Source organism: Protopterus annectens, chromosome 6.part0, assembly GCF_019279795.1.
Source record: "Protopterus annectens isolate FY-2018-M chromosome 6.part0, PAN1.0, whole genome shotgun sequence".
Taxonomy (NCBI): Eukaryota; Metazoa; Chordata; order Ceratodontiformes; family Protopteridae; genus Protopterus; species Protopterus annectens.
Genome location: NC_056737.1, coordinates 708,778,488 through 708,922,666, shown reverse-complemented (window position 1 = coordinate 708,922,666; position 144,179 = coordinate 708,778,488). Strand labels below are relative to the sequence as shown.

Genomic DNA, 144,179 nt, shown 5'->3' with positions numbered 1-144,179 from the left:
TCTGGCATGGGAGGCAGTCGAAGTTGCCACCAACCTTGTTGAATGAGCTTTCATGGTCGTAGGCAATGAGATATTACGTTGTGTATAAATAAAGGTCACACAGTCCTTCAACCATCTAGCTAATGTGATCTTAGCAACAGCAGGTCCTAATCTAGGTCCAGAGAAGGCCAAAAATAACTGGTCAGATTTACGAAAGGGTTTAGTCCTGTTTAAGTAAAAACGGATTTGCCTGTGTATATCTAGGGTATGTTGGCAATACTCTCCTCTGTTTGAATGATTGGGAAAGAAAACTGGCAATTCAATGGCTTGATTAATGGACATTTCAGAGATTACTTTAGGCAGAAATGACAGATTAGTTCTTAGAGACACTATCTCTATGAAAATTCAAGTATGGACTCTTGATACATAATGCTTGAAGTTCAGAAATACGTCTGGCAGATGTAATAGGGACCAAAAACAAGGTTTTCCATGACAAATACTTGAGGTCGCAAGAAGAGGCTGGTTCGAAAAGTGACACTGTCAGAGCTTGTAGAACTAAATTAAAAATCCCATGGTTGAATAGGCTCTCTAAAAAGGTGGCTTCAGATGATTCACACCTTTTATGAAGGTCTTGCACAATTTATGAGATATAAGAGAGGAATCTTGGACACTCTCATGAAAATTAGAAATTGCAGCCAAATGAACTCTAATGGTAGAGGCTGATAGACCCGATTGAAACAGGTCGGCCAGATAGTCTAGTATTAGACACTGGTGCTGAAAAGGGGTCTACTTGTTTATCTTTCATCCAACAGGTAAATCTTTTCCACTTCCTCAGATAAGTAATTCTAGTGGAAGACTTACGAGAAGCAATGAGAATATCACGTACTGGTAAAGAAAGATCATTCTGCCTGGCAATCAAGGGAATTGGAGTAGCCAAGCCATAAGCTTCATGCTGTTCAAGTTGGGATGAAGCAGGTTCTGTGGGTGGGAGATCAACTCCGGGGTCGGATGGAGAATCCATGGTCGATCTAGTAGGCGAGGCCAAAGGAAGGGGAACCAAATCTGTCGAGGCCAATATGGTGCTATGAGGATCACCTTGCTCTTCAACCGACAGGCTTTCTTCAGAAACTGGGGAATGAGGGGAAAGGGTGGAAATGCATAAAGAAGACCAGAGGGCCAATTGTGGACTAGAGCGTCCCTAGGTGACTGTCCCGGAGGGGGAATCAGGGCAAAGTAGCTGCTGCATTTGTAGCTGGTCGGGGATGCAAAGAGGTCGCAGCAAGGATGGTCCCAGCGGTGGAAGATCTCTGCCGCTATCAAGGGATTCAGGGACCACTCGTGAGGTTGAAGAATGCACCTGCAGAGTCTGTCTGCTATCACGTTGGAACTCCCGGAAATGTGCGTTGCTAGAAGAAAACGGTTGGTAGCTATCGCCCACTGCCATATCCTCATGGCCTCTCGATAAAGGGGGTAAAGATTTGGTTTCACCTTGCTTGCTGATGTACCAGACCACCACCATGCTGTCTGATTGAATCGCAATTGTCCCAGACGGCAGCAGGAGATGGAATGTTTGCAAAGCCAGAAGCACCACCCTCAGCTCTAGAACATTTATATGCAGATGGGCTTCCAGTTTGGACCAAGTGCCTTGGACTGTCTGTCCCTGACACAGCCCCCCACCCCATCAGGGAGGAGTCTGTGGTCACTGTGGCCTTGGGTTGCTGGGGGGAGACCATTGTGAGAGATTGTGTGTCATCCACCAATTTAAATCCTGTTTGCACCTGTGGGTTACTTGAATCATGGCTGAAAGAGGATGCTGAAAAGGATACAATTGGGTGAGCAGTAGCCATTGTAGAAGCCTTATGTGAAACCTGGCCAGGGGAACAATGGCGATGGAGGCTGCCATGGAACCCAACAGCTGTAGAACAGAGTGAGCCATGGATTTTTCCTTTGAAAGTATTGGAATTAGTTGTTGCTTTATCCTTAGAAAGCTCTGGAGTTTTTTGTCTCCAAGATAACCCCTATGAATTCTGTCGACTGAGATGGGGCGAGATTGGATTTCTGCCAGTTTATGGTTATGCCTAGCCTTTGAGCAGTGAGGAGAGAGTATGCCAGCGCTTTCTCCAGTAGATGTCTGGTGGGGGCGGAAATGAGCCAGTCGTCTAGGTATGGAAACATCTGGAATCCTTGAAGTCGCAAGTGAGCTGTGAAAACCTGCCATGCACTTTGTGAACATTCTGTGGGCTGTACAGAGTCCGAAGGGCAGTACTCTGAACTGGTAAGTGACTGGCTCCTGCATGGAAGCGCAGCAATCTTCTTGATGGCCTGTCCACCTTTATGAAGATCTATAGAGCACATCCAATCGTCTTTTTCCAAAAGTGGGAGGATAGACTGTATTGTGACCATCCGGAATTTTTGTACTCTCTCAAACTTGTTCAATACACTGACATCCAAAATTGGTCTCCAGTCCCTGGTTTACTTTGGCACCAAAAATAGTCTTGAGTAGAATCCGAATCCTATCTGGTCTGGAGGGACTATTTGGATGACTCTCTTTAGCAGCTTTTCTGTCTCTAGTGCTGCTTCTTCCCTTTGACTGGGTGGAACATCGGGAAGATTTTTTGAAGGGACAGGACAAAGATCGAAGGGGATATGATAACCTCTGGTTATAATCCTTTGTACCCAGGAAATCGGTGGTGATGGTTAGCCAGGCAGAAGGGTACAAGGAGAAACGTCCCCAAACCACCTCCAGAGGAAAAGAGTTGGGCTACTCTTCAGGAGCGCTGGTAGGATTGACCAGGGAAAGAATCCCTGGAACCCTGGTTACGCGGACCCCCTCTGCCCCGAAAGGAGCATCTCTCCTGAGAGTTTCCCCCTCTGCCTCTGGGGGAGGCCTGTGTGTCATGAAAATGACCCTGAGATTTCTTAAACCATATCTTCCCACTCTTTTGGTTTCGGGAGAAAGCACGTTGAGGGGAAGAATAACGGACACCTCCGGCAGAAAGGGTCTTACCGTCCTGTTCACATCTGGCCAGTGTGCTTTTAACTTTGGGCCCAAACAACGAGGAGGCCTCAATGGGGGCATTAAGAAAAGAAGACTTAAAGGGTTCCACGAAGTTGCACAAGCGCATCCAGGCATGTCGTCTCAAGACCGCAGCTGAACCCGCTGCTCTAGCTGCTCCTTCTGATGTGTGAGATATCAGTCGCATAGAGGAGTTCAATATAGAATCAATTGTGGCCAGCTGAGAGGCCACTTTGTCACGGACCTCATCACACATGACACCAGCCAAGGTTTCAGAGAGCTCAGAAACCAGATCCCTTTGAAGCCTGGTAAAATGTGCCATATAATTCAGGGACCTGATAGCAAAGGTTGCTGAAGCAAAGGTGTGCTTCCCTATCCTGTCCAGGGCCCGGGACTCTGTTAGGCGGATGGACAGTCTGGCTTTCTTCTTTTGCCAGATCCTTTTTTGTTGCGGCCGCCACCACCAAAGCATCCACAGGAAGACCTTTGGACCAATGGTGATCTGAAGCAGGAGGGGACAAGATCTTATCTGGCCTCCAGGGAATAGCTTCAATGGTATCAGGAGCCTTCCAAGCATGCTACACGATGAGCCAGACAAGTTCATCGGCAGGTGGAGTAACCCAGGAGGTAGGGGGCTGGATGTGAAAAGCCTGCAGGAACACAGATTCCTCAGAGGTCAGATTAGAAGACTACCAGTCACCTCTCTGTTTTAGGATTTCGAGGATATCACCAAAGGATAACTCAGAGGGTGACCGAGGGGATCCTTCCCCCTCATCGAAATCTATGTCTTCGGTGAGGGACTCCTCTGTGGAGTCCATGTGCTTCCTCTTACACAAACTTTCCTGGTGGACCTCATCAGCAGGAAAAGCTGAAGACAGCGAAAAAGGGGATTCTTGAGGGAATATGTTCTGTGGCCGTTGCACTCGGTGTCCGCTAGATGTGACTTGTGAAACCAGTGTACCAGAGGAGGGTGGAGGTATAGACAGTCCAGTATCGCCAGCAGCAGCGAAAGCCTTCTCCATCAGTTGGAAGGCTGGTCCACCCGAAGAGGAGTGTATGCCTAGGACAGGGGTCACCCCTCCCCTAAGTAGCTCAGCCTGCCGACCCGGAGTCCCTGGATGGCTATGGAGCAGCAAGCTATGAGTGTCACAGCTGACATCCTGTCTCATAGCAAAACATTTCTGCCACGAAGGCAACTGCGGTTCCTTAGTGAGATTCATAAAGGGAACCGCAGAGGGGGAAGACTGTGCTATATCCATGGACTTCAAAGGCAATGAAGGAGGAGAATAAGAAGGTGTCTTTGGAGATGGGTGATCACCTCCCAAGGAAGGATAGTTCCTGAGGGGTGGATACCTCTGGCCAAGAGTACTTGGTCCACAAGATGCAACATATCATATTCGGAAAGGCTTCCAGTGGACCACACGGAGACTGAGGGAGAAACAGACCTGTCCACAGAAGAGGCAGACTAGGTGCTCATCTCACCTGACCGCACAGAGGACAACGGTGCCAAGAGTGACTGGACTACTGTTGTCTGCACCGAAGAAGTCATCGGTGCCAAGGTCATTGTCTGCACCGACACAGGGATCAGTGCTGAAGTGGTTGTCGGTGCCAAAGCTGGAACCGACAAAAATGGAGTCAATAATAAAGGCATCTGTTCCGAGGAAGATCTCGGAGCAGACGCAGTCAAGGTCTGCGCCGACTGAACGGTCGGTGACGATACAGTAGTAATGGTCTGAACCGAGGAGCCCATCGGTGCCGATATATAGAAGGCTGCAGGAGAAGACCGAGCCAAAATCACTAATAGAGCTGAAGGCCTTGGTGCTGAAGGTCTAGCCGCCAAAAGCACTGGGGCTGACAGAGAGCTCCAGAGGCGAAACTTTAGCCTTTTTGTTGGCAGGAGTCCCCAGCCGGGGACGAAGGCAAAGCTTTAGCCTTAGTAGGAACTTCCAAGGTTTTCTTATGGGCTCTAGGAGGGGTTGAGGCCCCTGACCCAGAAACAGCCTCTGAAAAGGGAGATTTTAGAAGTTCCTTCAGTATCAGCTTGTTTTTCCTTTCCAACAAGGTTCTATTAGAAAAGTTCTCACAAATAGTACAGGGTGATCAGACAAATGGGAAGCTGCCAAACAATAAACACACAAAGAGTGTGCATCAGAAGTAGGCAGTTTGTGTCCACAATCAGAACATCGCTTAAACCTTGGACTACCTTTCTTATCTGCCATGACAGCAAATTAACAGAAAAGGTACCACCAATGGTACAAGAGAGTAGCCGAAGGTACGAGAGAAAAGGGTGAAAGGATTACCAACGATGGTAAAGAGAGAATACCTCATGGTAAAAGTGGTAAAGAAAAAGCAGAAAAACCCGAAGAAATTATGAACGCTAGATGCGATACGGTAAGAGACAATAAAATATGAACTTTTCTGACAGAAAAGTAATCTGTAAAGCTCTTCAACAACTGACTATACTTAGCTCAAGAGAAGTAGCTTGACACGACCGAATGGCAATGCAGCAAATTAAATCTGAGGTAACAGGGAGAGGGGGATTGTAGATAAGAGTTTAGCTCGAGAGTTTGAAGCTGACGCGAGCTTGGAAAATGGCCAGCTCGGTTCCAAGCTCGGAACTGATACCCATGCGTAAGGAACGAACGAGGATTAACAATATCAGATCTATATTTAACAGAGTGGTAGGCAACTTGAGAGGCAGAACCCAACAAGGAAAGGGCAGAAGCCTTCCCCTCAGAAATCAGAAATAACCTGAGAAACTTGAGAAAGGAGGGCTAAAACATACCTTGTCATAGGAGTCTGGTAGTTAATAGCCCTAAAAGACAGGGTGGCAGCAGTATAAACCTTGGTCAGACTCTCCATGGCACTACTATCCTTATCTGAAGGAAGCAGCTTGGTAGAGGGCAAGAGCTTGGACGGATTTTTAGAGGAGATAGCACAGAAGGGTCATCAGAAAGGGCATTTATACATAAATTTACAATCGGGCACCTTGTAAAATCTATCAGGTTTCTTAGGAGTTGGGAGCTGAGAATCAGGGGCTACAGAAGCTGAAGAAAAGGTATCCCGGAGGACAGCCAGAACCAGAAAGTACAGTTTTGCACCTACCATAAATGTAGATGTTAGAGTGCTCATACAGCTGCAGTCATTACAGATGGGTTATCCTGCCGTCAGGTGGGTCCTTGGTCGGCCGAATTCCAAAGTCTACGTCCGGCGTTGGTTGTCGTCGCTTCTTCCCTGACATCAGTGCGCCAGGGGTATAAAAGAGGCAGCCGATGCCATCTTTTTCAGTTTTTCTTGCCCCAGATGTCGGGTGCCCCCAGAAGGAAGGCAAAACATAAATTTATGTAACCATGCAATATAGAATAATCAGAAAACATTAGTTGCAAGCAAATACACCATAAAAGAATACCCCAAATAGGTTGTATGAGAAGGTGTTTGTCATAAGGCCTGTCCTAAGAGGGGACGGAGGGGGGGGGTAACCTGGACTGCAGATGTATGAGCACTCTAACATCTACATTTATGGTAGGTACAAAACTGTACTATGTTCGTGCATACAGCTGCAGTCATTACAGATGGGAAGAATCCCAAAGCTAAGTAGGGGTGGCAGGCACTAAGTGGAACTAGGAGGAGCAAGGATGCCCTGCAAGACTGCTGTGGCAAATCCCGCTCTAGATTTAGAGTATAGTGGAAGGTGATAGTGCTTGGAGAAAGTGTGCACTGAACTCCAAGTGGCTGCTTCCAAAATGTCCTTGGTAGGAACCCCCCTGAGAAAAGCTGCAGAGGTAGCTGTGGCCCTGCTGGAGTGGGATCTGATGCTTGTAGGCACAGTTTTTCCATGAAATGAGTAACAAAAGCGTATGCAGTGGGCTATCCATTTTGATATTGTCTGTTTGGAAATAGCCTTTCCTTGAGCACCTGTAGCATAGGACACAAAGAGTTGCTCGGATTTCCTGAATGGCTTTGTCCTGTCCAAATAATAACGAAGTTGTCTGTGAATGTCCAAGGAATGTAGTAGTCTTTCCCCTTTGTTTTGTGGATTAGGATAAAAGGTAGGCAAGTGGATAGTCTGATTCAAAGCTACACTGGATACTACCTTTGGCATAAAGGTAGGGTTGGTTCATAAGGAGACTCTGTCCTGATGGAAAATGATGAAAGGTTGCACAGCCATGAGGGCCTGTAGCAACGAAACCCTGCGTGCTGAGGTGATAGCCAGAAGGAAGGCGGTTTTCCATGACAAGTATTGTAGTTCTGTTGAAGAAGCTGGCTCGAAGGGAGGAAGGGTCAGCTTTTCCAATATGAAGCTGAGGTCCCAAGCAGGGACTGGTGGTTTCCTTGAGGGTTTTATATTCTTTGCCCCTCTGAGGAACTGCCTTAAGAGAGGATGAGAGAATAAAGGAGGATCTGTGTTGTATTGTGCAGAAATGGCTGAAGCGTGGATTTTGATGGAGGAGAAGGAAAGTCCACTGTTTAACATCTCAGCTAGGTACTGTAAAATTTGAGGTAAATTTATTACCCAAGGATTCTGGCCCTTTTTTTGATTCCAGGCACAAAATCATTTCCGTTTGGCACAGTAGGTTTTTCTAGTAGAAGGTCTTCTGGCCTCCAATATGACATCCTGCACCTCCTTGGAGGAAGGTCTGTTGGGAAATCAAGGAATTCTCCATGCAGCTAGGTTTAGGGTTTTGAGCTGGCTGTGAAGGGTCCTGTAGTTGTGCTGGGACAACAGAAGAGGAACTAGAAGTAGGATCCATGGTGGGGAATGTGTCAGGCTCTTCAGGAGCGGATACCAGTGTTGTCTTGGCCAGTCTGGAGCAATGAGAATCATTTTCGGCCTCTCTGCTCTGGCTTTTAATAGAACTTTGGGCAGCAGAGGAAGAGGCAGAAAGGCATACACTGTTAACATTGTCCAATTGAAATAAAGTGCGTCCACTTTCCAGGCCTGTGGATGATAAGTCCTTGAACAAAATTTTTTCAACTGGTAATTTCTGTGGGTAGCAAAGAGATCTATGTCTGGCTGTCCCCATGCCCGAGTTATCTTTGTGAAAACTTGAGGATGCAACTTCCATTCGTGTGGATCTGTCATATTTCTGCTTAGGCTGTCTGCCAGTGTGTTTTCCTTCCCTGGCAGGAATCGTGCCTGTAGTTGAATTTGCAATTCCAGTGCTGTGTTCCATAGGGTCATGGCTTGCCTGCACAGGGGGTATGAATGAGTTCCCCCCTGTTTGTTTATGTACCACATCACTGTGGTGTTGTCTGTCCTTATCAATAGCTGGCCTGGATGCAGTAGGCCTTTGAAGGTCATAATAGCATTTTGCACGGCTAGCATTTCCTTTTGGTTGATGTGCAGGTGCTTCTCTTTTTGGGACCATTTTCCCTGAATGCACTGGTGTGTCATGTGTGTTCCCCAGGCATAGTCTGAAGCATCTGCTGTGATGATTTGAGTTGCTTGAGGTACACAGAAGGGGAGACCTGTGTTTCTTTGGCATGCTTGAGCCCACCACAGAAATTCCTTTTGAAGGCATGGAATGAGTGGTATAAATGTTTCCAAGCTGTGTTGAGACCATAAGTTTTTTAGGTACCATTGAAGTTTCCTCATATGCAGCTTTGCACATGGGATTAGTAGGATGCAAGATGCCATGAATCCCAGAGCCTGCAGGAATTTCCTTGCAGTCAGCCTGGTGAAGGTTGCCATTTTGCTGAAGTATTGTGACAGTTGCCCTTGTTTGTCTGGCGTGAGGTAGGCCATCTGGGTGGTTGTATTCAAGCTGGCACCCAGGAAAATTATTTGTTGAGAGGGTATTAGTTTTGATTTCTTTTTGTTGACTGTGTATCCCAGAAAGTTCAACAGTTTTATTACAAACGCCAGGTGTTTCAGTAGTATGTCCTTGCTGTCCGCTTGGATCAGGCAGTCGTCCAGATATGGGTAGATTTGTATTCCTTGTAGTCTGCAGAAGGCGATTACTGATGCCAGGCATTTCGTAAACACACTGGGCGCAGTAGATAAGCCAAAGGGCAATGCAGAGAATTGATAGAGTTGAACCTGCAAGAAATCTGAGGTATCTTCTGCAATCTTGTCTGATAGGGACATGCAGGTATGCCTCCTTGAGGTCCAATGTTACCAGCCAAGACTCCTTGCTCAGCATGGAAAGAAGCTGCTGCAATGTGAGCATCTTGAATTTTGGTATCTGTAGATATGTGTTTAGAATGGATAGGTCTAAGACAGGTCTCCAATCTTTGTCTTTCCTTAGGTTCATAGGTTTATACTAGGCTATCTGCCCTAAGGCATTTATAAGCCTAGCCCAAATTATTGTGGCTTACGCCACCCCTTATATGAAAAAATACTGTGCCCATTAGTTTGTTGTGCCTCTGTCCAGCAGTGACCCAGAGATGATTCCCGGGGTAAACCTACGATCTCCCATCCACAGGTCTAGATTTCTCTTGAACAGAGTCAGCGAGGTGCTCTGCCTCACATGGACCGGGATTTTATTCCACAGCATAGGGAGTCTCTGAGTGATAAATCTATCCCTCAAGCACGTCCTATTTATATCCGTGCTAAGGTTTAAGTCGCTTGCTCTAGTGGTTTTGGTGGATTTGGATTTTTTGAGGTGGAGCATGTCCATTAATTCGGGTTGGACATGGCCTTGTATGTCAGGCACATGTCACCTCTGAGCAGACGGTATGCGACTGAATAGAGCTGGAGTTTCTTCAATCTGGCAGCATATGACAGATTTTGGAGTCCTTTATCCTTTTGGTGAGGAACTTTTGGAGTCTCTCCAATTGCTGCAGATGTCGGGTGAGATACATCCCGAATGGGGCATTGTACTCGATCATTGGTCTGATAAGTGAAGAGTACAGGGAACAATGACCTCACTAGATCTGGATGTGAATCCCTTCATGATCAGGTGGGCAATGTAGAAGGTCTTTCTAACCACTTTAGCAATGTGAGTGTCAAAAGAAAGGCCACTGTCAACCTGGGTCCCCAGGTCCCTGATAACCTCTTCTGTGCTTAGTGGATTGCCACCTATATGGTAGCTTGGGGTTACCTTGTTTTTCCTGAAGGGTATGACTATACATTTTTTGGCGTTTAACTTCAGGCCATGGCTCTGGCACCAGCTATCTGTTTCCGTGAGTCCCTTCTGAAGGATATCCGTGTCCGATGCACTTTCCACTATGGCGCCCAGTTTGCAGTCATCTGCAAACTTTGTCAGCCAAAGTCCTCCCATGTTGGCCTGTAGTTCTGAGAAGTAGATGCCAAACAATAGGGGGCCAAGGACCGAGCCCTGTGGGACACCACTTGTGACCGGCTTGGAGTCTGACACAGCGCCAGCAACTCTAACCCTGTGGGTTCTGTCCTTAAGCCAGTTTGCAACCCATCTTGTGACATATGGGTTTACATTTAAGCTGGTAAGTTTTTCTACAATACCCGAGTGGTGTATTGTGTCGAAAGCCTTTGCAAGGTCAAGGTAGGCTGTATGGACTGCCTTTCCCTCATCAATGGCCTTGGTGACTATTTCGAAGAAGTCGACCAAGTTCAAAAGGCATGATCTTCCCTTGACAAAGCCAAACTGGGTCGGGTCCAATGTCTGCAAGTCCCCTATATCTTTGTTTATGAGCTCCATTATGATCCTCTCCATAGCTTTGCAGACTAGACTTGTTAAGCTTATGGGGCGGTAATTACCAGGGTCCGTGAGGCCACCTTTGTGGAGTGGGACCACAGTTGCCGTCACGCCACTCCTTGGGCACGTATCCTGTGGTAAGGCTGAGATTAAACAGCTGCCTTATGTGCGGTTTAATTCCTCATTTAGCTCGTGTAGCACACAGCCGGGGACACCATCCGGTCCCATTGATGCTGTGTTTTTAGCTTTAGAGAGAGCAGCTTTCACCTGCGCATTTGAGATGTCCGGGAGGCTACACTCGGCTGGGATAGTTATCTCTCCTTTGGGGAGAGGGGTGAAGTTTGCACTGAACCTGTCTGCCAGTATGTTGGCAATGTCTGTGGGTTCAGTGATTTTTGTATCATTTTGGACTAATTCTGAGCATATCTGTGAGTTTCCACCCAGGTTCCTAACATAGCTGAAAAAGGCCTTATGATTGTCCTTTGAATCCATGGCAATTTTTCTCTCAAAATTGGCCTTAGTTGATTTTATGAGTGCTCGTATTTTTTTACTAATAATGATCAGGGGGGACTTCCCTTTTATGGATTTTGTTCTATCATGTAATAGCTTTCTCCTCTTATTGTGAAGTTTGTTAATGGCTGGGGTCCACCAGACTGGACGTTTGCCCTTTGTGGAAAGAGTCTTGGTTTTATTTGGGATTGCCTGATCCATGCAGTCCTGGAGGTGTTCATAGAAGGCATTTGTAAGGGCTTCCGCAGCTTGGGTTGTGGTTTCCTCTGACTCAGGGGCCTTGAAGGATACCACACCAGTCTTGAGTAGTGTGAAGTTTGCTTTAGAGAAGTTCTTCACTATGGTCTTTTTTGTTTGGGGTGGGGGGATGTGGATTTCCAGTGAGATTAGTTTATGATCAGATCTCACCAATGAGGGATATACTTCGGTGTGGAGCATTTTGTCCCCATGTTTGTGACAATGAGATCTAGTATATTTTCTCCTCTCGTGGGAACAGTGACTAGCTGTTCCATGGCATTTGAATTTATGAACTCCAGGAACCGTTGGGCTAGAAAGTTAGGGCTTGAGTAATGTTCCCAGTCTATATTCGGGTAGTTGAAGTCACCCAATATGATGGTGTTTGGAGATACATTTATACCCTCCAGTGTCTTCAGGAAGGCTGTGTGGGGTTCCTGAGTTTGAGAGGGTGGCCTGTAGCATGCTACAATTTGTAGAGCAGTTTTGCCTATGGTTAGTTGGACCTGGATAGATTGGCAGCTTCATGCATTGCCACCAACCTGGAGGCGTGAGTATCCTTTATGAATATGTATACACCCCCTCCTTTTCTGGAGTGGTCCGGGTTTTGGGGCGGAACGCATGATATGAGGTAAAACCTAATAGTGCCGGGCTGCTCTCAGGAGCCTTGAACCAGGTTTCAGTTACAGCACAGACATCGATGTTCTCCATACTCAGAAGGGCCTCGAGTGCGTGCATTTTGAGATTTAGACTTCTGGCATTGAGCAGCATTACCCTCAATTTCTTCCCATTTTTGTTTTCTAGGGTGGTAGGTTTAGAATTTGAGCCTTGCCTAAAAAGGCACTATGGGGTGGCAAGAGCCTTAGCCAATATCCGAATCCCAGGGTGACAGGTGCAAGCCGTCCCTGCGAAGCAGCGTGGCTTGTCAAGCATGTCATCCCAGGCAGACAGACACTGGATCCCCTTTGAATGACACCAGACATTAAGCCAATTGTTAAAGCTGATCATCTTGTCTCTATATTGTGGCATCATTCTTGGTGAAGGAAGGATACTGCTCAGGGTTAGGGTCATACCTGCCTGGGCTACATAATCAGAGAGCTCCTCTATGTCTCTTTTCATGTAGTCCAGGGAGGTCCGTCTCAGGTCGTTCACACCAGCATGGACAATGACTGTGTCATATTTGTACTTGCCGTGGAGTGACCCGAGTGCTTGTGTTATGTGGTGGATTCTAGCGCCCGATAGGCAGCTTACTGTGACCCTCTCCTTGTTCAGCCTGGTGAGTGGGACGTCAGTGTGTCTGACTATGGAGTCACCTATGACAAGTATGTTTGGTGTTGTATTTGGCCTTAAGGGCTGTGACTGCTTTGCACACTGCTTTTGTGGTTTATGTGTTGCTTGTGGGGTGTCTTGAGGTAGCAGTTGTTTGGGTGTCTGCTTTGGAGGCCTCTGCTGTTTAGGTAAATTTTACTCAGAGCCTCGAGTATGTCTTTGTGTGTTTATGTGTTTGATTCAGTGGAGTGGTAGCATTATGTGAGGCTGGTTTTGTGGTGTGTGTAGTTGCCTTCTCCTCCTGTCTGGTCTTGCCAGTCCTGAGTTGAGAGAGCTCAGCCTCCAGTTTGGCTAAATAGCTGCATCTCTCGCAAGTATTTGTGTTATGTGGGAGGAGGGAGGGTTGTCTGTGTACATGAGGCAGTTATAACATTGCCTCAAGATTCCCAGATTCACCAGCTGGACCGGAGAGGAGATTGACAACTGACCTTTGGACATGCTAGAATAATATTGGGAAATCCTTAATTGAAAACAAGGGCCAGTGGGGAGTGAGGGTGTAGTGCTTTTAATTTTTAGTGCTGACTTATATAATTGCTTTAGTGAGTAAGTGCCAGGTAACTTGAGTGCAATGTGTTACAAGTAACTAAATGCAAAAACGACAAACAGTAACTTTCTTTCAAGTGAAACAAGGAAATAAGTACAGTAAGCAATGCAGATATCACTAGTGATCCACAGAAGCGCTGAGAAGTTGCGTATTAGGTGGAATTAGCTTCCAGGGAAATAACAAGCAAACAAACAACAAGCATATAAACAAAGCTAGATTCAGTAGGCCTGGATCTAGACTATGCTAGAGCAAACAAGGTGAACCAATTTCAGTAAGATACAGTTCAAATATTCAGGCACTATAAACCTTTAACCAGAAAATTCCCAGCTCAGAAGGGCAGAGTCCAGCCTCTTCTCCCACAAGAGTGCAGACCACGAACCTTCTTAATGTAAAATAACTGGCCTGAAGCCCAAGTGCCTAAACCAGAACTAATACACTTGGACACTGGGCTCTCAATCAGCAGTTCCCAACTTAGAAGGATGAAAGCTACCTGTCCTGCCACCACAGTGCTTGCCACAAACCTTCCTAATGTAAAACAACTTGTCTGAAGCCCAAGTGCTTAATCCAAAAGACTTGAATGATAGCTACACTTTAATCAAGTTACAACCAAGCAGTAATATATACCATTGAATACTTTAGAGAATGTCTGGATTAGTGCTCAAGTTACACAAACAAAGCTAGATCCAGCAGGCCCGAATCCAGTCTATGCCACAGCAAACAAGGCGCACCAACTTCAGTAAGAAACAGTTCAGATATGCATGCACTATAAGCCTTTAACCAGAAATTCCCAGCTCAGAAGGGCAGAGTCCAGCCTCTCCTCCCACAAGAGTGCAGACCACGAACCCTCCCAATGCAAAACAACTGGCCTGAAAGCCCAAGTGCCCAAACCAGAATCAATACACTTTTAGAACAACAGACACTGAGCCCTCAATCAGCAGTTCTCAACCTAGAAGGATGTAAGCTACCTGTTCTGCCACAACAGTGCAGACCACAAACCCTCTCAGTGCAAAACAACTAACTGGTCCGAAGCCCAAGTGTTTAAACCAAAAGGCTTAGAATGAGTTACACCAAGCAGTAATAAATACAATTGAGTATTTTAAGATGATGCAAAAGTAAAAAGAAGTAGGTAAAAACACAAGTACAGTAAAAGCAGATGAAATTTTTTTTTTTTTTTTTTTTCTGAACAAGTGCTGAGATCAAAGAAACAGATTTGAGTGCTGAAACTAGAAAACTGGCTAGTTACAAGAAAAAAAAACAAGCTAGAAGGCTTCCCTCAAACACAGAAGGGCTTGGGGGCTCAGAAGTCTACAAATAGTCTGTACCACTTAACAAGAAAGGCAGGAAATAAGCTTAATTTTTTTTTTTTCTATTTCCCAGATGCTCTCTTTGTACACAGTAGGAGTGCCTGTAATCAGAATATGATCTCACTGCACTCAGTTGAGTGAGCAAATAAGATGGGCCCAGAGGCAGGCTGAGGGGCGGGCAGTTTCAATGCCACTAAGATTAACACCAAAACAAAAACAGTGCGGGTGGGTGGGAATAACTGAAGAGCAGAATAACCAGTTAAAAATTCCTTCAACACTCCTTCATACACAGTTTAAATCAATTTAAATACTGTATTTTTTAAAAAAAAAAAGTGCAGAAAAAGGTACTTAAATTCTCTTATATGTCCAGTTGAATATAACCAAGTTGTTAGCTGGCCAAGCTGAAGTTTTAAAGCAGGAATTATTTCACATGCACCAGTTTAAATATGCAAGGACAGGAAATCAAAGAATGTGGCTACCCCCACACCTGTAATTACTAGCAAATAACAAAATTCAGCCAACACTAGCTTTTAGTTCAAGTTACTGAAGAGCAGAATAACCAGTTAAAAATTCCTTCAACACTCCTACATACACAGTTTAAATCAATTTAAATACTGTATTTTTAAAAAAAAAAAGTGCAGAAAAAGGTACTTAAATTCTCTTATACGTCCAGTTGAATATAACCAAGTTGTTAGCTGGCCAAGCTGAAGTTTTAAAGCCTTGGTATCAGGAATAGTCTGGAATAAAACCCTTGACCTTGTTCTTTTGCAGGTACCTCTTGAATCACTTTCATGTCCATGAGAGCTGAAATTTGTTTTTGTGCCTCTGCCCTTTGATTTTGTGGCAGGTTTGGCATGCCTCTCATTTTTGGAAGGGTGTGAAAGTGGAACCTGTAGCCTCTGTCTATAATGTCTAGAATCCATTTGTCTTTTGTAACAATATGCCAATTTTTTGAGAATAATGCCAGTTTTCCGCCCAGAGGTGCTGCCATTAAAGCTTTGCTTGGCAGGTAAAGGGGGAAGTCATTGTGTCTGTTTTCTAAATGACTGTGGTCTATCTTCTCCACCTCTTGGGGTTGGTGCTTGCCACGGTCTGGCTCTGAAAGATCCTTGAGGTTGCCCTCTACCCCTTGGATGTCTGCATCTGCCCCTTTGAGGTCTGTCCGTGGCTGGAAAGGACCAATTTTTTGAAGGCCAGTTTCTGCTGAAACGTGGAGGTTGTACCTGCAGGAAATATTTCACTGTTTGCATTGATTTCACTTTTTTCTCCATTTTCTTTAGTACCTCCTTAGCTTTAACACCAAACAATACATCTTTTTGAAGAGGTGCATCTAATAATTTAGCTTTGACATGATCTGGTAAGGTTTGCTCTTTGAGCCAAGCATGCCTACGTATAACAGACCCCATAACAGCAGCTCTACATGAGGCCTCTAAAGCATCAAAACCACACTGCAAGGTATGTTTACCCACTTGCTCTGCACCATGCAACAAATCCTGCAACTCTTTTAAATCTGGTTGTTCTGGTTGTGTCATTTTGCTTTTCAACTGAAATAACAAAAACTGTTGATACTTTAACATATGGAACTGACAGTTTAATGCCCTCATGGTTAAAGTGGCCGAGGTGTACACCTTTTTCCCCCACCTTTCTAAAGCTCTGGAATCTCTCTCTGAAGGTAATGGGTTTTTAGCAGTAGAGGCCTTAATTCCCTTGGGACCCTGTGAAATAGTTTCTGGGCCAGCAGTATGGCTTTTGTATAGGAACTGGTGTGAATCAGGAACCCGGTAATACCGGTCTGGTTTATCAGGAGCTGGGGGCAAAGAATCTGGATTAAGGCTGGCTTCTGTGTACACATCATCCAATATATCTAAAACAGGAGGGATAGCCAGGGGCCTATGCTGGGGGAGCAAAAGAAAATCCCTGAGCCTTTTCTTGGAATCTGAGTAATCTTGGCCTTCCCAGTGAAAGTGTTCCCTCAATGTATGTAGGGTTTCCCCAAAAGAGTAGTCCTCGGGGGGGGGGGGGGGAAACCGAGGGAATAGACTCCTCTGCATCAAAGTCTTCGAAAGGAGAATAGGCATAATCATGGTCCTCAGAATGTTCAAAAGTAATAGAGGCTTGATCTGAGGAAGGGTAGTCTTCCTCTAATCTGGGCCTTTTGTCAGAGGGGGGGGGGGTTGAGAACCCCTGATAAGAGTAATCAAATCCTCGGCCATTTTGAGCATCAGTTTTTTCGGCATGGGGCCTTGAGAGGGGGTCTGAGGTCCCTGTTTTTTGTTTTTCATGGCTGCTTTAGATTTAGTGAAAGCTTTAATAGAGAAGGAGGAAGGCCTGAAGACACCTTAAGAAATGGCAGGCCTGTTCAAACTCTGAGTTTCCCCGCCAAGAGTGGCGTCGGTATCTGCAGTAGGAATGGGGACCGAGGAGCCTGCGACCTCGGGTACTGAGGACACCGGTAATGTAGTGTCATCGGTAGTCAGGGGCTGCGTAGGCGCCTCGCTGAGAACCAGAGTACCGGTTGTCGGCCTTAGCATGGTGTCAGTAGACTGTGCGGACCTCATATGTCGGTCCTTATCTTTGCGTCTTTTACTCAAAACTGGAGTCGGAGTATCCGACGACATAATACAATTAAATTTTTTACCAAAATAGTGAAGGGCGAACTTCGCCCAGCGCTTAATAGTGCGCTTGTTGAATCTAGCACAAAAACAGCAAGCCGAGACGTCGTGATCTGGGCCTAATCAAGGTATACAGAAAGAGTGGAAATCCTTATGCGGTATTTGCTTCCCACATGAAATGCAATTATTAACTTTGACTGACATCGGTCTGAGGCAAGAAAAGTTTCCCAACGGGATACTTACCTTTCAAGAAGACTTTGGCTGAAATGTTTTCGTAAATCTCAGGAGCTGGCCGACCGGCACTTGCGAACTGCTTCTGCTTCGGGCACCGCGCGGCAAGAAAGACTGAAGAAAATGGCGTTGGCTGCCTCTTTTATACCCCTGGCGCACTGACATCAGGGAAGAAGCGACGACAACTGACGCCCGACCTAGACTTTGGAATTCGGCCGACTGAGGACCCGCCTGACGGCAGGATAACCCATCTGTAATGACTGCAGCTGTATGCACGATGAACATCTGGAGGAACAGCAGAAGGCTTGAGAAACTCCATCTGCAGGAGCTCATAATATCTCTTCTAGGTATCAGAAGCCTGATAATCCCACTTAAAGAATTCTATCATATAGGAAATAGTGTCCGCAAAACAGTTCCTCTAAAGGGGAATCTGGACTAATAGAATTCTCTTCCTCTGAACCACAGTCCAAGGGGAAGGGATTGGAGAAGAATAGGCTAATGACACTTTCCCAGATTCCTGACACTCATGAGAGGAATCCTGCTTCATAGGCTGTTTAAGAGGAGTGGAAGACAGGGAGGGGCAGGAACAGAGACCCCTTGAGGAGGCTTTAAAGCCATTAAAGTGTTAAACAACCTGAATAAAACACTGCCATTCTCATTGGGGATCCTTAACTGAAAGGGAAATGTGCTTGGTTTTCTGTTTTTCTGCAGGATGCCTGCATGAAAAACTCTGGGAGGGTCAGACTCTTGTTTACATTCAGTAAGCATAGTAGGGATCTCCTCTCTCACTAAGATCAACGGAATCCCCTCAGATATAATCAGCCAAGGTTCCCCAAAACGTCTGGAAAGCCTCCGAGGACATGCAAGAAATTGGATTCATGCCAACCTCCTATGGGGTCATGACAGGAATCTGAAACAATGAGCAGATGATCCTCTCAGTTTCACTAGCCTTGAGACAGACATCCAGGGGAGGCTGGACAGCAGCTGTATCAGACCTGAGGTTTTTGGGAATTTTATTGGCAGATAGCTGACCCTCGGAATGGGAAGAATGTAACAGCACTCTGAGCCAACAGCTTAAGAAGTTGATTTTTAAGATAAACAGACAAGGAGGAGAGGTGCCTATATAGGGTCTTGGGGGACAAATGGCTGGCAGACAGAACACTGTATATAGTCATGGGAAGCATCCAGACAAAAGAGATACTGGTTGTAACAATCTTTATGAGGAATCTGCCTCCCATATTGACATTTCCCCTTTCTGGATGACATGAAATCAACAACACTAAAATTAAAGAAGAAAATAAAGAAAAATCCCAACTGGACACTTATCTGAAAAATGACTTGGTAACCAGCACAGAAGAAAGACATTCAGACTGACACTCAATGACATTCAGAATGGCGGCAAAACCTGGATGTTGGGTTATCCTTGGCAGGAAATCCCTTATGTTAGGAATAGTGCAACAGTGATATGCAAGGACATCTACTGTGTGAGAAGCAGTCTTAATGTTAGTAGCATCAGTCCTGTTTTGTAGCAAAATGTTTTGATATCAGACCTTTTACACTTGCATATTGTGCGCATACAGAAACGCACCCCCACACATATATCTGTGGAAATCTATTATTTACATGCATCTCACACACACACACGTGGGGTGTGCAACAGAATAAATATCACAACATGCCTAGTAGAGTTGTGAGGCCCGAGCCAAAGTATTGTAGTACCTGTAACATGCACACTCCTGTTTATGCCTCAAAGGGTTTTACTGCTCTTAAGACTGACATCTGTATTTTTCTTTGCAGTTTGAATTTTACATTTGGAATTGTGTGCGTAATTATATGTTTTCTAGTGTTCCTCAACCCATTTTAACTAATGGATAGCTGTGCAGGGTTATAACTTTCTAACTATGTAGAATTCTGGTATGAAATTTTCAAGGTAGTCATTTAGGGAACTCTTCTGTCAAACTTGTGTGATACTGCACATTTCAGTTTATAAAAAGTGCTAGTACAACACCTCTAATGAGTTACAGTAGGTGAAACAGTCCATACAAAAAAAAAAAAAAAAAAACACAGTGCTTCATAAACACATGCTGTTTTCCAGGTAACACAGCATGAAAAATGTTTTCAAACAAAACCATTCTGGTGGCACCTCCAAGAACTGAAAGACATGTATGCAAACAATGCTCATCCACCATTTTATAAGTTGGATTAACTAAAGTATCCTGAAATATTCACAAAGGTGATTACTTTGGTGGACACTCCCAAGAACTGAAAACCACAAATATGAATAGTAATGCATCCCTCACCTGTATTGTTTTTCTTAAATTAGTTTAGCTGATCATATGCTTGGTTGTCTTTATGTTATTTGGCTTTTATGGTATGTTTTGCATGTGTTTCGTTTCCATTTTAATATGCATTTGTATTGATGCAGTTCTTTACTTGTGTCTGCTGTACATCTGCTTGACCCAAGAGTTAACTGTAAGGACTGGCAGAACCATATGGTCAGTGTGCGCATGCACGCATGCACACATGTACAATTTGACACCAATGTTGCAGTTGTTGGTTTCTGTTGCTACACTGATTTTTGTTTTTGCTACGTGTTTTTTCCCCCCACTTTTTTGTCCCTTCTTATACTACTGGGGATTTATGATTTCACATTCTTCAGGTGGTTATTTTTTTTTAACTTTTGGGTGTCTTATTATTCCTGATCAAGTAACATACTTGCATTTGAGTGCTTATATTACTGTAGTGTGTTTAAGTTGTGCTACTATCCTGATTCCTGTTTTGTATTATTTTATCTACTTAGGAATTTATTTGATTTGGGATGTGTGTGCATTTCTGGTGTACTGTATTTTTTAAATGCTTTACTGTTTTTTTTTTTGTCAAATTTTGGATTATTTCTGCTGTGGATAGGTTTTATCTACTAAATTAGTTTTTAAGGCAGTAAAGTGTTTGCTGGATTTTGAAGTGTGTCAGGAAGTGGGAATCTATAACTAAATGTGAGGTCTACATAGCCTGCACTAGCATTTGTCCATGTATGGAACAGATCTAATGCACATTTGGGAATTAATCTGATGGTCAGCTTTCGTTGTCCATATTATAACGACACATACACACACACACACGCATATATATATATATATATATATATATATATATATATATATATATATATATATATATACACATATACACATACATACACACACCACACAAAGTACGCGCTTGGAGTTCATTTTGTGAAATCTTTTAGTTATGTACTCACCATAACTTCAGATGTTTGGGATCCATCTCGCCTACATTCTGACTGATGGGTTCGGAGCCGATCCCTCGGCTCCGACTCGGCACGCTTATGCCAAAGAGCGAAGTCTCTTACTGGCTGAGCTTACCATATCCCAGGATGCACCACTACCAGTCCCCCAGATCTAGTTTGTCCGCATACATGCACACCCTGCTTATATAACATAGTCAGATGAAACAAGATAAACAGTAGAACTCAAAACCGTTCAATCTCTTCTGATCTCCAAGGCAGGGGGAAGGAGGGTGGGTATTAGGAATGTAGGCGAGATGGATCCCAAACATCTGAAGTTATGGTGAGTACATAACTAAAAGATGTTATGTGATCCTATCTCGCCTACATTCTGACTGATGGGACAGCGTCCCTAGCACCTGAATCCTGGGTGGCTCACTGGAAAACACTCCTGAGTACCGTGGAACCAAATGAAGCTCGTCCTTTAGATGCCACATCCAATTTGTAGTGGGAAATGAAAGTGTGCGGATTGGACCAAGTAGCCGCAGCACAGATTTCCGATATAGCGAGCTTGGAATGAAAAGCTATAGAAGTAGCCATAGCTCTGGTAGAATGAGCCTTGATAGATGTTTTAAGTTGCTTATTCGAAGAAGAATAAGCCTGAGTTATGCAATCTCTGATCCATTTTGAGATAGTAGCTTTTGTGATGGTTTGGCCCAGTTTATTATCTGAGAAGGACACAAACAACTGGTCTGACTTACGAAGTTGCTGAGTCCTGTCTAAATAGAAGCGTAGTTGCCTGTGAACATCCAATTTATGAAGAGTGTATTCTGCTTCATTGGAGAATTTTGGGAAGAAAACTGGTAGCTCTAGAGATTGTTGGAGGCAGAAACTAGAACAGACCTTTGGGACAAAGGATGGATTAGGCCTAAGTGATACTCTGTCCTTGTGGAAAATCAAGTACGGTGGCTTAATAGACAGGGCTTGAAGCTCCGAAACTCTTCTTGCCGAAGTAATTGCAACTAAGAAGGCAGTTTTCCAAGACAGATATTTTAACTCGCATGTAGCAGCCGGTTCGAAAGGGGGAGATGTTAGTGCGCGAAGCACCAAATCAAGGTCCCACGGAGGTGCAGGATGAAAAATTGGTGGTCTTAATAGGCTCGCACCTTTAATGAAAGTTTTGCATAGTCTGCTGCTCATCAAAGGAGGATCCATGGATTCGTGGAATTTAGAGATAGCCGCTAGTTGGACTTTAATAGTTGAGACAGAAGATCCCTGATTAAACAGGGATGTTAAGAATTTCAAGACCTCTGGGACAGGAGCAGTGATAGGGTCTAAGCCCTTGAGTTGAGCCCAGATAGCAAACCTCTTCCACTTACTAAGGTACAATTTGTTAGTGGTGGGTTTGTGGGCAGAAGATAAAATGTGAACAACTTCCGGGTCTAGTGGGTGCCTTCTGACTAAAGTCGGAAGTGGAGGAGCCAAGCTGTCAATTTCAAAGATTGAAGGGACTGATGCCGATGTCCCGACTGATGGATTAGCAAGTCCGGAATCAGGTCTAAAGTCCACAGATCGTCCACTGCATGCTTCTTCAGGTAGGGAAACCATACCTGACGAGGCCAGTACGGGGCAATCAGTATCATTGAAGAGCCCAGTTGAGAAGCTTTTTGAATAACTCTGGGAAGAAGCGGAATTGGAGGAAAGGCATAAAGTAGTCCTGTTGGCCAAGGTTGTGCTAGAGCATCCATGGCTGGTACTCCCTGATGTGGGATCAAGGAGAAGAACCTTTGGCACTTGGTGTTTAGTGGAGTTGCAAATAGGTCGCAGCACGGCGTCCCCCATCTCCTGAAAACCTGAGCTGCTACTGTGTGGTTTAGAGACCACTCGTGAGGAGAGAGAATTGTCCTGCTCAATTTGTCTGCCAATATATTTGACTTTCCCGGGATGTGGGTCGCTACCAAGAAGCGGTTGGTAGCTACAGCCCATTCCCACACTCTCATGGCCTCTCTGCAAAGGGGGTACGATCTGGTCCCTCCTTGTTTGTTCAGATACCAGACCACCGACATGTTGTCTGTGTGGATGGCGATGACGCCCTGAGGAAGAAACTTGTGTAAGGCTTGTAGGGATAGAAGTACAGCCCTCATCTCCAACACACTGATGTGGAGAAGAGCTTCGTCTGGAAGCCAGGAGCCCTGAACTAGCCTGCCCAGACAATGCCCCCCCCACCCTATCTGGGAGGCATCTGTCGTCAGGGTAACCACTGGAGAGGGAAGAACAAAGGGGTTTCCTTGATCCAAATTGGATGTCTGAAGCCACCAGCGAAGGTCCCTTTTGCATATTTCCGTAATCATGATGAGATGATTGAGGGGAAGATCCTGAAAGGACCATTGCGTTGACAATAGCCACTGAAGAATCCTCATGTGCAATCTTGCCAGAGGAACTAAAAGAACCGTGGCAGACATAGAGCCTAGAACTTGTAGAACCATCCTGGCTGGGGCTTTGGATCTCGAGATTAGAGCTTGAACTTGGCCCTGTAAAGTTTGGATCCTTTCGGCAGGAAGAAAGACGCAAGATCAATCTTGAGTCTATCTCTGCTCCTATGAACCTTATGCTGAGAGGGCAGCAAGACAGACTTTGACCAATTGAATGTAATCCCCAGGGTAACACCCAGGAGATGGTGGCTTTGAGGTTGTCCATTAGTAGATGCCTGGTGGTTGCAGTCAGGAGCCAGTCGTCCAGATAGGGAAACACTTGGAATCCAAGACTTCTCAGGTGAGCCGTCACTACTGCCAAACACTTGGTGAACACCCTGGGGCTGTGGTGAGGCCAAAGGGCAGAGCAAAATTGGTAATGACTGACTCCCAGGCTGAAGCGCAGATACCTCCTGGACGCCTGATGTATCGGTATGTGATAATAGGCGTCCTTGAGGTCTATGGAGCACATCCAAACATCCTTCTCCAACAGTGGGAGAATGGATTGCAACGTGACCATTCGGAATTTGGATTTCGTGACGGATTGGTTCAGTCTGCTGAGATCCAATATTGGTCTCAGGTCCCCTGTCTTTTTTGGCACTAAAAAGAACCTGGAGTAATTTCCTGATCCGATCTGGTCTGTGGGGACCGGTTGGATGACTCCTTTTTCTAGCAGCTTTAAAGCTTCTGCGGCTGCCATTTCCCTTTGACTGGGTGGTGGGTCCGGGATTCTTTTGGACGGTGGGGGCGAGTATGTGAATGGGATGGTGTAACCTCACGCAATGAGGCGAAGCTCCCCTCTCTCCTGAGTGATTGACTCCCAGGCTTTTAGGTGCTTGGCAAACGACACCCGACTGGCTCGAGCAGCACAGCCGGGCAATCCCTCATGACGTGTGGGAGGCTGAAGAGCCACGAAAGGACTCGCGGTCTCCAGAATTGCGGGCCCTCTGCCGCCTCTGGGACGGCGTCTCCCTGAAAAATTTCCCGCCCTCTGCCTCTGGAAGGGAATCTTCCTGCTGTTGAGAGAAAAACTTTCGAGATTTGGAACCACATTTTCCCTCCTTTAGCCTTGGGGTAAGGCCGAAGGGAGTGGAATAACGGGCACCTACGGCAGATAAAGTTTTTCCCTCTTGCTCACAGCGGTAAGGGTGTCTTTAACCTTGGGTCCAAACAAGGAGGACCCATCAAAGGGAGCGTCGGAAGGAAGACTTGAAGGCCTCCAGAACTGACACAAGCGGAGCCAGGCTTGTCTCCGTGAGAGCCACGCCTGTGCCTGCCGCTCTACCCGCCCCTTCGGCCGCATAGGAAATGAGCCTCATGGACGAGTTAGAAATTGACGTAAGGATAGCCAACTGAGAGCTAACCGACTGGGCTAGCTGCTCAGGTAGGTTACCCGAGAGGGAATCTGACAACTCCTTGACCAGATCCCTCTGAAGCCTGGTAAAATGTGCCAAATAATTCAGAGACCTTAACGTAAAGGCCGCTGAAGTCAGGGTGCGCTTCCGTGCCTGTCCATGCTCCTAGACTCCTTATTAGGAGGATGGACAGACGCTGAAGCCTCTGCCACGCCCTGTTGTGTAGCAGATGCCACCACCATGGCATCTACAGCCACGCCTTTAGTAAGGAACTCCTTCTCGGGGAGCAGACAAAAATTTATTTGGACGAGAAGGGACTGGTTCCACGGTATCTGGATGTTCCCACGCCTTCGACAAACTAAATCCAGAAGCTCGTCGAAGGGCGGAGACACCCAGGAGGCGGAGGGCTGAGCCCCAAAGGCCTTGAGGAGCACTGACTCGTCAGCAGAGGGGGGTTTGGATATCCAGCCGCCTCGTTGTTTGAGGATCTCTAAGATGTCTGCAAATGAGACATCATCCGAGGACGACTCGGGGACCCCTCTGCATCATCCAGATCAGTGTCTGAAGTAATAGACTCGGGGGAGTCCACGTGCTTCCTCTTGCACGATCTCTTCCTTGGGGGTTCTTCCGAGGACAGCTCAGAAGAACCCTCAGGAGGAGGGGAACCCCACTGGGGTAACCTCAGGCCCCGGGGCTCCGCTGACTACGGACAGGAACTGCCAAAGACCCAGTCTCCACGCCTAGGGAAGGTGCCGGTAAAGCCGGGAGATGGTCAAGAGGACTTGGCCAAGGCACTCCTCATGGCTCTGAAAGCCGGACCCCCAGAATCCTGGGAGTGTCCGGTCCCCGGAGCCGTGATAGCCGACGGAAGTCCCGCAGCCAAGCACCGAGGGGAGGCTCGGAACCAAAGCATAGGTCCCAAACATCACCCCGGGTCCAGCCGAAGACGTCCGCGTCAAACTCGGACCCGAAGGCCCGGGTTGGAGTAAGGGTCGGAGCCGACCCTGAGATCTCCACCGGCTCCAACAGCACCTGCTCCGACGGGGCCGAAGCAGTCGGAGGAGGAATGGCAATGGGGTGGGCCAAGGTCATCGGCTCTGAAGCCAACTGGGTCGGAACCGAAACAAATTTTTGGAAGACTGGGGACTGGAACAGTCTTTGGAGCACCCTGTCTATATCAGAATCTGACATCCTCGAAGACCGAGAGGAAACAGAACGGGTCCGAGACGGCCTCTCCAACGGCCCCAAAGGGCTAGGGGACTGGCTCCGAGGCGACTCGATGAGTATCGGCGCCGAGGGAATACACACACCAGATTCCATCGGTGCCGAGGTGGACTTCGGCGCCGAGGAGGAAGTGTCTGAGCGGGCGACCCTTGTCAGCTCCGAGAGCAGTGGAGCCGACGAAGGTGACCCGCCTCTCGATGCCCCAGCCATCGGCTCCGAAGCCAGAGGAGTCGACACTGGTGGCATTGAGGCAGACCGTTCCGACCTCGGCTCAAGTCCTTGGAGCCAAGGAGAGGCCTGCCTTTGTTTCTTGGCGGTCGGATCCGACGGACTGGTCGGAGCCGACGCCCTTTTCTTTTTGGCTGGAGAAGGAGAGGATGCCAAAGCCTCTTCGAAAGAAGTTTTAATTAATCCCTTGAGAATTAATTTATTTTTCCTCTCCTGGAGGACCCTTGAGGAAAAAGCGTGACATACACTACATGATTCCTGTAAATGTTTTGCCCCTAAGCAATACACGCAGAGCGAGTGATCGTCCGTGATGGACATTTTGAAGCTACATTTTACACATTTCTTAAAGCCCGAAGGCCTAGGATTCTGAGACATTATAAAAAATTTCAGAAAACTAACTGGAAGAAACACCACACCTAGAATAGGCTTACAGTTATCACTCGCAATGCTCTGAGTTAGTCAAAAACACAGCACAAACTCTGTAATTGTAATAATTTCTCTCTGCTGGTTCTTCTTTAAAGAAGAGAAATATAAAATGATTTGAAACAGAACCGAAGTTACCTACAAATAAAAAGACCGGGAAAGGCCTTTCCTGACAAGAGGTACTCCTAGTCCACACTCACAACACAAGAATTCACCAAGTGAATTTTGTCAAACACACTCTAAACACAAGAATAGCTGTTAAAACAGCTTTTTGTTGAGAATGAAGAAAAACCTGACAGAAAAACTAGTGAAATAATCACTACTTAACTCAGCCAGCTCGAGACCACGTCTTCACTTGTTAGCGGCAAACGAGATCTGGGGGACTGGTAGTGGTGCATCCTGGGATATGGTAAGCTCAGCCAGTAAGAGACTTCGCTCTTTGGCATAAGCGTGCCGAGTCGGAGCCGAGGGATCGGCTCCGAACCCATCAGTCAGAATGTAGGCGAGATAGGATCACATAACATCTGTTTAGTTATGTGCAGATTTTGCTATACAATATGTTGATTGCTGTATGTATCATTTTATGTTACACTCAACTAAATTACTATATGTAAACAGCATAAATAAGTCTTTCACTTTGGTTGTGCAACAGTGGAGTTGGTATATACATGTATATATGTATGTATGGATCTTCTAATAATTGAAAGACCACTTACCTGAAACTGAATTTACTGAGATGACAACACTGAACTTTTAATTTACCAAATGATCACACTACCGAATATTTTAAAAGGATTTCCTGACCACTGTGGCAACATGACGGACAGTGGAGAGGGAGTTATCTACTCATGTTCTAAGGTCTCTCACATCTTCATTCTAGAGTGTGGTGTTTTGTATACTACAGACTGGGTTGGAGGATTTGTATGCCAAATGCAATAACATTGAGTTTTTTAGCTTTTAGTTTTAGCCCATTTTCAGCACAACAGCTGTACACTAAAGTTAACACCCAAAACTGCGAAACCAATCCAAAGCAATATATTTAACAGAATATCAGCAAGATTTTAGGCAGCCTTAAAAGGGTGAAAATAAAAAGAAAGCCAATACAAGCTTGATTAGTAAGGATTGCTGGTTTTCCTTAATTAAATACACAGACTAAATAAATCTATGGTTTATATAGTTTTATTTAGTATTTTCTACCTGCCTTAATATTTCATTATTGTACTGTCCCTCTTTTGCCCTTTATTTATTCCTAGGTTGATAACTGAGACCACTTGCCTTTCTGTTCCATACACCTTAGAAGAAGGTGGAAAACAGTTGACTGCTGCCCAGGGGTAGGCTCAATATGCTCAGCAGTGCTTTGCTTCCCTTCCCTCCACCCAAACATCATTTACTTCAAACACAACCATTTCTCCATCCCCCAATCAGGCAACCACAGTTACTCCCATTTAAAAGTACTCTTCCATTCCACATTCTCCCACTTAGTATACCTTTTGACCAACCACGTCACCACAACTATTGCATTTCAACTTTCATATCTAACTCTAATCATCCTCAGCACAACTCTTTGCTACACGAACCCTTTACAAACACATCCTCAACTTACCAGAATAACCAAACTCCTATAATTTTCCCATGCTAAAACATTAACTCTATGTACTACAGATATAATATGCTACCTTCACTCTTGGCCATACATCTTCAATTTAACCCTGCTATCAACCCTAACAGCTTATCAGTCACAACACCTTCTACTATCTGTCACGGGTACTATTACTGAGCTCACAACTTTATCTACCTGATATGCTCCTCCTCTAGAACTGCTCTGATTTACATAAAATAAAATATCTGCTAAAACAACCAGATCATTGTAATAAACCTCAGACTAGGGTAAAAATGTCTAAACTTCACCAAACACAAGATCGGGTGACATATACCCAAAACCTGGGCCTTCCACCAGTAACAGCAGTCAAACCCCATCCGTCCAAGCTCATCTCACAACAAACATCCAAATAATCGGGCAACTACTGGAACCCATCCATGCCTCTCTTAAAACACAACAAACAAAATCTTACTAAAGCAGCTCACAGAGGCCTTGAGATATACAATATAAATGCACACAGCATTTTCAATAAAGTTAGTGAGATTCATGCCTGGATTCAAACCTACAACCCCCACATACTTGTAATCACTGAAACATGGTTAAAATCCTCCATCAAAAAAGAAGAAATACTTCCACCAGAATAAAACCTAGTAAGAAATGACCAAACCACTAAAAGTGCTGGACGGGTAGCTATCCTGGTCCTTAACACCTTAGAAATTAAAATACTTCCCAACCAACCTCCAAAATTTGATTCTGAATAACTTATAACAACAACCCATCTTAAATTAAACTCACATAAAGCAATACGTATAACATGGGTATACATACTTCAAAACAGAGAGGATATTAACACCACTGAAACTATACTTAACTGAATAACAAGAAATGTAAAGCAAGAAGCCCTTCTCAGTGACTTCAAAACAGATGGGTCTGATCAAGGCACCAACACATCTGACAAACATCAGTAGAACAAGATATGATAACACCTTCGGCAAAGCTAGCACCTTGGACTGCATAATATCCACTAGATTACTCCCCGATACAGTTAGCAACCACTGCCCAACTTACATCAGAGACTTCACAAAAATCACCAGGGGCAGCACCTAAACTGTATAGGAAATCTTCCCAACTTCAACAAACATTCACTGAGACCCTGAAACATGGACTCACCTAATAACACTCCCAATAGATGGATGTCTCATACCTCTTTTCTGCACATTTTAAACCAACCGAGTCAAAGTGATAACTGCACCATTGATAACATAAAAAATAGTGAAATCAAGGGATAATTACTGTCAGCTAAGAACTCTTATAAAAATGTTTTTAGACAACAGAAATTAATAAAGAACTGCACAGAGAACATATAATCCCAAACTGCTCTGGTCTACTATAAACAATGTTCTAAAGCCAAGTTCCAAGCCTTCTCTAGCCCTCTGCTCACTGAAACTAATGTCACTATAAATTGCAGGTTCAAGGAACACTTTATAGCTACTACTTCTCACATCTGCCAACAGAATATAGACATATAACCTCTCATCTCAAGCTATAGCACTAATTGGACAAATAATTTCTCATCTGAACCAGTTCCAGTTACCCCAATAATGAAATACTTAAAACTAAATCTTGTTATACTAGCATGAGACAATGATCCTGCAGAACATCTTAAAATTAGGAGCAGATGGAATAAATTACCTAGATGTCTACATTAATTAAGAGATCCTTACAAGAATCATATTTTCCAAAAATATGGAAAACCTCTTACATTATACTAATACATAAAGGAAGTAGCTCCACAGGTTCATAAGTGTGTACTAGGCTAACAACCACTAGGGCCTTTTTAAGTCTAGTCATGCATCCCAAATCCCTGACAAGTTCTGGTACCTTTTAAGTGTGAGCAGGGGGTTGGAGATGAAACATTTACAAGCAGGCGCCTGGGAGATGAAACAACCAGTTGCCTGTGTCCATTAGAAATGTAGGTGCCAAACCAGGGATGCATTTCCTGTTCCCCATCCAACTGTCCAAGTTACACTTGATGAGAAGCCTGTTTCAGAGAACTCCAGCTAACTTTCAAATGGCTCCATTAAACTTTCAAACTACTGACCTATACTCTCTCCAGACGCTAAAGTACAAGAAAGATGTAGCCAATCAAACTCTAAACTTTGTGATATTAGAACCCTTACTTTCCCCCTCACAACATGGCTTCTGGCTTCATCACAGCAATGAAACTGCCCTACTACACTTTTCAGACACAGCCATCCAAAACAGAAATATAGGCAACCCCATCTCCACCCTACTTTTGGACCTCTCAAAGGCATTTGACACCATACATATTACTCTCTTCTCCTCAGCAAGATCTCACGATTAAGCAGCACTGCCACTGAATGTGTACAGTTTTTGAGGTAACTAGAAAACCAATCTGTCCAGCGCCAAGATTCCTACTGCATTCCACAGCCAGTATGAACAGCAGTACCACACAAGTCAATAGTCATAACTGACATGCACAAAGCATCCAAACATGCAACAATCATACAAAATGTTGGCAACACAAATCTTGTCTGCTTAGCCACAATACTATCTCAACTCCAGTCATCCAAGATTCATTCTCCTCTACTGAGACCTGGATGAAGTAATCCCAATTACCCTTGACCCCCCCCTAAAAAAAAACTAAATGAATTACATTAAGTTCCAATTACCAGCACTGAACTAAATACAGTTTCATCTAACAATACCAAAATAGAACAAGTCACACATACCAATTTACAGGGCACTAACAAATATGACCAGCCCATCAGTGCTGTTGTCTAAAAAAAACACACCACAAATTAGGGCTAATTTACAAAGCCAGGCCAATTCGCATTGACCACAGCAGGAAGGCAAATGCAACGTCCATCTTTCCTCCTAGCCTGCTGTATATGCATCTAAAATTTTCACAAACCTTTACACAAGCTTGAACAATGTTATAATGAAATAAGACAATTTGTATCCAACCTCCCAAACTAAAACGATCATTGCATTTCCTTGCGGAAACTGAACTGGCTAGCTGCTAGAACTACCACATCACATATCATATACACAGCTCATAATGGCACATAAAATGATTAACCATCCTTCAAACACCCTAGCTATCAGCAATACAATAAAAAACTACCTTTGATCAAAGGACCAAAATCTAAGAAAATTATAAAAATCCAGCAATTCATATTGGGGCTCCTCATACTCAGCAAGCATGAATAACAATGGAACAGCATTCCTTTCACCATCAGCCAAATAAACAATCTCCTCTATTTTAAGACTAACCTCAAACTATATCTAAATCATACTAAAATTTGTAAATGCCCAGAATCTCCAGATGAAAAACACCCAAATACTCATGATCTCATCTTTCCCACTAAAACATTTCTTGCCAACTGACTCGGTCTTACTGAAGTGAGTTTACTACACTTCTCTCAGAAACACAAGCAGTTCTGTTCCTTTATTAGCTTTCAGATAAGCATAATTACAGACACATACCTCATTATTCTTGCTACCAAATTTTGATAATCTATACTTTCCAATGATGTTACTAAATTTATACAGATAATTTCCTGTTTCAAGTGATGTTCTCTAATATGGAAAAATGTCACTGCTTAGAACTTACTACACTTTGTATCTTCGTGTGATTTTTTTTTCCCTGTTTATTCAGTTTTAATGAATTTTGGTATTTTGTACACATTTGTTTAGATGTTGTTACATTGCATATATAATACTTATTGGAGTTTTTCTCCCCAGGCTTCCTCTGAAAATGGATATTGTGTAGAGTTCGACTTTCCCAGTAAACAGAAGCAAATAAATAAGTAACAACTATTAACATGGATAATTTCACTTTGTAGCTTCTATATATCAAAAGAAGATTCAAGTATAACAGCAATAAGAGATCAAGAACTCTGGTTATCCAAGTATAAGCACCACTCTTCAAAATTTAATATAATTTAAAGTTTTCTCCTATGTGCACTCACTGAAATGGTTTTGAAATAAGCAAACATTTACTCATTGCAATCTGTTATTAGTGACCACAACATGTGGCTGTACACAACACTGTGAAGGTAGTCATCATTGCTAAAATAACTTTGGTACACTTCAGATGGTATTACGCAAAAGTGAAACTAAAATAAGGAAAATATGGCTATAACATAGCTCAAAAGTGTTCACATTTTCATAATTTAATTTACTTACTTTTGTTTTAGAATGTTCCTTTTATCAAGTACCACTAGGGTTGCCACCTTTTCAAATGCCCAAAGTGGGACATTTTTTGTAGAAATGTGAGATTTTGCATAGCAAACCAAACTTACGGCCAGTGTAAAGGACAAAAGTTCACTTTTTTGCCAAAACAAAAGCTTATTTCTGTAGCGTGTGAGTTATTTATGCTATTTCTTATAATATTTGTGTGTTCCAGATACAAAATAACTGTTTTATGCAGCAACTAAAGAAAATGTAAGAAATATATTTTGTCTTAAAATCTCAGGATATTAGCCATTTTTTTAGTTTTTTTTCGCAGGACACAACTGCCCAAAGTGGGACTGCCCCTCGCAAAGAGGGACAGGTGGTAACCCTAAGTACCACAGTCCAATCTTAAATTGTTTGTGTCTTTCGGCTTTTCCCAGTTAGGGGTTGCCACAGCGGAACTCCGGTCCGCTAATGATTGGTAGTGGATTTTTACGTACCGGGTTACCAGCCCTGACGCACAACCTTCAACGAAGGCACACCCCATTCACGTATGCAGCCACACAGAAGACGCTCTGAGAATCGAACGGGACGTCTTGCTATGAGGCGACAACGCTACCGCAGCACCACCACCGCAGTCACAGTCCACATAGTTTAAAAAAAAGTTAAAAGTACAACAACCCATTCCAAAAAATTAGAAGTTATGTACCTACCATAACGTTCCATGTTAGTTGTCTTCTCTCGCCTTCTTTCTTGCTGGATGGGTTCGGAGCCAATCCTCGGCTCTGACTCGGCACTTGCTAAGCTCGAGAGTCACTTTTACCAGCTCGAGGCGGCCCCATATCCCATGATGCAAGGCGGTGATTACCCAGATCTCGTTTGGTATCTAGAGGAAAAACTGCCCATAATCTTTCCAGAAAGGAAAGAACAACAACTAATCTGAGAAGGCTGTAAGGAGAACCCAGGTAAATAAGGTCCAGAGCTAACTGGTGTCCAAGGAAGAACAATCTCCCAGAGAAAAAGAAATTCAAGGTCTGTCCAGGCTAGGGGGACAGGAGGGAGGGATGCAAGAAAGAAGGCGAGAGAAGACAACTAACATGGAATGTTATGGTAGGTACATAACTTCTAAATGTTAAGCTGTCAATCTTGCCTTCATTCTTGCTGGATGGGACCGCGTCCCTAGCACCTCTATCCTGGGTGGCTCAATGGAACAGACTCTTGAGAACTGTGGAACCAAAACTTGCCCTGTCCCTGGAGGCCAAATCCAATTTGTAATGAGAAACAAAGGTATGAGGAGTGGCCCAAGTGGCTGCTGCACAAATAGTGTCTAAGGGTAGTCTAGCCTGAAAAGCTGTAGATGTGGCTAGACCTCTTGTGGAATGTGCTTTAGGTTTTGAGATCAGTTGTTTGCCCCTAAGCTGATAAATTTCAGTAATGGCGGAAGACAGCCATCTGGATAAGGTCACTTTAGAAACAGGGAGACCTTTTTTTATTTTCAGCATAAGAAAGGAAAAGCTGATCAGACTTCCTAAATTGCTTTGCTCTGTCCAAGTAATATCTGAGTTGGCGATGAACATCTAGGTAATGCAATCTTTGTTCTGCTCTGTTAGAATGATTGGGAAAAAATACAGGAAGATCAATGGATTGGTTTAAATTTGTTTTAGAAGCAACCTTGGGCAAAAAGGATGGATTGGTTCTTAAGGATACTCTATCCTTGTGGAAGACCAAGTAAGGGGGACGAACACAGAGAGCATGAAGTTCAGACACTCTCCTAGCCGAGGTAATAGCAACTAGAAAGAGTGTCTTCCAAGAAAGAAATTTTAATGAGCATGTAGAAGCCGGCTCGAAAGGGGGAAGTATCAAGGATGCCAGCACTAAATTTAGGTCCCACTGTGGTGGAGGATCCCTAACAGGGGGTTTAAGTAGGAACACCCCTCTGAGAAAGGCTTTACAAAGTTTGTGAGACATAATGTTTTGGTCTGCAAATCCGACATGGAAATTAGAGATTGCTGCCAACTGGACTTTAACTGTGGAAGAAGAAGAACCGGAGTGAAAAATTTCAGCTAGAAAGTCCAGGACTGACTGAATAGGGGCAGTAAAAGGATCTATGTTCTTAGACTTTGCCCAAAAGGAAAAACGTTTCCATTTGCTAGAGTAAATCCTCCTGGTAGAGGACTTTAGAGAAGCTACTATGATATCTCTAACAGGGTCAGAGATCATAGGAAGCCTGGCTAAGGAAGGAAGTGGAGCAACCAAGCGGTGAGGGTGAGGGAACGAATGGACCGGTGCAGTTGACCCGACTGGTGGGTCAGAAGATCTGGAGCTGGGTCCAGATGCCAAGGCTGCACCAAGAGATGGCGATGAAGGAACGAGATCCAAATTTGTCGAGGCCAGTAAGGGGCAAAGAGAATCAGTTTGGCTCTCAAGACAGAAGCTTTCTGGAGTACTTGAGGTATTAATGGAAAAGGAGGAAAGGCATAAAGAAGTCCCCAGGGCCAATCCTGGGTAAGAGCGTCTCTGGGGGGATGGCCCGGAAGTGGAAAGAGAGAGAAGAAGGCTGGGCATTTGCTGTTTTGGGGTGTAGCAAAAAGGTCGCAGCATGGGCGGCCCCACTTCTGAAAAATCTCTTCCACTATAGATTGTTTGAGAGACCACTCGTGAGGCATGAGTATAGCTCTGCTCAATCTGTCTGCTATTATGTTGGTTTTCCCGGGAATATGCGTTGCTACCAGAAACCGATGAGAGGAGATCGCCCATTGCCAAAGTCTGAGAGCTTCTCGACACAAAGGATAGGACTTGGTCCCGCCCTGCTTGTTGATGTACCACACCACGGACATGTTGTCTGTGTGAATTGCAATAGTTCCTAAGGGAAGAAAGTCATTGAGGGCTTGCAACGTTAAAAGCACTGCTCTCATCTCTAGGACATGTATGTGCAGGTGGTACTCGAATGGTTGCCACGTGCCATGAACCATCCTGCCCTGATAATGTCCCCCCCCACCCGATCAGGGAGGCATCCGAAGTGACCGTGGCTACCGGGGCTGGAGGGACAAATGGTCTGCCCTGATGGACTAGGGGGGGGAAGAAGTCCACCAGGATAGATGGCTCTTGCAGGTCTGTGTCACCAAGATCTTGTGACGCATGGGTAACTGCTGGTAGGACCATTGGGTAAACAACATCCACTGTAGGAGACGCATGTAAAAACGGGCCAGAGGAAGAAGTGTGATGGCGGCTGCCATAAGGCCCAACACTTTCAGGACCAACCTGGCTTGTACCTTTTTGCTGGATAGGATGATCCGAACATGGTTTTGGATATCCAGGATTCTTTGGTTTGTTAGGTTTGCTGACATCCGAGTAGTGTCTAGATCTGCGCCTATAAAGGTAATAGATTGGCAAGGTGATAAGGAAGACTTTTCGAAGTTGACTGAAATTCCTAACTGACCGCAGAGACGTAGAGTATAATCTCTGGCTTGGAGAAGTTGATGCCTGGTGGTGGCTGTGAGGAGCCAGTCGTCTAGGTACGGAAACACCTGGAATCCCTGACGTCTCAGGTGAGCCGTGACCGCTGCCATGCATTTGGTGAACACTCTGGGGGCTGTGGTGAGACCAAAGGGCAGGGCTCTGAATTGAAAATGACTGGTCCCCAGCCGAAAGCGGAGAAACATTCTGGAGCGTCTGTGGATTTTTATGTGATAGTACGCATCCTGAAGGTCTATAGAGCACATCCAGTTGTCTTTGTCCAGAAAGGGCAAAATCGATTGAAGTGTGACCATCCGAAATCTGGTCTTTTTGACAGACTTATTCAGTATGCTGAGGTCTAATACTGGTCTCCAGTCTCCCGTCTTTTTGGGGACCAAAAAGAACCTTGAGTAGATTCCGGATTCTAAATGGACTGCTGGAACTGGCTGGATGGCCCTTTTCTCTAGAAGTTTTGAAACCTCTAGCTTTGCAATTTCCCTTAGACCGGGTGGAACGTCTGGAAGGGATCCTTTTTGAGGGAAGGGGCTTTTCTCGAAAGGTATTTTGTAACCCTTGGATATGATCGACTGTACCCATTTGTCTTGAGAAAGGGAAAGCCAGGCTTCTGGGTACAGTGACAATCTCCCCCCCGACTGCCTCAAAGGGTGGGCAGTCGGGCAACACCTCAGGGATGCTGGAAGGGCTTGTCAGAGAGAGGCTCTCTGCTGCCCTGGTTCTGCGGACCCCCTCTGCCCCTAGGGCGGCGTCTGTTATTACCCCCTCTGCCTCTGGGGGTAAACTGACCACGTGCGTCAGGCGTGACTCCTTGAGATTTTCGGAACCACATTTTCCCCCCCTTCTGACCTTTGGGATAAGGTCTTGAAGGGGTGGAGAAACGGACTCCTACGGCAGAAAGAGTCTTGCTGTCTTGCTCGCACCTGGTCAAAGTGTCCTTCACCTGAGGTCCAAACAAAGTTGTCCCATCAAAGGGAGAATTTGTGAAGGACGCCTTAAAGGGGTCTGCGAAATTGCAAAGCCGCATCCAGGATTGACGTCTGAGAGCCACTCCTGTGCCCGCGGCTCTACTCACCCCATCGGCTGCATAAGAAATGAGCCGCATGGAGGAGTTAGTTATGGAATTTAGGATTCCCAGCTGAGAGGCAATCTTGTGCTATCTTCTCTCACAACAAACGAGGAAACACAGTATTGTGCGACTGCCAGAACTTTAATTAAACACAGAAGTGCAGGAAGTAAACATAGAATATAAGTTATACATAGAACGTTGAGTTAAGCGCTTTCACCTAATACATCATAGGCTTCTTCAGAACTCAATCAAACTTTTTAATACACCATTATAAATAAGCTTTTTGGCGCCAATTTCACTGAGTGAGCTCAGATTTAAAGTGCCATTGTCATTAACATTTGTTTTCAATAAAATACATAACAAATTCATACAGCTGTACCTCCATAAAAAATTAATTCATTCTACAATTGTGAACATAAATAAATATTTTATATTGCCTAAAATTAAAGCTTGTAATTGCCCTTCCATTTAAAACATGTTGTAGTGCATTCTACTAATAATAACAGTTGAAAATCTGTATACACTTTCTGCCTAATAATAATAATAACTGATTATAATATACTAATGTGACGACATGAATTAGTATAAAGATAAATGTTAAAATTGATATCGTATATTAAAATTGAGAATAAGAAATAGAAAGGAAAAAAAACAAAAGATAATGAAAATATAAATATATAAGTATGTAAATATAACATTATAAATATAACAATTCAGTGCTCAGCAATTTAAAAACTGTTTGGACTCTATTTTAACTCTGTTTATATACCTCTATGCAGGACCCATGATGTTTAAAATTCATAATTAACCATTGTTGACTGTGCAAAGGATGTGTGCTACCATATAAATATGCTGTATATGATAAAATATTTTGCATATAATATTTTGCATATAATTATATCTACTGATTAAAATTTTATTACAACATGTTGTAAATGTAATTAGATCATGTTTTTTTTTTTTTTTTTTTTATTTATTTTTTTTTTTTTAAAAATTTGTTTAAAAAATATTGATATAAAAAATATTAATATAAAAACTGTTGTATATAAAGACTATTGATGGGTTATGATATCATAAGAATATAATACCGATATTAGTACGTTTTGACATTAAGCTAAAACCTTAACCCAATAAGGGTTTAATAGCAATGGTATCGTTTAATCCTGGAATTGTAGCAGCGTCTGTGTATAATTGCCACCAAACTTCTCTATAACTTAGTCGTCCTTTTATATTGCCCCCCTTCCAATCACAAGTGATATGTTCTATAATAGCGAATTTAAAATTGTGTAGGTCTCCTTCACTCTCAATGTGTCTATACAATGCGTTGTTACAATCTTTTTTCCGAATACAATATAAGTGGTCGTATATTCTTTTTTTGAAGGCCCTCTCTGTCTTCCCAATATAATATGCAGGGCACATTTCACATCTAGCAATATAGACCACATACGTAGTGTTGCAGTTCCCCTTCACACACCTAATTGTTGTCTTGTTGATGTTGTCCAGAGTGATTTTGGTGTGACTCATAATGTATCTACACTGGTTGCAATTGCCACACTTACCAGTGTATTTTTCTATTGCATTGCAAGTGTATATTCCTTTTTTGCCATCAACATTCCAACCCTTGGTGTTTGAAGTGTTCCCACTTTCAAGAATTCTTTTCAAATTGTATGACATTCTGTGAACAAACAATGGTTTTTCTCCTACTATTCGTGAAATTTCAGGATTAGTTGTAAAAATACTCCAATGTTTGTACAAAATTTCTTTCACCATACTGGCGTAAGGTGTGTATGGTAAAATGTATGCCATTTTGTATCCTTCTGTTTGTTTATCTACTGTCTCATTAGTTGCTTGCAATATTGTTCCTAATATTGGAAAATATTTAGTCTCCCTTTGAGATGTCACGTATTGTCTAACATCCTGTAACATGATTTTGCTGTACTTCCTATCCATGAACAATCTAGTAATGTACTCAAACTCCAATATCATGTCCTCTTGTCTGGATGTCATTCTGGCTGCTCTAATTAGTTGCCCCTTAAAAATATTTCTCAACATCTTTTTAGGGTGATTGCTGTCATATTGTAAATAATCGTTTGAGAAGGTACTCTTCCTATGTATTTTTGATTTAAATCCCTTTGCATCTTTTGAAACAATTGTGTCTAGATATGGTAAACCTTCTTTGTTAAATTCATGGGTAAATTTCAAAAAATCACTACTATTATTGATAAAAGTGAAGAAGTCATTTAGTTCATCTCTATTTCCTTTCCACAAGATATAGATGTCGTCCAAAAACCTTGTGTAATGGGAAATTAGGGAAAAATGTTTGCTCTTAAATAAGATTTCCTCTTCCCAATATAACATAACAAGGTTTGCATAAATCGGAGCACTAGCCGACCCCATAGCCACTCCCTTGCTTTGTTTGTAATACTCTCCCTCAAACGATATAAAATTGTTTTCCAAAACTAAGGACATGCAATCCATGATGAGACAGATTTTATCCCAGTCAAAATCAGTGTATTTTCTAATGCTTGCACAAAACATTTGCAAACCTTCTTCGCTAGGTATACATGAAAACAAATCAATGACGTCTATAGTCACATAAATTAGATCACTTGTGATGTTGTCTATAGGGTATTTTCTTAAGAAATCCCAGGAATCTTTCAGTAAATGGGGGATATTTTTGTAAATATCTTTTAACCATACATCTACTAGTTTGCCTAGTGGAAATGTTTTTGATTTTGTGCCTGACACGATAGGTCTAAATGGGGGGTTGTCTTGATCTTTATGTATTTTGGGTATACCTACCAAGGTCGCAGTAATTGGATATGACACCTTTAGAAAGTTATATATATCATTGTTAATTCTATTGTCTATCCAGAACTCCTCCAAGTATGAACTGATCCTCTGATAGGCAATATTTATTTCATTCAGAGAAATTGTGGTATAATTGCCTGTTTCTGTCAAAATGGCATGAATTTTAAACAGGTATTCCAATTGATCATATATAACTATCCCACCCCCCTTATCAGGCTTCATAATGCGTATACTTTTATTTTCCTTCAAATTCTGTAACTCCTTTCTCTCTTCTATAGACAAATTGTCTCTCACTTTAATATTCTTAGATATGTCCTTTAACTTATAAATGTCTCTTTGTACTTGTTTTTCAAAAAGTTCTACTACAGTGTTCGTGTATGGAACAAAAGTACTTTTGGGTTTTAACAAATAACTATCCCCCTCTGCACTGGGTTTATTTTTCTTTTTGTTCTGAAACATGATAGATAAATTTAATTTGCGGGTAAACATTTTAGTTTCTATCAGATGATCAACTAACCCAAATTTCGGGGTGGGAATGAATTTCATACCCTTAGATAGTAGTTTGTAATGAACATCTTCCACCTCAAAATTGGTATAATTGTAAATTTTGAAGTCACTGTGTTCATTTGTTTTGTAATTGCGGTCAAAATTGTTCTTTTCTATAACCACTTCGCTATCATTTATGTAATTAAATGTTAATTCCATTTGTTCCCCTTGTGAAATTCTGGTCTCACATCCTGGGGGTAATAATTTCTCCTCCCCTTGAATTCTACTTTCTTCCAATACTGCGGATTCCAATTCCTTCGAAAATTCTGTTTGTATCCTTCATCTTCATCATACCATTCATGTTCTCTCTCCTCTCCATATACCCCCCCTACTGTTTTGTTCCCACTCTGTTGTCTGTAGAACCAGTCCTCGTGTTCGTTAGGCCTTTTGGTTCTATTGCCCCTATCATTGTTCCATCTATATGCCCTTTTGTCCCTATACTGTGTAATATCTCTGTTAATTTTTTTACACTTCCTTTCATGTATAATATTAGATTTCTTTTCCACAATAGAAAACTGTTTGCTATACAAGTTGTTCCATTCATCAAATAGTAAATCACTTTTAATTTCTGCATTCAATGTTTCAACCTCATTGATTAGTTGTACTAAAAGTTCATCATTGTACTTAATTATCATGTTCATAAACTTAAATCCACATTGGTCAAAAAAATCATTGAAATCATCCATTACTGTTTCTTTAATATCTACTCCTAATGGTGTTTTGAAAAAACGAAGTCCCATTGGGACTATTTTCAAACTTATACATTTATTTAAATAAGCGTTTTCTATTTTTATATTGTCAAGCTTGCACATAATATCTCCCATCTTATGAATCTTGTCTTTCAAAGCTAAATTGTTATATTTTCTATTGTTTGGGGGTCTTTCTTTCCCCTTATTAACCTCATCAAACTTGCGTTCACTAATTATAAAATCATTCAAATAACATTTGTTACTGTAGTCGTCATTAGGCTTGTTCGATAATCTAGAATGCAAAACAGTACCTTTATTGGCCTTACAAGTACCCACTGATTTGGCGTAGGTCTTTACAGGCTTAATATGTTTAGATTTAGTCCCAGTTCTTGCCACAAAATCGTCGTCTTCTTCAAAATCGTAAATAGAGAAATCGAAGGTAAATCCTGTAGAGTCCATTCGATTGCTGCCCGTGATATTCCTTGTCTGCTGTCCTGCTGGTAAGTCGATATCGGCGCTGTCCCCAGAAGGGTTGATGTGTTTGGAAAAAATTAACCCTTCAGAAAACCCATCCGGCGTTGAATTAAGCTGGTTGTTGGAGCTGTTGGATAAGTTGTGCTTTTGTAATGCTCCACATTCACCAACCTGTGCTTCAGAATCATGTCGAACGTTAGCATTAGCGTTCCCTTTGGGCACGCCTTCTTTATGTTTGCTAGATTTTCCAGAGCTCATTTTGGCATTGTCTTTATTATTAGAAGCAGTATACTCCTTACTGCTGCTGCAAGTAAACTTGTTACTATTATGAACCGAATTGGTGTCACAATTCCTGTTGGAAGCCAGTTTTTTAAAATCATTCTCTACTTTGTGCATAAAAGAGGTAAGCGTGTGCACTAAGTGTTTTAATTCACCTCTGATTTCAGCCAACTCTACCCCGTGGGTGCACTCGTTGGATCTGCTGGGTGTCTCGTCCTGAGGAGCGGTCGCCAAAACTGTGTTGCCCTCCATGACAACTGCTGAACTGATACGTTGCGAGGGAAACCACCAAAAAACCAGCAATACTGTGCTATCTTCTCTCACAACAAACGAGGAAACACAGTATTGTGCGACTGCCAGAACTTTAATTAAACACAGAAGTGCAGGAAGTAAACATAGAATATAAGTTATACATAGAACGTTGAGTTAAGCGCTTTCACCTAATACATCATAGGCTTCTTCAGAACTCAATCAAACTTTTTAATACACCATTATAAATAAGCTTTTTGGCGCCAATTTCACTGAGTGAGCTCAGATTTAAAGTGCCATTGTCATTAACATTTGTTTTCAATAAAATACATAACAAATTCATACAGCTGTACCTCCATAAAAAATTAATTCATTCTACAATTGTGAACATAAATAAATATTTTATATTGCCTAAAATTAAAGCTTGTAATTGCCCTTCCATTTAAAACATGTTGTAGTGCATTCTACTAATAATAATAATAATGAGAGGCAATCTTCTCTTGAGCCCCAGCAGCTGACGGATCCTGAACTACCTCACCCAATTCTTTGAGGATATCTCTTTGAAGTTGGGTGAAGTGACATAAATAATTCAGCGAACGCATAGCAAAGGTCGCTGAGGAAAACATCCGCTTACCATACCTGTCCATGGTCCTAGACTCCTTGTTAGGAGGATGGACTGGTATGGAAGGATCTGCAAGTTCCTTCTTGGTGGCGGCCGCCACCACCATGGCATCAACCGGGACACCTTTAGTGAGAAACTGTTTCTCCATGGGGGCCGTGATAAATTTAGAAGGCCTCCTGGGGACTGGTTCCACAGAATCAGGAGATGCCCACGCCTTTCGAGCTATCACTTCCATGAGGGGCCAAAAGGCGGAGACACCCAGGAGGTGGAGGGTCGAGATCCAAAAGCCTCCAGGTATACCGACTCATCCTCAGAGGGATTAATGGAGGGCCAGTTCCCCCTCTGTTTGAGGAGTTCAAGGATGTCTGAAAAGGAGACATCCTCAGAGGGGGATCTTGGGGACCCCTCCGACTCATCTAAGTCGGTATCTGATGTCGTAGACTCAGGGGAGTCTAAGTGCTTCCTCTTGCAGGTCCTCTTGCGCGGGGGTTCCCCTGAAGGATCAGGAGAAACCTCGGAAGAGGAAGTTCTTCCCAATGGGGAAACCTGGGGTGATGGATCTCTGGGTCTGGGAGCAAGAGAGTGGGAAGAGACATCTACAGGCACCGTAGAGGGAGGAGCTAAAGGCACCGACTGCTGACTGAGCTCGGGGGCTAGCACACTCCTCATCATCTCGAAGGCTCCCCTCCCTGGGAGGACCGAGAGCTCCCGCTCCAAAGAAACAGGAATCCCCGGCCCCACCGAAAAGGAAGGCTCCGAAGCAGATGTCGGCGCCGAGCTCACCAAGGTCGAAGCTCCGAGAGGGAGAATGGGGTCGGACAAGGGTCCGATGCCACTTGCCCCCTCGGAGCCGACCAGGGAAGCCCGACGACCGGATCCCTCCAAGGACGGTCTCAAGGAGGAGATAGGAGTCGAAGACGACGGAGCCGAAAAGGGGTGGTATCGGCTCCGAAGCACCAACAGTCACGGTACCAATAATCTCCGGCTCCGAGCTCTGAAGGAGAGTCGAAGGAGGAATTTCTGGAGGGTGTAGAATAGCAATCGTCTGCTGAGACAGGCTATGGAGCAGCTGGGCCAGTGCCTGTGATTTCAGCAGTCTATTCACCACTCTCTCCAAGTCATGGTCTGAGAGTCTGGAAGACCTTGAGGATCGGCTCCGATGGCTCCGCTCCGAAAGTAAGGGGGAGGCCGGAGCCGAGTGGATAGACTCCAGCGAAGGAGATCTAGATCTCTTCCTTGATGGAGCCATCGGAGCCGAAGAACCCTCGGTTCCAGTTGGAGCCGACAACTTGTCGGCTCCGAGCTGGGTTAGAGATGTGTCGGCTCCAGCTGGAGCCGACACAGGCTTCGAAGCTAGGGTATCGGCTACAGCTGGAGCCGACACAGGTGCCGAAGCCAGGGTATCGGTGCCGATTGGCGCCGATACTAAACCTTCCGAGATGGAAGGATCGGCTCCAAATGGAGCCGATCTAGACTCCGGTGGAATCGGAACCAAGGCCACAGACTTGGACACTGAAGGCTGGGCCTTGGATGGCTTTGAGGGCTTCCCGGAGCCAGACTTAGCTGGGGAGCTCTCAGGCTTAAGAAGACCCCTTAGGATCAGCTTATTCCTACGTTCCTGCAGGACTCTCTGGCTGAAAGAGTGACAAATAGCACAGGAGTCCTGCAGGTGTAGGGGTCCCAGGCAATAAATACAAGAAGTGTGACCATCTGTCAGAGACATCTTCTGACAGCACGAGTCACACTTCTTAAAACCTGAGACCCTAGTGTCTTTAGACATGACAGAGTTTGAACACAAACACACACACACTCAGTCACCAAAAACACTAACAATAACAAAAAACACAGACACACCTAAAGCAAATCCTGACAGGAAACTGTTTAGGAGGGAAAGGCCTAAGGCCTGACTAAAGGAAATATGGATAAGGGGATAAAAAGCTAAAGGGATAGGGACTAAGTGAATCAAAGGTACTACTAACTATAAAAATAAAATATTTAGGTACTGGGGTAGCTAAATCTCTTGGAAAAGAGTACTTAAATTCACTTACCAGGAGCTGGCAAAAAAAGGTGATCTCATGAGCGAAGCGGCAAACGAGATCTGGGTAATCACCGCCTTGCATCATGGGATACGGGGCTGCCTCGAGCTGGTAAAAGTGACTCTCGAGCTTAGCAAGTGCCGAGTTGGAGCCAAGGATCGGCTCCGAACCCATCCAGCAAGAATGAAGGTGAGATTGACAACTTAACATCACATCTTTTAAAACATACCTCACTTTTCTATCATAGGTGTACTGTAGTGGATTTCTCTCTCACTTCAATGTATTCTGTGATTTGTTCAAGTGCAAACTGCAAAACATGATTTGACAGCCTTATAATAACTGACCAATGTGGTCATACATTATGACTGGCTAGGCAGGCAGTTCCAAGCATACAATTATTTGCACAAAATGAAACAATTTCTTATTCCAATAAGAATCCATTAAGCTAAATACAATCAAATTAAAGATAAAATTCTGGCCTCATCTACTGGGGTAGACTTCACATTATACTTTTGCTTTCTCATATCACTTCTTCTTGGATTTGTAAGTTTTGCTGCTGTGAACTCTGACTTTATGATGAACAGAGGAAGGCAACTTCAATGTATCCCTTTTGGTAGAACTCATTTCCAATGCACCTGGTTTCCACAACAACAACTGGGCATCCTCTCCAGCAGTTAAAAGAGTATTGTTCTCCTGATTCCAGTGGAAGGACCGTATCATAGCAGAGTGCCCATCTTTAAGTGAGCACACATATGTCAGTCCCTCAGTAGAAGAGTTTATAAGATGAAGCTTTCCTGTAAAAGTTCCAGCAAGAACAAACAATCTTTCAGCTTTTTCATGGTAGACACTGCCAATAAGATAATCTATGTTACCATTATCAATGTGTACTGCTTCTCTGGCATCACGCACCTGTAATAATGTAATAGGGTCTTCTGTATCAATATGAGCTAGATTCCACCATACAAGCCCTTCGCTGTGTGTTAAACAACAGATTTGCCTATAATCTTCCCCACACCAGTTCACAAAACTTACAGAAGAATCTGAATTACAAGTGGCAAGTAAAGCATCATCTTCGTTATCTATACTAATATCAAATATATTTACTAATCCATCAGTAGATCCAGATACTACAACATCGGGCTTTGTAGGATGGAAACATATCTGAGTTATATCATCACTGTGAGATTCTGAGTAAACTCCCAGGGGGTCTTTAGACAGGTCAGTATTTGAGCAAAACCTTGAATCCCAGAAGACCATGAAACTGTCCTCCTCAACTTTTTCTGTGCCAGCACAAATGACAATGTCATTACAACTAATATCAAAGCTAGTAAACACATTTGAAGGATAACCATTAAATATCTGCACTGCTTCCAAACTTGATGAGCGTATATCCCAGCACTTTACAGTACCATCACCGGAGGCTGAAAATAATATATTGCCATTCTTCTGTGCAAATCTGATACCACAAACTGGTCCAGAATGTCCTTTATACTGAGAGAGTAATTTCAGAGACTCTTTATCATACACTCTTATAAAATGGTTGGAACATGAAACTGCAACCAGTTCACAACTATTTTCCGATACTGATTTTAAACAATCTAGATTAAGTAAATAGGTAGGGTCTTCCAAATCCACAGACCGTTTTGCAATCAGAAGGCTGGCAAACTGCTTTTCAACTTCATCCATTATGGACACCTTTTGGAAATGTAAAAAAACAAAAAAGCACAATGTTAATGTGCTAAAGTATGACCACATTATACTGTAAAGCATGACTCAAATCACCATAATAGCTATTTGTTACTTATATGTAAATCTGTGTTCTGAACAAATTCAGTTATGTACCTGTTGTATTAGGCCAGATTCACTAATTTCTACACCAAGTATACATAATCTGTATTCAAGAACATCCGTAGCACATTTTTTGTGCTTTTTAGATGTTACAGGAGGTTTGGGAGATCGCTCATTGGAAGTTCTAGCTTGGCTGGAGTTTTCATTTAGTTTTTTCTGATTGGTTTTTCAGTGTGACCCTCTTAACTCTTGTTTTAATTTGTTATTTGGGATATTTTGCAGTCAACCTAATGATAATGGACATCAGCTGGGTATAACAACCCTGTGTTTCTTATGCTTAGTCAAGCACTCCGCTTATGCTATGCTGATAAGGTCATAACAAGGCCGAAATATGCATATCCATGGCTAGTGGGGTTTAGCTTTACTGGCCTGAAATTGTCCATTAAAACGACTTCACATGTAAAAGTCATGGGCAATCAGAAACACCAGATGTTCATAAGGGTCATTTGCATATATCCCATTTGCCTCTGTTCCAGGAGGTTTGGGAGGTCGCTCATTGGAAGTTCTAGCTTGGTTGGAGTTTTCATTAAGCTTTGGGGAAATGAAAAAAACAAAGAGCAAAAAGTATGAGTAATTGCCATTAGATGTGCTGTAAATAGATCTTCACAGTAGCCCAGACTCTGCTTTTTGAATAAATGGCAAAAATGTGCAGTAGAACTGCCATTCATGAGCTACATCTACTTGCTGAATAGTTCCGTTTGGGAACTCGGGTCCTCTAGGAGATAAACTGCTCCCATTTTTGTACTGAAATGCTCAATAATAGACCAACACTGTTTTTCAACATAACTGGTGTGATCTTATGCCACGTTGTTAAGGTACCGAATCATTGTGTACTGTATGTAACAAAATGAAGAAAAAGGATATATTTTCATTTAGAAGGTTAAGGGCCTTTGATACTCCTCACTAATTTCACATAAATACAAAGAAGTTTTTCCTGAGACTGAATTCTGAATTAACAATCCCCTGAAATGGTCTTTCTACATCATTTGAAGAGTTATCAGGTAATAGTGAGGTGCAAGAAAGGTAGGAATGTCATACCTATGGGTAAATCATGAGGAACTGCCCACCAAACAAACTGATTTCACTGACTAGAAAACTGGAACTGGGGCCTCCAGTGGGTCTGCTTACTGATTCCAGACATCTGCCAAGAGTCACTGAAGTTCTCACATAGGGTCATAGCACCCAATGCCCCTGTCCAGCAGGGACACAGGTGAAAGCCCATGGGTGTATTTTCTATTTCCCATCCAGTCATCCAGGTTCCACTTAATGAAGTACTCTGCTTGATGCGGAGGGGCAGTCTATTCTACAGATGGGGGAGTCTCTGGGAGACACATCTGTCCTGCCAGCAAGTCCTACTGATTTCACAGACCAAGTTGAGGTTTTGCATGCAGATCAAGCGAGTGGCATTTGGCTTGCAGAGATGCATCAATTTCATCAAGGTGGTGTCAGAGATTGCTCTGTATTCTAGACATGGATCACCTATGAGGAGTCTGCAAGAGATGGAGTAGAGGGACAGGGCTTTTAGCCTATCCATGTAGGACAGATTTTTGAAGCCCTGGATTCTCCTGGTCAGGAATCTCTGTGGTCTCTCCAGCTGCTGCATGTGCTTCGTGAGGTACATACCAAAAAGGACCCTATACTCAATGATGGGCTTGATAAGGGAGGAATACAGGGCAGTCCTGACTTCCTTGTTCCTGGAAGAAATACCCTTACTAATGAGGTGAGCCATGTAGAAAGCTCTCCGTACAATGGAGGCAACATGGTGGTAAAAAGTTAGATTGCAGTCAACTTGGGTGCCCAGACCCCTCACAACTGCTTGCATGCTTAGGACATTGTTATTAAATGTGATAAATTTGTGGAGATTTCGCTCTCCTCAAAGGAGATGAAGATGCATTGCTTAGCATTTAGTTTGAGGCAGAGTTTCTGGCACCAGCCATCTGTCTGGAAGAGACCTCTTGTAATATGTCTACATCACTAGGGGAGTTGATAACAGCACCCAACTTGCAGTCATCTGAGAATCTCAAACAGCAGGGGCCCCAAGACCAATCCCTGGGGTACACTGCTCATTAAGGGTCTACTACTTGAGGTAGCTTCCCCTATTTTGAATGAGTTTCATCAGTGAAACAGTTAGCTACTCATTTGGTCACATACAGATGTATGCCAAGCTGGGATAGTTATCTATTATGCCCGAGAGGGGAATAGTGTCGATGGCCTTGGCAAGGTCAAGGTAGGCGGCATGCATCATTTTTCCCTCATCCATGGTTTTAGTGTCTGACTCAAAGAAGTCGACCAAATTTAACAGGCATGATCTCCCCTTGACAAAACCAAACTGTGGAATCAAGTGTTTGGAGGTTGTCGACACCCTTGTTAAAGTGGTCCACGATAATGCATTCCATGGCCTTGCAAATCAGGCTAGTTAGGCTGATGGGTCTATAATTACCTGGATCGGTGGATGCGCCACCTTTGTGCAGATGGATGATGGTGGCCATCCTCCACTCGGCTGGAATGAAACCCGTACTCAAGACTTCGGCTGAATATGATGCATAATGGTGCTGTGTGTTCCTGCAGGAGTTGATGCAGGATGCAGCCTGGGATGTTATCGGGTCCCATGGAAGCTGTGTTTTTAGCCTTTGAAGGGAGGTAATGACTTCTTCCCTAGAGATAAGGGGTGGGGGCAGGTGCTGGGGAATATCCTGAATTACTGATGGGGGGCAGAGGGGTAAAATTTTCATTGAACCCGTCTGCCAGCAGGTTGGCTATATCAATGGCATTTGTGTACGTGGTGTCCTTGACCATCAGTTCTGAGCAGATTTGGACTTTTCCTCTTAAACTGCGGACATATTTGAAGAAGGTTTTATGACTGTCTTTAGCAAATGTGGTCAATTTGGACTCAAAAGTTAGCTTTGGAGGACGTCACTATTACCCTCATTTGCCAGTTTAGGCCAAGGAGAGATTGCTTCCAATTTGGCACCTGTTCCTTCTTGATCCTGGAGAGCAATTTTTTCCTTTTGTTGTAAAGTTTATTTACAGCTGATGTCCACCAGACAGGTTTACTCTTCTTAGAGGAGGAGGATTTTGTCCTGTCAGGTATTGCTGAATCCATGCATTTATATAAATGGTCATTTAGCACTTTGGTGTAGGTTTGAACATTAGTGCCAGTTCCTACTGTATGGGAGGGGGCTGTGAAGCTGTTTAGACCTTCCCTCAGCAGGTTCTAATCAGCTTTAGAGAAGTTTTTTTGTTTAACCCTAGCTGGGGGGTGGGGGGGGGGGTCAGGGGAGATAGTGACTTCGAAGGTGACAGCTTTGTTGTCTGAACTTACCAGGGATGATGGCACTGCAGAGATGCTGCAGTAGTTTCCTATGTTGGTTACTACCAAGTTCATAGGAGGATATTAGGCTAATGGCCCTATGGCCTTTGCAAGCCTAGCCTTGCAACAAAAAAAAAAAAACCCTGAGTACCCATATTGATCATGTTTAGACAGTTATTTGCACAGTGATTCTGTGATCAGCACCGATTCTTGAGGGATATAGGTGCCACCCCCGGAATGAATTTACAGTCACCCATCCAGTTGTCAAAGTTGCACTTGAATAGGATCATTGAGGAGCTTTGCTTCACATGGAGTGGGAGCTTATTTGTCAATTGCTGAGCTATACATCTGTCTCTCCAACGTTCTGTTAATGTTAGAGGCTAGGTTGAGATCCTTGGAGTGAGTTATTCTTGTCCCATTTGATTTTCATATGTGCAGCAGTTTCATTACGTCAGGGTCCGAGACTGCTCTGTAGGTCAAGCATAGGTTGCTTCTCAGCAGCCTGTATGACACAGAGTACAGTGTAAGGGCTTTCAGTCTGTCCATGTACATCATGTTTTGGAGGCCTTGATTCTCTTGGTAAGAAATCTCTGTGGTCTCTCCAGGTGCTGCAGGTGTCTGGTGAGGTACATACAGAATGGAGCATTGTATTCGATTAGCTGTCTGATAAGAGAAGTACAGTGAAGCTATAACCTTCATGGTCTTTGATGCAATGCCCTTATTATGAGGTGCATAATGTAGAATGCTTTTCTTACCACTACGGACACATGGTGATCGAAGTTTAGGTTGCTAGCAACTTGTGTTCCTAAGTCTCACACCACTGAGTTTGAGCTTACAGGGGATAATGAGGCAGTTTTTGCCTTAGGGTTTAGTCTGTGAGTTTGGCACCAGTCATTTGCCTGCATCAACCCTTTTTGAAGTATGCCAACATCATTTGGGGACTCTATGATTACACCCACTTTTACAGTCATCTGCAAACTTGGTAAACTACAGGCTATCCACCTTAGGCTGGACTTCAGAGAAATAGATTCCAAACAGTAGGGGCCGAGCACATTTCCCGGAGGTACCCCACTGGTAACTGATCTGTTGGTGGAGATGGGCTTTCCAAATTTGACAGTGTGTTCTGTCAGTGAGCCAGTTTGCTACTTATCTAGTAATATATGGGTTAAGTTTCTCTATGATGCCTGAATGGGGACTGTGTCAAAAGCCTTGACCAAAACTAGATAAGTGATATATGCAGTTTTGCCCTCATCTAGGGCTTTGGTGACATTCTCAAAGAATTCCACCAGGTTTAATAAGGAAAATCTGCCCTTGACAAAGCCAAACTGAGTTGGGTTGAGACTTTGAAGGTCGCCTATGTCCTTGTGGATGAGGTAGATGACAATTCTTTCCATGGCCTTGCGGATGAGGCTAGTTAGACTTATGTGTCGGCAGCTCCCAGGGCGAGTTGAACCCCCTTTGTGCAAGGGGATTACTGTTGCTCTTCTCTACTATGCTGGGACAAAGCCTGTTCTCAGGCTGTGGTTAAAGAGTGTTCTGAGTGTATCTTCTAAGTCTTGTTTTAGATTGTTTACCAAGTAGCCCGGGATGTTATCTGGTCCCACACAGGTTGTGTTTTCAGCCTTGGAGAGTGCTTGCATGACCTATTCGGAGTTACTTAGTATAGGACTTGTGTTGGAAATAATTTGAGGTATGACAGGTGGGGACAGGGGGGTGAAGTTATTGCTACATCTGTTAGCTAGCAGGTTAGCAATTTCCTCAGGATTCTGTGTAAGTGGTGCAATCCAACACAAGTTCAGCACATGGCTGGGCATTCCACTTTAGGTTTCGGATGCAGCTAAAGAATGCCTTGTGGTTGTATTTAGTTAGGGATGTTAATTTAGACTCGCAGTTAGCCTTGGAGGACTTAACAAGATCTATAAATCTGCTTGTTCGAGTTATGGAGAATATTCTTCCTCTGTTGAGTTTGTTGTTCCCTCCTGTTCTTAGACAACATTTTTTTCCTTTTGTTGTATAACTGGGGTAACAACCAGCTGGTCCAAGGCATTGGCATTGATGAAGTCAAAGAATCTTTGAGCATTTGTGTTCTGGCTCGAGTAGTTCTTCCAGTCAATGGTTGGGTAGTTAAAATTGTCTTGGACCAGGGTGTAGGGCTGAATCTTAATAGATTCAAGGAGGTCCAGATAGCAATGTGGGCATCCTGAGTCAATGTTTGGGGCCTGAAGTCAACTATTGACCAGCGGTCTTGTCAAACAATAGCTGCACCTGAAGTGTCTCCTGTGCGTCATACTCTTTAACCAGTCTGGAGACGTGTATATCTCTTATATACATTGAAACATCACCACCTTTGGCTTTGCTGCCCTCAATTTGGGGTCTCTATGTCTGACAGGATGAGTAACCATATAAGGCTGGGGTGCTCTCCGCAGTTTTGAACCAGGTTTCTGTGACTGCACAAATATCAGCATCTGCCAGGGTTAAGAATACTTGCAATGAGTGCAGTTTTATGCTGAGACTCCTAGCATTCAGCAACATGACCTTTAAACTGCATTTAGATGAGATTCACATGTTGGTAAGTTTGACCTCAAGACATTGCCCAATAAAGACACTATGGGGGAGGCAAGACTCTTTGCCAGGAGCCTGAAGCGCAAGGGAGACAGATGCAGGCCATCTCTGGGAAAGCATCGTGGTCTGTCAATCGTGTATTCTGAGGCCAGCAGGTACTGGATTCCCCTTAGAATGACACCAAAAACTAAGCAAATTGTTAAAGTCAATCATTTTTTGTTTGTACTGAGGCATCATTCTGGGTGATAGGAGAATGCTGCTTAGGGCTACTGACATACCTGCCTGGAACACATATTTGGTGAGCTCAATCATGTATCTCTTCATATAGTCCAGAGAGGTACGTCTCAAGTCATTCATGCCAACATGTAGTATGACAGAATCATAGGAGTACTTGCTGAGGGACTTGAGTGCATGGGTGATATGGCAGATTCTGGCACCTGACAAACAACTTAACGTGACACTCTCTTTATCCAGCCTGGAGAGGGGCACATCTGTGCATCTCAAACTGGAGCCTCCTATGATTAATATATTGGGTTTATGATTAAGCCTGGATGGATGCGAGATACAGGCATGTGGACTATGTCTGGTGTGGTAGGCTGTGAAGTTTGCATGTGTTTTTGTCTCGGAGGTCTCTTTTGTTTAAGTATGTTTTTGTTAAGAACCTCCGCATATGTGGGTGCGTGTTGTGTTGATGTGGGTGATGTTTGAGGTGTGGCGTTTGTGCAGACAACATTCTCACTGCCAGGTATACTGGCTTGTGAGGGAGAAAGCATAGACTCCAGGTTTTTAATGCAACTGCATCTCTCACACGAAGTCTTGCAAAAGATACCATTAGGATACTTGGAGGTATAAAGCTCAGATCTACTAAAGATAATGAACAAAACCCTTCTTACTTGGTTCTGTCCTTCTAGGACTGCTGATCCCAGGTAGAACTGGAAGAAAAAGACACCAAACTGTGCAAGAGATTTAAAGCTATCTTCCTTCATAAATTCCATTACTTTCTTGCATTGCTTGCATACTTTCTTTAATCTACATCATCACACCTAACATTCTGATGATGTCAGATCGGGGTGCAGGTGCTTTCAGTTCCAGCAGTGCCATTTGCTGAACTGTATGAACAGATGTTAAACACAAATTAAAAAAACAAAAATGACAAATACTGGACACCTGTACAATACTAATACTTACTACAACTGTATTCATTAAACAAACGTTTTCTGGGTGTCCAGTCTTTGACTTTGTGATTTAAATGTTTAATGTGTGCTTACTGGTACAGCTCTACAATGACAATATAAATATGTTCACAAAAAGAGAACAAACGATATACCCATTTCACCTTTTAGTAGTTCATGTCTGTTACAGGAAACAGGTATGTCAACAACATTCATATTGTTATGTTAATTTTATTAAAGTGCCAATACAATAAGTGGAAGCAAGACATAAAAGCTTCTGCCTCAAGCAGATGTCATTAAGTGATCTTGTTAAGGCTGCACACCATGAAGAGTGACAGCATTAATGATGATGTTGCATTTTTACAGCCCTATTTTATGTGAAAATAGAAGAAGAGTCACTAGCCACCAGTGAAGCTCTCTACAAAAGTAGAATCGAATGACAATGCTGCTTTTCGTTTTGCCAGTTTGCACATGATCTTTAGGGGATAACTTTGCTGTGGTTGTCACTAGGGATATTATGTTCAATTTTAACATGCTACTGTTGTAGCAATGTGTACCATTCTTACTTCTGAATACATTTAAAAAATTTGAATGTGGGGAAACAGTTTTCTTTTTCAGATGAGATACATTTATTTCCACATGGATCATTATATTTTGGAATACAGCACTTTAATGCTTCAATGCCAAGGCTTTAAATCTTAAAAAATCCAGGTCTGAGCACTTTTTAAACAATGCAGTTCGCCAGGCCTCAACTGTCCAGATTTTTGCCTCAAATTTATAGTCTGTTCCTCATAAAATTTGTGGTTTTCTGTCAAATCACTGAGGAATGAAGTCATATTATGATGAACACTTGAATTTCAGACTTCATATCCTTTAGAAAATTAATGCTAATAAATTATCACAAATCCTGTTATTCTAGCAACATTCTAAGTTTATAAAAACAATTTTTAAAATCTGTCCCCAAGTTTGGGCCTTTGTCCCCCCTCCCCAAGTATTTTAGGCTGTATCCAGATTTCTTGTGGCAACAGGTTGAGATGTGTGCAGTTAATTACAGCAAGGTTGCCATTCTATTTATGTACAGGTTAGAATTCTATTTTAGAAATATATGAAAAGGGAAATTCCTTTTTCTCCAACTGCTGATAACTCAAGTAAACCCATAGCAAGTCAATGCTTTTGGCAGTCCAGAAATATTAAAAAAAAAAAAAAAAAAAGGCAAATAAACTTAAGTTTTTAACTGTTTTTAGCAATTACCAAAAATATTCAAAAAATTTTAATGTGTCCTAAGTGACATTCAGAGGGATTTCTCGGACAATCTACTCAGAGTGAGCCGATTCTGAACAGGTCGGTTTAAACCTGTATGCAAAAAGGACATCTGGACATGGAACCTATCACCTCTAAACATTATGAACCACTGTTCCCTACAAAAAGTGTTACATTATTTTTGTTCAGAATTGGGAAAGTTAATTATACTGCACCTGGGCTCCAACCTATGACTTTATAACGTTTATTTTTTTTCTTCATTTATTCAAGCACAGGAAACATTTTTCTGATGAGTTTACTTGTCCCTCCTCACAGTTCACTGGCAGAATGTTGCTGATTATGGTGTTTGGACAAGAGAATAATGAAGCAGAAGGCTTCTACAGTTTGTATTAAGAATTAGCATGATATATGATTTGACTGGGTCATCTTCAGCGCATAAAAATACACAGTTCCAAAGCACATTTATCCAAGTCTGTGGGTTGTCGCACTGGATTAGGATATATCTTAACATGGACAGCTTAATCCCCTGAATTTTATTAGTATAAAGATAATTTTACGTACTTTCCTCTTCAGTTGTTATCTCCTGATTAGTCAAACAATTAAGAGAGACCACTGTCACAATGGATCTGTTTCTTTTTATTCTCCCAGGATATTAACTGCACACTGCCTTCTTTATGCATGAACATGATACTCTTGATTTTTCCAATTCTTTTTCAGATAAAGGGAACATTTCTGTCTGTCAGTCGTTTTTTTACAATGAATTTTGCCGGTTGTCTGTGCCTTCCTCTTATACCAATCTGCCAAGAGTAACATTAGCAGTAACATAACACCACTAAAGGACACAGCTCTGAATGAAGATCACATGGAAAAATCAAACCTCGCCACTGCCACACGACTGTGATCCCATGAAGAATGATGGGGATGCTGGAATTCACTTAAAATCTTGCCAGAGCAAGTACATCAGGACACCACCCCTGGAGACACAATTGAAGGTGTTATTTGCAAGTCAGTGTCTGGTGGCCTGGTGATCCAGGGTAGGCAGTCTGGTTATGCTCAGCCTGCAGAAGTTATCCTGACCCAAGGCAAAGCACAGGGTCCAGGCTGAATGTCAGTCAAGTCAAGTGGCGGACAGGAATGGGACAGATTAGGAGACTACTTTTAGGGCATGCAATATCATCTCACTGCTGAAGGAGAATGATGTGCAGACATTTGTACCAAACAGACAGCTGGTCCAAACTTTATACACAGCATTGTTCTATAACTAGACTTCTCAGCTGAGACTAGGCTCTCTTCTACTCTGGAGTCACCACTGACAACCTCCAGGTGCATATGAGAATACTCAAATGCCACTGTCTGGGTACTACACAGCTACAATTTATGCCAGAAGACAAAAGGGTTATCTCAATGCAACGACAAAACGCAGGAAGGAAAAACTGTCTACCTTTTGCACATAATATACTTAACGTATACTTGGGAGTATTCAGTCTTCTAGGAGATTATGGGTGAGGTGCTAATTATGGAAAAAAAACAAATTATTCAGTAGCTCAACTGTGGGGTCTAATGATTATGAAAGGAAGGATTGAGATGCCTCCTGTGGTGGACAGGGACAGATGCCTTGCATGATCTGAAACTGAATGGTGAACCATTATTAGACTTTTATGCAGGTCATAGATCACCCATAACAATGTTTGAATACAGGGCTGCTTATACGTGTACTTGTTTCCATGGCATATTTAGCCAGAGTTCAATGACTTGACTTTGTAATTATGTCATCAGAGCTGTATATTCTTAATAAATGAATCAAGAGATGTACTAAGCTGAAACTTGGTCTTCACCTGGTGGTAATCTGGGTCACATAGTCAGGGCAGGGACTAAACAATCCCCTAGCAACCCAAACAAGAAAGAAAAGATGTCTTATAAATGCCTAGTAAATGCTTCTGCACCACATGCACTAATTTTCCACTTCCAAAACAGTGTGTGCCATAAACCACAGAATGTCACAGATTACGAGTTGGAATGGGTCTTTTTTTTTCAAGATAAGGGTGTACAGAGTGAAGTTAATACAAACTTTAGCCATGATGCAATGTCTCTAGCTGGAAGGAGAGTACTTTCAGGAGTCCCTGAACCCAAACAACATGTTCTTCCTTGGGGAAGGCTGTACCACAGTTATTTGGTACGACTGCATCCATTTCTGCAGATGATGTCGAAATAGCAATTAAAAACGTTCTTGCGAGATAAAACTGAAAACTGCATGTATACATGTGATCAGACTGGAAATGCTGAAGATGCTGCATAGCATAGGCTGTCATGGTTAACATGCCTTTTCAATGGTGTAAAAAATGCAGGAAGACTATCTTTGGATTGACAAAATGGGGTAGTGGTTCACATTTCCCTGTAGAAAAGGAGATTTTTCAGTTAAAATGTTAGTGCTCTTCAACCTCCTTGGGAAGGTGTGAAAAATGTTATTACAAAGGAGACGTCTGACAAATAAGCCTCTGAAAGAAGAAATGATCCAGATTACACCTTAGCTGTGGAACAGTAGTTTAACTCTGTCCTTGCATGTATGTATTCCGTAGGTGTCATTCAGCCAGCATGGTAAGCGTGCATTTTGGGGACATGGGAAACAGGAATGCCATCATGTTTTCTGGTAAAGCAGTGTTGACAAGGTCCCAGAGCCAAGGCTGTTCCAATATTTGTGGAGTGACACAGTCATAGCCACACTCTTGGTGTTAAGTCAAATATGTTCAAAGTGGAGAAAAAAACCATCAAAGGTGTGACTAATCTCTCATACCATCCAAGATTTTTGTGGACATCACAATAAGACAGCTGAGATATAGCCAGTTTTCTTAGTTGTTGATGTTTGGCTTGTGTTTCAGGTGTGCACTGTAGTCTGCAATGGAATTTAAAACTGGTGGGATCAAATTCAACACCTCCAAATCAGATCATGGTCCTCTTCTGTAAAATAGTGAGTGCACTGATATTCTTTAGATGAAGGTAAGCAGTTACCTTAGGTGAAATAATTTAATTATCTTAGGATCTTTTTCAAGTGAGGGTACCAGACCTGTTTAGCAGCAGATGAGTGACAGCAATGGCAGTTACTGCAGAAGTTGCTTTGGACTACTGAGGTGAAGCAAGACCAGACAAAGAATGAAGCTTTCAAATTAAATTATTAGTCAGTCTGTAACCATCCTCTCCAAAAGTTATAAGCTTTATGTACTGACCGACAGGAAATGAGTATGGATGCAAGGGACAAACATGAGGTTTTCTCTAGGGCTGCTAGTCTCACTCACTGTGACTGAGTTAGATGTTAGGCAATCCACGAGCTTCTCAAAGTACACCTGCTGCTCCTCCGGCGTGACAAGAATCAGCTGAGGTGGTCTGAGCATCCTCTATGGGATATACAATAGTCAAAGCCCATTAGGAGGAGGTCTGGTCTACAGCCAAGACCTGATGGCATGAGATTACAGACCACATCTTACCTGGGAATACCTTGAAATTCCACAGAATGAACTAAAAACTGTTAAGGAAAGTAATACTTGATCAATCCTGCTCAGACTGCTACCTCCCCAGTACAACCAATAACGAAGCAGATAATTGCAGTTTTAGAAATCACACTTCATTCTCAAGATTTCCAGTGTTTGCAAGCTAAACCACTGCCTTCCACATTACTATTCCCCATCCTATCTCCAGCACTAGAAAGTATTTATTTTAATGAAATCTGTAATGCAAAGACTCAGTCCAATTGCAAATATCCCTTCAAAAGCCTCAGTCCAATTGCAAATATCCCTTCAATCAGTTACAACAGCCTTTCCTTTAGTCTCCCAGATGCTTGCTAAACATCTGATACTACAGATCTATGCTCAGAAAAGGGGTTCCAGTCCAGATTCCTCATGTTTCTCAAAAGGAATCAAAAAGTACAGTTTTGTACCTACCATAAATGTAGATGTTCGAAGATCCACATTGCTGCAGTCCTAACACTTGGGTAGTCCGCTGTCCCAGTCGGCCCGAATACCAAAGTATAAGGCTGACGTCGGTCAAGGCGCATTAGTCTGACGTCAGGACGTCAGGGTACAAATGCGCATGACCGACGTCATATCCTCAGTCTTTTCTTGCCCCAGATGTCAGAAGACCCTAAAAGATAAGGCCAAAACCAAAAAACAACAACACACCAAACACCCCTGTACCAAATATATGTACAATATATACAAATTTACAAAGGTACAACCCCACCCACACAACCACCCCTAAACACAGAGGGAAGGAGGGAGGGTAATTGGACTGCAGCAATGTGGATCTTGAACATCTACATTTATGGTAGGTACAAAACTGTACTATGTTCTTCATCTCACATTGCTGCAGTCCTAACACTTGGGTAGAATCCCAAAGCAGAGGTAAGGGAGGATGGCAAATCATAAAGAAGCAGGAGCTGCCAACATGCCCTGTAAAATAGCAGTGGCAAAACCAGCCCTAGATTTAGAGTAGAGAGGAAGGTGGTAATGCCTAGAGAAAGTATGCACTGAACTCCAAGTAGCTGCCTCCAAAATATCCTTAGTTGCCACCCCTTAGAAATGCTGTTGAAGTGGCAGTAGCCCTAGTGGAATGAGGCCTAATCCCAGCTGGAATCTCCTTGCCATGATGGGAATAACAGAAAGCAATGCAAAACCCAATCCACTTAGAAATAGTTTGTTTTGACACAGGCTTGCCCTGAGAACTCAAAGCAAAAGAAACAAACAACTGCTGAGACTGCCTAAAATCCTTAGTCCTGCTTAAATAATAACGCAACTGCCTGTGTACATCTAAAGTGTGCAAAATCTTTTCCCCCTTATTTTGGGGATTTGCATAAAAAGTAGGCAAATGAGTAGTTTGGTTTAAAGCCACACTAGAAACCACTTTAGGCATAAAGGAAGGATTAGTACGTAAAGATACCCTATCCTTATGGAAAATCAAGATAGGCTCAACCGCCATAAGGGCCTGCAATTCAGAAACCCTTCTTGCAGAGGTAATGGCCAACAAAAAAGCAGTCTTCCATGACAAATATTTCAATTCAGCAGTAGCTGCAGGCTCAAAAGGTTGTAGAGTGAGTTTCTCCAACACAAAATTGAGGTCCCAAGCAGGTGTAGGAGCTCTACGTGGGGGTCTTATATTCTTTGCCCCTCTAAGAAATTGCTTGAACAAAGGATGAGAAAACAATGGTGGGTCACAATCATAGTGAGCTGAAATTGCTGCAGCATGAATCTTAATGGAAGAGAAAGACAAACCTTTGTCCAATAACTCAGTAAGATATTGAAGAGCCACACTCAAATTAGGCTCAGAAACATCCAAATCCTTTGCTGCACTCCAAAATAAAAATCTCTTCCATTTTTCTGCATACACTTTCCTTGTACTAGGTCTTCTGGCTTCCATAATCACATTCAAAACTTGTTGAGGAAGTTGAGACCTGCTGTGGTTCAAAACAGAATATGCCAGGCTGTTAGATGAAGAGAGTGAAGCTTGACATTGAGTAGATGAGTAGATGACCGTCCTTCTGAGACAACAGGTGTGGAATCAAAGGTAAAGGCCATGGAGGCTTCCTTACCAGACTCCTCAGTAATGGGTACCAGTGCTGCCGAGGCCAATCTGGAGCTATTAAGATCATCCTTGGTTTGTCTTGCCTGACCTTTAGGAGCACCTTTGGGAGGAGAGGCAGAGGTGGAAAGGCATACACATGAAGATTTTTCCAACTGAAAGACAGAGCATCCACTTTCCAAGCTGTTTGATGAAACCTTTTCGTGCAAAACTTTGGCAGCTGGTGGTTTAGTGGAGAAGCGAACAGATCTATGTCTGGAGTTCCCCATGACACTGTCAATTTCCGAAATACATGAGGATCCAATTTCCACTCGTGGGGATCCATGATTTGCCTGCTTAACACATCTGCTAAGGAGTTCTGTGCTCCCGGCAGAAACCTTGCTTGAAGATTTAGTTGCAAGCTTAGCGCAGTCTCCCACAAAATCATTGCTTGCCTGCATAGAGGATAAGAATGTGTTCCCCCTTGTTTGTTGATGTACCACATGACAGTTGTGTTGTCTGTTAGAATCAACACCTGCCCTGGAAGAAGTAAATCCTTGAAAGCCATTAATGCAAACTGGACTGCTAACATCTCCTTCATGTTGATATGTAGATGTTGCAGTCTGGCAGGCCACTTGTCTTGTATCCACTTTCCATTCAGATGAGCTCCCCAAGCTGTGTCTGAGGCATCTGTCGTTAGAATCTGACTCGCCTCTGGCCGGGTCACAGAGAGTCCCTTGTTTAGGTGACATTCCTGAGCCCACCACAAAAATTCCTGTTGAATGCAAGGTATTATTTGAATGACAGTGTCCAAATCCTGGCAGTGCTGTGTCCATACATTTTTGAGATACCATTGCAGCTTCCTCATATGCAGTTTGGCATTGGGAAGCACCAGAATACAAGATGCCATGAACCCTAAGGCTTGAAGGACTGTCCTTGCAGTCAGCCCGGACTGGTGAGATAGTTGACGGAAGTAAAGGGAAAGATTCTTTTGTTTGTCCGGGGTTAAAAAGGCCATCTGGGTTGCTGTATTCAGTCTCACACCCAGAAAGCACATGTCTTGAGAGGGTACTAGACTGGACTTTATTTCGTTCACAGAATACCCCAGGCATCTTAGCACTGCTATGACATATTCCAAATGATGAAGAAGCTCGTCCTTCTCTTGAGCCAGAATCAGGCAGTCGTCCAGATAAGGATAGATTTGTATTCCTTTTAGCCTGAAGAAAGCTATCACTGGAGCCAGAACCTTCGTGAATACCCTGGGAGCAGTAGATAAGCCAAAGGGCAATGCAGAGAACTGATAATGAGAATTCCCAGCTCGAAAACGCAGATACTTCCTGCAAATTAGTGTGATAGGAACATGAAGGTAAGCTTCCTTGAGATCCAAAGTTACCATCCAGTGATCTTTGCCTAGCAGAGGTAAAAGCTGCTGCAACGTCAACATTTTGAACTTGGGAATGTCCAGATAAGTGTTGAGGATAGATAAATCCAAAATTGGTCTCCACGTGTTCCCCTTTTTTGGTACTAGGAACAGGCGTGAATAAAATCCTAGGCCCCTTTCTGATACAGGAACCGGCTGAATGGCCCCTATTTGGAGTAACAGAGAAATTTGCTTGTGAGCCTCTTTTCTTTGTTGAGGAGGAATGTCTGGCATGCCTTTGAAAGGAGGCAAGGTATGGAAATAAAACCTGTAACCTTGGTGAATGATATCCAATACCCATCTGTCTTGGGTAATTAAACTCCAATTTTCTTTGAAAAGTGCCAACCTTCCTCCCAAAGGTGCTGCCAGACGAGAAGATTCTGGCAGCTGAAAAGGCAGGTCATTGGGTCTGTTTACGAAAGGACTGACCCCTGCCCTCACCAGAAGACTGAGCAGGTGAACTCCCTGTTCTAGGCCTAAAAGAACCTTGAGCTCTGCCCCTACCACGTCTAGACCTACCCCTAGACTGGGAATCATAAGCAGGATATGTCCACCCCTTGGTAGGCCAATTTCTACTAAACTTGGAGGCTGAACCTGCAAAAATCTTTAACAGTCTGCATAGACTTAGCCTTGTCTTCCATTTTCTTTAGAACTGCTTCCACAGGCGAACCAAACAACACATCAGATTGTAAAGGAGCATCTAAAATCCTTGTCTTAACATGCTCAGCTAAATTCTGATCCCTCAGCCAGGCGTGCCTGCGAAGAACAGAACCGGTGGCAGCCACCCTCGAAGAGGCCTGTACAGCATCAAAACCACATTGCAAAGAATGCTTACCCACCTGTTCAGAAACATGAACTAAATCCTGCAACTCTTTACACTCAATACCTTCCGCCAGAGCATCTACCTTAGACTTTAATTGCGAAAGGAGATAATTTTGGAATTTCAACATGTGAAACTGGCAATTCAAAGCCCTCATGGCTAAAGTGGAAGAAGTATACACTTTCTTTCCCCATCTATCCAAAGCCCTTGCCTCTTTATCTGGAGGAACAGGATTTTTAACAACAGAAGCCTTAACACCTTTAGGCCCCTGAGAAACAGTTTCTGGGTCTGCCCTAGGACTCTTAAAAAGATACTTATGAGCTTCAGGCACCCTATAATACCTATCCGGTTTAACTGGAGCAGGAGGCAAAGAATCAGGGTTCAGAGAAGCCTCTGCAAAAACATCTTCCACCACATCCAGAACAGGAGGTATAGCTAAAGGCCTATGCTGGGGTAGAAACAGAAATTCCCTAAGCCTTTTCCTGGAATCAGAGAAATCCTGACCTTCCCATTTAAAATGCTCCCTCATGGAATGAAGAGTCTCTGAAAAAGAAAAATCCTCAGGAGGAGAAGCAGAAGGAGTAGAATCATCTACATCAGAATCAGAGTAAGGAGAATACTCCTGCAAGTCTTCAGCCAAAGACTCAGAAGCATCCGAACCCTGCTCAAAACTCCCAAGCTCAGGTTCCACCCTAGGCCTCTTATCAGGAGGGGGCATAGAACCTCTAATCATTGTAATCAAATCTTCTGCCATCTTAAGCATATGCTTCTTAGGCACAGACCCTGAAGAACTAGGGGTAACACCTGAAACAAAACCTGGCCTGCCCCTGGGAGAAGCCTTGGAAACAGAAGGGGAGGGCCTAACCACCTTAGGAAGGGAGGGGAGAACAGCTACCTGAGAAGCCCCTTCAGCCTGGCCTACCTCCTGAGAGGTCACATCTTGTAATAATAAAGTCTCTCCCTGGGATTCCAAAGAAACTTCTGGCTGAACCTCCGGCTCCACCGAGCCCTCTAAAGAACCGGCGTCCGGGACGGACGGTTCTTCCAACCTAGGCTTTGCTGCTTTGTCCTTGCGCTTTTTAGACGAAGCGGGCGTCGGAGCATCCGACGGCATTTTATAATTACACCGCTTCCCAAAAACTAACCTGGCACAATCTAATCTTCTCTTTATAGTGCGTTTGTTAAATCTAGCACAAGAGCGACAGCCAACAACGTCGTGCTCAGGCCCTAAACAAGGTATACACAAGGTATGGTAATCCCTATGAGGTATCTGTTTCCCACAAGAAATACAGTTATTCACTTTTTCTGACATCCGGTAAAATACTGAGGCAAGAAAAAACCAAAATATTCCCCAACGGGGTACTTAGCCAACTTTGATTCGGTCTGAAACTCCGACTTCGGAAAATCTCAGAACGCCAACCTGCACTTGCAACGCTGCTTCTGCATCGGACCATGCGGCAAAAAAGACTGAGGATATGACGTCGGTCATGCGCATTTGTGTCCTGACGTCAGACTAATGCGCCTTGACCGACGTCAGCCTTATACTTTGGTATTCGGGCCAACTGGGACAGCGGACTACCCAAGTGTTAGGACTGCAGCAATGTGAGATGAAGAACATCATGGTAGTATTTCTACATTTGTCAAGCCTAAGGTACAAGATGTTGACTTTAAAGTTTCTGCTTTCACGGCTTCCCCAGCAAATATAGATGGTGATCCTGGCTTCTATGGAATGCATACCTGCGAGTTTCTATGAAAAACAACAAAAAACAAAGGGAATTTTTGTGATTTAGAATCCCTGTTTCTAGTTCCCAGAGTCTTTACTAAACGCTTTCTCACATGGATCCCAAAGCATTCATTTTATCACCAATTCAGCAACTTACACAGGCAGGCTTATTAGACTGTATTGACAGCCTGGCTTTTACCACAGTCTATGGTTGACTTTCAGCCTAGAAAAGTCTGAATTACAATTCTCCAAGGTAAAATATTTTTGGGTGAGACCAAGAATTAAATCTTTCAAAGACTGTTTTAACTTTCTTTAACAAGACAAAAGAGAGATGAAGTATACATTTCTTTTGATGGGTCAATCTCATACTCTTAATGCCAGCCAGGGTCTTTTTCAAAACTCAGGGGTTCATATTCTCAACCATTCTAATTCACCCAATACCATGTATCAGTTTCACAAAAGGGAATTTCAATGCTAAAACAAAAAAGCAAGTGTCCACAGCTGCCTAATAAGAAAAATATATTAAACCAAAAAGTAATGCTCAAAAATTCCTATGGTAACTCGTGAATCTTGGGGAATCAGAGTCAGGATTCTACAGGGACATCTTTAGTGTAGATTTAAGGGTATCTATCCATACCTACTGGGGAAGCAATGACAGGAGAGACTTCAAAGTCAACACTCTGTACTTGGGTTTATGAGAAAACATGGAGGTTTTATGTAGACTTGACAAACCTAGATGTGGAACCTTTTATACTTTTATGGAAGCCAGAAAGAATCTGGAAAAAAAGCCTTTGCTGCACGTGGGTCCTTAGTATATGCTGTTGAGCGGAGATGAATTGAGAACCTTAGAAATGTGGATGGCTGTCTAACAGCTGCTGTTCCTACATGATGAGAAAAGATAGTTGATGTGTTCCAGGTGTCACCCAGTGAATGTGTACAATTACTTATTTCAGTTCAGAAAATGCTGTCTACTACAGAGAACATTTTCAAAGACCACAACTGCTATCAACAGATACTTTGGGCTTAGCTTGTAAAGACTGTTTTCTTAAACCAAAAATCCTGGGGCACCGATCACTCCTCAGTTAAAAAAATCCTGTTTACATGCAGGAAAGGTTTGTATGGCATCAACTTTTAAACATTTAATCTACCAGCTAGGAAACCAATTTGTATTTTACATTTCCACAGACAATCCAAAAGTGATACGATACCTGGCACTTCATGAAGGGCTCTTCCCTATCGGTTAAGCAGGTTATCAAAGATCATTTGAGAACATGCCCCCACCTTCTACTTTTATTTGTCCAATCTGTCTTTATCCCATTTTTAGCTGACATCTCTAAAAATATTTCCTTAAGGGACAGAAAGTTATTTGACCCCATGAATGGGAATTCAGCAAACCAGACCAACACACACACACACACACACACACACACACACACACACACACACACACACACACACACACACACACACACACACACACACACACACACACACACACACACACTCTCTTCTCAGCTTTTGGAATGGCCTATGTTAAGACTGAAAATGTGCCGCCAAAAATGAACAGTTACTTATTTTTACAGCAATCACAGGAAATTAATAGGCTATTGGCCCTTACAGGCCTAGTCAAGAATTTAGCCCATGCTCTGACAAGTCAGCACCCAGCAGGGACACAGGTGGAATCCCAGGGATGTATTTTTTGTTCCTCATCCAGTTATCCAGGTAGCGCTTAAAAAGGGTTAATGAGGTACTCTTTTTGACTTAGAGAGGGAGTCTATTCTACAGAAGGGGGAGTTTCTGGGACACAAATCTGAGCCATCAACAAGTCCTATTGGTGCCACAGACCAGGTTGAGATTGCACGTCTGTGGGCTACTAGAGTGGAGCTTGACTTGCAGATATGCAGTAGTCCCATCAAGGGGTCTGAGACTGCTTTGTATGCCAGCCAGAGGTCACCTCCTAGGAGTCTGTACGAGACTGAGGGACAGGGCTTTTAGCCTGTATAGGGTAGATGTTTGAGGCCCTGGATTCTCCTGGTGAGGAACATCTGTGGTCTCTCCACCTGCTGCATGTGCTTTGTGAGGTACATGCCGAAAGGGGAACTGTAATGGGAAGAATACAGGGAAGTTATGACCTCCTTGTTCATGGATGAGATACCCTTACTAATAAGGTGGGTCATGTAGAAAACTTTCCGTACAACGGAGGCAATATGGTGGTCAAGAGGCAATATGGTGGTCAAAAGTCAGTTTACTATCAACCTGGGTGCCCAAGTCCCTCACAACTGACTGCGTGCTTAGGACCTTGCTATTAATGTGATAATTTGTGGGGACGTCACTCTACCCAAAGCGGATGATGATGCATTTTTTTTTCAGTTTGAGGGCATGTTTCTGGCACCTGTCATTTGTTTGGGTGAAACTCTCTTGGATGATATCCACATAACGAGGGGAATTAATGACAGCACCCAGCTTGCAGTCATCTACAAACTTGGTCAGACATAGCCCATTGGTTTTGGCCTGCACCTCAGAAAAGTATATCCCACACAAGAGAGGCCCCAAGACTGATCCCTGGGGTACAGTGCTCGTTATGGGTCTACTGCTTGAGGTGGTTTCCCTTATTTTGACTAGGTGGGGTCCATCAGCGAGCTGGTTTGCTACCCATCTAGTAACATACAGACTGCTGCCTAGGTTGAGAGAGTTTATCTATTATACCTAAGTGGGAAAAGTACAGTTTTGTACACTTACCATAAATGTAGATGTTCGAGTGTATTCACTCTTGCAGTTATTACATTCGGGTTATCTGCTTGCAGGTAGCCCTCAGTCGGCCTGATTAACAGATTCTTAGGTCCTGCATCGGTTATTGTCCCTTCTTCCATGACGTCAGGTCGTCAGGGGTATAAAACATGCAGCCGACGCCATTACATCAGTTTTTCTTGCCCCAGATGTCAGGTGCCCCCCCCAATGGGAAGCAAATATAAAAGCACAAAGATATACCTCCAACAAAAAAGCAAATACACCAAAAAGGCTTTTAAGCATAGTAAAGGAAAGTAGAGGTATAGCCAAAAGAAGTTAGGGGGCTGGAGGGAGGGTAACCAGGACTGCAACAATGAATACACTAATATCATTTATGGTAAGTGTACATAACTGTACTATGTTCTTCGTGTTTCACTGTTGCAGTCATTACATTTGGGTAGATTCCCAAAGCTATGGTTGGGAGGAGGAATTTAGAAAGCATTAGGGTCAGCTATAAGGCCCTGCAAGACTGCAGTGGCAAAACCAGCTCTGGATTTAAAGAAAATTGGCAAATGATAATGCTTGATGAAAGTATGTACAGAACTCCAGGTCGCAGCTTCTAGGATGTCCCTGGTAGGGACGTCTTTGAGAAAGGCTGTAGAGGTAGATGCAGCCCTGGTGGAGTGAGGACTGATCCCCTGGGGGATTGGTTTTCCATGCTGCTTCTAGCAGAAATGAATGCAATGTCTTATCCATTTAGAAATGGTTTGCTTTGAAACAGCCTTCCCCTCTGCCCCTGCAGCAAATGCCACCAGCAGTTGTTCAGATCTCCTTTGAGGTTTAGTCCTGTCCAAGTAGAATCTAAGTTGTCTGTGCACATCTAAGGAATGCAGTATTTGTTCCCCTTTATTCTGTAGACTGGGAAAGAAAGTTGGCAAATGAATGGACTGATTAAGAGCCACACTGAATACCACCTTGGGCATGAAGGATGGATTGGTTCTGAGGGACACCCTGTCCGCATGAAAGATGATGAAAGGCTCCACTGCCATAAGGGCCTGTAATTCAGATACCCTTTTAGCTGAAGTGATTGCTAAAAGGAAAGCTGTTTTCCAGGAAAGAAATGTTAAGTCTGCAGTAGCAGCTGGCTCGAAAGGAGGTAGAGTGAGTTTCTCCAAAACAAAGTTAAGGTCCCAGGCTGGGGTTGGAGCTCTCCTGGGTGGTCTCAAATTTTTGGCCCTTTGAGGAACTGCTTGAGCAGTGGATGAGAGAAGAGGGGAGGTTCTGTGTTATAATGAGCTGAAATGGCTGAGGTGTGGATTTTAATGGAGGAAAAAGACAGGCCCTTATGAAGCATCTCAGTTAAGTATTGTAAAATCTGAGGTAAATTGGGCGCTACTGTGCTCATCCCTTGAGACTGGTTCCAGGCACAGAATCTTTTCCATTTTTCAGCAAGACTTTCTAGTACTAGGCCTCCTTGTCTCTAAAATGATATCCATCACAGGCTTGCTGAGGAATGGTAAAGGAGAGATTACGTAATTAGCCAGGCTGCAAGGTTCAGTGTTAGAAGTGGAGTGTGCAGAATCTGGTTCTCCTGCTGAGACGACAAGGAAGGAGTCTGAGGCAGGTGCCATGGAGATAACCGTGACACACTGTGCAGGAGGGGGTACCAGTGTTGGCAAGGCCAGTCTGGAGCAATCAAAATCATCCTTGGTTTGTCCCGTTCGATTTTTAGTAGTACTTTGGAGAGCAGAGGCAGAGGGGGAAGGCATAGACTGATAGGTTTTCCTGCTGAAGGACAGAGCATCCACTTTCCAGGCTTGTTTGTGGGGAGTCCTTGTGCAAAATTTGTCCAATTGGTAGTTCTGAGGAGAGGCAAACAGGTCTATACCTGGGTTCCCCCATTTTCTTGTCAACATGTTGAAAATCCTTGGTTCCAGTTTCCACTCGTGTCCATGAGGTTTCTGCTTAGTCCATCTGCCAGTGTATTTAATTTTCCTGGCTGGAACTGAGCTTGTAGGTGCACTTGGTAGCTCAAGGCTGTGTTCTACAATGCCATGGCTAGTCTGCAGAGGGGGTAAGAATGTGTACCCCCCTGCTTGTTTATGTACCACATAACGGTGGTGCTGTCCGTCTTTACCATTAGCTGTCCTGGAAGAATGTGGTCCTTGAAGGCTGTCAGAGCATTCTGTACAGCTAACATTTCTTTTTGATTGATATGCACGTGCATTTGACTTGGGTTCCATTTGCCCTGAAGGCACTTCCCTGCCAGGTGAGCCCCCCATGCACAGTCTGATGTGTCTGTTGTTAGGGTTTGGGTGGCAGGGGGTGGTATGAAAGGTAGTTCCTTGTTTTGGTGGCAGGCCTCTGCCCACCAAAGGAACTCTTGGTGTAGGCAAGGTATGATAGCCTAGCACCTACCTATGAACCTATAGGCCCTGGGGCCTATACAAGCCCAGCCAAAAAGGTACCTTGGCTTTGGCCACCCAAGAAAATTATTTTCCTGTGCCACTGTCGAGCAGAGCCACAGAGGTGATCCCCAGGGTGAATTTCCTATTTCCCATCCAATCATCAAGATTTTTCTTGTAGAATGCTAATGAGGAGCTTTGTTTGATATAGATAGCCTAGTACCTACCTATAAACCTATACCTATCGGCCCTGGGGCCAGAATTAGACTAACTGCCCTTGTGGGCCATTTTCTTTTAAGCCTTCTCATGTGAGAATCAACCCCTGCACCTTGTGACAGTAAGGTAAACACCTTAACCATTACACCAACCTTCTACCCCAATATATAGGTTCATACTAGGCTAATTGCCCTTATGAGCCATTGGAATAATTGTTTCCAGGTCTTGTCTTGAGAATGTTGACACCATAAGCTTTTTAGACACCACTGTAGTTTCCTCATATTTTTTATTTATTATTTGTTGACCGGGAATGTCCGACTAGGTTCCACAGAGCCTGTTTTCAGCGGAGGCCCGGGGAGAAATGCTCCAGATGCATGTCTTTGGAATGTGGGAGGAAACCGGAGTACCCGGAGGAAACCCACGCGAACACAGGGAGAACATGCAAACTCCACACAGAAGGCACCCCAGCTGAGAATCGAACCGGAGAACCTCTTGCTGTGAGGCGACAACGTTAACCGCTGCACCACTGTGCCGCCCAGTCTTGCATATGGAATTAGAAGAATGTAGGAGGCCATGACCCCAAGGCTTGCAGTATTTGTCTTGCAGATAGCAGGGTTTTTGTGGCCACTTGTTTGAAGTAGGTTGTCAAATGTATTTATTTCTCTGGCATGAGGCAAGCCATCTGGGAAGTTGTACTCAAGCTTGCCCCAAAGAATATAATTTGTTGACAGGGTACCAGGTATGATTTCTTTTCGTTTATGGTGTACCCCAAACAATTTAGAACCCTTTGTACAAAGGCCAGATGATTCAAAAGTATGTCCTGGCTTTCTGCCTGAATTAGACAACTGTCCAGGTATGGGTATATTTGAATATTTCTTTGCCTGCAAAATGCAATAACTGGAGCTAAATACCCTGGGCCCAGTAGATAAGCGAAAGGGCAGTGCAGAGAACTGATAGTGCGTGTAGCCTGCTTTGAAGCGTAGGTATCTTCTGCAAGATTCCCTGATTGGGATGTGCAGGTATGCTTGTTTTAAATCTAGTGTTGCCAACCAGGCATCTTTGCCTAGCATAGGAAGTAACTGGTGAAGAGTCAGCATCTTGAATTTTGGAATCTCCAAAAAGGTGTTTAGAGTAGACAGGTCCAGGATAGGACGCCAGTCTTTTCTGGGTACCAGGAAAAGTCTTGAGTAGAAACCTTATCCCTTTTCCTCTTCTGGTACCAGTTGAATAGCCCCCATGCTTAAGAGAGAAAGAACTTGTTTTTGGGCCTCTGCCCACTGATCTGGGGGTAGGTCCGGCCACCCGCTTGGTGCTGGCAACGTGTCGAAGTGAAATTGGTATCACTGGGACACTATATTTAAAACCCATTTGTCCTGGGTAATGAGTTCCCAATTCTTTGCATGAAGAGCAACCCCCCCACCACCACCAAAGGTGCAGTCAGTTGATAAGTGCTTGGAAATTTTAAAAGGAAGTCATTGAGACAGTTTACCATAGGGCAGAGTCTTATTATTCCCAGATTTGGAAGTGGAGCCCCCCCCACTGCTTAGTTCTGTGTGTCCCCTGGGACTGAAATCTGAGGTTTTTGCTGTGTCTGGGTTTGGCTTGAGAAGACCTGGAAGGGGCTGGAAAGGACCAATTCTTAGAGGGACAGTGCCTACTAAATCTAGGAGGCTGAACTAGTAAAAAATCTTTAATAGTTTGCATAGATTTAGCTTTATCTTCCATCTTTTAAGAACTTCCTCAGCCTTGTTGCCAAACAGGTGGTCCTGATTTAAAGGAGCATCCAACAATTTAGCTTTAACATGATCAGGCAAAGATTGCTCCTCAAGCCAAGCATGCCTTCTGAGCACAGACCCAGTAACAACAGCCCTGCAAGAGGCCTCTAATGAATCAAAACCACATTGCAAAGTATGTTTTCCAACTTGTTCAGCAGAATGCATTAAATTCTGTAATTCTTTATTTTCCACACAGTCAGGAATCAACATAATTTTCTGTTTAAGCAGCCCAATAACATGTTGCTGATACTTTAACATATGAAACTGGCAGTTTAAAGCCCTAATGGCCAAGGTTGCAGAAGTGTAAACCTTCTTACCCCATCTATCCAGCGCCCTGGAGTCTATCAGAAGGGGGAGGATTTTTAGCAGTAGAAGCCTTAATGCCCTTGGGCCCCTGTGAAATAGTCTCTGGATCTGCAATAGGATTTTTAAAAAGGAACTTGTGGGACTCGGGACCCTGTAGTATCTGTCAGGTTTTCTGGGAGGAGGCAAGGAATCAGGGGCCAAACTAGATTCCGAAAAAGCATCATTAACAATGTCTAGTACAGGAGGAATAGCTAAAGGCCTATCTGAGGTAGGAGAAGGAAATCCCCAAGCCTCTTTTTTGAATCAGAAAAATCCTGGCTTTCCCAGTGAAAATGCTCCCTTAGAGTATGTAAGGTTTCTCCAAAAGAAAAATCCTCAGGAGGGGAAGCAGAGACAATGGAGTCCTCTGCATCAGAAACTTCATAAGTAGATAAGGTCAAATCCAGATCATCAGAAGAATCAGAAAAAACAGACTCCTGATCAGAAGATTCATAATCAACTTCAGTCCTAGGCCTCTTAGAAGGGGGGGGGGGTGGCTACCCCTGATTATAGTTATTAGATCTTCAGCCATTCTTATCGTTTGTTTTTTAGGCATAGAGGCCTGAGCATGTGGCCTGGGCATTGTTTTTTAGGCATGGATCGAGATTTAGGCCTAAGTAAAGAAGGAGACGTATGTTTAATATGCAAGTCCGTAGACCTGAATACACCCTCAGAAGCCGGTGACTGCACAGCGGCTCCGGACCCATCAAAGGTAGAGACATCCGCGGGTTCCATAGTTGAAGCATCTCTGGGCATACTGGACTCCGAATGGGTCTCAGTAGAGACCTGCGAATCAGAAGTAGCAGGTATCAGGAGCTGCGAAAGTGCCTCACTGAGTACCGGCAAACTGGTGACTGGCTTAGGAGAAGCGTCGTTGGCAGTTTTGGACCTCGGCGGCCTGTCTCAGTCTTTATCTTTGCGTTTTTTCAGAATCACAGTAGACGGATGGCTAACTGACGACATTTCTGGATAATTAAACCGAGAACCAAAATATTTAGAGGCGAAAATATACAGACGACGGATAGTGCGCTGATTAAATAAAGCACAAAACAGACAGCAAGGTACATGGTGGTCAGGGCCTAGGCAAGGAGTACAGTACGGATGAAAATCTTTATGAGGTATTTGCTTTCCACAAGTAATGCAATTATTAACTTTTACTGACATCGGTAAGGAGCAAGAAAAAGTTTCCCAAATGGGGTACTTAGCTTTAGTTGAAGACTTCGGTTCTGAAACTCTAAAACGAAATTTTCAGGAGTCGGCCGACCGCCACTTGCGAACTGCTTCTGCTTCGGGCATCGCACGGCAAAAAAGATTGATCTAATGGCGTCGGCTGCATGTTTTATACCGCTGATGACCTGACATCATGGAAGAAGGGACAGCAACTGAAGCAAGACCCAAGACTTTGTTAATCAGGCTGAGTGAGGGCTACCTGTAAGCAGATAACCCGAATGTAATGACTGCAACAGTGAAACACGAAGCACATCACTATCAAAGGCTTTGGCCAGGTGACGGTAGGCGGTGTGCACAGTCTTCCCCTCATCCATGGGTTTGGTGACTGTCTCAAAGAAGTCGACCAAATTTAACAGGCATGACCTCCCCTTGACAAAACCAAACTGTGTGGGATCGAGTGTTTGGAGGTTGCCAATGCCCTTGTTAAAGAGGTCCATGAGAATCCATTCCATGGCCTTGCAGATCAGCCTAGTTGGGCTGATGGGTCTACAATTTCCTGGATCGGTGGACACTCCACCTTTGTGCAAATGGAGGACAGTGGTTGTCCCTCACTTGGCTGGGATGAAGCCAGTACTCACGCTTTGACTAAATAGGGTGCCTAATGATGCTGCAAGTTCCTGCCCGAGTTCATGTAGCAGCCTGGGATGCTATCGGGTCCTATGGAGGCTGTAGTTTTTGCCTTTGAGAGGGCAGGGATGACTTGCTCCTTAGAGATAAAGGGGGGGGGGGGAGCTGGTGCTAGGTTGTCCTGATTTACTGATGGGGGGCAGAGGGGTGAAGTTTTCACTGAATCTGAGGCAGCAGGTTGGCTATACCTATGGTGTTTGTGTATGTGGTGTCCTTGACCATAAGTTTTGAGCAGATCTGAGTGCTTCCTTTGAGATTGCAAAAACATGTGAAGAAGCCCTTATGATTGTCTTTAACAGATGTGGCCAGTTTGGACTCAAAGTTTGCTTCGGAGGATTTCATTAGTGGTCTTATTTGCTTGTCCAGGCTAAGGAGAGATTGCTTCCAATTACGCACTTGCTCCTTCTTGGTCCTGGACAGCAATTTTTTTCCTTTTATTATAGAGTTTATTTATTGCAGATGTCCACCAGACTGGTTTATTCTTCATTGAGCAGGACGATTGTCTTGTCAGGTATTCCTGATTCCATGCATCTATATAAATGCTTATATATTACTTTGGTGTAGGGTTTGGACATATGTGCCAGTTCCTATGGAAAGAGAGGGGACTCTGGAGGTGTTTAGACTTTCCCTCAGGAGGTTGTAATCAGCTTTGGAGGAGTTTTTTTTTGTTTGACCCTAGCTGGGGTGGGGGTGGGGTGACTTCGAATCATCCTCATCACAAAGCTTTAGCTACAGATGTTTTGATTACAGAATGGACCCTAACTGTGTACATTACTCCTTCCAATTCCTTTCCTGCAGAAAAGTTCCAAATCCAAAAATGTAGAAAAGAGTTCCAATTATACTAGCTCCTATTGAATGGGACAGCTTAAGTTACCCTTGTTACAGAACAGTGAAAAATCAAATGTTTCTTCTAATGACTCATGTTACTGAAACAGCATGATTGAGTCTTCCATTTCTCTTAAATCCCTCAGACTTGCAATCAGGACAATTTCCGGTTAAAACCTAATGATCAGTTACTTCCTAAGAATTTGTTTTCTGTTTTTAAAAGGGTCCAAGAAGCCTTCAATCAAAAAATCCTGTTAAGTAAAAGGGGAAAGGTTTCCTGCTGTTACCACACAGAAGGCAAGCGATCTATTTTGTTCTCATCTTGCACCTCACATTGTACAATATCGGACTAGTCTTTTGTGTTCTTGAAATTCACTGTCAGGTCAGTGCATATTCCCTCTATAACTTTTCAGCTGACCAGTTTTTTAAAGCTATTTTACATATTGTTCAATTCAGAGACAGAGTAGACATCATGGACATAACTCTGAGGTTCTGCACACATCTTCAAAATTTCAAAGCTTTCTCCCAACACACCTACTTTCAGCTAAAACTAAGTCTTTCTGGTCTAAAGCCACACCCTCAATCCTCTCTTTCAGATTGATATTTTTTACTAGGAATATGGTAATCAAAGCAGCACAATATACCTTTGTTTACTGCAGTTATAGATTGTAGCAGGTATAATGATTCAGGATAAGGCTTTAAATTTAAAGCTTTTGAACTTTGGCAAATCACTTACCTTAGCACCACAGCATGCAGTGCATAAACTGCCGAACAATACTTTCCCCACCTCAGAACACTTCTGTCATCTGTCATATATAAAGATCAAAATAATTTTAATAAACGTGGTTTTCTTGCACTGATGTCACCAAGAAAAAGCAAGGAAGTTTAACCTCAGTGACATTAGCATAGAGCAACATCTGTTACATCCATAAACTTCAATGGGCACACCACTATGCATGCACAAAGGTGCCCCATTCATGCCAGATGTTAACCCAAGGTAATGTCACAACTGAAGAAACTAAATTTTTGGGTCACAGTTTAATAAAAAAAAAAAAATTTACAAAGATTTTTAATAAAAAGTGGACCTAAAAATAAAGGCAAACAGGAAAATACATTCCGAGTCTTGATTCACCAAATGCCACAATGTACACAGAATCATTGGCAAATCATTTTAAAGGATAGACAACGAGAAAGTCCTTACACTGACTGCTTGTATGCCACACTGACCTGAAGTATTTATTACAGGTCTGCAAAGACTTGTAGTTTGGCTTTGATACTGGACACTTTTATACTTACAGAGTATCATCAGATACTTTAACTGTCTATTAAACTAGAAACTACCTAATTTGCTGGGAGGATTCTAATTTTCTTGGTTTATAGTTTGCATACGTACATTTTTTTTTACTTGTCTTTTGATCATGTTTTATTGCAGTTGGCTGGCTTTACTTTCAATGTGTTGTTTTACTTTAATTTTTTTTTAGAGCTTTACAAAAGTTAAAACATTTGTTACATTTCTAAACTGAAGCTGGATTAACTTTACCAAAAACTGTGGCAGGAACTGAGAAGCAGCACTTTTAAATTAAGCAGAAATGGACAAGGTTTAATCTGTGTGAGCTGCCCTATACAGCTGCTTTGTGACCATTCTGGATTTTCTTCAGTATGCCAACCCTGTCCCCATTGAGCTTTTTAAGCCAGTGGCAGTTGAACTGTCTTCCCTACATAAACTTCAGAAGTTCCTCCTATTCTTATCAAATCTGTTCATACTAGCAAGAACGTTATTAGGAAGGCCCTCCCCTTAGTCTAATAAAAAAAGAAGAAGTTATGTACTCACCATAACATTCCATCTGTGTTGTCCATTTTCATTCTTCCTCAACCTGTGGGTTCGGATCCACTCTGTGGATATGACTCGGCCACTTTCCATAGCTCTAGGATCGGATTCTCGAGCTTCTCCCTTAACCATAATGCCTCATTCCCCCAGAATACCTCAGATCAAGTTTGCTGCCAACATATTTACAGTATATCTCTAATTATATATATATATATATATATATATATATATATATATATATATATATATATATATGTATGTATATATATATATATATGTGTGTGTGTGTGTGTCTGTACATATGTATACATTACGTATATAATATCTTATGAACAAATGACAGTGACAGCATAAAATTTCAGGAGCTCAAACAGTGCTATGACACTACAGGCATATTCATCAGGTCTCTCATAATCATGGACAGGGGGAAGGTTGAGGAAGAATAAAAATGGACAACACAAATGGCACGTTATGGCGAGTACATAAACTTCTTTATCTGATGTTGCCATTTTCATTTGTTCCTCAACCTGTGGGACAGAGCCGCCAGCTACAATATCCTTGGGTGACCCTCATGGAAGGATGTTCTTGAGCACAGCAGAACCAAAAACAGCTATATTTCTAGAAATTCATAGATTCATAGGTTAGTACTAGGCTAACTGCCTTTTGTGGGCTATTTTTAAGCCTAGCCAGTTACGCCATGTGAGAATCAAACCTTGCATCCTGTGTCTGTAAGGAAATGATATCCAGCTTGTAATGTGAAATAAAGGTATGAGACTTCGACCAAGAAAAAGCTGCACAAATGTTATCAATAGAAACTCTGGACCAGAAGGCTTGAGATGTAGACACTGATCTGGTGGACCAAGCTTTCAGATGTTTAGGAAGTGTCATAACTTTGGAAGAATATACATAAGAAATGCAATCTGTTGTCCATTTAGCTAGTGTGGTTTTGGAAACTGGCCTACCCCTTCTAACATTAGAGAAGGAGACAAAAAGCTGGTCTGATTTTCTGAAAGGTTTTGTCCTATCTACATATGAATGCAATTGTCTATGAACATTTAGAAGACGAGGAGTGTACTCACCTTTATTCTGGAAATTTGGAAAGAATACTGGTGGGTTTAATGACTTGACTGATGTTTTCAGAAGCAACTTTGTGTAAGAAGGAACGATTGGTACACAAAGTCACTATAGCTTTAGGAGAAATCAAGCATGGTGGTTTGGATGACACTGTTTGCAATTCAGATACTCTTCTAGCTGAAGTAATAGCTACCAAAAACGCAGTCTTACAAGAAAGATATTTTAAATCAACCCTGGCTGAGGGTTCAAAAGGGGTATGAACAAGGGCTTGTAAGATCATGGTTGAGTCCCAAGAAGGAGTGGGATCTTTTATGGGGGGGGGGTCTCAGTAAGAAGGCACCCCTAAGAAAAGCCTTACACAATTTGGATGAAGCAAGTGACGACTCTTCTCCAGTATGAAAATTTGAGATAGCTACCAGCTGTACTTTAACAGTAGAAAAACTTGCTCAGTCCGTAAAATTGAAGTAAGAAAATCTAACACTGCCGGAATGGGAACTGTGAAGTGGTCTAAGTGTTTTTGTTGAGCCAATACAGATAACCTTTTCCATTTGCTGTTATGTATTTTCCTAGCAGAAGCTTTATGTGAGGATATCAAAATGTATTTATTTCCAGTTTGGTGACCGGGGAGGTCCACTGGGCTCAAAGAGCCCATTTTCAGTAGAGGCCCTGGGAGAAAAGCTCCATAGTACAAAGTATAAACTACATAATTCAGAATATATACTACAAAGTAAAAGCTACATAGTTCAAAGTCAACAAAATACAATACACAGTTGCTAAATGTTGCAGTAAACAACTTGCAGGTGTTAAATAGCAAACTAAGAACAGTTGAACTGCAACATATATACAGTATATAATACATATTTACATGTTTGTAGGTTGAGAACAGTAGTAGAGAGTAGAATTTGTTCACAGGTTAGAAATGTCAGATAGTGATCTGAGAGTAGTTATCAGGGGATAGATCCCTGGTAAGTAAGGAAAAAAATGGGACTTTGAATGTGATAAAAGTGATCATGTATTAAGGAAGTTAAGTAGGTAGAGTGCAACTGCACTTCCAACTATGGGAGAGGTAAGAATGGAGCTGGGTTTTGAAGAGTTCAAAGTTTTCAGAGATTCTTAGAGATGGAGGGAGAGAGTTCCATTTATTGGCTAGGGTAAAGGATAGAAGCAGCTGCCCAGGGGGACGATTTGGTTTATACATGGAGATTAGGTTTTGGTGGGTAGATCTTAGGGGTCTGAGAGGGGTGTATGAAGGTAAGATGTTAGCAAGTGCTGGACATATATTACATTTGAAAATAAGCTTGTGGGCTGTACAGAGTTGGAGGTAGTCCAGGTAATTGGGAAGTTATAGCCATTGCAGCTGGTAGAGGGGTATACAGTGGTGAGTAGAGAATTTGGATGAAGTTGCAAACAGAGTTTGTTGTAGCAGGTTTCCAATTTAGAAGAGTTGGAGGAAAGTAGGTTGGTTAGCAAGGTAACACCATACATCAGAGAGGGTAGTAAGTAGGTTGAGGCGAGGGTCTGTTTAGTTGAGGGGGAGAGGAAGTGTACAGCATGCAAAGTTTTAGATGTGTTTTCTTAATATTTAGTTGAATATGGGTATCATATCAAATCTTCTTAACTGGGGATAAAAGCCTGGTATTTCTAGCCATCATCGGAACTGGAGAAACCATTTGGTTAGTTTTAGTCCTGGAACATCCGGGTTAATCTGCCCTGATGGATGGGACAGGACATCTGGATTTGGTTCCACTGTTCATGGAAGGCATATCAGATGAGACCACAGGAAGGAAAGCCAGACATGATGAGACCAAAAGGGAGCAACAAGAACCACCTTGCTCTTCAACCTCTGTGCTTTCTGGAAGAAATTGGGGGATGAGGGGCAGTGGATGTTAAGCATAAAGGAGACCGGAAGGCCAAACATGGGACTACAGAATCTCGCGGTGACTGCCCCTGTGGAGGGGTCCAGGCAAAAAACTTACTGTACTTTTTGTTGGAAGGGGATGCAAAGAGGTTGCAGCAAGGTTGACCCCACTTGTGGAAAAAGCACGTCTGCCACTGACTGATTTAGAGACCACTCGTGAGGCATCAGGATAATTCAGCTGAGCCTGTCAGTTATAATTTTGGACTTCCCTGGAATGTGCGTTGCGATTAGAAAGCGGATGGAAGAAATCGCCCATTGCCAAACCCTCACTGCTTCTCAAGACAGTGGGTAAGATCTGTTTTTTCCCTGCTTGTTGATGTAGAAAACTACTGACATGTTGTCTGTTTGTATTTCAACAGTCCCCACAGGGAGAACGTTCTGAAGGGCTTGCAAACCTAGAAGCACTGCTCTCATCTCTAGAATGTTGATATGTAAATTGGTCTCCTGTGTCAACCATGTACCTTGGACCATCTGGACCGAGGTAATGCAGCCCATCCCAACTGGGAGGCGTCCATGGTCAACATGGCATTGGGAGGAAGAACAAAAGGACATCCTTGTTTGACTTCTTCCGAGTGGAGCCACCATAGTACAGAGTCTTTGCACACTCAGGATAACTATTACATGATTCAGTGGGTACTGATGCAAGGACTGTTGAGAGTCCACTGCAGAATTCTCATGTGCAATTGTGCTGTAGGGATCAATGTTATTGTGACAGCCATTGAACCTAGTGCTCTGAGGATGAGATTTGCTGGAGGTGTTGGGATCGCCAGAATCTGCCTGATATGCAATCTTAATGTGGAAATTCTGTCTGGAGGTAGGCAGGCTAGACAATTATCTGTGTCGAGATGTGCTCCTATGAGGTCTGTCATCTGTACAGGCTGCAGCTGAGATTTTTGCATGTTGATTGTGATACCCAAAGTGGGAGCTAGATATAGCAGATAGTATCTGACTTGTATCAGTACATGTCTGATTGATACAGTCAGGAGCCAGTCGTCTGGATAAGGAAACCCGTTGAATCCATGCAGTCTCAAGTGAGCTGCTACTACTACTATGCATTTGGTGAATGCCCTGGGGGAAATGATAATGACAGGCTCCCCGCCCAAAGTGGAGACACCTTCTGGAGTGCCTGTTCATTTTGATATGATAGTATGCATCCTGAAGGTTGACTGAGCACATCCAATCATCCTTTCTATAGTAGTAGTAAAATTAACTGGACCATGACCATCTAGAATTTCAAATTCTTTACTGACTTGTTCAGTAATGTTAGGTCCAAAATTGGCCTTGGGTCCCCTGTCTTTTTTGGCACTAAAAAGAACCTTGAGTAGATTCAGGATCTGATTTGGTCTGGTGGGACCTTCTGAAAGATTCTCTTTCTATCAGCTTTGTAATTTCTAGAGCTACTGCTTCCCTCTGATTGGGTGCGACATCGGGGAGATTTTTCTTTGGTTTGGGAAGTTGTAAAAATGGGATGAAATATCCTCTGGATATGATCCTTTGCACCCAAAGATAGTTTGTGATGGTTGACCAGGAGTCTGGGTGCAAGGATAAGCACTACCCGACTGCCTCCATAGAAGGACAGTCCGGTAACCTCTCAGGACCACTGGAAAGATCCGTCAAAGAACAAATCTTGAGCTACGTGATTTTGCAGACCCCATCTGCCTCATGGGCTGTGCCTACCACTGTAGTTGTTTCCCCTCTACCTCTGGGGGAAAAAAATCTTACTGTGATTCTTGAAGAGGACATTGAGACTTTTTGAACCACATCTTTTTACCACCACACTGGTTCCAGGGGAAAGGTCTTTGTGGGATAGAAAAATGGATTTACCATCAGAATGTTGCATGCCAGTTACATGACCTAGAAAGACGAAAGACAGACAATGTTCCGCGTCGTCATATTGATTTTCAAAATGACAAAGCCAAAAGAATGAATGCTAGTGTGCATTCGCTGTTGTGGACTCCTTATTTTGAACGAAGATTGCACTGTTGCACTGTTGTGGGGATTGGGAAATTTACCATTTCTTTCACTGTAATGCACTCTCAGAGTTTGTATATATAAGTAGCAGGGGGTGTGGGGGCTGCAGGGGTGCTTGTCCCCCTGCAAAACGTTCGTAGAACATAAACGGAAGTGTAGGTATTTTCAGTAAACTCAACATTCCTGGATTGTCATCGACTTTCCTTAATTCTTACGTTCGGTTATATGAATGATCTGTAATGTGTTTTATGACATTTTGAGTCACATATATTCTCACGTCTCATTGTCAGTTGTAGGATTTTATAGTAAACCTCCAATGGCAGACAAGTCTTCCTGTCTTTTTCACTACAGGAGAGACTCTCTAACTGTGGAGTCAAACAAAGATGATCCATCAAAAGAAGCACCGATGAAGGACACCCTGAAAGGTTCTGAAAAGTGACAAAGCCGCATCCAGGTATGATGCCTTATGGCAATGCCAGAACCGGGATCTCTTGAGGTACCTTCCGCAGCATGTGAGGTTAACCTCATGGATGCATTTCATATAGACTGCTGAGTGGCCATTCTGGAGGAAAAGGTTTTCTATTTCTCAGCAGACATGGACCCTGGGACAGAGCTAGAGAGTTCCTTAACCAAGTCCCTCTGTAGTCTGTTGAAGTGTGCCAGTTAGTTCAGCATTCAAAATGCGAACGTTGCTGAAGAGCAGATCCGCTTACCAAACCTGTCTAAAGCCATAGACTCCTGTTAAGGGGATGCACAGTGGAGCCTTGCTCAGCTAGCTCCTTGGTGGCTGCAGCAACAACTATGACATCTACAGGGATACCATTAGTCCAAGGAGGTCTTTCTGTAGGAGCACTAAGGGTTTTATTGGGTCCCTTAAGGATGGGTTCCACAGCATCTGGCTCCTTCCATTCCCTGCAGGCGACAAGATTAATAAGGTCATACACGGGGTGGGGCACCCAAGGTGTAGATGGGCCTGACCCAAAGGCTTCCAAAAAACACGGATTCCTCCTAGGTAGGGTCTTGGGCAGACCAACCACCTTTCTGGTAAAAGACTTCAAGAATGTCTTCAAATGAGACATTGTCAGGTGGAATTCTTCGGGACCCCTCCCTTCCTCAAAAACAAGTGTCCTCTGTGAAGGATTCTTGGGGAGAATCCAAGTGCTTCCTCTTGCACTTTCTCCTGTGAGGAACCTCCTTGGTGGGATGTTCCGGGGAGGTACCTGAACAGATAAAGAGAGTTCTGAATGTGGAACAGATTGGACACTCTTCTGGGTTGGCTGTCTTGAGGTGGTAGAAGAGAGAACTCAGGCACAGGATACAAGGGGGTGGAATATGGATCCAAGGACATGAAAGTTGGGGCTCTCCTGTGCAGAGAGAGAGAGTACCCTCTCCACCACCTTGGGATGTCGAAGGCAATCCCTCTGGAGCCGAAACTCTCAGAGCAGACAATCCCTGAGCTCCACGGGTCCCTCACTCCAAGACGGGGAGTTGGCACCAAGCTGTTGAATGCCGACGCTCAGAGGAAGCAACAGCTTCAAAGGCAAGTCAACCCCTCAGACCCAACATTGAGGCTTCAGCTCTGACAGTCTTCATGCTCAGACTTGGTCAGAGCAGAGTGGGTCAAGGAGATGGTTGGAGTTGAAGTAACAGGTACTTCTGGGTCTGACATCTAGATTCCCGGGGCCTTTGCATCCAAGGACTCCAAAGCAACTGATCAGACAAGAAAAGCAGCAACTGGGACAAAAGCAGAATGGCAGCTCATGGATCTGGTGGGGAACTGAGCTGGCAAACCCCCCATCTGGATTTGTGTCCTGAGAAATGTCATCATCATACTGTCGACCACAGCTTCCGAAAGACTACGAGAAACACCTGATGGATAAGGAAGTAGAAGGAGGCCTGGAAGTCCTTTTGGGAGGTTGCTGCAGAAAGGGCGATATGACTCTTGGGCAAACCAGCTCCAATGAGAACTGTGAAACACAAGGCCGAGAAGGAAAAAAGTCTCTGAACAAGTAGGATCTGAAGACTTTGGATCTAGTGGTCTGGGAACCTTTTTAGGAGATTCAGTGGTTTGAGGAGATGTCTTGTCTGGGGAATGCTTTCTGTGCTCCTGGAACTCTTTGGTTTTCTTGGTGGGGGGTTTGAGCCCCTAAGGAAGAACCCTAAGATGGTAAAAGACCCTTCAAAATAAGTTTATTTCTTTTATTCCTCAGGGCACACTGGTTAAATCCAGCACAAATCGAACAGGGTGATTCCAGGTGCACCGAGCCAAGACAGTAAACCCAGTCAATGCAGGCATCGGGTTAAAGAATCTTGTGCCCACAGAACTGCATTTTTTGAAACCAGCATGTCTGAAAAAACCAGATGGTTATTTTAGAACAAATTATCTAAAGGAAAGGAAGGAGGAGAAGAAGAAGAGCAGAAAGGCAGAAAATACCAACTATGGTAATAAGAAGTACTCACGTACAGATAGAGTGAGAGTGAGAAGTAATAAAAACTTTTTTTTTTTAAATCTACATAAGTTGGAGGGTAAGGAAGAGAGTAGAAAGAAGAGAAAACTTTTTAATAGAAAAACTCTGAGCAATAAAATAACACACTCACTCAACCCACAAGGTCGACAGATTCACAATCCTGGTCCGTCTTCGATGAGCGGCAAAATGAGATTGGAGGTATTCCTGGGGAATTGGGCATCATGGGTAAGGGAGGAGCTCGAGAGTCAGAACCTAGAGCTATGGAAAGTGGCAGAGTCGGATCGGATCTGAACCCACAGGTTGAGGAATGAATGAAAATGGCATCAGATCTTCAGTCACACTTTTCAAATGTTACCATCCACTAGGTCCACTCTATAATACCTACAGCACTAATCCCTTTTCCAGCTTACCTTTTCCAACTTATTTGCAACATATGGGAAGAGACTATGGATCACTGAATATGGTATAAATTGCTTCTCAAGAATCTACTTGGGATTAGAACTGCCGTTTTGCTCATGGCGAGAAAAAGAGCAGAGGAACATTAATTATTAGCCTTCTAAAGGGACTACCGATCACTGAAGAACCTGCAAATGGCTACTCAGAAGTTAGCATAGTATGCCCCTAGTGACACAAGGAGCAGAAGGACATTGAGCAGTGTGTGTGTGTGTATGTGTATATATTATACACACATACTCATATATAGACACACGTGAGCACGTGCACACACACACACACACACACACACACACACACACACACACACACAGGGGAATTCCTCGGATGGTCACGTTACTGCTTCAGCAAGAAAAACTAGGATTTAAATTTCCGATTACTGTGTAGCTTTGTGTTCTACTTTGCCGAGCTGCTAAATCTGCTACCCAGTGTATCCAGGAACAGAAGATCATAACATGACTACAAACCCCTACAACGTCTGGGATGAGACTACTGATAGACAAAGACAGCCAGTCTGTGACCTGCTTCTCAATAACCAGCTCGTGAAGAGACGCACTGTTTTTCTCATGTTGGCAGAAAGAGCGTAGGGACACCGATTCCAAGCTGCTTACAGCTGTGATAAGATCACATTTTAGTGTCAGCTTGATGGCAGCCAATAAGTAAACACTTATGTTTCTCATTCTTGGCAATCCTCGTTTAATTCTTGCAATAAAACCAGTATTGCTCCTATTAGTGTGGACTTAAGTTTGTTTATTTGACTACCCTTGCCAGTCTGATAGTTTTAGGAGTTTTGAGATAGTGTAACCTGCCTAATATTACTGACTATTCCTTAATTCTAGATCACTTCGATTCCTTATGTGAAAGATGCAAACAGTTACTTAGTCTGTTAGCTTGTCACTTGACATTTGGCTGTCAGTGAACAGCAGCACAACATACTACCAACATATACTGAAGTGGTTAAAAAATCTTTTCCCAAGCATCCCAGGCCCCTACTTGAAAAATCTCAGCAATTCAGGGACTCTATTTACACCATTATCGCTTATATTTCTATTACAAAAAGTGTGACGCCCGTGCCCTGGCCCAGCAATCAAGGAGCCTCAATCCTCACCACTAACACCAGAGAGGGTGTCTCATATATATGAGGAAAAGATAACAAATACACACAGTAAAGTGCAATTTCCCTTAAGAGCGCACAGAGATCACAGTCAGTCCGGAGCTGGTCGCTCCCTTGCTCCCCAGGTCTCCAATAGGACTCCCCATTGGCATAGCTATAGGGTCCAGATCTCAGCCTAGCTGGGCAAGCTAAAATCTCCAGCACCCTCTCTGTCCAACCAGTGCTTTGTGTCCTTGCCCAAGTAGCTGACACACACACTTTGAGATAACTGTTTACACAACCACACAGACACTTCTGGGGAAGGCTGGCACAGATTCTCCAGCTGTGCCCCTTTTACCCAGACTATACATAGATAAGACTATATAAAAGCTTAATAATCTCTGATTCCCACGGTTTAAATTGAAACTGCAGTCCTGCTAAACATTACATCATATTTTACACTTTCTTGGTGCTCCCAGGCTGACAAACTGCATTAACATTTGTTTACATTTAGAGCAATAAAGGCCATTTCCACATGTAAATTCTGATCATTAACTTTAGTCTTAAAACAATAGGCAGGAAGCCTTCATCTAGCCGGACTGGAGACAACTTGTAAAACATCAAAGGCAGTGATGAAGTAATTTTAATTACAAAGGACCAACAAGAAATGCTTGACTTAGCTTTCTTTACAGCAGATGGCAATGTTGCCACATTGTTTTAAGTTCAACATTCATATTTACAAACATTCATATTTACAAATGATAGAATTCTATCTGGCTAGGCTGGCAGCCTTCACCCATCTCTACCAGTCTTCACACCCCTCCCCCAGAGAACTCGAGCTAGTTTTTCAAGTGACCCTTGAGAAACGCTGCTTGAGAGGGTTAGGTCTGAGTGTACCTCACCCCAATTCCCCGTCTTGAGAGCCCATCTGCATTGGCATTGCTAACCTCACTGTGGTGCTGCTGCACTGACATATCATATGCTTGCAACCCCAGGCTCCATCTTAGCAACTTGGTATTTTGCTGACTGGATCTGTTTAACCACGTTAGAGGATTGTGATTAGTCAGAACAGTGAATTTTCTTCCATACAGATAAGGCTGAACTTTCTGCAATGCTCACACTATGGCTAGACATTCCTTTTCTACAGCTGCCTAGCATTCCTCCCTGGGTTGGAGCCTGCGACTGAGATAAACCACTAGGTGTTCTTCCCCCTTTGAAGAAATCTGGCTAAATACAGCCCCCACCCCATGGTTTGAAGCATCCACCTGCACAACAAATTCTTTGCTGTAATCTGGACTGGCTAACACAGTGGGTCCTCCCAAAGCTTCGTTAAGCTTCTGGAATGCCTGCTCACATGCTGGGGTCCACACTACCTTATCTGGCCTGTTCTTCTTTGTCAGGTCTGTGAGGGGAGCAGCTATGGTACTATAACTTGGGACGAACCTTCTGTAGTATCCTGCTGTCCCTAAAATGCCCTCACCTGCATTTTAGTAACAGGAGCAGGCCATGCCTGAAAGGCTTCCACTTTGGCAGGTTCTGGCCTTATCTTACCACTCCCCACTCTATGTCCTAGGTAGGAGACCTCTGCCATACCCACCTGACATTTGCTTGGCTTAATGGTCAGCCCTGCCCTCTGTAGTCTGCCCAGCACCTACCCAACATGCTGAAGGTGCTCTGGCCAGGAATGGCTGTAGAGGACAATATCATTTAGGTAAGCAAGGGGAAACCCTCCTGCTAGGATATGATCTACCAGCCTCTGGAAAGTCGCTGGGGCATTTTTCATCCCAAAGGGCATCTTTGTGAGCTCATACAAGCCAAAAGGAGTCACAAAGGCTGACTTCTCTCTAGCACTGGGAGTCAAGGGCACCTGCAAGTAACCTAACCCTTGGCAAGATCAATGTTAGTAAGATACTTAGCCACACCCAGCTGCTCTAGGGACTCATCTGTAATAGGCATGGGGTAAGAATCCGACTGTGTGACTATTTAATTTCCTGTAATCCACACAGAACCTGGTGCTGCCATCCTTCTTTGACACCAAGACCACTGGGGAGGCCCAGGGACTGATGGACTCTTGAATCACCCCTATTTCCAACATCTCCTGTACCTCTCCTCCCTCAGGGTCTGACTCTCTCAGGCACCCTATAAGGGGCCTACCTAATAGGCCTTTGGGGTCCTGTATCCACCTGGTACTGCACTAGGTGGGTGCACCCTGGTTTCCCAGTGAACATGCCCCCAAATTCCTGCAACACTGCTTGGATTTCTTGAACCTGGGTAGGAGACAGCTGCTGGGACATTGCTACTCCTTCCACCGAGGTGTCAGCCCAAGCCTCACGGAGGAGATCAGTCCCCAGATCTCCCTCAGATTCCTCCTGCAATCCATTGCAAATGCTCAGCACAAGGGCCTTCCTATCATGGTAAGGTTTAATCATGTTAATATGGTACAATTTGTGCCCCTGCCTTCTGCCTAGCAGTTCCACCATGTAGTCAACATCACATATCTTTACCACCTTGTAGGAACCCTCCCAAGCTGCCTCTTTTTTGTTCCTCAGCTTGCAGATGTAACAGTTTCTCATTCTCCTCAGCCTGCAAATGTCACAATCTCTCATTTGCTTCTAATTCTACACGCCTGGCCTCCAACTCAAGTCTCTGTAGCTCCAGCTGGATTTTTAAGTCCACTGAAGAAAGGTTGAGCTGTCCATTCTCAGAATCTCCACTGCCAGTCTGACTGTTCTCCTGGTTGCTGCTTTCTGATGCAGCTGTAACCAAGGCTGCAATCAGGTCTGCCTTAAGTCAGGTTTCCATGCACCAGTCCCCTAGCCTGGCACATCTCTGCCAGCTGGCTCCTTGTCAGCTTTCCATACTCCTCTGCTGACATGCTGCCTGCTCACCCTGACTAACTAAGCTAACAAAAGAAATAAAGCAATTGTGATCCGAACTGTGAGTAGTCACTGCTTGGTTGTAAAACACCTTCAAAGCCCACTGTACACAAGCTACAGGATTCAGTCTACCCACACCACCACAAGACAATTAGTATTTGCCAACTAACTAATATGTGGTGTGGATATCCCACCACTGCCAAACAATTCATATGTGACACTTGTGCCCTGGCCTAGTAATCAAGGAGCCTCAATCCTCACCACTAACACCAGAGAGGGCATCACATATAGGAGGAAAGGATAACAAATATACGCAGTAAAGTGCAGTTTCCCTTAAGGGCACACAGAGATCATAGTCAGGCCGGGGCTGGTCGCTCCCTTGTCGCCCAGGTCCCCAATAAGACTCCCCACTGGCACAGCTATAGGGTCCAGATCTCAGCCTAGCTGGGCAAGCTAAAATCTCCAGCACCCTCTATGTCCAACCAGTACTTTGTGTCCCTGCCCACGTAGCTGACACACACTTTGAGATAAGAGTTTACACAACCACACAGACACTTCTGGGGAAGGCTGGCACAGGTTCTCCAGCTGTGCCCCTTTTACCCAGACTATACATTAGAAATCACTGCCACCACCCAGCTAATAATTATCAGCTACTCAAAAGGCCCTTAAAAAGGGTGTCCAATTATTACTGTGCAATATTATTATCCAATTGGTAGTCTAGCCCAAGGCTAAATCTATAGGAATGGCTTTGTACAATTTTACCAAAGGCATACAAGTACTCTAAAGAGCTTATACTATCTCTACACAAACCCGCCACAGTTAAAAGGTTTTAAAATATTTAATAATAAATAATGAAAACCACAAGACAATACTTTCTACTATACAGTGCTAGTCAGAAGTTCAGAGATCACACAAATACTTAAAATAAATCAGTAGTACAGTTCTGACATAACAGAAAAACACGTAGTCTAATCTTTTCTAATTCCTAGCTACATCTAGGAGAAAACACAGTTCTAACATACTACTTACATAAAGAGAGCATAAGGCAGTGCTGAGTTGGATGTCCAGACAAAAATGCTTAATAATACCTGGTTCCCACTGTTTAAATTGAAACTGCAGTCCTGCTAACCATTACATTATCTTTTACACGTTCCTCATGTTCCCAGGCTGACAGAAACTGCATTTGCATTCTTTTACACAGAGCAATAAAGGACATTCCACATGTAAATTCTGGTCATTAACTTTAGCCTTAAAACAATAGGCAGGAAGCCTTAATCTAGCCGGATTGGAGCAGACTAACATCAAAGGCAGTGACGAAATAATTTTAAATTTCAAAGGACCAACAAGAAATGCTTGACTTAGCTTTCTTTACAGAAGATGGCAATGTTGCCACAAAGTTCAACATTCATGTTTACTAATGATAGAATTATCTATCTGGCTAGGCTGGCAGCCTTCACCCATCTCTACCAGTCTTCACACAAAGTACCAAGACTGCTCCAATAAGGACTCAAAGACCTGAAGACTGTTACAATGTCCGTTACTGGTAATTCAATAGTTTGGCAAATCTCTCTAACTGAACTTGAGGTTGAACAGGTAATAGGGAATGACCTTATGAGATCCACCCATTGAGAAATGCAGAAGGAGGAATGTCTGAACTTTCTTCCCAGGTCTGCAAGGAAGGAAAGTCACTGGTGCCGAGAAGTACTCTGCTGTCACCAAGAAAACCCAAGTTCTAAGAAGAAATAACTGGCTTCAAAAACTTGTGTGTCAGTCCAGGGGGATCCAGCATTCATCTGCCTAGACAGAGGTGATTAAAAGTCTCCAATCTCATTTCACCAAGGATGGGTTGTACCGGTCACAGCTTTTGATTACTACCCAAAGCCATGGTAGCCCCACAGTACATTTACAGCCAAAATTCAGCTCAGCCACTTAGCAAATTAAGTTGGACAACATATTGAACAGCAACATGCTTAAACTTGAGGACTTCCTCTATCTTGAGGGCATACATATTTATATTTTAACAGAAGGTTGGCTCCAGTGCAGACACAGCACTTTTTTCTTGACAGGAAGGATTCTGTGCCTACAACATGTACACGTTCACAAGAAGCTGTGGGTGTGTATGCATATTTGTTAGAGAACCTACTGTTTTGTGGCAAGTTAAGCATGGCACCATACTGGAACTGCCAAAGGCCTAGGTAACTCAGTAAAACTGCCTACTATATTATTGACAACTATAGGTCTCCTTCTCCAACTCCCTCTGACCATGCTGATTATCCAAGTCAAGTCAAAAAGCTCTCCAACCAAATACATTAATTATGACTGAGTTTATACCTCACTGTAAACTGGTAAATTTGCATAACTAGCAACAGACACCCTCAAAGGATTTCTCAGGTTTTATTAATGCCAATTCCCCTTGGTCAAACTATTTCGATCCTCATAAAGGATAATAATCTTTTTGGTATTCTCTACATCAATTTCAGCCCTTCCTTTACTACCCTATAATATAATTACCTCCTTAGTAAAAATCCAGCCATCGTGCAGTAACAGTCTCTCTTTAAACATAATTTCACCCTCCCCCCAAAAAATGCACAGAATGCTGTGTAATCCAAAAGAAATCTCCTATTTATAGAGCTTCTTAACAACTACACATGGTGCAGGTCTCCAAATAACCAAGAGACTGATGTGACTGCACACTCCTCTGAATTTTACTCCATGGTGCTCTCCTGAGCCTGCTCCTGTCATAATAATAGTACATTCAGAAATATGTCCATATGGTGGAAGATCAGCCATCTGTGGGGGGGGGGGTTCCAATAATTTTTATTTTTACATTAATAAATATGTCACAAATAAAAACCATCTTACAACATGACTGTGTGTGTGTACATATATATATATATATATATATATATATATATATATATATATATATATACATACATACATACACATACATACACATACATACATACACATATTTTATACATTGATGTCAAATACCACAGGATATAGGTCATACAACATATCTATTTACACTATGTACATAGATGCTTTCATTGTTAATTCCACAGTTATATAGACAGTATACACATTCGTAATATCCAAGTTATTATTTAATATCTGAACTTGTATGTGTTCTTTGGTTCCATTATAGTGTATTTCTAAGTTGCTATGTGATGAATTATGCTAATATGATGTTAAAGGTTTGTTCCCAAATTTCTCTGGATTTCATGTTTTTGTTTCTTTTATCTATTACTATTTTATGAGCTAAAAGGTGTTGTATAGCTACTTGTTTAAAACCCTCCCAAGAGATATTTATCGTATCTAGCCATTTAAAAGCTATATACAGTTTCATTTTTAGGAAAATTGTTAAAAGTGTATTTGCTTCTTTTCTTGGGATGTTGGGTGGGAGAATGTGTAACAGAGTGAATTCCCAAGTTAATGTTGATGTTTGATAACCCGTTTTTTGTAATTGTACCTTGAGAGAGTTCCAGAGTTTATAGACACATTTACAGCTCCAAAATACATGGATTAAGTCAGCTATCTGGTCCTTACAGTGTGGGCAGAAAGGTGATTTTGATGTGTTAAATTTGTGTAGGATTGCAGGTGTAAAATAAGCATTATTATTGATCATGAGCTGAGTGTATGCCAACTTTTTGAGGGGTAGAATCTTCAGTGTTAGATTGATTGCCTGGCTTATTTGCTGATCATCTATGGATGGTTTAATTTTTCTCCAGTAGTTAGAGAAGAGGAGGTTCTTCTGGTATTTGATTTCATTTATCATTTTATATGAATTGGTAATAGTTTTCTTTGTTGTGATAATAGTTTTCCAAAGCCTGCTACAAGTTTCTATGTTACTATTGGTCATAGTAATATTTTGGAGATAATTGGAACACAGTTCTTTGATTTGTCTTAGGATTGTTATGTGTGATTAGGGAGGTTTAAGTTGGTCCTCATTTCTTGTATTGAACAGTTAAGGTAGGGATAGATATCTTGGATTGTTTTATCTTTTAGTCTGGGAAAAGGGACTAAGTCCAGCATCTTATTGTTTATTTTTAAATTTGGGTTTTATGAAGGGGTTGCAGTATTGTCATGGCATGTCTAAGGTTCAAGAATTGAAAGAGTTTTTGTGCTAGGTTGATAGAATGTTTTAAGGGCTCTATAATGTTATAAGTTTGTATTTCTTTCTGCTTCAGGAATGGAAGTGCTTTGGGATTGAAACCTAGAGCTTTAATATATCTATAATATATTGTCACACATTCCAAGATTAGACGTAAAACATATAATGAACCTTCACCCCCCCCCCCGATTATTCCTGGTCCAGGGATATAGTGGTTAGGCACAGTGTAGGGACTGGGATAAAAAGATGCTTTCCTAAACCATCACACAGTAACACATACAAAACTAACAAAACTAATATACATGGCATATCTAAGGAATACACCTAATAAATAAATGTGGGAAATAGAATCATGGAATGTTAAAGGGCTCCAAAACAAGAAAAGAAAACTATTCTTACACCTTACATTAAAAACCACAGTCAACCTCATACTAATGCAAGAAAGACACTTGACTGCAGATCAATGGGCAGAAATTAGCAGAAAGAAATGGATAAGTCAAATCATAGCTTCAGAGGGGAAAACAAACAGTGCTGGGGCTGCCATAATAATTAAAAACCAATTTAAGGAAAAAATACTTAAAACCAAAGCTGACAAGGAGGGAAGATGGTGCTATGTAACATTTAATAGTCCTACAATACCAAAACCTATAATGGTACTTAATGTTTACGCACCCTGTAATAACCAACAACATTTTTTATGTCATTATACCCAACCTTAAACCAATTTAAAGATCAATACCTAGTGATTGGAGGTGAATGGAATACATATCAAAACCCAGAAAAGGATAAATCTAATCTGACCAAATCACATATTATACCATGACCCCCCCCCAAAAACGTGCACGCTGATTGGCCAGCGTGCCCGTTGTAAATCGAGATATACTAATGGAAAAAGGTCCGGTTGCCCGGACTTTTTTCCATTAGTATAACTCGATTTTAAACACTGCCTCTCTATGTTAAAAGGGTTTAACATAGCGAGACAGCTTTAAAATAAGCAACGGAGATCTCCGTTGCTTATTTTAAAGCTGTCTCATATGTTAAACCCATTTAACATAGCGAGACAATGTTTTAAAAAAAAGCAACGGAGAAAGCAAGATCTCCGTTGCTTTTTAGTGTCTCGCTATGTTAAATGAGTTTAACATGGAGACAGTTAAAATAAGCAGCGGAGATGTCCGTTGCTTATTTTAAAACTGTCTCGCTATGTTAAACTCATTTAACATAGCAAGACTAAAAAGCAACGGAGATCTTGCTTTCTCCGTTGCTTTTGCTCAACTCTGATGTACTGCGCAGGCGCCAGTACATCAGAACCGCCGGATGCCAGACATCTGCGGAAGGGCAGTAAACAGGCATTATACTATGCCATTATTTAAGAAAAGTAACAGTTTCTTTTCTTAAATAATGTCATGGTATAATAGCAATAACCCACGCCTGGGTGTGGGTAATGGTAATATTACCCGGTTGGCTTTGTTTGGTCCTCGGGCCTCGGGACCAAACCACGCCAACAGTGGGTAAATTTAGCATTACCCACACCCAGGCGTGGGTTATTGCTATAATAAACAAGCCACATTAGCCCTTAATGAACTCAAACAAGATTTCAAACTATATGACCCTTTTAAACATGGGAACAGTGCAGATAAAACAGGGAAATTCACATTCTATTCGCAATGCCACAAAATGTGGTCAAGGATAGACTTATTCTTAATCTTGGACATATTCATTAACATGGACCCAACAATAACTATACATACCAGGTTCTTTTCAGATCACTCCAAAATCACACTGAACATTAATTGGGACAAAAAGATATATTTAGAGAATAGGGGTCATAACTGGTCATTGAACCCTAATTTACTTTCCAAAATGGATGTAATAAAAGAAACAGAAGCAATACTAAAAATAGCTCTTACAAATATCACTAACTCCCAAGTACCAACTGACATAGAATGGGTGGCAACCAAAGCACAAATCAGAGGATTGTTTACCAAAAAAACAGCATACTATAAAAAAATACAACTGAAAGAGGAGCATATACTGAAAGGGAAAATAGAGCATCTTGAAAAAGAACTAATAAATAACCCTAAGAACCAAACAGAAGCAGAACTTTTAAAACTGCAAAAGGGATCTATATATGTTAGAAACCAGGAACCTATCTTTCTATGAAGCCAGAATGTTAGCCACTTATGCAGAAGAAACTCAAATACCATCTAGAGGTCTGGCCAGAATTATCTGCCAACACAAAAATGACTCCAATATATCAGAAATAAACTACAGAGACAAAAACTACACAAAAAATGAACACATTATTAAAACATTTGAACAAATATACTCTGAAATATATGGAGCACAAATACTACAAACCTCAAAGGAAGATAGAACTCTTTTTCTTCAAAAACTGAAATTCCCTAAACTCAATTTAGACCAACAAAAAAAACTAACTGAGCCGATATCCATCAGTGAAATTATTACAACAATCAAACACTTAAAAGTGCATAAGGCTCCGGGTCCGGATGGACTCGCATCAGAATTTTACAAAGCATTTTCCCCCTTGATAGCCAAACTACTATACTATACACTGAATTACATAATAAACTATATCCACTTTAATGCCGCTAAAACTATATTTATATTAAAAAAACACACAGACCCCAAAAACCCCGACAGCTACAGACCCATCTCCCTCTTAAATATAGATACTAAAATATTTACCTCTATACTTGCAAACAGAATGGAAAATCTGATAGAAAAAATCCTCTCCCCAGAACAATTCGGTTTTACACCACATAGACAGATTAGTGACAATACATTAACATGAGATGCACTAATATCCTACGCTAACCGATACAATATCAACATCTACACAATGGTAGTGGATGCCCACAAGGCATTTGATAGGGTTAATCTAGAATTCTTACTCCAAACACTACCCAAATTTAATATACCCAATAACTTCATTCAGATCATCCAAACTCTCTATAGCAACCCATACACATCTCTGTATATAAATAAAACTTGGTCAAATAGGATCCTAATAAAAAATGGAACAAGACAAGGATGCCCACTATCACCCTTCCTGTTTAACCTATACCTAGAACCACTCTTTCTATACATTAAACAAAATACATATCACAATCCTCCATCAATACACAACTTCAAAATATACCTCACTGCATTTGCAGATGATCTGAACATATACTGCATTACACCAAATTCAGATATAAACAAAATAATAGCTGCAATTGAACATTTCTTGACTATGTCTAACTACAAACTAAATCTTAATAAAACTAATATTTTCCCCCTAAAAATACCCAAACTCATCTCACTAATACCATTGTTAAACACAATAAAAATTAAAGAAGAAACTAAATACCTGGTAATCACCTTTTTCCAGAGTAAACAAAGACTTCTACCAACACAATGAAAACCTTAAATGGCAAAATATAATGCAAGACTGCAAAAGATGGAACAACGTAAAACTACAATTCTTGGCCAAAGTATCAATAATCAAAATGAACATTTTACCTAGATTAATGTATATATTCATGACATCACAGACAATACATAATAAATTCTTCAAACAAATTCATACCTTCCTAGCAAAATTTATCTCCTATCCAAAATTAACACTCCCCAAAAGCAAAGGAGGACTAAATCTACCAGATTTTAAAATGTACTACTCGATCATTAACACTAACAGAATATTCAGAATAGCTGAACAGAACCCGTCAATGGAAAATTGGTCTCCTCTCTGGGTGAGCCATCTGTGGGTTTTAATCCCACAACGGGTACTTGGATTAATTTTTTCAATAGTGACACTGCACTGCAGAATCAGGGGTTGCCGTCCCCCTGTGTGTGCCACCTTTTGGATGATATGTTAAACCAACATCCCATCTGCCAGAGTTGGTGTCAGTTTTGGAAGATGTACAACCAAAAATGCTCTCTATGGGACCTACTAATATCCTCTTCTGTCTGTTAGTAAAATGTCAAGCATTACTAAGCCACACCCCTGGTAAACCTCTTCAGTTTAAGTTTCTTTAAGGGGTATGTCCCTGAACTGTGGCGAACAGCCTTACTGGGACCATAGCCCAATGGCTAACTACCTCCATGACATACAGAGATAAAGTGGTGACCTGAATTTGATTATGGTCTTGGGCAGTTGACAGCAAGTATAATGAAGGATGCACTTGTCATACCTGGAAGAAAGGAATGTGCTGGGCAAATCTCTTACGGAGCCCTTGTAGAGGTCAAGGCTCACAGAAAACAGTGATGTGTGTGTGAAGGGCTGAACAAGCAGGACCACTCCATGGGTTTGGGGTGGACATGCCCTCAAGCTGCTGTATGTATGCTGCAAGTGTGAGGGAAGGGGTTTAGAGCTAAAGAAAATCCTTCACCAAGTTGCAGTATTTCAACTCCTTGCCTGTCCAGTCCTACTACAAACTGCTAGCAAACATATCCCCCAAGACCCTGTAAATGGAGTAGGGGCTTCTCTGTGTAGGAGCTTTCCTCGAAAGACAGGTCTCATGGTGTTGTTTATAATGGGAAGCCTGCCATGGCATGGGAACTAAAGAGGACGGGACTACAGCAGCTAGCATGGGTTATGCTTAATTTAGGTACCTGGATGACACTTATATGGAAATGTAATGCTTAATCTCTGCCAAATTTTGTAGAATATCTGGACAGGGCTTTGTATTAGAACATACCCCACCGCGTTTTCATGCAGGAATGGGTGGGGCCTACATGACTGACATGGCTGAGTGACAAGCCACGCAGATTATACAGTATCACGGTGAATATTTGTAACACAGGCTTCATGCTTTTTTATGTTATCTTTAATTAGAGTTACCACAGCTTTTAGTATACAATATGTAAAACAAAGATTAAATAAAGTTATCCTTATTTTCTATATTTGTAAGTGCACCGTTGAAACCACCACATGTCCTGGGTGCCTGACTTGCTTTGTCACTTTGTACTTAGTCTTAACCACATTACTTGTTGTAGGTTAAGAAGCGGGTTAGAAGGGCAGTATGTACACAGTACCCACAAGTTCCCGTTTTGCACTCTGGAGCCATAACCCGTGGAACCCCCAACTTTCTTTGGTAAAATGTTGTGCAGTAATTGCTTTTGCAGGGGGGCAAGGCCCCCCTGCACCCCCCACCTTCCTTTAAACATTTTTCTGGAGATAAAGCAACAAGCAATATTCTAAGGCAGTGGGACAATACATACATACATACATACAATAAATGCAATAAAAAAAAGACCTCCCCAGAAAGGTCACCACCCGCACCTTTACAGAACAGTAAATTTTAAGTCTGTGTAATAGTATGCTAAACTATGTGTTCGCACCCCTCCCCACCCCTTCCCTTTAAAGAATTGTAATTCTCAGCGTAATAGTGCAATACATTTGTACAAATGCAGCATATTCTGTGTTCGTTTGAATAGGTAAATCCATTTGGATTGGTACAGTATTTGTAAGTACACGTTCTGCCAAATTATTTAGTCCAAGATGTAATTTATCAAAGCTTTTGATCACTGCAAATTGGAAATAAGGGAGACAAGACTTTGTATTGAAATAATTACAACATTTAGCATATTCATCTTTCTGAGGATGTTTCCCCATGTTTATTCAAAGCACTTTTCAAAATAAACGTCTTGAGCAAAAGTGCTAGGCAGGGTTTGGGCGGACCTTGCTACTGCGCATCTGGTGGGGTAATGTTCTAATACAAAACCCCGGACAGTACTACAGACTATTTAGATATTATAAATAAGGACAGAAATTAAATGAGATTTACTTTCAATATTTTCCATACAGACATTATTTCAAACTCTTGTACATTTTGACAGTCGTCATCCTTATTTTCAAAAAATAAATATAGTAAACGTGTAAATGGTACAACTATCAAGGTTGATTACTGAAAACTGTGTTTACAATGTAAATGGAGAAAGTGGTTAAGGTGTTTGTTGACAGTTAATTTCTGTCAGCAGGTGCATAAGTTAACAGAGGGATTCTTGAGGGTAGGGGTACAAAGTATTCTCCTATTCTAGCTAGAAGTTGTGTTCAAGTTTACAATCAGACAGGTAGTAACGTGTTGGATAATGATATTGCTTAAAAAACAGCTATGGTAGTTCCTTATAACACAGACTCCCCTACAATTGTAAAAACACTCAAGAGTTTAATGTGAAGTTGGGGGATTTATCCCAAACTACATATAGCAGAGGCAAATCCAAGTGTGAGATGTGTAAATACTATAAAAACATCAATGATGGACTCTATGTTTGTGTTGAAGGTTATGACAGAATTATTGCTTGTCCAGGCAGACATGATTGTAATACTTCAAGGGTGGTGCACTTAGTATTTCATGCCCCACCTTTTATGTAGGTAAAACGAATAGAATATGATTGAAAAAGAAACTATCATGATTTTGTACATGTTTATAACACATTTAAATATTTTTATAATCGGGTTACAGTGTAAGAGCTTATACTCATTTTCATTTGCATAACTGGTTAGCAGAAGTCAATGGAGGTTGCAGGGAATAAATATTACTGGTTTAACATGTGTTTTTTTTAACTCTGAAGAAGTCCTGGCACAAGTGCTTAGTTTGGATTAAAGTCTCTATAGCACTTCAAGTATCTGTTTTTTATTTTACCTAATCTCCACCACTTACAGCTTCCTCAATTGTTCTGCCTTCAATGCCCGGGTATCTGTCCCATACAGAAGTACTGGTCGCACCACTGTTTTGTGCACCTTTTCAGTTTTGGCATTCTTCTGTCACACACTACCCCCGGCTCTATGCAGCTATACACTGATATAGGTACGGCTGCTCAACATCTGAGCAAAACTGAACACTGCCTCCAGCTGCGAGCAGGTCTGGTTTTCTTCGACATTAAAAAGGCTTTTGATTCAGTAAGTTGGCAATTTTTATTCAAGATAATTCAGGAAGGACAACATGGGTTAAGGTAATTAATTGGGTGAAGTGTTTTTATAAAATACCAACATTTAGAGTTTTCATATTGAAGAATAGTCAGACTGAAGCTACATGGAGGGGTACAAGACAGGGTTATCCTTTATCACCAGGTTTATTCCTGCTGCCAATGGAAGAATTAGCCTATCACATAGGGACTTCTTAGAGTGAAACAAGACTATGAAGGAGTATTGAGAATTTTCTCATTATTTGCTGATAATTTTATCTGGTGGCGTACAAATGTACTCACAATGTTTTGGGGTGGGTGAAATGGAGATATTCAAGAATCTGGTGTAGTCTCAGGCCTGGTCTGCAACCATTCTTAAACAGTAATTGTTTAATGTGGGAATAATACAAAGGAGCAGATGTTAATCAGTGAAGAAAGTCACCTGAAGGAAATGATCATGTATTTAGGGTTAACAGTAGGTGGCATACAAAGATTGGTCCCATTTAAGTGACCGAAGTTTCAGAACTCCAAATTTCATATGGCCAAAACCATATGATCGAAGTTTTAAAACTTTGAACACTTAAACTGAGATCTCCATACAGTGTGGAATGGGAATATTCCCTTTTTTCCTCGCTGTAGTGCGATCTCAGAGCTGGTATATTTTAATAGCAAGGGGAGGCGCAGGGGGGGCTTGCCCCATTGCATAAATGTGTCTATTTATTTTTTTTGAATGCTCGAAGTTTCAAAACTTCGATCATATGGTCCCGGCCATATGAGATTTGAAGTTTTGAAATTTTGATCATTCAAAGTAGACCCACCAAGATGTACAATACAGCTGAACCTGACAGTAACTTAACATCTTGCAGGAGGTTGTGGTGTCTTTCGGTTTTTCCCAGTTGGGGGTCACCACAGCGGAACTCCGGTCCGCTAATGATTGGTAGTTGATTTTTACGTGCCAAATTACCAGCCCTGACGCACAACCTTCAACGAAGGTACGCCCATTCACGCATGTCTCCTCGCAGAAGACGCTCTAGCTGAGAATCAAACTGGACAGCGTCTTACTGTGAGGCGACAACGCTACCGCAGCACCACCACCGCGAGTTAACATCTTGCAGAAGGTACAGACCTTTAATTCAGTCAGGAAAAATACAAGCAGTTTAGGGTACATGTCCCATATAATGTATATGCATAGAGACATATAGATTAAGGCAGAGGATCCAACTGTAAGGCACTTGCAGGAGATGATCAGGTAAGAGAATTTCCTCCAAGACTACATATCTACCAAAATGCTTTGAAGGATGGGGACTTCCAAATACTGCCAGGTTTACAGTAGCCTGCAAGAGAGATCACTTAGTGAGATAATGGAACACACACCAGCAGAACAGCAGGTGCGGGTCTCCTCCAGTTGCCTTATGCCACAACAGTGGACATGACAGACCTCTTAGGAGAGTTAGAAGACACAGCCAGCATAAAGGACCCAAAAACTGCATTTGGATGCAACCATAAGTCTTGGATTCCATTAACTGGGATGCTAAAAAAGTGCTAGAGTGAGATTAACTTCTGAGAAACTCAAATCATTCATTAAAAAGGACTTTTAACATTTTTTCAGGCTTTTTAATTTCTCCAAATCTTTTGGGTTTCTAATACCATGGACCCCATTCCTAAGTCAAAGTATGACCCATTGCCCATTGTCCCTACTACTACTGGAACTGTCTGGGTATCTTTCTTTCACACTGTTCTCATTTCTGCCTGCAGATCCTGATATTTTATGACTCTCTCTCTCTGTACACAACACTCTGTAGTCAATGGGTGTGGCGATTTAAATGATCGCTGCTACTTGGTCTTCTTTTATGGACCACTATATCCAATTTTCTAGCATCTATCTTTGAACTGTTGGTAATGGGCGATCCCATGTGATATAAACCATCATTTTCTATGATGCTTTGTGGCTCAGGTTTCCAGTGTTTTTCAGTCACTTCAATACCATAATTTTTGCACAATCCTCAGTGCAACAGTCTTGCCACATTACTATGCCTTTCGGTATACAGTCCTCCTGCCATTCGTATGTCACAACCAGCAACGAGGTATGCAACGGTTTCCAATTTGGTTTTACAAAACCTACATTTGTCGATATCTCCCACATATTCAATGGACTCTGTAAACTAGCGTGTACATAGCCCACTATCTTACGCCACCAATATTAACCTTTCATCTCTTGGTTTGAATTCTCCTCTTCTTAACCATTCTTACATTCATTCCTGATCAACATGAGGTCCTTCCAGACGTTTTCTATACCTGCAACTATATTTACACTTTTTCCACATTTCTTGCCTTCTCATCTGGTCCTTCACCTTATATTCTTTCTTTTGTTTTTGGCATCTTCAGTTGTTGCCTGATTTTTAATTTACTTCTGGTTTGATTTCCATTCCTGCTTGATGCAGATATGCTTCTGCTAGATTAAGCAGAGAAGTCACCTTAGATTTATTCTCCTCGCGTTTCATAACTTTTGCTAGGTTTAGGTCTTGTGAGGTCAGCAGATATGTGTGGAGTCCCATGACTGCAGACTTATACATGTAACCAATTTCAAGGAGGCCCATCCCTCTTTCGGAACGGGAAATATATAATCTTGGTATACACGGATTTTTATAAATCATTTGGTAAACATAAATCATCCTTCTTTTTCTGTCTAATCGATCCAACACGTTTTGGGGCCAGTCAATCACTCCAAAACTGTAAGTTAGGACAGGAAGAACAAATTGGTCTATAGCTTGGATTTTGTTCCTAGATGTCAATGCTGTTTTCAGGATTAATTTAAGCCTTCTGAAGTATTCCTTACTACGTTTTATTCGCATTTCTGCATGTTTTACTGTTGATCCTTCATCAATTCCCAAATATTTACACACTCCCTCTTGCTCAAGTTCTTTTATATCATATTCTTGTCCCAAACTGGGGTTTTCCTGGTGCTCCAGTTTTCCTGCTTTAAAGGTTGCTTTTGCACATGTATCAAGACCAAATGATGTTCTTATATCATCTGAAAAGGTTTTGACAACCTGCAGTTGCGTTTCAGTTCCTCATCTGATGAGCCATACAGTTTAAAATCATTGACAGAGAAGATGAGAAGTCTTTACACTTTGTTGTTTTCTAGGAGCCAAATTATAGCCATGGCCTAAGCTATTAAGTGAACAGCTTAATAGGTTAAGGCCAAGGCAGAATAGCAATGGTGAGAAAGAGTCACACTGGAATATTCCCCTTTGAATTTTTATCCCTGAGGTAATAACTTGTTCTTTATCATGGTTCAATTGCAAAGTGGTCTGCAACTGTTTCGTGGTCAGTGAAATGTAGTCGATCAGTGTAGGTGTACATTTTAAGCACTCATCAATAAATGTGGGATACTATCAAATGCTTTATTTGTAGTCAATCCATGCCATATTTAGATTCTTCCCCTTTTTACAGTTATCCACTATGACTTAACACATGATCCTTTGTTCCCTATGACTTTCTTTTACTGCCCTTTTGTTCTACTGCCATAATACAGTTTTCTTCTCAGTGACTAGAATTGTCAGCATCAATTCTTGTGCATAGTTTATACACTGTCGGAAGCATGTTACTGGTCTATAACTTTTAGGTTAGCTTGCAGGTTCATTCTCAAGTAGCAGCATTGTTTTTCCTGTTGTTAGCCAGGTTGGTGTCTGTAAGAGTGCACATATAAATAATTCTTACTCCTGGCTAAATCTTCGTGCAAAGATGTTAATACTTTTAACCAAAAATTAGGTACTGCATCTCGTCCTGGGGTTTTCCAATTAGAAGCTTTTCTTAACTTTGTTCCAATCTCTCTGGCTGTTACTTCATCCCATTTCATATCCTGTACCTTTAAACTTCTTATTCTTTCTTTTACTTCTCCTATCCATTTAGCATCTTTGTTATGCTCCACAGGATCTTCCTAGGTACCTCTCCAAAATGCATTTATTTCTTCTTTTTCTGGCGGTCTTTCAATGCCTTTTACCTTGTCTCCCAATTCTCTGTAAAACCTTTTTAGGGTCATCAATAAATTGCTTATTTTGTACTTTTCCTTTATATTTGTCTGTGCATCTTCTAAGTTTTTCTGCCTGTGCTGAAATTCTTAAAGTTTGTTATCTGTAATAGTACATGATAGATCCTGGTCTGTTCTAATACTGCGCATTGTTTTTATCACATCTTTCTTAGTATTTGTGTTGATCCTCTTCTATGGTCTTCTAACGGTGACACTTCTTGTCTTAACTGCTTTATAGTTCTCTATTCAATACTTCCATGATGGTATTTAATTTCTCCCTCTCTTTCCCTCACATCTTTCTTAGTATTTGTGTTGATCCTCTTCTATAGTCTTCTAACGGTGACACTTCTTGTCTTAACTGCTTTATAGTTCTCTATTCAATACTTCCATGATGGTATTTAATTTCTCCCCCTCTTTCCCTCAATACTCTGTGTTCTTGTGTAGAACTTTACCAATTATTAATTTAGCTGCACAGTAACATATCCGGTTTACTTCTGTTATATCGCATGGATCTGTATAGGACTGTGTTCATTTTTTTAACAGACTTCTGACTTTTTGGGTTTTATTGACCTTCTGCAAACTATTTCTTTAATTGAGCTTAATAAATCTAGGTCTATTAAATCAAGCAACTCTTCTCTTAGCTCATTTTCTTCTAAACTGAGGGCACATCCCATGTTTTCAATTTCCTGCGGGCATTCTATAGAAAATTCTATAGCATCTTCCTGTGGCACATTCTCTTCAATTTCACCCTGTGCCATCCATTGCCCTGCCATATGGGAACTTACTGGCCTAACACTCCTCAACATTGACTACATCAGAGTGTCCACAGTTTCCTGTTCCATCCCTTGCTGTCTAGCTTCAAGTGAACATTTATATATTTTTTTCCTGTGGAAGGCTCCAAAATATCTTCATATGGCACCTGACCAATTACTTCCTGTTCCACTGGTTTACCCTTACATTGGATATCCATTGCTCCATCATGTTGTGGTGCTCTCTGAAGTTTTACACTGAATCTTTTTCTTTGCAGGTACTCCATAACCTCAAATTTCTATTTCTTTAAATTTTCCATTACTAATCTCCTTTTCCTCTTTGTCTCCTTATTTTTTGTACTGTAAATAGGTTCATAGATAAGTACTAAGCTAACTGCCCCTGCGAGCCATTTTAAGCCTAGCCGATTATCCCTTGTGAGACTCAAACCCTGCACCTTGTGTTTGTAAGGCAAACACCTTAACCATTAGGCCAACCTCCATGTCTAGATTCCTTTGCCTGTATTTTTCTTCAAATATCTTTGGTGCTGCTCTTTCTGTACTGGTTAGTTTTGTTTTCTCCTTTACATAAATATTACACCATATTAAATCTCTTTTTCTTTCTCATGTCCTATTTCTTCTTCAGATGTCTCCTGATCTTCCTGCTTCTACTTACTTTGGGGACTCACTCCATCATGCTGTGATGTAACCCGTGTTAGATGTTCTACATCAAATCCTTCACTTTGCAGGCTCTCCATAACTTCAACTTCTCTTTTTTAACTTCTACTTTACTAATTGTCTTTTCTACATTCCCTCTTTGTGATATTATTTTTTATTGTGAAATTTTCCATTTCTGGATACCTTTGCTTGCATTTCTCTTCAAATATCTTTGGTGCTGCCTTCCAATATGTCTGTGAGGAATTTCAGATTAGAAAGCAGGATTGGTTTACATATATCCAAATTTGGCAAATGTGGTATAAGAATATTTACCTAGCAAAAGAAAGGACAAAAACTTGTTCAGGGCAAAAATGGAATAATCGTAAGAAAGGAGGAGCAGGGCTCATATGCAGGGATATGTGGAGAACCAAAGCAAAACCAATAAAAACATTTGATGCAGCACAGATGGAAAACACAAGGGATATACTTACCCACTAAAGACTGGCAGTCATTATGGTATGCTATATTGGGATCAGTAAGTGAGGTTAGTATACTGGTGGTACAGTACACCAGTAATACAATTCAGTATGGACTAAATCAATGTTAGCAGTATGAGCAAATATGAAGCAGACAATATGCATATGTTTTTAGACTGCCCAATAGTACAGGACGTGTGGGAATAGAGCAGCTGGATGAATGGTACTTATGGAACTCAAGATTGGAAGTTTTGGATTTTTGATATAATGCCAGTGGCAAATCATCAGAGAGCTAGGATCTTAAAAGGTGTATTAGGTTTTAGCAATGAAAAGGAAGGAAAAGTTAAGACTATGGCCAGAATTTAATCGACCAACATATAAAAAAAAAAAGCACATGGGTTTTGTTGTTTATTTTAAAGATGGTGGGCAACAAATGAATCTCACGAGAATGCTCTTTGACAGCTTAGGTACAATCAAGGGCCTACAACAGATATTTACTATGAAATGCTGAATCTTTACTATTAGAGACTAGGGGTTACAATTGGGGAAAAAAATCCTTTGCTGAGTATTGTATATAGTTTTGTTTTGTTTGAAATATTTCCTTTTCTCCTAGTTTAGATTTATAGTTATTGTAGGCTGCAAAATCTTGTCACAGTAAATATTTAGACATTATTTTTCTTCTGTCTGTATAATCAAAAAAATTCAGTTAAAATACCTACAGAACATACTAAAAGGTGTTTTTCACACCCTTTGTGAAGTCTGCCAACCTAGCCAGATAGAGTTTTATACATAATTATGTCATTTATAAATATAAATGTTGAAATACAAGCTCGTTTTCTTAAATGAAAAAAATATGATGTGAAATGTTGAACTTCAAAAAATTTAACAACATTGCCCTCTGCTGTAAAGAAAGCCAAGACGAGCATTTCATGTCTGTCCTTTGAAGTTAAAATTACTTCATGTCTGTCCTCAAGATTCGGAGTCATTCCGTATGGGCTAGCACATTCTTTCTATCATTTTAACCAAGAGTTAAATTGCTAGATTTAAACATGCAAACATATTTTTATTGCTCTGATGTCTGCCCAGGTGTAAAAGAATGTAGATGCAGTTTCTGTTGGCCCGAGAACCCCAGGAAGGGTGAAGAATGATGTAATGTTTATCAGAACTGCAATTTCAATTTAAACAGAGAGAATCAGAAGGCATTAATCATTTTTGTCTTGACCATCCAACTCACAAAATATGACCTGTTCATATGCAAGTTATCTTACACTTGTGTTTTCTTTTAGAAATAGCTAGGAACTAGAAAGATTAGACTAAGGTTTTTTCTGTGATGTCAGAACTGTACTACTGAATTAGTATTTCTGTGTGATCTCTGAATTCTTGACTAGCACTGTGCAGTAGAAAGTATTGTCTTGTGATTTTAATTTATTATTATTAAATATTTTAAAACCTTTTAACTGTGGTGGTTTTGCGTTGAGATAATTTAAGCTCTAGGAGTACATTGCATGTATATAAGGATCCTGTACCAAGTCACTCTAATAAGCCTGAACTGTTTAGTTCTACTACCAATTGGATAATAATATTGCACAGCATCCTTTTAAGGGCCTTTGAGTAGCTGATAAATATTATCTGGGTGGTGGCAGGGTACTACCGTATAGTCTGGGAAAATGGGGCACAGCTGGAGAACCTGTGCCAGCCTTCCCCAGAAGTGTCTGTGTGGTTGTATAAACTCTTATCTCAAAGTGTGTGTGTGTCAGTTACTTGGGCAGGGACATGAAGCACTGGTTGGACAGAGAAGGTGCTGGAGATTTTAGCTTGCCCAGCTGGCTGAGATCTAGACTCTATAGCTGTGCCAGTGGGGAGTCTTATTGGGGACCTGGAGAGCAAGGGAGCGATCAGCCCTGGACTAACTGATCTCTGTATGCTCTTAAGGGAAATTGCACTTTACTGTGTGTATTTATCTTGTTATCCTTTCCTCATATAAAAGAGACGCCCTCTCTGGTGACAGTGGTGAGGACTGGAGGATCCTTGATTGCTGGGCCAGGGCACGGGCGTCACACCCTTCATATATTTATTTTACCAAATGGTAAACCTCAGATAGTGAGCATGCATGTTTTGCATATATTTATGGGGACTATGCTTTGCAACTTGCTTAAATTGTTTCTTCTAAGACTTAGGTCATGGATGAAGAGTCATTTGACCCAGACAAAAGATGCAAATGTCACACCCCATACAAAATGCATTTAGGAAAAAAGGGCTTCCTTTTGGCCGATTTTGCTACTTAGCAACTTTTATGTCAGTTAATGGTGAGAACAACAGCTACCCCAACAAATTACAGGTATCAGTTCTCAGACCTTTGTATCAATATATCAGCATGTATAAGACTGGACAACTCACTCCTCCTGTTCCCCATCACCGAGTATTACAAGAATGAATACTGAAGTTAACCCCTTATCATGCTGAACATGGAAAGTCATCCCCCTGGCCCTCAGATGACCAAGATCTACTTCTCTAATATAGCATCCCACATCATCAAGTGGGAGGTGGAAATACCTTATCTGTAATCACGTCTTAACTTCCAGGCAGGAAGACATGAGAGCTGGATGTCAGCTTTGTGAACCAGGATACCATTTTGATTGAAGAAGAAGCAGGGCTATGAGGAAGACATGGGTGCTACGGGGCAAAGTAATATTTTTATGCATACCTAATTAATACTTTGTTCTACTTTTGAGTCTTCAGCTTTTGTACATTGGAAACTACCCTCCAAGGAGACACAATTTTTCCAACAGCTGCGACTTTTGTAAGAAAGATATCTAAATTAGAGGTATCAATACAAAGAAAAACTATTTATACATTTCCATAAAGAGATTTTTTTTTTTTAAGAAATCCTTCTTAAACCCTCTAATCCACAAGCAGCACTTAAGGCTGTGGTTTACTGAAGGTGTTGATGACAACAGGGCCAAATTCATAAAGGTTATAGTGAGGTGTAAGCCTGATTTCCAATTCAGAGACAGCCCTATTACAGTGCTATACCACAAAGTGGAGTAGCACTGAAGGGGGCGGTCTCTGTGGCCTACTAGAAATGCTAAAGGGACATTCCTTGAGCAGCCTATACTAATTAGCCATGGGTTCTCCACTCTGGAAATGCCCACAGTGAGACATTTATGCAGTACAGTAGCAGAGAATTGCCTGGTTGTACAAGCTCCCTTGACTGGCCATGTTAATGAACACAGCCAAAAGCTTGCTTTCACCCACTGCCTTCCAGTTGGTAAGATCATGTTGCAAGTTAAGTGCCAGGGAATTTAGCAAACAGGTAGCTGTGGTGGGGAGTGTGCATGTGTGCCAGCATGTGTGAGCGTATGCACAAGGATGAGTGGTCTCAGGTGTGTGTCTGGGTTGTTTCAGTTGGGGGGGGGGTTACTTAGGGTATAGGTAAAATAGTCCCTTCTTCCTTCTTGCCAGAGCTCTTACTGCCATAGGTGGGGTTGTTTCCGAGTCCCCAGCAATAGGTCTACTGTATGCTGAGAGATCTTTGTAGAAATCACATTTAGAAGGTATAGCTCAATATGTTCGTAAATCACAGAATGACAAATTTTAACAAAATGAGTAAATAGCAATTTTGTTTTAGAGTTTGTGAGAAATTATTTGATACAAGTGGTTACAATTTCAAAGCTGCACTAGGTGACCCTGGATTATATACAGCATGCTAGCTGCAGAAAAATTCCCATGTTCTGCTTAAACATATTTATGCACACACATACACAAATAAATTCTAAATATACATACAGTAAACTCAGTTAACCAGCACCAGTGGGGATTGGTAGATGCCAGATAACTGTAGATCCTGGTTACATGAGAATTACTATTAAAAAAGGCCTGACTAATTCTGTACCCTAAACTATTTGGTTTGTTTGAGTTGTTCTCAGGTTGGGGGGAGTGGGAATTTATTCCCATCTTAGTTTTTAAAATTCTAAAACTCTAAAAATGTAAGGTATGTTTCTGCACGGGAAAAACAGCGCAACACATGAAAATTTTACTGTATTTCTTCAATATGTTTTTTGCTGGTTGCTTGAGTGTCCGGTTAACGAAGAATTTGCTATATTTTATATATATATATATATATATATATATATATATATATATATATATATACATACATACATACATACATACACGCACACACAAATAGTGTACATATCTATATAATTATATATGGACACACACACAACCTATATATGTTATGTATATGTAGACAAAGTCTTATTCATCCATATATGTGCACAGACACATTCTTTCTTTCTCTATATGTGGACATGTACAGTGGATATAAAAAGTTTACACAGCCCTGTTAAAATGCCAGGTTTTTGTAATATAAAAAACTAGACCACATTAAATCATTTCAAAACTTCTCCTACCTTTAATGTGACCTATAACCTGTACAATTCAATTGAAAAACAAACAAATCTGTTAAGGGGAAAAATATAAAAAACTCACAATAAGCTGGTTGCATAAGTGTGCACACCCCTGAACTAATACTTTGTTGAAGCACCTTTTGATTTAATTACAGCATTCAGTCTTGGGTACACACCTGCCATCAATTAAAGAGACTCTGATTAACTCTAAATAAAGTTCAGCTGTCCTAGTAAGATATTCCTGACATTTACTCAGTTGCCTACTACACCAAAAGCCATGGTTCACAGAGAGTTTACAAAAGCATCAAAGGGATCTCATTGTTGAAAGGTATCAGTCAGGAGAAGGGTATAAAAAATTTCACTGCACTGGACATACCATAGAACACAGTGAAGACAGTCATCGAAAAGTAGAGAAAATATGGGACAACAGTGACGTTGCAAAGAACTGGCCATCCTTCCAAAATTGATGAAAAGACAAGATGAAAACTGGTCAGGGAGGCTGCCATGAGACCTACAGCAACACTGAAGGAGCTGCAGGACTTTCTGGAAAGCACTGGTTGTGTACTACATGTAACAACAATCTCCCATATTCTCCATATGCTTAGGCTATGGGGTAAGGTTGAAAGATGGAAGCCTTTTCTTACACAGAAAAACATCCAGGGCCAGCTAAAATGTGAAAAACAATACAAGTCTCCCAAAAGCACGTGGAAAAATGTGTTATGGTCTGATGAGACCAAGGTTGAACATTTTGGCTACAATTCCAAAGGTATGTTTGGCGCAAAACAATAGGGATATTGTGTTCTTTTGGTGATGTGAAGCATGGTGGTGACAGTATCATGCTTAGGGTTGCTTCCTCAGCTGGAACTGGGACTTTAGTCAAGGTAGAGGGATTTATGAATAGTTCCCAACACCAGTCACTTTCGGCCTAAAACCATCAGGCATCTGCTAGAAAGCTGAAGATGAAGAGGAATTTCACCTTTCAACACAACAACCCCAATCATATATCCAAATCAACAAAAGAATGGCTTCACCAAAGGAAAATTAATGTTTTGGAATGACCCAGTCAGAGCCCAGTCCTAAATCCAATAGAAAATCTGTCAGCTGACCTATGAGGACTGTGCACAAGAGATGCCCTTGCAATATGATAGATTTGGAGTGCTTCTGCAAGGAAGAGTGGGCAAATATTGCCAAGTCAAGATGTGCCATGCTGATAGACTCCTACCCAAGAAGGCTAAATACTGTAATTACATCAAAAGGTGCTTGAACAAAGTATTAGTTTAAGGGTGTGCACACTTATGCTACCAGCTTATTGAACTTTTTTTATATTTTTCCCCGAACAGATTTGCATGTTTTTCAATTGAATTGTACAGGTTATGGGTCACATTAAAGGTGGGAAAAGTTTTGAAATGATGTAGTGTGGTCTCATTTCTTATCACAAAATCCTGGCATTTTAACAGGGGTGTGTAAACTTTTTATAGCTATTGTATATACAAACACACAACAGTACTCAAGGGTATAACCGTGCATACTGTAAGCCAAACTTGTCTGAATGTTGTCTGGCAGATGGTATCATTTGTGCACAAGCAGCCCACTTACATTTGATGACATTAATGCGGATACAAAGTAAATACTAATATTTATAACTGCTGGAACAAATATCACATTTGTCCACCATCCTATAAAACCACCAATAACCACCAATATTAAAAAGTCTTCAGAAACCAAAGGAGGGCAAATATAGAAAAACTCAAACTTAGAACCTTTCTGAAAAGCCCACATTTAGAACCATGTACACTCCTTACATGATCCTAACACAGCAGCAGTAAGCCTAACCAACTTTCTACTCCAACTGCAACACAAATTCTGCCCACTTATCCACAGGCTTTATAAGCCCACCCTAAAATGGATATCCACTGAGCTCAAACATCTTTAACTCTAAGGGATGAAGCATGGCAAAAATGAACCCCCCACAACTGACAAATGCACCTCCTTATAATCTTGCGTAACCTAGCCAAGAAGTCTGTCTGAAGGCATAAAATCTAAAAACAAAATTACCCTTTTAACATTCCCCCAAACACTTTTTATTTATTTATTTATTTTTATTTTATATTTGTTAACCGGGCTAGTCTAGCTGGATACATATCCTTTTTCAGTAGAGGCCCGAGGAGAAAAGCTCCAACATACATGGTAAATCACAAGTTGAAAAAACAAGTTATAAAAAATACAGGTTATAAAAAATACAAGTATAATCAAGTATAATCAAGTTGACGTGTTACATTTACAAGATTAGTATAAAAGTACGATTTTATATCATAGAATTATGGGACAAAGATAGATCGGTTGGTATACATAGCAGAGATATGTTAAATACTAATAGTATATATACGAATTCAAGAGTCACCTGCTAATAATTTGGGTAAAGAGGATTTCAAGATCAGTAGTTTGGAGAAAGAAAGAAGGGGATAGTGGTCTGGATAGATTTGATAAGAAAGTTAGATGTGTTAGTTTAGTCAGGTTCAGGACATGGGCATAGCCATTGTGTCTTGAGATAATCTTTCAGGTTGATTTTGAACTGGTTATGAGAGGTAGTATTTCTAAGGTTGTTTGGGAGGGAGTTCCATGGTTTGCCAATGGAGTTGGCAAAGAGGGCATCACCTCCAGAATTATTTGCTTTAATGGTTCGGATCTGGGTGCTGTTAGATGATCTGAGACTGTTTAGGTTAGTGTATGGGATCAATATGCTAGACAGAGATGGGGTTCTATCTGGTTGAATAATTATTTTACATGCTTCATTGAGTTGGTTGACTTTGAGAAGGTTTGGCAGTTCCAACCAGCCGAGTTGCCTCAGGTTATGACAGTGATGGGTGCGATATGGAGAACCTGTTATGAATCTAGCAATGTGGTTATAGGCCAGTGAGAGCATGTTTAGTTCACGCTTATTGAGGAAAGAAAGGACTGGGGAGGCATAGAGGAGGGTAGAGAGGAGGTGCGTGCGGGCAATGGTTAGTTTGGCAGTAGGAGTTAGAAAGTTTTTTATTCTATACATGGATCCTAGTTTTTTGTTCACAGATTTTACGGTTTGAGTAATGTGGATGTCAAATTTGAGCTTATAATCAATAGTTACTCCTAGTAATTTGGTACTGGTGAGAGGGGTTATGATAGTCCCGTTATTAGATTTAACATGGAAGGTAGTATTATCAGTATTTGGGAGTTCTTTTCCTGGGGTAGAGAAGACGTTGGGGAAAAATAGTAGTAATTTGGTTTTGGTTGGGTTGAGTAGGAGTTTGAGGTCGGTGAACCACTTTTCTACTAGAGAAAAACAGAGTTGAGTGGAGGTTGAGGAGGGAGAGATCTGAGCAGATTAAGGTGGAGTCATCGGCGTATTGGATGCAGGTGGATTGAGGGATAACTGAGTGGAGGTCGTTAATGAAGATGGAAAATAGAAGTGGTCCCAATATTGAGCCCTGAGGGACACCAATGGTATTAGGAAACAGGCCTGATAGTCTATTTTGCCACAGGACAGCCTGTTGCCTACCAGTTAGGTAAGCTTTGAACCAGGTTAGTGATGGGGTGTCCAGATGTAGGGTTTCAAGGGTGGACAGAAGGAGCTGGTGATTGACCATATCGAAAGCTTTTGACAGGTCAAGAAAGAGGGCGGAGGATATAAGTTTGCTATTGCGATTTTTATTAATGGAGTCGACAAAGGAAAGGAGGGCAGTGGTTGTACTATGGTGGGGGCGGAAGCCGTGCTGGGTGTTTGATAGTAGATGATTGCAAGTTAGGTAGTGAAGAAGTTGTTTGTGGATGCATCTTTCCATAATTTTCGCTAAAGGGGACAGTATCGCTATTGGTCTATAGTTTGATATTTCCGTGGAGGTGCCTCCTTTGTGAAGCGGGATGATGTAGGAAATCTTCCAAATAGTGGGGATATTAGCTTCAGTAATGGTTCTATTGATAAGGATGGATATAGGGTATGCAATAACATCAGATGCAATTTGTAAGTATTCTGCTGGGAGGTGATCAGCTGCTAGGGTGGTTGGTTTTAGCTTTTTTAAGAGAGTACTTATGTATGATGTGGAGACCGGCTTAAAAGTGAAGGGGGTAGGGGTCTCAACAAGGGGTTGTGTAGCAGGTGGGGGTGAGGTGGTTAGTTGACTGGCGAGGGTTTGGATAGTCTCGGTGAAGAAAGAGTTAAAGGCATTGGCTATTTCTTCCTGTCCTTTCTCAATGAGTTTCTCAGGGGTTGGGGTAGTAGTTTTACCTGGGTGCTGGAGGTTGTTAAAACATGCCCAAAATTTCTTCCTGTCCTTTCTCAATGAGTTTCTCAGGGGTTGGGGTAGTAGTTTCACCTGGGTGCTGGAGGTTGTTAAAACATGCCCAAAATTTCTTTGGGTTGTTCTGGTGTTTCTGCTGGAGGTGGCAGAAGTATTGCTTTTTGTCTAGGGTAACGGCTGTTTTAGTAGTATTTCTTAGATGTTGAAACTTAGTTCTATCTTGGGGGGGTTTTTGTTGCTCTCCATTTGTCCCAGGCTTGGTCACGGAGTTTAATTTTAGTTTTTGTTTCTTTAGTAAGCCAGGGAGCTATACGACTTTTAGGTCTAATTTCTCTATGTGGGGCATGGGAGTCAAGTATCTTAAGGAATGTGTTGTTGAAGTAGGTCACACTCTCCTGGAGGGGTAGAGTTCTTAATAAGGTCCAGTTACAACATTTTAGTTCAGCAAGAAATTGTTGTGGGATAAATTTCTTTTTGTTTCTAATTAGTTTATATACCGGGGGGTTGGAAGTAGGGCATTTGTGTTTAATAATATAAGTTATAAGGTGGTCACTGAGGTCATTGGGAAGGGTGCCTGTAGTATAGTGGCTTGAATCTCTATTGGTAAGGATCCAGTCAATGGTACTTTCTTTTTGGAGAGAATTACCTAATCTGGTAGGGGATAGAATATGTTGGGAAAATCCATATAAGTTAATGGGTTGTGGGGTTGTGTGGGTGGAGCAGAGAGACCAGTCAATATTAACGTCCCCAAGTACTATGGTTTCTTGTGGGTAGTTGGTGGTTAACCAGCACAAGGTTTGCTCTAAATTTTCTGTGTTCTTCCCAGGTGGGATATAGGTAACTATGAGGTTGAGGCATTTTTGAGTGTTAAGGCAGATTTTTAGGGCAATTAGTTCTAAGTTAGAGATTGTAGGTGGTTGTACTGGATTCCTATGGATATTTAGGGTATTTTTAAACATGACAGCTATTCCTCCCCCTTTTTTCTTTACACGATCAGCCCTGAAGATATTATATCCGGGTGGAAGGATCTCTTGATCTTTAGTGGAGGGTTTTAGCCAGGTTTCAGTTAGACACATAATGTCAGGGGAGTGAGTAGCTATCATTGCATGTAGGGTGTGAATTTTGTTATTAATGCTTCTAAGGTTAAGATGTAGTATTAGAAGGGAGTCGGTAGATTTACGAGTTAAGTTAGAGGGGTTAGAGTTTGGCACTGTAGGGGGGCCTGGGTTCGGATGGACGTCACCATAGATGATTATAGTAGTTTTCAGGTAAACTAAAAATCTTTGAAGTTTAGATATTAATTTGAGGTTGGTTTTGTTGGTTGGTGTTTTGGGGTGGTGGAGTGTGAGATGGACTCTTTTGATGACTAATGTTTTGCCTTGGTAGAGTGGAGGTACAATAGGAATTACATAGTGATAGGATTGGGAGTTAGTGAGGCCATTGTGGAAGGGGATTCCTGCCAAGGATTGATTTTCATACTTAGTTAAGGAGTAGATGGTGATAAGTAGTATTGTAGTGAGAGGGGTGATGAAATGGATGAATTTGGCCATGATGAGGATAGGGAGAAGATATAGGAAGGGGAGGAGGTTTGGTGTTAGATTTGTTAAGGTGGGTGGGCCTTGTGGTGGGAGGAGTAATAGGGTGAGTCACGGGAGGTTTGGATTTGCTAGGGAAAATGTGGGAGGGTCTGGCTATACCTATAAATGTAGGGATAGTGGGGGCGGGTGAGATATGGGGGCAGGGAAGGGAGCGGAGCCCGAGCGAAGCGGAGCGGGGCATCCACCGCCAGGAGTAACTTAGGCAGCAGTTTGTGACTTAATCAACAGTTTGTGGCTATGCAGCCAAGAAGCAGACCTCAGGTATTTGTAGCTAGGGCAATAATTATATTTTATCGGCACTGCCAGGTACCGAGGACTAGCACTAAACTGATAACTGTTTAGCAAAGAAGAATGCACAATTTTTTTACCCAGTAGCAAAGAATTGGTTGGGCTGGCTGTCTATTGTAGTCCTTATGCAGGTCCGGGTGTTCGCTGAGGTGAGCGGATTGGGTCTTGGGAGGCCGCGAATGGTTAGGGCGAGGGACAACCTGTGAATGTAATGGAAGAAGAGAAGGAAGTTAGAATAACTAGGCTGGTTAGTTAGTTAGGAAACACAAATTAATACAGTGAGGTGGTGGGATTAAGCTTAGGAAACACAGTCTGGACAAAAGTAAATAAAAACAGTTTGAGGTACAAATGTGTGTCATGGACTGTAACATATAGGTTAGCGTGCATACATTCTGTTTGATTCTTAACATATAGGTTAGCGTGCATACATTCTGTTTGATTCTTAAACACTATCATCCAGTTCGCTAATGCAACATATGCAGGATGCCCCAAGTTATAAGCCAGATTCTCGCTCTACAACAGTATAGTGTGCACAAATACGTCGGTCCTAGCCACTATACAGTTTGAAAAAAAGACGCTAGAAGTGCGTCAGCACACGTGTGGACCATAACAGTTTTACACTTAGCAATAATAAATAGAACAATGCAAGGCAGAAAGCAAACACAATATAATATTGAGCAACTAGCGATTGACCCAGTCGCTAAACAGTTAGGTAATAAAGTCACTTGTAGTGCGACAGCAGCACATGCAGACCTTAACTGCTAGACATGTAGCAATAGTAGTTAGGACTAAGGAAGGCAGTAAGCAGACCTCTAGTTGATTTTTGAACAAAAGCACCAACACACGGCAGTAAACAGACCTCTAGTTGAAATTGCTAACAAAAAAGCACCAACACATAATAAGCCGAAACGCTATCAGTACATCAACAACACGTTAAATCTGATTGTTAGCCTCGCAGCTGTTTGTCAGAACCATGCGAGGAGTATAACGCTCAGAAGCGATTTTAAGTACAAAATTCACAAAATAACATTGCCATAGGCACACAGTGTAGTGTACCAAGCTATCTGTCCACCATCTGGAAAGAGGCTATCCTACTTACAGGAAGAAAATCTCCTCATGTTACTCTATATACAAATACAATTCAATGTGGTACAGAAAAAACTCTTTGCAGAAGATTTCCTTAAAAAATGTATCAGTCTTCCATTAATAAATTCCACACCTCCCACAGATCATGCATTGCCCACCCACATCCATTAATTCTCCTCTTCAAAGGCATATGTTCCAAAGAAGTCTATTTTCTACTTCACAATATTTCCACAGGCACCCATCCTGGATCTGACAACATAAAACCCTGGTTAATATATTACCGCAGAGAGCTTCCATGTCTTCTTCTCACCCACATATATAATCTATGTCTCACAAAAAAAATCATGCCACAGATTCGAAAAACTGCTCTAATAAAACCCCTCAAAAATCAAACCAATTCAAAAGATACCTCTTACTTCTGTCCAATACCCATCCTCCAAATTCTGGGCAAACATTTTGGCTTACACACAACACTCCCTCTATATCCAGCAGTACCACCTGCTGTCTTCCAAACATGGATTCTGGCCTGGACAAAGTACTATGACAGCACTTAGGTCCCTAACTAACTATATCCTACTAAACTCTAGCAATGGCCTCCTTATATGTGCCCTATTTATAGTCCTGGCCAAGGCATTTGACCTCAATGACCACTATCTTTTCCAAAACAAGCCAAAAGAAATTGGTATCAGTCCAGACAATGCATCCTTGTTTAAAAAAAGTCTCCAATGACAGACACTTTAGAGTTAAAACAAGATTCTCCCAATCAAAATCTGCACCTAAGGTATACCATAAGGATCCATTCTTGACCCACTCTTCTTCTCTATATTCATTAACAAACTCCCTTGTGACCTCCCCATCTCCCACTTATCCTCTATCCTGACGACATGGTCATTTACCAAACAGGTCACTCCCATACCAACATTCAATGCCAACTCCAGTCAGACTTACATGAGCTGCACCAATGGTTCAAACCACAAACTACTTAACCCCACCAAGACAAACTATGCTTTTTGGAACTCCACAGAAAAAGTCACCATGCACCTAACTATAACTACCTTTGACCTACACAAATATTTCACACAGACAACTTCCACTTTCAAATACCTAAGACTATGGCTTGATCAGTCACTAAATTTCCAGTTTAGCATACACAAAATAACAGACAAAATTAACTCCCTCCTCTTCTGGGCCAAAAAGATCTCCACTTTTCCATCCCAACCAGCCAGAACAAAGGAGTTCTCCATTCTCAACTTGAATATGGTCTCCCAACTATTGCTACTGCCTCCAAAGACAAACACTGTCCCACTCCAGACTAATCTCCAACAGAATTTGCTGATCCATTACAACCTCACTTCTCAAACAGCATCACTTTATCACCCTAGGAAAGCCAAATGACTAGCCATAAAACAAAAATCTAATCAACTTTTAGGATCTCACCTCTACATACTACTCCAACCCACACATTTATTCCCCTTGCAGCTATACTTTACAAAAAAAAATAAAAGTCCTCATACAACCTGAGACACTACTCACAAACCAGACCAACTCCCATTACCCCTAGAACCAAACTCCAGAGCAGTTACATGCTTTCTTCTCTTAGGCACCTACTCTTTGGCAAGCTCCCCATCGACATTAAGGAAATCAACACTTATTGCAAATTCAGAATGCAATTCAAAAAGCACTTCATCCAAGCCAAATGCTCCTGTTTCAACACAGGACATGTCACCTATCTCCTTTCCAAGTCTCTTCTCTCCTTTCTCAAGATTCACTGAAGACTGGCCCACTTTAGAAACTAATGCATATACTGTACATTACACTCTGCTTGATATACTGTTTTTGTTCACTAGAATATATATACTCATTTTTTTCTATGTAATTAGCCTGAACAACTATGCTACTGCTTACATTTCTGCACCTTTTTTGTGAAATGTTTTGTGTTTTACCTGGACTGAGCCAAAAATTGGCCAATATTAAAAACAGCGCACTACCCCAGTAAAAAAATATAAATAAAATAAAACCAAACATCTCTTGATGCATTAGTTAGGAACCTGATACCGTGACCCCCAATGCTGTGGAGATTATTCTTGAGATATTGCTAACACTCTCATCTGTGTGGATAAAACAAAACTGTACAGCTTGGGAGTGTGCATGCACCTTTTTTTATTACCATCCTGAGCATGCAAAGCTGCACACTTATAGTACTGTTGCCAAGTCCATTAATGCAATATGAAAACAAATACGGCATATTCAGCAACTTATAGATCGTACACATCATGCTCACTGTTTCACTGTGCACACAGTAATTAAACTTTCTGATGTCACCCTGATTTAATTAGCATTAACATGGAAATACTGCTAATATTCCCAAATTTTGTTTTGCCCTCCTCTACCTTTAGCAATCAAACCTCCACTGGGATTGCCCCACAGACCCACTGTTTCCCTTTTGGGTCATAATCCTCGGGCTCAGTTGTTCCCATAAGCCTGAAAGTCTAATGTTCGAAATGGTGCAATTACATGTGGTAGACAGGAGTATTTGATTTAAACCCTAGCTTCCCTGTTTTCATTGCCGGTATGTCAATCCTGCTGAATCAGTTCCATAAATGGCATAAGTCTTTAGAAAGAGCTCACCTTCTTTGTCAAGAAAGGTACTTTGGTAAGTTCGTCCAATCTCTACTAGATAAATCATTACTCCTAATATGTGACAGACTTTCACCCAACTTCCCGAATACAGGAAAGCATACTGTCATCACCCATTTCCCCTGCACCAATTTCTGCAGAGCTTCTAATTAAACTTGAGTCACCTGAACTTTAGTTGGTGTTTTATCATTCTATATCAATGAAACAGACAATACTGCCAACATTCATAACTGTGGGAATGAACAAAGTAGCTCAGGATGTGTGCAGGTTATCCACCTCCCTTATGTGTCAAACGTTTAATACTACTGTGTAGGCACATACATGCACACATACTCAGCAATGTCCATTAATGCATTAATATAGAAAATGGGAAAGAATCAAATCTAGACCATCACTCATAACTTGCAAAATGTAGGTCTTTCACCGACCATTGCATTAAACAAATGGAGTAAATTATGCTGGCCTTCAGATGACACCTTGTTCTCTACTACTGCAGCTACCATTCTTAAAATATCAGCATTAATATGGAAACACTGCTAATATTCATAACTTTGAGAACAAATAAGGAAGTCATGAGGGGGCACATAATTATCTCCTTGTGACATAATTTCACAACCACACTGTGCATAATTGCACTCGTAGTACTGCTGCCAAGTTCATTGATGCATTACTAAAAACAAACATGAGAAAATGTCAACATTTCCATACCTTTTCACCAAGACCTCATGGAGTGCATCTCACATTCCAAATACATGTGAGTTTGCAGGAGATACCTTGGTTGGCAGAGATACCTTGCTCCCAAATACTGAAACCTCCATGTTTAACATAATCGGCATTAATATGCAAATATTCACATCTGCAAGAGCAAACAGTCGAGGATATATGCATGTTTTCCACCTCTTTTTTGAGGATTTCTTTTACTACCATACTTCTGTTTTGTCCACACACTGGAAAAAGCCTTGCTATGGTCCACTCACACCATTAAAGAAAATATCTTGTTTTTTCTGCACAAATCAATCATTCATAAGACACAGAACATATATGTGTTACCATGTTTGCTTCAGTGCCAGATGTACTATATTACACAGCTTGCAATGGAGACCTTGATCCCTAATGCATTGCTAGTATTATGCAAGTACTGGTAACTCTCACAACCCTCAGGAAATAGCAAACCTGTATAACTCTGGATATGTATGCAATTGCAACCTACTTTTTGTGTCATTACCATCCTCCATCTTCTGGAGTAGGTGCTGTGCAGAGGGCTGAAGGGCTACCGCACAGAGTACCCATACTAACAACCCTCAAGATGTAAATAATCAAATGCGCAAACAGATCAAACCCTGAACGTGACCAAAATAAGCAGCATTACAATAAAAGTGCTTTGCACAGGAAGAGTCTGAATTTATGCACATCACTTCTCTCACAAGTACCTCAAAAGAACCCTTTCTAACTGGCTAGTGGAAAGAAAACCTGGCAAAAGTAACCCATTAATTCAGGTACAAAGGCAGTCCTCCACCCAAAAACAAACCAAAGACGAGCAAAAATCCAGAGAGACGTAAATTTCTGTTTATGGAATCTGTAAAGCACACCGTGTTTTGGGCTGCAGTGGCTATAGAAACAATGCTTGCAGTAATGCAATGCAACTTGCTTACATCACCATCATCCCCCCCTTTCCCCATTTTTCTACATGGGGTTGGGTTATTGTGTTAACTGTCGCCAACTCTCTCGATTCACTGCCACACTCCCGCCATCTTCAACACTCATGCCTGACGTCGCAGATCTTTCACACAATCCATCCACCTCTTTGCTGGACGTCCTCACTTCCTCTTACCTTCTTCCTGTCTGTCCCAAATCTTCTTCACCAGATTGTCTTCTGTTTTTCCTACACATGTGCCCAAACCACAGTGATCTGTTCTCTTTGATCTTTTGTGCAACTGCAGGTACTTTGGTTTCTGCTCTTATGTCCTCATTTCTTTGTCCGTCCCACAGTGTGCATCCTGTCACCTTTCTCAGGCACTTCATCTCCATCACCTCTAGCTTCTTCAACTGTTCTGCCTTTACTGCCCAGGTTTCTGTACCATATAGTAGTACTGGTCGCACCACTATCTTATACACCTTACTTTTCAGCTTCTTTGGCATTCTTCTGTCATAGACTACACTGGATATGCCAGTTGGCTGCAGCCCCTCTGATTCTAGCTTTGACCTCTTCATTCAGACTACCCTTCTCCTCAACTACTCCTCCCAGATACTTGAAGCTGTTTACCTGTTCCATTATCTTCCCTTCTATCTCTATTCTCAGCTTCTTCTGATTTCCCCAATTTGCTGCCATTACCACTGTCTTATCTGTGCTTAGTTTCTTCCCATGTGCCTTCAGATTTGCATTCCATTCTCCTATCCTTTGTTGAAGTTCTAGCTCAGAGTCCGCCTGTACTGCCACATTGTCTGCATACAGCAGCTTTGCTGATCCGTCCCCTCCAACCTGTTTGCTAATGCAGTCCATCACCAGTATGAACAGCAGTGGGCTCAGAGCTGAACCCTGATGTACATCCACACCCACTAGGAACCCCTTTGTGAGGCCGAACACTGTCTGTACTTGAGTCATTGGACCTTTGTACATAGCCTGCACTAATACCAATGTTTCTGGGACTTCAAACCACTGGAGTACTGCCCAGATCAGCTTTCTTGGGACCTTGTCATATGCTTTCTTCAAGTCTAGGAATGCCTAGTTGAACTCTCCTCATCTCTAGCTTCTTTTCAAGTATCTGTCTCAATGCAAACATTGGGTCAGTTGTGCTGCATCCTGACCTGAATCCAAACTGCTCATCTCCCATCTAACATTCTATTACTCTGCACATCCATTCTACTACTCTGCATCCATTCTACTACTCTGCATATGCTTTTATCAATCACCCTCTCCAGAATGTTCATGTAATGTGATAGGAGTTTGATAACTCTGTACTGACCATAGTTGTGGATGTCCCCTTTGTTCTTTTACACTGGCATGAGTATGCTTATTCTCCAGTCATCTGGGATACGCCTTTCTCTCCACACTGCAATTAGTACCCTCAGGAACCATTTCTCCCCTTTCTCACCCAGCATCTTTATCATATCAGCTATGACGTCATCCGAGCCTGCTGCTTTCCCAGACTTCATCTTCCTTAGTGCTGTTCTTACTTCTTCTAGGGTGGGCTCCTCTTCTTCTCTCATTGTAGGCTGTTTCTGGAACTTGCTTACAATAAGTAACAAAAGAAGCCCATCCACACATGAAAACGGAATGAAGGAATACTCATATGTAATGTAGCAGTTGCCAGCAAAGGAAGATTGGCTGTCTGGCTATAGCAGGGTACAGGAACCCTGACGGAGCAGCTGGTGGAAAGAAAATTACCAATACTGTCTTTGAGCTTGCTGCAGCAATAAAAGTCAGTGACAAGCCTTCCGACAATTAATATACACCAACAGTCTGTCTATTTATGCACTTCAGCCAAATGCCACCAACAGCTCAATGCATTTTAGCAAATCAGCAACAGCAGAAGCATTAATGTATATAAAGCAATACATCTTTTTTTACCACTGGTAACTCAAAAGACATTTGAATCTCCAGCTGGATTATTAGGCAAAAAAAAAAGCCTAAAGTAAAGCACTGCAGCAATTTCCAGCAAATAACAAAAGTACTGCACCCTACCAAAAAGTACAGAAGGAAATGCAAGAAATCAAACTGATGTGTTTTAGCTTCTAGCCCACCATGACTTAAAGGTATGCTGACTGTCCAGGTGGTGTCTTGGAAATTAACAGAAAAAAATGGACATAATGTAATTCAATAACTACAGAAGGAAAGAGACCGACCAACATGGCTAGAGTAAGATATAAACTTTAATATAAAAAAAAGAGAGACAAAAAGTAAATGGTAAGCAATTTCACACCATAAGGCGCTTCTTCACATCATAAATTCAACAACAGTCAAGTGAAACATTTCCACATGATGAAATTTATCCTCAATTTGTCGCTTAACAGATTACTCAAAATGATTAACAAATAAATGAATGAAAGAGTACTTTTGCAGACAGAAGCACAAGTACTCTTCACGATCATCCATAACTCAGTTAAGGACTAGCTTTGAAAACATTTTATATATAATGCTTAAATGTGATCCACTGCATCCTCATCCACCTAGAGGACAAGCATATTTCAGAGCATGCTACTACTGTTCAGTCCAACTCCCATACCCACTAAAAAATGTGAAACTTATTACAGATTTAAACTATTTCTAAGAGGGAGTGCACTAGAGGTAAAATCTTTGCAATAGTTAAGACTGAATTAATTCTTCTTGTCACCAAATATTTCCAGCAGATCACTGTGGCAAAGCAATGAGCTTTGCTACAGTAACTTGTCTTCAGGCGTTCTCTGAAAGTAAAACCATCCATTTTTAAACCATGGCCAGGAGGATGTTCACAGAACCATTGTGAACAGGCCTTGCCCCCTCATGATTGTTTTTGGTGCCAAAAAGAAGCCTAACATGATCCCATTACCCACCAAAGGTGGCACTGTCTTCCTCAGCTGAGTTTTAATAGACACAACCACTTGCTCCAGCCTGGCAACTTAGGAGATGTAAACCTACTGACATTGAAATGTAAGGGATGGTAAAGGCAGTATCCGATAGCCCTTTCAAATACATTTTTTCCACCAGACGTGAGGGTTCTGCATTAAGCAAAACTTAAGTCATGACCTCTAAAGGTTGAATTTCCATTTTTTTTCTTTCACTTTTTTTCCCTGGCAACCATAAGTTTTGGATGATCAGCCCATTTCATTCCCCTTTCACTAGGGGGTGACAGTCGACAGAGAGACTGTTACTTGAGTAGCCACTAGGGGGAAAGGCAAGCTTCCTGTACTTCGCTCCAACCCCAAGAATCATGCAAAGTAATATACTCCAGACTGTGGCATACAATAGGTATCAATGAGGGCATGTCATTACTCCGGTGTATGGCTCCACTGACGACTACCCATTGGACTGTGCACCCCAACCATACCAGACATTACCTCCACCTAAAGAGTGGCAAGTGAAGAATACTAATTTACTTCTCCCCGTCAGCTCTAGCAGGTGCTTGAGCTGCTATGTGAATTTAGCTTGCCTGGGTCATTGCCAGGGCTTTATTCCTCTAAGCCAACACAGCTGTCAGAATACATTGTTGCAACCAAAGCATTCTTCCACAGGACCTGTGGATGTGTCAAGACAAAGACTTTATTAAAGCTAAACTGTTATGAATTTTGAAGGGATCTTCAGCTCTGATAGTTAGGGTAAGTCTCCATCTTAAGTCCATGTTAAGAAAGGCTATTAAAAATATTTCTTCTTCTTTGGAGAAAGCAGAATTCTATTTCAGATTCTTTTTTAGTTGCAAACAAGAATAAAGCTGAGCTTCCATCTCTTTTGTTTAGACAAGGTTCTTGAAGTAAAGATATTCAGTATTTTAATTCTGTAGTGCAGTTCCCACCCAAGATGCTGTGAAGTGGCATCTAATGTGAAACACAGCTGAATTCTGGGGTTAAACCTGTACAGCCAGCACTTCCACATGCTCAAAGTCTTCCACATTTTGTAGAACTCTACTGCTGTAAATTCGGCCTTGTATTAGAACATTTCAAAGAACATAGAGATTTTTGCACAGGAATGGGCAGGGCCTACATGATTTGACAGGACTGAGTGATAAGCCATGCAGATTATACAGTGTCACGGTGAATATTTGTAACACAGGCTTCATGCTTTTTCTTAGGTTATCTTTAAATAGTTACCACAGCTTTTAGTATACAATATGTAAAAACAGAGATTAAATAAAGTTATCCTTATTTTCTACTTTTGTAAGTGCACAATCAAAACTACATGTCCTGGGTGTTTGACTTGCTTTATCACTTTGTACTTAGTCTTAACCACATCACTGTGTTGTAGGATAAGAAGCTGGGCAGTATATATGCGGTACCCACAAGTTCCCGTTTTGCAGTCCGGACCCATAACCCGTGGTCCCCCCACCTTTCTTTGGTATAATGTGCAGTAATTGCTTTTGCAGGAGGACCCCCCCCCCCAGCTTTATTTAAACATTTTTCTGGAGATAAAGCAACAAGCAATATTCTGAAGCAGTGGAACAATAAATACATACAATAAATGCAATAAAAAAAGACACCCCAGAAAGGTCACCACCCGCACCTTTGCAGAAAAGGAATTTTAACTCTGTGTAATAGTTTTTATACGTGCAGCATAGGATGTGTTTGCACCACTCTCTTTTAAAGTACTGCAATTCTCAGCATAATAGTGTAATACTTTTGTATAAATGCAGCATATTCTGTCTTCGTTTGAATAGGTAAATATGTTTGGATCGCTACAGCATTTGTTAAGTACACGTTTTGCCAAATTATTTAGTCTAAGATGTAATTTATCAAAGCTTTTGATCACTGCAAATTGGAAATCCTGGTACCAGCAAATAAAGGAGAAAAGGCTTTGTATTGAAATCATTACAACGTTTAGCATACTCATCTTTCTGAGGAGTTTATTCAAAGCACTTTTCAAAATAAACATCATGAGCAAAGTGCTGGGCGGGCTTTGGGGGGGGGGTCCTTGTTACTGCGCATCTGGTGGGGTAATGTTCCAATACAAAACCGTAAATTCCATGCCCCCATCATATAAAATAAAAACGCTAAAGGTATACACTCCCAGTCTCATGGTTTACTGCTCAGATACCTACCTTGAGACACTTCCTGCAAATGTCAAGTTTATTTATAGATCAGTTTAGTTTAAACCAAACAACCCTCTCACCTTTACACTCCTCCCACTATTTTATATTCAGGGAAACTTGAACCGAAAGGCTAGCCCTATGATGAGCACTGAAAACTATGCGCAAGACTGCCCATACCATGCTCTTCACCAACATAAACACACCCCTATAAATAGAAGAAGGGACTTAATTAAAATAACAGAGTGAAAGTGACATGATCATGAACAATGTTTACATTGTTTCTAACAGTCCACAAGAAAAATAATATTTCATGCAGTTGCTAATCTATTAGAATAAATGTTCCACTCCTCCCAAAAAAGTACAATGAAAGGGCCAAGACAGAGATGTCAATATCATACCAATAAAAACACTACTACTACTAACTGACGGGAGACGCCAGCCCCCTCCCTGCTCCCCCATATTACATTTCCCGTAGCAGTGGCACTACAAAATAATATTACAAATAGTTTGGGAATGCTTAAACATACAAAGGCCAGTATCCCAAGAACAGTACAAAGGAGAATATGGAATTTACTTCTTTATGTGGTTTTCGCACATGGCCGGCAAAACATACAAAAACTGACCATAAACGTCATCAATGCTAGCAAGTAAACGACAGTCAGTCATCAAGCCCCGGCAAAATCTGCACAAAGGTCGTATTTAGTTTTCTCACCAGACCCACGAGGTATACTTTTCCTTAACTGAAAACTGTGGCTGCCACGTGCTGCAAAGCAAAAGGTTGTACTCTTGTTGCAGTGTGGAAAAAAAAAGTCACAGAAACATATAAAAGCTAAACTCAAAAAACACAAACTGCATTTCCACACAAACTGATTTACCAGAAATAATGTAACCTTTTTAATCAAACTTTAATGATGAAAGAAAACATTCCTCTATGGCTCTCAAACTATTAAACTAAAAATAGTCACTAAAGCAATTAACAGAAACACGCTTAGCGCCAAAAAATGAACGTAAAGAACTAATCATGTTTAATTCCAAAAACCTTAGCCAACAGGTTTGAAACAATAACACGTAAGTGACAGTTTAAATAACAGTAAACACAAAAATATAACACTCACTTTCCAGAACAACACATCCCGACCCCCTTAAGCCTACGACTACTACTACTTCCGGCAGTAATAAGACGTGTATTCCAATTGGCTAGCAAAACCCCGTGTAAATGTATGATTTCGAGGAATATCGGAAGACGTTTTCAAATCTTCTAACTGGTTACACGCTTACACTGTCTCCATATGCAATTGACTTGCATTGGATTTAAAGACTAATGCATTTAACTATTGAGTCTGTAGTTATAACTGTCCTGTATTTGGAGCTTTTTTCCCGGACCTGTGGTGAAAATGGGCTCAGGATCAGTCGGACATCCTCAGCCAACAAGAATAAAACAAAACTCTGGTAATCAAAGTGTTTCAAATAGGGTTACTACCTACCTGTCCCTCTTTGCGCAATTGTGCCCTGCGAAAAAAAAAAAAACAACTAAAAATAGCAAATGTCCTAAGATTGTACGGCAACAAATATTTCCCAAGTTTTCTAATAGTTAAAGTGAAAACAGTTATTTTTTACCCGAAATGCTTAAATGTTATATGAAGTAGAATAACCAACTCAAATGCTACACAAATAAGCTTTTATTTTAGCAAAAAAATGTGAACCTCTGCCCTTTGCATTGGCCATGGGTATATTTTATCCTGCAAAATCTCACGTTTCTTCCCACCCTGGACATTTTCAAAGGCGGCAGTAGCATTGCCACTTTTCCAAATGTCCAAAGTGAGACATTATTTGTAGAAACGTGAAATTTTGAAGGATAAAACATACCCATGGCCAGTGCAAAGGACAGAACTTCACTTTTTTAAACAAAATAAAAGCTTATTCTTGTAGCATTTGAGCCGTTTATGCTATTTCATACAATATTTAGGTGTTTCATATACAAATAGAGAAAACTTTGAATTATTTTTGTTCTAAAATCTCAGAACATTTACCATGTTTTAGTTTTTTTCAGGGCACAAGTACCCGAAGAGGGACAGGTGGCAACCATATCAAGTTCCTCATTATATTTTGGTGTAAAGTTAGAACAGTATTGTTTTTTATTGAGAATGCTATTATCACCTGTCCAACTTTATGCAGGAAAGCACCTACTTGCATACCTCCCACCTTCATAATGCAAGAAATTTGGACAAAGCATAAAATAATGGTGTGACAAAAGCCATGGGTAATAGGAACAGATTTTAAAACATTGCTCTTATAAACTTAGAAAATTTCTAAAGTAACAAGATTTATGTTAGCATGTATTTTCTAAAGGATTTGAAGTCTGATACTCAAAAGTATGTCATTATTTAGTTACTTCAGTCCTTGGTACTTTGCCTGAAAAAGTATGAGGAGCAGATCAAAAATATGAGGCAAAAATCTGGACTTCTAGTAAAAATCTAGACAGTTGAGAAGTATTTGGACAGCTGTATCTGGAGAGGAAAAAAACAAAAAAAAAAAAAATGGCAAAAATCCTAAGATTTTTAGGACACAAAATATTTTCTACATTTCCCTCAATAGCTGCATAAAACAATTATTTTGTATCTGATATACCAAACAAGTATATGACACAGCACAAAGAAATGAAATTTTACAAAAATAATCCTTTACATACCTTTCAGCTGTGCAGATTTCCACAGCATGTCCATATTTTTGTCTCATATTTTTGGTCTGCTCCTCTTAAAATTTGTGTTTTTCTGGCAAACTACAGATGACCGATGTCACTGAGTAATGACATGCATTTGGGTTTCAGACTTCATATCCTTCAGAAAATGGAAGCTAACACAAAACCTTTTATTCTTAAAAAATTCTAAGTTTATAAGAGCATATTTAAAATATATCCCTATTTTTGGGTCATTGTAACCCATCCATTATTTAAGGTTTTGTCCAGATTTCTTTTGTTAGGAAGTTGAGAGGCATGATCCTTTATTTTGACATCAAGTCCTGGCCTTTGCACTAGTTGCAGATGTAGTTTAGATTGCAAAATTTCACTTTTCTATAAAGACTGACCTACGTTGGACATTTGGAAAGGTGGCAACTCTAGGCATTATTAGTGTGGCAGGGCTAGGTATGATCTCCATGTGATGGTCACTGCTGATGTGACACCCCTACACTGTCTACAAAATGGGAAAAAGAGGGCTGATGCTGATGGCATGTACCACTGCCATCTTATTCAGGGTTAGTTACTTTAAGTACATCTAAAGAAAAATGTAGTAGTTGTGAATGTGAACTCAATCTTTTACCTCAGATCTCCAAGATTGCTATTAGCAGGTTAATAAATAAAGTGGCTTGTAATACACTGCTAAAGAATGGACATTGGGGAATATAAATATCCAGCTGTAAGGTGGAGAACACTGAAAACACATTAGTGTCTTTGCTTTCTGCTTAAAATGTTAAAGTAGTAATAGCTCTCAATCAGTCAGGGATAAATCCATAAAGAATCAGCAATATTTTTAAACTATTAGTGCAATTAACTTGAGACATTGACTAAATAAGAGCATGTGAATTAATATACATTTTCTGAAGTCAAGTCTATAAACTCTAATTAGTATAATTATTTATTAAGTGTAATTCACCAGGGCGGCCATGGTGGTGCAGCGGTTAGCGTTGCCTCCTCACAGCAAGAGATTCTCCGGTTCGATCCTCGGCTGGGGTGCCTTCTGTGCAGAGTCTGCATGTCCTCCTTGTGGTCGCTTGGGTTTCCTCCGGGTGCTCCAGTTTCCTCCCAAAGAAATGCTGTTGGTGGATTGGACACTCTAAATTGGCCCTAGGCGTGAGTGCATGCATGTGTGTACCTTCTGTGGAAGGTTGGGTGCTGGGCTGGCAACTTGGCACCATAAAAAAAAAAACTCCACTGCCAGTCATGAGCAGACAGGTGATCCGCTATGGCGGCCCCTAACTGGGAAAAGAAGAAGAAGAAGAAGAAGATTTATTAAGTGTAATTCACCACTTTTTCTCCAAAATTCTCCAATTTTAGAAGAGGTTAAAAGGGACAGAGCCAAAGTTTGAGTCAAAATGAGGGACTTCTCTGAAAATCAGAGAAAGCTGAGATGTACATTTCAACTTTTTGATAGTCTAGTATTCTCCTTTATCACTGCATTTCCTACTCACTTTCTTCTTGAAACCTGTTACCAGAAACACCACCTCATGACCCTCATTAAATTGCGTCATAGAATAAGGCTGTTTGGCGTGTATTTACCACTTAGACTAAAAAGGGAGGTATAATGAGGGAAATGCAGTGTTAAAGAGCCCTTACTGTATGTGCTAATTTAATTGAGTTGATATGAATCTCTCTGATTTTTTGCCAACCATTTCTTTTGCCCTTTCTCTCCTAAATCATACTTCCTTATCATTCAAAAATGGATGTTGATGCAAAACCTGTTGTTCTATTAACTTTTAATGTCTGTGATCTTGCCTCCCATTTTTGCCATGTTCGTTGTGAATTTTTTTCTTTTTTCTAGTAAATTCTTTGTTTATTTCTGTTTGTTAATGAGGATGATCTGACTGAAGAATGTAAGGCTTTTTTCCAGTGGAGTTTTGTGGAGTAAATTAAACAATTAGTTGTTAACAATAAAATTCATAGATGCTAAAACACGAGTAGATAAGTTTGATATGGAATGATTAACTACAAAAAGGAAAGAAAAAATACTGACAGAGTAAGTTTGAAAGTACTATTTCAGAAGCAGCTCCAGAGTAGACTTGATTTATAGCACATAGATATGGAGAGAAAAGAAGGAGTGAGATAGCTATATTAAACAATTGAGTGGTAATAGATATTAACCTAATTAAGAGAGAGAAATGAGATTAGTGTGGATGCTGGATTAAAGAAAGAGTGAATAAAATAATAGAGATGTGTGTTTAGCCAAGTGAGTGACCAGATTTAATTTTTTTGTAGATACCTTTTTAGATTATTTGAAAAAGTAACTCACTGAGGATTATAGTCAGTCAGTAATGTCTGGCATTAGAGGTTAGTACTTATTGTTTGAAAAATGCATGTTGGTGCAACACTCATTCTATTATTTATTATGTAGATGAATGAAAAAAATGTGTTTGTAGTGATATATGTGATAGTGGTATCAGCATTCCTGGATACAATTTATGCATAGTACAGTGTTTTCCATTATTGTTGAAGACTCGACCCCCTGCATAAGCACAGTCCCAATAGAGTTTTCACCGTTCCAAAGCCTGGCATTTTTTATGAAAGTGTCATTTTCAGGACAAATCATGTCCACATTCAGTGCAAACTGGATTTCACTTTCTTGCCTAAATGGAAGCTCACTTTTACAGAACTTGATTTGCTTTTATTATTTCATATCATATTAATGTGCTTCAGAAACAAAATGACTGTTTTATTTGACCATTAGAGAAAATTTAGGATGTAATTTTTGCTCTAAAAATCTCAGGACACTTGTCATTTTTCATTTTTTCACTGGACATAGCTGCTCATATAGAGACTGTCCTACATAAAGAGGGAAAGTTGGTAACCGTAATGGCCAGCCACCTCAGTGTTGTTTTTTCTTCATTCATTTTACTTCCTACTCCATCTGGCACAAGCAGTCAAAGTATGCAGGGCTGCCTTCATCGACATTTTTAACGCACATGCACCTGTGAGAAGAAAGAGAATCAAGTCATACCCATCTCCCTGGCTAAAATCCGAAACAAAAAAATTCATCAATGAGAAAAAGCGTGGAAAACCTGGCTAGATAAATTTTATATATATATATATATATATATATATATATATATATATATATATATATATATATACATATGCATTTATTTCACGTTAACATTCCCAAGTCTCCAACCCCAAATGATTTTGGACCACCATCAGTAAGCTGTTAAACTCAGTTTAAACCATACAATCCAATCCTTTTCCTGCTCTGTCTGATCAAGATGTAGCCCTTAAATTCAAGTCTTAAAACAGAGTTACTGGTCTGCTCTTCCAAAGTACTTCAACCTTCCTAACCTTTCATTTCAATCCACTACTCTCAATCCTTTCTCTCTCTCTATCTCAAATTGCAACCAGTTTTGACTAAAGTTATTCAAAGACTCCTTAGTCAGCTTAATCCCTCCACTCTGGCAGCAGATAATCTTCTAGCTGCATTATTTATTTATGTATTTATTGACCTTCATTTACCAGGAAAGTTTGTCTGGGTAAGATCCCATTTTCATTAGAGGATATGGGAGAAAAGATACATATAATATATATTACAGCAGTAGGTCAATATCACTCAGAATGAAATATACAGTGATAAGAGAAGAATATAAGAATATGGCCAACTGGCTCACCGACAAGACCCTCAAGGTCAAAATAGGCGCCTCCACCTCCAATAGCAGACCTGTCAGTAGTGGAGTTCCCCAGGGATCTGTCCTGGGACCCCTATTGTTTGGCATCTATTTCTCAGAGGTCCAGGCAAAGACAAAAGGCCTGTGGCTGACCACGTTTGTGAATGACTGTAAGTTGGGTACTGTCATTGACTCCTCAGATGATGTTAACATGCTGTAAGAGGGTCTCATAGCAACCAATGACTGGTGCCAAAGTCACGACCTCATGCTAAATGCAAAAAAAGTATCATCATGCCATTTATCAGCAACATGGCTCCTACTGATTACCACATCAACGGCAATCCCCTAAGCACACAACCTGTGGTGAGAGACCTGGGTACTCTGGTTGATAATAATCTCACATTCAACCATCATGTAGCAGCAGTGGTCAGAAAAGCCTTTTACTTGGCTCATCTCATAAGTAAAAGTATTGCATTCAGAAAAAAGTGAAGTTATTACCTCTCTATACTCCTCCCTCATTAGACCAATAATTGAGTATGATGCCCCATTTGGTATGTACCTCTCCAAATGTCTACAACAACTGGAAAGGCCACAGGAATACCTCACAAAGAGAATCCATGGCCTCCAACACCTGTCCTATGCAGACAGTCATCAGTCTACTTGGTATTGTGCAGATTGCTCAAAGGTGATCTGTGTCTCGCCTACAAGGCAATCTCAGACCCTGCCCTACTAGAGATGCTCCATATCCGTAAGTCTAACTCCTCGCTTATTACCTGCTCAAAAGGCCTGAATCTAATATACGATATCAACAAAACTTGCAGGAGAGACAGGTTTATTTCCCAGAGGCTGCTCCATCTCTGGAATAGACTTCCCATACACATCAAACAGAGTACCTCGCTGACACTCTTCAAGAACAACCTTGATGAGTGGATGGAAAACCACAAATTAATCCCTGGGGTTCCACCTGTGTCCCTTACTGACAGGGGCAACAAGTGCTTACTGAGGTTTCTTTTTGGGATAAACTCTTGGCTAGGATTGCAAGGGCCCCAGGTCCATTAGTCTAGTAACCGCCTATGGTTTTATGATCCTATGATCCTATAATCATCAAACAAATCAATATAAAACATGCAACATAAAGTGTGAATGAAAAAAATATACAAGATACATGCAAAATAAGTATGAAAAGAAAAGAAAAAAATGTTAGTATTGGTGGCAGAAAGTAAAGGTTTCCCTCTCAAAGTCACACATGAAATATTTAAAACTTGCAGTTATTCCTCTCTCCTTCCCAATTTCTATTGGGTCTATATTAGAAGATCACAACTCCAAAAGAACGAATGCTCTTTAATCGAACTCTAATACCAGAAACCACACAATATCGAACATACAGAACAAATTGCTGCTCCAAAAAAAAAAAAATCCAAAGACAAAATAAAGTGGGGAGCTTCATCCCCCACACCCCCTGATGTTGGGGGCTGTGCCCACCCCTACTTAAATATACAAACTCCAAGATCCCACCACAGTGGAGGAAATGGCAAAGTCCCGACAACAGCCCAGCCATTCCGCACCTCGATATTGTGTGGTTTCAAGTATTAGCGTTCGATTAAGCAGCGTTCGCTCTTTTGGAGTTTCAGTCATCTAATATAGACCTATTTCTATTCTTGTCGCTGGTGTCTTCAGTACCTTCAGTTTTTGGATTGTTTGTATTTGTTGTTCCTGGTCTGTGTTTTCCATTTCTATTCTTATCAATATCCATATATGAATCCACTGTTCCTAAACTTTGGAAACAAACATTTATACTATCTTTCAATAAAGGCAGAACATCTACAGCACCATTTAACTACCAGCCTACTGCCGTACTCTCTTTATAAAATCTGAGAAAGATGCATGTATATCTAGATTCTTCAATATCTCCTAGTTAACAGTCTTCTCTCACCTACACAGCATGGCTTTTGCACCTGTCATAATGCAACTATAGCTTCACTTTACTTTATCTACTCTGTCTTCCAAGGTAGAAATGAAAATAATTTCTCTTCTCAATCATCCTTGACCTCTCCAAGGCAATCAATACTGTTTTATAACCCAAATTACTCCAATCACTTTCCTCCTTAGGATTCTCCTACTCAGCACTTCAGTGGTTCTCTAGATACCTGACAAATTGTACACAATCTGTCAAATGACACTATTTCTTCTTCCCTATTTGACAGCGATCACAGGAGTTTCTCAGGTCTCTCTCAGTGGTCTGCTAATTTTCAACTTCTTCATAAATAACTTACATTCTCTCTCCATCCATACCACACTTGTCCAATATGCTGCTGATGCTTCTGTTATCTCTACTGCACCATATCTATCCTCACTTCACTCTTATCATCCAGAAATCTTTTACCTCTGTTGAAACTTGGTTAAACAATTCTTATTTTCTCTAAATCGAAAGAAGACCTAATTAATATTTGTTCTCTAAGACATGCATAGTTGACCAGTCCAATTTCTCTAGCCCCTTCCCAAAAGATTAAGACTCTTAGGGATAGTTGTTGATGACCAGCTCAAATTTGATGTTCCCATGCAAAATATCATTCAAAAAACCAAATTCAAACTTGGCCTTCTCTATCATTCCTCTAAATTTGCCACTGAACACTCTTGAAAAGTAACTGCCACTACCTACCTGTTATCAAGTCTGCGTAATTCCTGAGATATTTTCATAAATATTAACTCAACTCAACTTAAAAAAAATAGAACAATGTTACAACAGGATCACCAAATCTGCATCAAAGATGCCAAATATAACATACTACTGTGATGCACATAGAAACTTACACTAGCTGGAATTTTCAAGCCACCTAAACCTTTCCCAATTAAAGCTTGCCCACAATATAATTTAGTTTCCTGAAACAATGTTCCTGACACAAATCTTTACTATAGTAGTAAAATCCTCCAAGAATACTTCGTTCCATGGATACAAACCTTGTCATTCTCACAAAATCACACAATTCCTTTGTGGACTCCCCCTACTCAACTTGCACATCAAAGATTTGGAAATCCCTCCCTACTAGTACCCACCATATCCCTCCCTACTAGTACCCATCATATCTCTCCCTACTAGCATCTATCATTTAACTTCCAGTCTTACCTTTAAAACTAAAGAAAAAAAGACTATCACCTTAACTCTTGGCTCTGTGCATGTGCTTGCTCCCTTGTATGATCTATCTTTGTCCTTTAACCTCTACTCCATTCTTCTCAAGACTTCACCCTTTCTAACAAATGTACTAACGCTTCAATCTTAAATCTATTTCATCCACTCATTCTTTTTCCCTATGTCATAACGACTGTCAGTTTTAATTTCCAATCTAGTTCAATCTCTCTTATTGGCTATTTCCAAGCATAATTCTTCTCTCTATTCTCAGTCCATTAAATACTTTCCTCCATACTCCTGCCTTACATCTGCTTTTTTCCTCATTTCTCGTTCCTCTTACTTCCTGCTTGCTACACTGTTTTTCTCTTCATTGCTCATACAGTTTCCTCTTACTCTTGACTTTCTTTCTCATCTATTGTTTTTCCTTTACTCTTCACTGCTCTATCTTATATCCAATTGCTTTCTAGTTAATTTCACTTTTCATTCCTATTCCTCCAAAATTATTTATTACCATCTAGTTTTAGTAAAACACTGTTGCTGTATTTTCTGTATATATTGGTCTTGATCTACAATTCTAATAATTTTATTGTATCAACTTATTTATTTATTTGACATTTGGTTACCAGGAAAGCCCAACTGGGTAAGAAACCCATTTTCAGCGGAGGCCCAGAGAGAAAAGCTCCAATACAAAGAAAACGGAATAAAATATAGTTTTTACAAAACTGGCAACAAAAAACAAAACAAAGTCAAGCCAAATTAACAGATGAAGCCAAAAAAGTCATATACATACATTTTTACATATAACGATAAACAAGCACATCTGAACACATGTAACAAACTTGAGGTTTACAGAGAAGATTAACATTCATAAATACAGACATATATTTTATATAGGAAGTTTAGCAATGTATGGCAGATAGGCTATTCTTATAGGAGTCACAGTTGCATCAAGAAGTAATTGCCTAGAAAGATATGTTTGCAATGGAAAAAGATTGTATAAGTGGTCAGGTTATTTGAGTGTAGTACAGAGATCTACACTTATTAGTAGAAGTGGCAGAGAAAATGTAGCTGGAGCTGAAGATAAGGGTGGTGATGAAGATAGGGAGTGAGGGGAGAAATGGAGTGGGGCAGAAATTTGGAAGTGAGGGGAGAATTAAGAATAAAGATAGAGATTCAGTTGGAAGCTAGTAGGTTCAGCGGAGGGAGTTGGTGAATTCTTAGAGTAGAGTAGGAGGATCAAAGCTGGGAGAAGGAAGGAAGGAGAGAATTAGTAGAGGTGAGAGTTACAATACAGATGAAGGTGGATGACAGGCAGCAAGATGGGAGAAAAAGAGTAGAGTAGTTGATGTAGGGTAAAGTAAAGGAGTGGGAGTCAGCCTGGTTTGAAACATGGGCAGTTAGATGACCTGAGCAAGAAGTCTTTTAGTTTAAACTTGAATGTCTTGAAGTTTGAAGTAGTTCTGATATCTAAGGGGAGTGCATTCCATAGTTTTGCCACTGAGTAGGAGCAAAGACATTTTCCGTTAGTTTTATTTGGTTTAAATAGTGTTAGAAGCTGTTTGCCTTCAGAATGAAGAGCACGACTAGGAGTGTAAATTGGAGTATTGAATTTAAAGTGGGACACACATCAGGTTTGTAGATAATTTTATGGGCTGTAGTTAGTTGGAGAGAGTTTAGATGTTGTGGAAGTTCTAGTCAGTTAAGGGGGGGGTGAGAGCAGAGCAGTGGTGTTTATAGTATGATAAGCCTGTTGCAAATTTCATGATTTTGTTGTAGCAGGATTCAAGCTTATTTTTAGCGTTTTCTGAAAGTTGGTTAAAATGGGGGCACCATAAAGTAAGGAGGGTAGCAGGTAGACTGTCAATAAAGTTGTTTTGGTGGCTGTATCCATGAAGTATTTGTGCTGACAGAGCATCCCTAGTTTGTGGTGTGTTTTTTTAATTATGTTATGTATATGAAGGTCAAAGGTAAGTTGATTATCTAGTGTTACTCTTAATAATTTGGTATTTGGGACCACTTTGATTTCAGTGCTATTTAATGAAAATATCTTAAAGTCCATTGACAGTGTCCTTGGTGTAAAAAGGAGGAGTTTGTTTTTGTTGGGACTGAGTAATAATTGAGCAGTACTGAGCCAGGTCTCAATGGAGGAGAAGGCAGTTTGGGTTATTTGTCTAAGGTGTACTGTGTTGGTGGAATAGGAGAAAAGAGTAGAGTCATTGGTGTATTGGATTAGGGAAGTTTGGCAGGAGGCAGTATGGAGATTATTTATAAAGATACTGAAGAGCAGGGGATCCACGGATGGAACCTTGCAGAACTCCTGTTTTGTTGGTTAGATATCAAGAAAGACAGCCCTGCCATTTTACACATTGTTGTTTATGCGATAAGTATCTAGAAAACCACTGGACAGAAGGCTGAGAAAGGCCAAGGGAATAGAGTTGTTGTAACAGTCTGGGAAGTGAGACAGTATCAAAGGCTTTCAATAGATCAAGAAATAGTGCTGAGGTTAATTAGCCAGAGTCTCTTGCTTTGTTAATGGTGCCCATGAAGGATATTATTGCGGTTGTTGTACTATGTGTTGTTCTAAAGCTGGGTTGGGTAGGTGTTAGTAGGTTGTTGTGGATAGGGTGGTCAAGGAATTGTTTATATACACATTTTTCTAAGAGTTTGGAAAGAGGGGATAGGGATTACAGATGAGGTGGGCAACGTAGAAAGCATTTCTTATCACTGTGGAGATGTGGTGGTCAAAGGAAAGGTTTCTGTCAATCTGTGTGCCTAAATCCCTCACCAATGATTGCATGCTTAGATTGTTGTTATTAATGTGGTAATCTGCAGGGACAGTGCCATTGCTGAAGGGGATGATAAAGCATTTTTTGAACTGAGTTTTAGCCCATGGCTTTGGCACCTGCCATGTGTCTGTGTAAGTCCCTCTTGTAGGATGTTGACATCATTTGAGGACTCAATTACTGTACCCAGTTTGCAATCATCAGCAAACTTTGTTGGCATAGGCCTTTTGTTTTAGCCTGTACATCTGAGAAGTAGATTCCAAACAATAGGGGCTCCAGCACCAATCCCTGTGGAACACCACTGGTTATGGGTCTGCTTGTGGAGGCAGTGTCACCTATTTTGACTGTGTGCGTTCTATTGGTGAGCCAGTTTGTCACCCACCTGACAACATATGGGTTGAACTCCAGCTGGGGTTGATTATCAATGATGCCTGAGTGGGGAATAATGTCAAAGGCATTGGCCAGGTCCAGGTAGGCTGTATGCACAGATTTGCCTTCATCTAGGACTTTGGTGACTGTCTCAAAGAAGTCCACCAAGTTTAAGAGGCAGGATCTCCCTTTAACAAAGCCAAACTGTGTCAGGTTGAGCATTTGGAGGTCTCCTTTATCTTTGTTGATAAGGTCCTTAATTATTCTTTCCATAGCCTTGCAGATTGAGCTGGTCAGCCATTATATTTTCCTCCTTTGTCTTTTGTGTAAGGGGGTTATGACTGATTTTTTACAGAGGGAAGGGATGTGGGATTCTATGATAGATCTATTAATGAGAATGCTGACTGGGTATGCAATAGCATCAGCAGCAGTTTTCAAGCATTTGGCTGGGAGGTTATCAGTGGATAGAGAGCAGAGTTTTGTTTTATGTAGTAGGTTACATATGTAGCTAGTGGATACAGGTTGCAATGAAAGGCTTGGAGGTTTAGGGGCTGTCATAGAAGTGTTTTGATATGAGAGGGATGGGAATGTATGTAATAGGTGTGACTGATGCTTGAGAGAGAGGTGGGTTGAAATTATTAATGGAGTTGGGACTGGAGGGGAATTGCTATGATTATTGATCAGTCTAGCAATACTTTCTATAAAATGAGTATGAGAAGTTCAGCATTGCTGAATTTTGGGATGGGTTTGGAGTTGGGTACTGTTATATATGAGTTGAGGTAGTTTAAAGCTACCTCTCCTTCTTTTTATGAATTCTTTCAGATCTTAACATATTAAAGCCTTGAAGGAGTAGTTAGGTATCTGGTATATTAGACTTTAGCCATGTCTTTGTAAGTGCAAGCATGTCAGAATTGTGTTGTGATAGCCACATGTGAAGATCTATTATTTTGTCACAGATGATATGTATGTTTAATGTGACTAAAAATAATGTGTTAGAGGATGATGTAATGTAAGTAAGGGAAGTTACAGCTGGGGCTGGGTTTGGGTGAATGTCCCTGCATAGAGATAAATCTGAGATATTTGAGGAGTAAAGGCAGGTGCTGAATGGTTTTCTTTTTGATTTAGGTTTTGTGAGGAGTGATAGTTTAGAATTAAATCTGGGTTGCAAAATCTTATATTTTAAAAATAGAAGGGTGTATGACTTAAATAGGTTGGCTGATATGTTAAAGTAACTATTAGTTTGTTTCTTGAGGCTGGTGTCGGATGTGATAGATTTTTTTGGATAAGTTGATTTTATGGGTTTTGAGTAACATGCAATGTGTTAAAGGAGAGAGAGAATTAATGTGCGGTAGAAGAGGTGGAGTATGATAGAACAGGGATATGCCATTTTGAGAAATTGCTAATAGCAGTAGAAGGGAAAAGAAAAAAGAGCTGGTAGGAGTGGATATTATTAAGGGAGGAGATGCAATATCTTATAAGGTTGGGCTAGCTGTAGTGATTGATGTGCATTAGTTGTTTAGGGGTGGGGTAGAGTAAGAGATTTAAGTGGAAAATGTATGTGACTGGTAGGTATATGCAAGGGTGTGTGGTTAAGGTTAGTATAAATTTAGATGAAGTGGGCTGGGTGGGAATTGGGGGTAGGGTAGGGGAGTGGAGTAGGCCCAAGTGGAGCGAGGGCAAATGGAACAGGTTGGACCCTGGTAGCAGCTGTTTGAGACACTACAGAAACTATCAGCAAGCCACTATTGCTGTGAATGGTTGCATCTGCATGTTGGAAGAAGAAGGATAGGGCTGGCACTCATTATTTGACTATAGTTTTAAATATATATGTTTAAAGCTTACATGTAGGGAACAGTAAATATGGGACTGGAGCAGCAATCCTATATATGCAGAGTAAGGAATGTTGTTGGCTGCCTAGACATAAATGGAGAAAAATAACAATGATTATTTGAAGCTGATGTGTAAAGAAACCACTGTTTGGTACAGGTTAGAGACTGTCAGCAGAAACAAGTCGGATGGTTCCTGCCCTAACATATTCCCCATCTCTGGAACAAATTTTCATTATTTGTCAAACAGAATAGCACCCTTGCCACTTTCAAAGTAAAAACCTACACAGCTGCATGGGCAACTTTAAATTATCCCCCAGTTTATCTTTTGTTGCCCTACTTGAGGCTGGAGGAAAACTTAAGAATATCATTTATTGGCTAGGTTTATAATGGATTGTAAACTGATTTCCTAACACTTAAATATTAACCTCTAATAAATAAGAAATTAACCTAAGAAACCCAAGGAAATTAATATGATTTGGCATTCAAAAATGAGCCAATGAGAACAACTCTGGCATCACTTCTCAAACATCAGTGACTTGCCCTATTCTGTTTCACATGTCCATATTCAAAGAAAAAGGTATGTTCTTGTTTTCTACATGCTGTGATGGATCAGTTTGCTGCTCATCACCTCCCATGGTCTGAAAGTTATGTGTTGACTAGGTGTCAAACTCTACTGAGCTGTCAGAGTCACTACTTTTAAGTATGTCCTCAACTTCAAAGTTATATTACCAGACACTGGGTTGACAGTTTCATTCCAACATGGAAAAAAAAAAACTTACTTTACATTTTGATTGTATATTGTTTTCTTTCTCAGTTTGTAGAAATCTGGATTTTTTTCTTCCTAGTCTTTTAACAACAAGGTAATCCCAGAAGAACCTTCTTAATTAGGAAACAGGACAAGCAAAAAAATATTCCTTGCTGGGTTGAAACTGCTGTAAAATATAACACAAATGTAGTGAGACATAATTTACTGATGGATTAATTAGACCTAAACCTCCATCCTTTGCTTTCTTATCCATAATTTATATGGTTCAGGTATGAGTCACAGGTTATAATTACAGCAGATCAAGGCTGCTGACATACTGTCTTTCATGGATGCAGTGGCTAGAGGTGAAAGTTGATTAAATGACTACTGTCTGTACTGCAATAGCACCGGTGTGCAAATGATAGAAAATTAATGTAAAAGTAGCAAAAATAGATGCTTCCTAGAAGAGGATGGCACACTGCAAAGTATATCACTGTCACTAGGCAACCATGCATAAGACGCAGTACAAATGCAGAGGGTGTCAACAAGGCATTATCCTGCACAATGGAGACAACAAGACAGTACTTTAGCTACATGCAGTGGGGTCACACTGCATAACTGGCATCTTCAGACAGAAATGCACTACAATTCCCTCATAATGAAAGAAATGGAAGTCGGTAGTAGATGGCTACATCTACCACATTAAGAAAGCAAGGATCACTAAGGATTATTGAGCATTTATTCACAAATACCACAAAACATTAAATGGCTGGCTGTGCCATTACAATACCACAGCAAGATGGGGAAGTGCTCCTAAAATCCATGGACCACAGCATGAGCTAGGCACAAGGTGCTTATTGCATTGAAACTCAGTTGTATAACACCAAGTTGTATGTCCCCAGAGAGTTTTCCCGTAAAAACTTTCACCTTCCTAATGCAATTGGATGTAAATGCAGAGAGTGTCTCCAGTGTAGTTATCAGCACAGCACTGCATAACCTTGCTGACATGTGCTCCTCCCATATGCTATTGGCAGGTGGGTACATTTCCTACCGAGCATGCAGTATGCCAACAACTTTACACAATACATGGTGAAAATGACAAAATAAGGAATACTGGGACTTCACCACTATGTTGCTTGGTGAATAAGATGTTTAAATCACCATTCACCACTCTATGGACAACTGTGAGAGCAGCCAATGCCCAGGGACCTATACTGTCCCACAAAAATATATTAGGTAATCTTGAGAAAGCTGCCATACAATCTGCCAGGAAAGCATTGTCTAAAGCCCAAACAAAAGGATGCTTATTTCATTATGGGAAAATCATATGGTGCCTTCTGCAGCACAATATGGAACTGTCACAGAGTCTGGAAACAGCATAAGGCTACTTATTGGCTTGGAGTTTCTCATCCCTCAGGACATTGCCATAGCATCTGAGGAAGTCCATGCTGTGGCTGCATGGATGCTGTTGCCTTCATGGATGTCCATAATATCTATAAAAAGCAAAAGTTGTACAAAGCATGGATAGGGAGGAAAAAGGCTGCCATTCAATGACCCACAATGTTTCTGAGTGGTTCATTGCCTGGTCTCTTTGGAAAATCCAGGGAGTCAAAACCAAATGGAATCATGGCACAGATGACTTAAAGTCCTCCTGGGAAGACTGCACATAATGCTGGCTGTAGTCATTGCGACTGATCCAGAGATAGCCAAAAACTGCCAATGCTAGTAGGGAGACTTTATTCAGAGTAACTCCTCTGATGCCAAAATGCCTTGTAAGTGTGTTAAAGGAGAATCACCTAAAAGGTCTCTATTGCACATCATTACAAGTTATAAGCAGAACATGGTTGCACAGTCCTTCATGCAGAACTCCCCTTTCCAAGCTTGTGTGCATTACCTTGTTAGTTTGTATTAAAATAAACTCATCTACAAATATGACACAGTGTTTCTGTTCCACTGTATTGTCTCCCTTCAGTGCTTCTATGGTCATATATGCTCCATTTCTCTCTCATTTTTTCTTGCTGTATGGTGATGCTACCCTTGGTTTTTGTCATATTGGCAGCGTGCACCCTGTGCACATCACCTGCCTATAGACTACCTTGTTTCAGCAACTGCATCATTGTATGTCTGCAGTGACCTCATCTTTCAGTGACTTTGATTGCTGTGCTTCGGAAAGTGATCACTTTGTTGTGTGACTACAGAGATGGCAACCTCATCATATAATCCCATGACCCACCAAAACTGAAAAAACTGAAAGATTAAAAATAAAATCTCTTTTTTTTTAATTTGTCAGTACTTCATAACATTATCCTACATAATTATCTACACTCCTTAACTGGGAAAACTACTCGTACACCAACAACTTTGCCCAACGGTTCTTGGAATTCATAAATTCCAATGCCCTGGATCAACTAATCCATAGTCCCACCAGGGGCTCCAATATCCTAGACCTGGTAATTACCAAAATGGGAAATCGATGCTCCACACCTATGGTCACCCCCTTGTTGGTCAGGTCAGACCATAAGCTAATCACCCTTAACATCCACATCCCACCCCCACCCCCCAGTAAGGAAACCTCCATAAAAAAACTTCTCCAAGGCCAACTTCATGCTACTCAAGTCAGAAGTCACAAACTTCATGACACCCATGCAGACGGGAACTGAAAGTTTGACTGCTGAGTCCTACACTAAGGCACTGTACAAGTACATCCACTCATGCATGAATCGTGCCATGCCAAATAGAACCAAGATGCTCTCCTCCAAAAAAATGAAGCCAATCTGGTGGTCCCCTGCCATAAACAAACTTTACAACAAAAGGAAAAAAACTGTTGCAGAAAAGAGGAAAATCCCAGGATGCAAAAAACTCCCTTACCAGCCTCAGTAAGAAGCTGAAATCCCTCATAAAATCATCCAAAGCTAGTTATGAAAATAAAATTGCCAAAGATTCCAAAGACAACCACAAAGCATTCTATAACTATGTCAAGAACCTAAATGGCAATGCTCAGATCTGCTCTGAGCTGCAACAGAATGGCATTAAATATACTGATCCCAAGGATATTGTAATATCCTGGCAGATCGATTCAGTGCCAACTTCACCCTCTCTCACCCCCTAAATGGCCCATCTCAATACTGGAAGATTGCCAAATTCCGGTAATAATGGCCACA

The 144,179-nt window shown here is 41.6% G+C and overlaps 1 protein-coding gene across 1 annotated transcript; it reads right to left on the bottom strand.

Moving 5' to 3' along the window:
* Window positions 1-44,540: 44,540 nt before the first annotated feature.
* On the bottom strand, window positions 44,541-126,955 carry WDR89 (WD repeat domain 89). Its single transcript, XM_044074393.1, has 2 exons — window positions 126,918-126,955; window positions 44,541-46,061 (listed from the first exon to the last, which is right to left on the bottom strand). The coding sequence occupies exon 2, from the start codon at window positions 46,050-46,052 to the stop codon at window positions 44,892-44,894; it is 1,161 nt and encodes a 386-aa protein (XP_043930328.1). The 5' UTR covers window positions 46,053-46,061; window positions 126,918-126,955; the 3' UTR covers window positions 44,541-44,891.
* Between the last annotated feature and the right edge of the window lie 17,224 nt (window positions 126,956-144,179).

Bases quoted from the DNA above. Each gene is read 5' to 3' on its own strand.
- WDR89 (XM_044074393.1), bottom strand. From the start codon at position 46,052: ATGGATGAAGTTGAAAAGCAGTTTGCCAGCCTTCTGATTGCAAAACGG.